The following is a 142,580-nucleotide window of genomic DNA, read 5'->3' as shown; positions in this document are numbered from 1 at the left end:
CCCTTGAACGTCAGTTGAGCTGAGATACATCGTCCCTCATTTGCCTTTGTACATATTTGTTATTATATGGCTCTGCTCGTTGCCGGACGTTTCTTATCACAGGAACATCTGAGTCAGGTGATGTTTGCTGTTGGCTGGAGAACTGCACATCTGTACGGCCACAGACATGAACACGAATGAAGTCTGGATGAGATAAAACATGTGGATGATGATGCATCCCTGCATGCTACTGTGTCTGCCTTCAGAAACATGTGACACTTGCTGATCTGCATGTGTATCCTGGCCTGTGAACTCCATGTATGGCAGTGGATTATTTTCTTGTGCAAATAAAAGTGCCGGGATCAGCTCTCGCTGCTTCATACAAAACAAATGAACACTGGTTACGTCTGAATGACACTCGTGATAAACGGTGGAACAAGCACACAATGAAAAACTGTCACATGAAACAAAAACTTGATGAATAAATACTTCTGGTATTGGCTTATGGACCTCTGCAGTGAATACACTGCTGCCATGCATTTGAAAACAATGAATGACTGATCTAAATAAATGATGGTCTGTAATATCAACTGAGCTTTATCCAGTATATTTACTGAATTTAAGAGAAGAATACTCACTGTGTAAATGGTCAGTTGTCTGCTGGACTCTAATGCAGTCTGTGGCAGAGTGTGGATGTTTGATTCGGTGTATATGCTTCCCAGGAACCTCCCTCTCAAAAACGCTGACTTAAAAGGAGCAGATGAATTAACATCACTATACAGTCCACTGCAGAGATTCTTGGGGAGTGAGCAGGGAGTCTGAAGGAGGAGTCAGAGGGAGAGAGGGGTAGGGAAAAAGGAAACTTCATCCTTAAAAAGGCATGGCCTGTCAGCAGTTCCCTCATCATGTCCATGCATCTCTCCCCCTTTGTCCAGTGAAAAAGCCCAGCCTTATTTGGGTAGAGTTGTTGCAAGGAGTGGAGGGAGACGGCAGCCAGGAAGTATTGCTTTGGTCAGCAGGAATTTTCCACATACTTTCAACACAAATCCTCCTCATGTAAATGAGGAAAGAGATGGTGACTGGGTTGAGGAGAATAAGAAGAGGAACAAAAGAAAACTGAGGGGAGACCAAATGTGATAAGAGAGGAACAAGGGGAGTGAGTTATAAAGGAGTGGAGAAAAAAAAAGAACAGATGAAAGGAGGAAGGAGAGAAAGACACAGAGTAACAGGTCAGTTTAAGAGTCAGGAGAAGTAACAGAGTCATCGTAAGTCGTGGCTGTGTGCATACCTGACATTTCCATCACTTCAACAATGCAAACACCATAATTATGTTTGAATATAAGTGGTTTTAAATATAAACATGCAGTAAAACTGCAGTTATTTACCTCAGTGAAAACTTCTTCCATCCATTTAGATGAGAAATTAGTCACAATACACAATATGTTCAAAAGAGGGTGAAGGTTCTCACTTACGACATACTATACAATGACTTTTTGTTTCATTTTGGACGACATACTATACAATGACTTTTAGTCACATTTTGGACGACATACTAAAGTATGACCTTTTTGTCACATTTTGGACGACATACTAAAGAGTGAAATTTTTTCACATTTTGGACGACGTACTAAAGTATGACCTTTTCCACATTTTGGACGACATACTAAACTATGACTTTTTTGTCACATTTTGGACGACATTTTTGTCACATTTTAGACGCCATACTAAAGTATGCCATTTTTGTCACAATTTGGACGACATACTAAAGAATGACATTTTTGTCACATTTTAGACGACATACTAAAGTATGATATTGTTGTCACAATTTCGACGACATACTAAAGAATGACATATTTGTCACATTTTGGACGACATACTAAATTATGACTTTTTTGTCACATTTTGGACGACATACTAAAGTATGATATTGTTGTCACAATTTCGACGACATACTAAAGAATGATATATTTGTCACATTTTGGACGACATACTAAAGTATGACTTTTTTGTCACATTTTGGACGACATAGTAAAGTATGACCTTTTCCACATTTTGGACGACATACTAAACTATGACTTTTTTGTCACATTTTGGACGACATTTTTGTCACATTTTAGACGCCATACTAAAGTATGACATTTTTGTCACAATTTGGACGACATACTAAAGTATGACATTTTTGTCACATTTTGGACGACATACTAAAGTATGACCTTTTCCACAATTTGGACGACATACTAAACTATGAGGGCCACACGGTGGTGTAGTGGTTAGCACTCTCGCCTTGCAGCGAGAAGACCCGGGTTCGAGCCCCGGTTGGAACAAGGGCCTTTCTGCATGGAGTTTGCATGTTCTCCCCGTGTGTGCGTGGGTTCTCTCCGGGTACTCCGGCTTCCTCCCACAGTCCAAAAACATGCAATGTGGGGATAGGTAAATTGGACACTCCAAATTGACCATAGGAGTGAGTGAGAGAGTGAATGGTTGTTTGTCTCTATCTGTGTGTGGCCCTGCGATGGACTGGCGAACTGTCCAGGGTATACCCCGCCTATCGCCCGATGTAGCTGAGATTGGCACAGCACCCCCCGCGACCCTCTGGCAGAGGATAAAGCGGTAGATGATGACTGACTGACTGACTGACTGACTGACTAAACTATGACTTTTTTGTCACATTTTGGACGACATTCTAAAGTATGACATTTTTGTCACATTTTAGACGACATACTAAAGTATGATATTGTTGTCACAATTTCGACGACATACTAAAGAATGACATTTTTGTCACATTTTGGACGACATACTAAAGTATGACATTTTTGTCACATTTTGGACGACATACTAAAGTATGACATTTTTGTCACATTTTGGACGACATACTAAAGTATGACTTTTTTCACATTTTGGACGACATACTAAAGTATGACTTTTTTGTCACATTTTGGACGACATACTAAAGTATGACTTTTTTCACATTTTGGACGACATACTAAAGTATGACATTTTTGTCACATTTTGGACCACATACTAAAGTATGACATTTATGTCACATTTTGGAAGACATACTAAAGTATGACTTTTTTCACATTTTGGACAACATACTAAAGTATGACATTTTTGTCACATTTTGGACGACATACTAAAGAATTACATTTTTGTCACATTTTGGACGACATACTAAAGTATGACATTTTTTTCACATTTTGGACGACATACTAAAGTATGACTTTTTTCACATTTTGGACGACATACTAAAGTATGACATTTTTGTCACATTTTGGACGACATACTAAAGTATGACATTTTTGTCACATTTTGGACGACATACTAAAGTATGACTTTTTTCACATTTTGGACGACATACTAAAGTATGACTTTTTTCACATTTTGGACGACATACTAAAGTATGACTTTTTTGTCACATTTTGGACGACATACTAAAGTATGACTTTTTTCACATTTTGGACGACATACTCAAGTATGACTTTTTTGTCACATTTTGGACGACATACTAAAGTATGACTTTTTTCACATTTTGGACGACATACTCAAGTATGACTTTTTTGTCACATTTTGGACGACATACTAAAGAATTACATTTTTGTCACATTTTGGACGACATACTAAAGTATGACTTTTTTCACATTTTGGACGACATACTAAAGTATGACTTTTGTCACATTTTGGACGACATACTAAAGTATGACATTTTTGTCACATTTTGGACGACATACTAAAGTATGACTTTTTTCACATTTTGGACGACATACTAAAGTATGACATTTTTGTCACATTTTGGACGACATACTAAAGTATGACTTTTTTCACATTTTGGACGACATACTAGAGTATGACATTTTTGTCACATTTTGGACGACATACTAAAGAATTACATTTTTGTCACATTTTGGACGACATACTAAAGTATGACTTTTTTCACATTTTGGACGACATACTAAAGTATGACTTTTTTGTCACATTTTGGACGACATACTAAAGTATGACATTTTTGTCACATTTTGGACGACATACTAAAGTATGACTTTTTTCACATTTTGGACGACATACTAAAGTATGACTTTTTTGTCACATTTTGGACGACATACTAAAGTATGACATTTTTGTCACATTTTGGACGACATACTAAAGTATGACTTTTTTCACATTTTGGACGACATACTAAAGTTTGACTTTTTTCACATTTTGGACGACATACTAAAATATGACTTTTTTGTCACATTTTGGACGACATACTAAAGTATGACATTTTTGTCACATTTTGGACGACATACTAAAGTATGACTTTTTTCACATTTTGGACGACATACTAAAGTATGACATTTTTGTCACATTTTGGACGACATACTAAAGTATGACATTTTTGTCACATTTTGGACGACATACTAAAGTATGACTTTTTTCACATTTTGGACGACATACTAAAGTATGACATTTTTGTCACATTTTGGACGACATACTAAAGTATGACTTTTTTCACATTTTGGACGACATACTAGAGTATGACATTTTTGTCACATTTTGGACGACAAACTAAAGAATTACATTTTTGTCACATTTTGGACGACATACTAAAGTATGACTTTTTTCACATTTGGACGACATACTAAAGTATGACATTTTTGTCACATTTTGGACGACATACTAAAGTATGACTTTTTTCACATTTTGGACGACATACTAAAGTATGACTTTTTTCACATTTTGGACGACATACTAAAGTATGACATTTTTTTCACATTTTGGACGACATACTAAAGTATGACTTTTTTGTCACATTTTAGACGACATACTAAAGTATGATATTGTTGTCACAATTTCGACGACATACTAAAGAATGACATTTTTGTCACATTTTGGACGACATACTAAAGTATGACATTTTTGTCACATTTTGGACGACATACTAAAGTATGACATTTTTGTCACATTTTGGACGACATACTAAAGTATGACTTTTTTCACATTTTGGACGACATACTAAAGTATGACTTTTTTGTCACATTTTGGACGACATACTAAAGTATGACTTTTTTCACATTTTGGACGACATACTAAAGTATGACATTTTTGTCACATTTTGGACCACATACTAAAGTATGACATTTATGTCACATTTTGGACGACATACTTAAGTATGACTTTTTTCACATTTTGGACGACATACTAAAGTATGACATTTTTGTCACATTTTGGACGACATACTAAAGAATTACATTTTTGTCACATTTTGGACGACATACTAAAGTATGACATTTTTTTCACATTTTGGACGACATACTAAAGTATGACTTTTTTCACATTTTGGACGACATACTAAAGTATGACTTTTTTCACATTTTGGACGACATACTAAAGTATGACTTTTTTGTCACATTTTGGACGACATACTAAAGTATGACTTTTTTCACATTTTGGACGACATACTAAAGTATGACTTTTTTCACATTTTGGACGACATACTAAAGTATGACTTTTTTGTCACATTTTGGACGACATACTAAAGTATGACTTTTTTCACATTTTGGACGACATACTCAAGTATGACTTTTTTGTCACATTTTGGACGACATACTAAAGAATTACATTTTTGTCACATTTTGGACGACATAGTAAAGTATGACTTTTTTCACATTTTGGACGACATACTAAAGTATGACTTTTGTCACATTTTGGACGACATACTAAAGTATGACATTTTTGTCACATTTTGGACGACATACTAAAGTATGACTTTTTTCACATTTTGGACGACATACTAAAGTATGACATTTTTGTCACATTTTGGACGACATACTAAAGTATGACTTTTTTGTCACATTTTGGACGACATACTAAAGTATGACATTTATGTCACATTTTGGACGACATACTAAAGTATGACTTTTTTCACATTTTGGACGACATACTAAAGTATGACATTTTTGTCACATTTTGGACGACATACTAAAGAATTACATTTTTGTCACATTTTGGACGACATACTAAAGTATGACATTTTTTTCACATTTTGGACGACATACTAAAGTATGACTTTTTTCACATTTTGGACGACATACTAAAGTATGACTTTTTTCACATTTTGGACGACATACTAAAGTATGACTTTTTTCACATTTTGGACGACATACTAAAGTATGACTTTTTTGTCACATTTTGGACGACATACTAAAGTATGACTTTTTTCACATTTTGGACGACATACTCAAGTATGACTTTTTTGTCACATTTTGGACGACATACTAAAGAATTACATTTTTGTCACATTTTGGACGACATAGTAAAGTATGACTTTTTTCACATTTTGGACGACATACTAAAGTATGACTTTTGTCACATTTTGGACGACATACTAAAGTATGACATTTTTGTCACATTTTGGACGACATACTAAAGTATGACTTTTGTCACATTTTGGACGACATACTAAAGTATGACATTTTTGTCACATTTTGGACGACATACTAAAGTATGACTTTTTTCACATTTTGGACGACATACTAGAGTATGACATTTTTGTCACATTTTGTACGACATACTAAAGTGTGACTTTTTTCACATTTTGGACGACATACTAGAGTATGACATTTTTGTCACATTTTGGACGACATACTAAAGTATGACATTTTTTTCACATTTGGGACGACATACTAAAGTATGACATTTTTGTCACATTTTGGACCACATACTAAAGTATGACATTTATGTCACATTTTGGACGACATACTAAAGTATGACTTTTTTCACATTTTAGACGACATACTAAAGTATGACATTTTTGTCACATTTTGGACGACATACTAAAGTATGACTTTTTTCACATTTTGGACGACATACTAAAGTATGACATTTTTGTCACATTTTGGACGACATACTAAAGTATGACTTTTTTCACATTTGGACGACATACTAAAGTATGACATTTTTGTCACATTTTGGACGACATACTAAAGTATGACTTTTTTCACATTTTGGACGACATACTAAAGTATGACTTTTTTCACATTTTGGACGACATACTAAAGTATGACATTTTTTTCACATTTTGGACGACATACTAAAGTATGACTTTTTTGTCACATTTTAGACGACATACTAAAGTATGATATTGTTGTCACAATTTCGACGACATACTAAAGAATGACATTTTTGTCACATTTTGGACGACATACTAAAGTATGACATTTTTGTCACATTTTGGACGACATACTAAAGTATGACATTTTTGTCACATTTTGGACGACATACTAAAGTATGACTTTTTTCACATTTTGGACGACATACTAAAGTATGACTTTTTTGTCACATTTTGGACGACATACTAAAGTATGACTTTTTTCACATTTTGGACGACATACTAAAGTATGACATTTTTGTCACATTTTGGACCACATACTAAAGTATGACATTTATGTCACATTTTGGACGACATACTTAAGTATGACTTTTTTCACATTTTGGACGACATACTAAAGTATGACATTTTTGTCACATTTTGGACGACATACTAAAGAATTACATTTTTGTCACATTTTGGACGACATACTAAAGTATGACATTTTTTTCACATTTTGGATGACATACTAAAGTATGACTTTTTTCACATTTTGGACGACATACTAAAGTATGACTTTTTTCACATTTTGGACGACATACTAAAGTATGACTTTTTTGTCACATTTTGGACGACATACTAAAGTATGACTTTTTTCACATTTTGGACGACATACTAAAGTATGACTTTTTTCACATTTTGGACGACATACTAAAGTATGACTTTTTTGTCACATTTTGGACGACATACTAAAGTATGACTTTTTTCACATTTTGGACGACATACTCAAGTATGACTTTTTTGTCACATTTTGGACGACATACTAAAGAATTACATTTTTGTCACATTTTGGACGACATAGTAAAGTATGACTTTTTTCACATTTTGGACGACATACTAAAGTATGACTTTTGTCACATTTTGGACGACATACTAAAGTATGACATTTTTGTCACATTTTGGACGACATACTAAAGTATGACTTTTTTCACATTTTGGACGACATACTAAAGTATGACATTTTTGTCACATTTTGGACGACATACTAAAGTATGACTTTTTTGTCACATTTTGGACGACATACTAAAGTATGACATTTATGTCACATTTTGGACGACATACTAAAGTATGACTTTTTTCACATTTTGGACGACATACTAAAGTATGACATTTTTGTCACATTTTGGACGACATACTAAAGAATTACATTTTTGTCACATTTTGGACGACATACTAAAGTATGACATTTTTTTCACATTTTGGACGACATACTAAAGTATGACTTTTTTCACATTTTGGACGACATACTAAAGTATGACTTTTTTCACATTTTGGACGACATACTAAAGTATGACTTTTTTCACATTTTGGACGACATACTAAAGTATGACTTTTTTGTCACATTTTGGACGACATACTAAAGTATGACTTTTTTCACATTTTGGACGACATACTCAAGTATGACTTTTTTGTCACATTTTGGACGACATACTAAAGAATTACATTTTTGTCACATTTTGGACGACATAGTAAAGTATGACTTTTTTCACATTTTGGACGACATACTAAAGTATGACTTTTGTCACATTTTGGACGACATACTAAAGTATGACATTTTTGTCACATTTTGGACGACATACTAAAGTATGACTTTTGTCACATTTTGGACGACATACTAAAGTATGACATTTTTGTCACATTTTGGACGACATACTAAAGTATGACTTTTTTCACATTTTGGACGACATACTAGAGTATGACATTTTTGTCACATTTTGTACGACATACTAAAGTGTGACTTTTTTCACATTTTGGACGACATACTAGAGTATGACATTTTTGTCACATTTTGGACGACATACTAAAGTATGACTTTTTTCACATTTTGGACGACATACTAGAGTATGACATTTTTGTCACATTTTGGACGACAAACTAAAGAATTACATTTTTGTCACATTTTGGACGACATACTAAAGTATGACTTTTTTCACATTTGGACGACATACTAAAGTATGACATTTTTGTCACATTTTGGACGACATACTAAAGTATGACTTTTTTCACATTTTGGACGACATACTAAAGTATGACTTTTTTCACATTTTGGACGACATACTAAAGTATGACATTTTTTTCACATTTTGGACGACATACTAAAGTATGACTTTTTTGTCACATTTTAGACGACATACTAAAGTATGATATTGTTGTCACAATTTCGACGACATACTAAAGAATGACATTTTTGTCACATTTTGGACGACATACTAAAGTATGACATTTTTGTCACATTTTGGACGACATACTAAAGTATGACATTTTTGTCACATTTTGGACGACATACTAAAGTATGACTTTTTTCACATTTTGGACGACATACTAAAGTATGACTTTTTTGTCACATTTTGGACGACATACTAAAGTATGACTTTTTTCACATTTTGGACGACATACTAAAGTATGACATTTTTGTCACATTTTGGACCACATACTAAAGTATGACATTTATGTCACATTTTGGACGACATACTTAAGTATGACTTTTTTCACATTTTGGACGACATACTAAAGTATGACATTTTTGTCACATTTTGGACGACATACTAAAGAATTACATTTTTGTCACATTTTGGACGACATACTAAAGTATGACATTTTTTTCACATTTTGGACGACATACTAAAGTATGACTTTTTTCACATTTTGGACGACATACTAAAGTATGACTTTTTTCACATTTTGGACGACATACTAAAGTATGACTTTTTTGTCACATTTTGGACGACATACTAAAGTATGACTTTTTTCACATTTTGGACGACATACTAAAGTATGACTTTTTTCACATTTTGGACGACATACTAAAGTATGACTTTTTTGTCACATTTTGGACGACATACTAAAGTATGACTTTTTTCACATTTTGGACGACATACTCAAGTATGACTTTTTTGTCACATTTTGGACGACATACTAAAGAATTACATTTTTGTCACATTTTGGACGACATAGTAAAGTATGACTTTTTTCACATTTTGGACGACATACTAAAGTATGACTTTTGTCACATTTTGGACGACATACTAAAGTATGACATTTTTGTCACATTTTGGACGACATACTAAAGTATGACTTTTTTCACATTTTGGACGACATACTAAAGTATGACATTTTTGTCACATTTTGGACGACATACTAAAGTATGACTTTTTTGTCACATTTTGGACGACATACTAAAGTATGACATTTATGTCACATTTTGGACGACATACTAAAGTATGACTTTTTTCACATTTTGGACGACATACTAAAGTATGACATTTTTGTCACATTTTGGACGACATACTAAAGAATTACATTTTTGTCACATTTTGGACGACATACTAAAGTATGACATTTTTTTCACATTTTGGACGACATACTAAAGTATGACTTTTTTCACATTTTGGACGACATACTAAAGTATGACTTTTTTCACATTTTGGACGACATACTAAAGTATGACTTTTTTCACATTTTGGACGACATACTAAAGTATGACTTTTTTGTCACATTTTGGACGACATACTAAAGTAGGACTTTTTTCACATTTTGGACGACATACTCAAGTATGACTTTTTTGTCACATTTTGGACGACATACTAAAGAATTACATTTTTGTCACATTTTGGACGACATAGTAAAGTATGACTTTTTTCACATTTTGGACGACATACTAAAGTATGACTTTTGTCACATTTTGGACGACATACTAAAGTATGACATTTTTGTCACATTTTGGACGACATACTAAAGTATGACTTTTGTCACATTTTGGACGACATACTAAAGTATGACATTTTTGTCACATTTTGGACGACATACTAAAGTATGACTTTTTTCACATTTTGGACGACATACTAGAGTATGACATTTTTGTCACATTTTGTACGACATACTAAAGTGTGACTTTTTTCACATTTTGGACGACATACTAGAGTATGACATTTTTGTCACATTTTGGACGACATACTAAAGTATGACATTTTTTTCACATTTGGGACGACATACTAAAGTATGACATTTTTGTCACATTTTGGACCACATACTAAAGTATGACATTTATGTCACATTTTGGACGACATACTAAAGTATGACTTTTTTCACATTTTAGACGACATACTAAAGTATGACATTTTTGTCACATTTTGGACGACATACTAAAGTATGACTTTTTTCACATTTTGGACGACATACTAAAGTATGACATTTTTGTCACATTTTGGACGACATACTAAAGTATGACTTTTTTCACATTTGGACGACATACTAAAGTATGACATTTTTGTCACATTTTGGACGACATACTAAAGTATGACTTTTTTCACATTTTGGACGACATACTAAAGTATGACTTTTTTCACATTTTGGACGACATACTAAAGTATGACATTTTTTTCACATTTTGGACGACATACTAAAGTATGACTTTTTTGTCACATTTTAGACGACATACTAAAGTATGATATTGTTGTCACAATTTCGACGACATACTAAAGAATGACATTTTTGTCACATTTTGGACGACATACTAAAGTATGACATTTTTGTCACATTTTGGACGACATACTAAAGTATGACATTTTTGTCACATTTTGGACGACATACTAAAGTATGACTTTTTTCACATTTTGGACGACATACTAAAGTATGACTTTTTTGTCACATTTTGGACGACATACTAAAGTATGACTTTTTTCACATTTTGGACGACATACTAAAGTATGACATTTTTGTCACATTTTGGACCACATACTAAAGTATGACATTTATGTCACATTTTGGACGACATACTTAAGTATGACTTTTTTCACATTTTGGACGACATACTAAAGTATGACATTTTTGTCACATTTTGGACGACATACTAAAGAATTACATTTTTGTCACATTTTGGACGACATACTAAAGTATGACATTTTTTTCACATTTTGGACGACATACTAAAGTATGACTTTTTTCACATTTTGGACGACATACTAAAGTATGACTTTTTTCACATTTTGGACGACATACTAAAGTATGACTTTTTTGTCACATTTTGGACGACATACTAAAGTATGACTTTTTTCACATTTTGGACGACATACTAAAGTATGACTTTTTTCACATTTTGGACGACATACTAAAGTATGACTTTTTTGTCACATTTTGGACGACATACTAAAGTATGACTTTTTTCACATTTTGGACGACATACTCAAGTATGACTTTTTTGTCACATTTTGGACGACATACTAAAGAATTACATTTTTGTCACATTTTGGACGACATAGTAAAGTATGACTTTTTTCACATTTTGGACGACATACTAAAGTATGACTTTTGTCACATTTTGGACGACATACTAAAGTATGACATTTTTGTCACATTTTGGACGACATACTAAAGTATGACTTTTTTCACATTTTGGACGACATACTAAAGTATGACATTTTTGTCACATTTTGGACGACATACTAAAGTATGACTTTTTTGTCACATTTTGGACGACATACTAAAGTATGACATTTATGTCACATTTTGGACGACATACTAAAGTATGACTTTTTTCACATTTTGGACGACATACTAAAGTATGACATTTTTGTCACATTTTGGACGACATACTAAAGAATTACATTTTTGTCACATTTTGGACGACATACTAAAGTATGACATTTTTTTCACATTTTGGACGACATACTAAAGTATGACTTTTTTCACATTTTGGACGACATACTAAAGTATGACTTTTTTCACATTTTGGACGACATACTAAAGTATGACTTTTTTCACATTTTGGACGACATACTAAAGTATGACTTTTTTGTCACATTTTGGACGACATACTAAAGTATGACTTTTTTCACATTTTGGACGACATACTCAAGTATGACTTTTTTGTCACATTTTGGACGACATACTAAAGAATTACATTTTTGTCACATTTTGGACGACATAGTAAAGTATGACTTTTTTCACATTTTGGACGACATACTAAAGTATGACTTTTGTCACATTTTGGACGACATACTAAAGTATGACATTTTTGTCACATTTTGGACGACATACTAAAGTATGACTTTTGTCACATTTTGGACGACATACTAAAGTATGACATTTTTGTCACATTTTGGACGACATACTAAAGTATGACTTTTTTCACATTTTGGACGACATACTAGAGTATGACATTTTTGTCACATTTTGTACGACATACTAAAGTGTGACTTTTTTCACATTTTGGACGACATACTAGAGTATGACATTTTTGTCACATTTTGGACGACATACTAAAGTATGACATTTTTTTCACATTTGGGACGACATACTAAAGTATGACATTTTTGTCACATTTTGGACCACATACTAAAGTATGACATTTATGTCACATTTTGGACGACATACTAAAGTATGACTTTTTTCACATTTTAGACGACATACTAAAGTATGACATTTTTGTCACATTTTGGACGACATACTAAAGTATGACTTTTTTCACATTTTGGACGACATACTAAAGTATGACATTTTTGTCACATTTTGGACGACATACTAAAGTATGACTTTTTTCACATTTTGGACGACATACTAAAGTATGACTTTTTTCACATTTTGGACGACATACTAAAGTATGACTTTTTTGTCACATTTTGGACGACATACCAAAGTATGACTTTTTTCACATTTTGGACGACATACTAAAGTATGACTTTTTTCACATTTTGGACGACATACTAAAGTATGACATTTTTTTCACATTTTGGACGACATACTAAAGTATGACATTTTTGTCACATTTTGGACGACATACTAAAGTATGACTTTTTTCACATTTTGGACGACATACTGAAGTATGACTTTTTTGTCACATTTTGGACGACATACTAAAGTATGACTTTTTTCACATTTTGGACGACATACTAAAGTATGACATATTTTTCACATTTTGGACGACATACTAAAGTATGACTTTTTTGTCACATTTTGGACGACATACTAAAGTATGACTTTTTTCACATTTTGGACGACATACTAAAGTATGACATTTTTGTCACATTTTGGACGACATACTAAAGTTTGACTTTTTTCACATTTTGGACGACATACTAAAGTATGACTTTTTTGTCACATTTTGGACGACATACTAAAGTATGACTTTTTTCACATTTTGGACGACATACTAAAGTATGACATTTTTTTCACATTTTGGACGACATACTAAAGTATGACATTTTTGTCACATTTTGGACGACATACTAAAGTATGACTTTTTTCACATTTTGGACGACATACTAAAGTATGACATTTTTGTCACATTTTGGACGACATACTAAAGTATGACTTTTTTCACATTTTGGACGACATACTAAAGTATGACATTTTTGTCACATTTTGGACGACATACTAAAGTATGACTTTTTTCACATTTTGGACGACAAACTAGAGTATGACATTTGTCACATTTTGGACGACATACTAAAGAATTACATTTTTGTCACATTTTGGACGACATACTAAAGTATGACTTTTTTCACATTTTGGACGACATACTAAAGTATGACTTTTTTCACATTTTGGACGACATACTAAAGTATGACATTTTTGTCACATTTTGGACGACATACTAAAGTATGACTTTTTTCACATTTTGGACGACATACTAAAGTATGACTTTTTTAACATTTTGGACGACATACAAAAGTATGACTTTTTTGTCACATTTTGGACGACATACTAAAGTATGACTTTTTTCACATTTTGGACGACATACTAAAGTATGACTTTTTTCACATTTTGGACGACATACTAAAGTATGACATTTTTGTCACATTTTGGACCACATACTAAAGTATGACATTTATGTCACATTTTGGAAGACATACTAAAGTATGACTTTTTTCACATTTTGGACGACATACTAAAGTATGACATTTTTGTCACATTTTGGACGACATACTAAAGAATTACATTTTTGTCACATTTTGGACGACATACTAAAGTATGACATTTTTTTCACATTTTGGACGACATACTAAAGTATGACTTTTTTTTCACATTTTGGACGACATACTAAAGTATGACTTTTTTCACATTTTGGACGACATACTAAAGTATGACATTTTTGTCACATTTTGGACGACATACTAAAGTATGACATTTTTGTCACATTTTGGACGACATACTAAAGTATGACTTTTTTCACATTTTGGACGACATACTAAAGTATGACTTTTTTCACATTTTGGACGACATACTAAAGTATGACTTTTTTCACATTTTGGACGACATACTAAAGTATGACTTTTTTGTCACATTTTGGACGACATACTAAAGTATGACTTTTTTCACATTTTGGACGACATACTCAAGTATGACTTTTTTGTCACATTTTGGACGACATACTAAAGAATTACATTTTTGTCACATTTTGGACGACATACTAAAGTATGACTTTTTTCACATTTTGGACGACATACTAAAGTATGACTTTTGTCACATTTTGGACGACATACTAAAGTATGACATTTTTGTCACATTTTGGACGACATACTAAAGTATGACTTTTTCACATTTTGGACGACATACTAAAGTATGACATTTTTGTCACATTTTGGACGACATACTAAAGTATGACTTTTTTCACATTTTGGACGACATACTAAAGTATGACTTTTTTCACATTTTGGACGACATACTAGAGTATGACATTTTTGTCACATTTTGGACGACATACTAAAGAATTACATTTTTGTCACATTTTGGACGACATACTAAAGTATGACTTTTTTCACATTTTGGACGACATACTAAAGTATGACTTTTTTGTCACATTTTGGACGACATACTAAAGTATGACATTTTTGTCACATTTTGGACGACATAAAGTATGACTTTTTTCACATTTTGGACGACATACTAAAGTATGACTTTTTTCACATTTTGGACGACATACTAAAGTATGACATTTTTGTCACATTTTGGACGACATACTAAAGTATGACTTTTTTCACATTTTGGACGACATACTAAAGTTTGACTTTTTTCACATTTTGGACGACATACTAAAATATGACTTTTTTGTCACATTTTGGACGACATACTAAAGTATGACTTTTTTGTCACATTTTGGACGACATACTAAAGTATGACTTTTTTCACATTTTGGACGACATACTAAAGTATGACATTTTTGTCACATTTTGGACGACATACTAAAGTATGACTTTTTTCACATTTTGGACGACATACTAAAGTATGACATTTTTGTCACATTTTGGACGACATACTAAAGTATGACTTTTTTGTCACATTTTGGACGACATACTAAAGTATGACATTTATGTCACATTTTGGACGACATACTAAAGTATGACTTTTTTCACATTTTGGACGACATACTAAAGTATGACATTTTTGTCACATTTTGGACGACATACTAAAGAATTACATTTTTGTCACATTTTGGACGACATACTAAAGTATGACATTTTTTTCACATTTTTGACGACATACTAAAGTATGACTTTTTTCACATTTTGGACGACATACTAAAGTATGACTTTTTTCACATTTTGGACGAAATACTAAAGTATGACTTTTTTCACATTTTGGACGACATACTAAAGTATGACTTTTTTGTCACATTTTGGACGACATACTAAAGTATGACTTTTTTCACATTTTGGACGACATACTCAAGTATGACTTTTTTGTCACATTTTGGACGACATACTAAAGAATTACATTTTTGTCACATTTTGGACGACATAGTAAAGTATGACTTTTTTCACATTTTGGACGACATACTAAAGTATGACTTTTGTCACATTTTGGACGACATACTAAAGTATGACATTTTTGTCACATTTTGGACGACATACTAAAGTATGACTTTTTTCACATTTTGGACGACATACTAAAGTATGACATTTTTGTCACATTTTGGACGACATACTAAAGTATGACTTTTTTCACATTTTGGACGACATACTAGAGTATGACATTTTTGTCACATTTTGGACGACATACTAAAGTATGACTTTTTTCACATTTTGGACGACATACTAAAGTATGACTTTTTTGTCACATTTTGGACGACATACTAAAGTATGACATTTTTGTCACATTTTGGACGACATACTAAAGTATGACTTTTTTCACATTTTGGACGACATACTAAAGTTTGACTTTTTTCACATTTTGGACGACATACTAAAATATGACTTTTTTGTCACATTTTGGACGACATACTAAAGAATTACATTTTTGTCACATTTTGGACGACATACTAAAGTATGACATTTTTGTCACATTTTGGACGACATACTAAAGTATGACATTTTTGTCACATTTTGGACGACATACTAAAGTATGACATTTTTGTCACATTTTGGACGACATACTAAAGTATGACTTTTTTCACATTTGGACGACATACTAAAGTATGACATTTTTGTCACATTTTGGACGACATACTAAAGTATGACTTTTTTCACATTTTGGACGACATACTAAAGTATGACTTTTTTCACATTTTGGACGACATACTAAAGTATGACATTTTTTTCACATTTTGGACGACATACTAAAGTATGACTTTTTTGTCACATTTTAGACGACATACTAAAGTATGATATTGTTGTCACAATTTCGACGACATACTAAAGAATGACATTTTTGTCACATTTTGGACGACATACTAAAGTATGACATTTTTGTCACATTTTGGACAACATACTAAAGTATGACATTTTTGTCACATTTTGGACGACATACTAAAGTATGACTTTTTTCACATTTTGGACGACATACTAAAGTATGACTTTTTTCACATTTTGGACGACATACTAAAGTATGACTTTTTTCACATTTTGGACGACATACTAAAGTATGACATTTTTGTCACATTTTGGACCACATACTAAAGTATGACATTTATGTCACATTTTGGACGACATACTAAAGTATGACTTTTTTCACATTTTGGACGACATACTAAAGTATGACATTTTTGTCACATTTTGGACGACATACTAAAGTATGACTTTTTTCACATTTTGGACGACATACTAAAGTATGACTTTTTTCACATTTTGGACGACATACTAAAGTATGACTTTTTTGTCACATTAAGGACGACATACTAAAGTATGACATTTTTGTCACATTTTGGACGACATACTAAAGTATGACTTTTTTCACATTTTGGACGACATACTAGAGTATGACATTTTTGTCACATTTTGGACGACATACTAAAGAATTACATTTTTGTCACATTTTGGACGACATACTAAAGTATGACTTTTTTCACATTTTGGACGACATACTAAAGTATGACTTTTTTCACATTGTGGACGACATACTAAAGTATGACATTTTTGTCACATTTTGGACGACATACTAAAGTATGACATTTTTGTCACATTTTGGACGACATACTAAAGTATGACATTTTTGTCACATTTTGGACGACATACTAAAGTATGACTTTTTTCACATTTTGGACGACATACTAAACTATGACTTTTATGTCACATTTTGGATGACATACTAAAGTATGACTTTTTTCACATTTTGGACGACATACTAAAGTATGACTTTTTTGTCACATTTTGGACGACATACCAAAGTATGACTTTTTTCACATTTTGGACGACATACTAAAGTATGACTTTTTTCACATTTTGGACGACATACTAAAGTATGACATTTTTTTCACATTTTGGACGACATACTAAAGTATGACATTTTTGTCACATTTTGGACGACATACTAAAGTATGACTTTTTTCACATTTTGGACGACATACTAAAGTATGACATTTTTTTCACATTTTGGACGACATACTAGAGTATGACTTTTTTCACATTTTGGACGACATACTAAAGTATGACTTTTTTCACATTTTGGACGACATACTAAAGTATGACTTTTTTGTCACATTAAGGACGACATACTAAAGTATGACATTTTTGTCACATTTTGGACGACATACTAAAGTATGACTTTTTTCACATTTTGGACGACATACTAGAGTATGACATTTTTGTCACATTTTGGACGACATACTAAAGAATTACATTTTTGTCACATTTTGGACGACATACTAAAGTATGACTTTTTTCACATTTTGGACGACATACTAAAGTATGACTTTTTTCACATTTTGGAAGATATACTAAAGTATGACATTTTTGTCACATTTTGGACGACATACTAAAGTATGACATTTTTGTCACATTTTGGACGACATACTAAAGTATGACTTTTTTCACATTTTGGACGACATACTAAAGTATGACTTTTTTCACATTTTGGACGACATACTAAAGTATGACTTTTTTCACATTTTGGACGACATACTAAAGTATGACTTTTTTTTCACATTTTGGACGACATACTAAAGTATGACATTTTTGTCACATTTTCGACGACATACTAAAGAATTACATTTTTGTCACATTTTGGACGACATACTAAAGTATGACTTTTTTCACATTTTGGACGACATACTAAAGTATGACTTTTTTTCACATTTTGGACGACATACTAAAGTATGACTTTTTTCACATTTTGGACGACATACTAAAGTATGACATTTTTTTCACATTTTGGACGACATACTAAAGTATGACTTTTTTGTCACATTTTGGACGACATACTAAAGAATTACATTTTTTTCACATTTTGGACGACATACTAAAGTATGACATTTTTGTCACATTTTGGACGACATACTAAAGTATGACATTTTTGTCACATTTTGGACGACATACTAAAGTATGACATTTTTGTCACATTTTGGACGACATACTAAAGTATGACATTTTTGTCACATTTTGGACGACATACTAAAGTATGACATTTTTGTCACATTTTGGACGACATACTAAAGTATGACTTTTTTGTCACATTTTGGATGACATACTAAAGTATGACTTTTTTCACATTTTGGACGACATACTAAAGTATGACATTTTTGTCACATTTTGGACAACATACTAAAGTATGACTTTTTTAGCATTTTGGACGACATACTAAAGTATGACTTTTTTCACATTTTGGACGACATACTAAAGTATGACATTTTTTTCACATTTTGGACGACATACTAAAGTATGACTTTTTTGTCACATTTTGGACGACATACTAAAGTATGACTTTTTTCACATTTTGGACGACATACTAAACTATGACATTTTTGTCACATTTTGGACGACATTCTAAAGTATGACTTTTTTCACATTTTGGAAGACATACTAAAGTATGACTTTTTTGTCACATTTTGGACGACATACTAAAGTATGACTTTTTTCACATTTTGGACGACATACTAAAGTATGACTTTTTTGTCACATTTTGGACGACATACTAAAGTATGACTTTTTTCACATTTTGGACGACATACTAAAGTATGACATTTTTTCCACATTTTGGACGACATACTAAAGTATGACTTTTTTCACATTTTGGACGACATACTAAAGTATGACATTTTTTTCACATTTTGGACGACATACTAAAGTATGACATTTTTGTCACATTTTGGACGACATACTAAAGTATGACTTTTTTCACATTTTGGAAGACATACTAAAGTATGACATTTTTGTCACATTTTGGACGACATACTAAAGTATGACATTTTTGTCACATTAAGGACGACATACTTAAGTATGACATTTTTGTCACATTTTGGACGACATACTAAAGTATGACTTTTTTCACATTTTGGACGACATACTAGAGTATGACATTTTTGTCACATTTTGGACGACATACTAAAGAATTACATTTTTGTCACATTTTGGACGACATACTAAAGTATGACTTTTTTCACATTTTGGACGACATACTAAAGTATGACATTTTTTTCACATTTTGGACGACATACTAAAGTATGACTTTTTTAGCATTTTGGACGACATACTAAAGTATGACTTTTTTCACATTTTGGACGACATACTAAAGTATGACATTATTTTCACATTTTGGACGACATACTAAAGTATGACTTTTTTGTCACATTTTGGACGACATACTAAAGTATGACTTTTTTCACATTTTGGACGACATACTAAACTATGACATTTTTGTCACATTTTGGACGACATTCTAAAGTATGACTTTTTTCACATTTTGGAAGACATACTAAAGTATGACATTTTTGTCACATTTTGGACGACATACTAAAGTATGACATTTTTGTCACATTTTGGACGACATACTAAAGTATGACTTTTTTCACATTTTGGACGACATACTAAAGTATGACTTTTTTCACATTTTGGACGACATATTAAAGTATTACATTTTTTTCACATTTTGGACGACATACTAAAGTATGACTTTTTTGTCACATTTTCGACGACATACTAAAGTATGACATTTTTGTCACATTTTCGACGACATACTAAAGAATTACATTTTTGTCACATTTTGGACGACATACTAAAGTATGACTTTTTTCACATTTTGGACGACATACTAAAGTATGACATTTTTTTCACATTTTGGACGACATACTAAAGTATGACTTTTTTCACATTTTGGACGACATACTAAAGTATGACATTTTTTTCACATTTTGGACGACATACTAAAGTATGACTTTTTTGTCACATTTTGGACGACATACTAAAGAATTACATTTTTTTCACATTTTGGACGACATACTAAAGTATGACATTTTTGTCACATTTTGGACGACATACTAAAGTATGACATTTTTGTCACATTTTGGACGACATACTAAAGTATGACATTTTTGTCACATTTTGGACGACATACTAAAGAATTACATTTTTGTCACATTTTGGACGACATACTAAAGTATGACATTTTTTTCACATTTTGGACGACATACTAAAGTATGACTTTTTTTCACATTTTGGACGACATACTAAAGTATGACATTTTTTTCACATTTTGGACGACATACTAAAGTATGACTTTTTTCACATTTTGGACGACATACTAAAGTATGACATTTTTTTCACATTTTGGACGACATACTAAAGTATGACTTTTTTGTCACATTTTGGACGACATACTAAAGAATTACATTTTTTTCACATTTTGGACGACATACTAAAGTATGACATTTTTGTCACATTTTGGACGACATACTAAAGTATGACATTTTTGTCACATTTTGGACGACATACTAAAGTATGACTTTTTTCACATTTTGGACGACATACTAAAGTATGACTTTTTTCACATTTTGGACGACATATTAAAGTATTACATTTTTTTCACATTTTGGACGACATACTAAAGTATGACTTTTTTGTCACATTTTCGACGACATACTAAAGTATGACATTTTTGTCACATTTTCGACGACATACTAAAGAATTACATTTTTGTCACATTTTGGACGACATACTAAAGTATGACTTTTTTCACATTTTGGACGACATACTAAAGTATGACATTTTTTTCACATTTTGGACGACATACTAAAGTATGACTTTTTTCACATTTTGGACGACATACTAAAGTATGACATTTTTTTCACATTTTGGACGACATACTAAAGTATGACTTTTTTGTCACATTTTGGACGACATACTAAAGAATTACATTTTTTTCACATTTTGGACGACATACTAAAGTATGACATTTTTGTCACATTTTGGACGACATACTAAAGTATGACATTTTTGTCACATTTTGGACGACATACTAAAGTATGACATTTTTGTCACATTTTGGACGACATACTAAAGAATTACATTTTTGTCACATTTTGGACGACATACTAAAGTATGACATTTTTTTCACATTTTGGACGACATACTAAAGTATGACTTTTTTTCACATTTTGGACGACATACTAAAGTATGACATTTTTTTCACATTTTGGACGACATACTAAAGTATGACTTTTTTCACATTTTGGACGACATACTAAAGTATGACATTTTTTTCACATTTTGGACGACATACTAAAGTATGACTTTTTTGTCACATTTTGGACGACATACTAAAGAATTACATTTTTTTCACATTTTGGACGACATACTAAAGTATGACATTTTTGTCACATTTTGGACGACATACTAAAGTATGACATTTTTGTCACATTTTGGACGACATACTAAAGTATGACATTTTTGTCACATTTTGGACGACATACTAAAGAATTACATTTTTGTCACATTTTGGACGACATACTAAAGTATGACATTTTTTTCACATTTTGGACGACATACTAAAGTATGACTTTTTTTCACATTTTGGACGACATACTAAAGTATGACATTTTTTTCACATTTTGGACGACATACTAAAGTATGACTTTTTTGTCACATTTTGGACGACATACTAAAGTATGACATTTTTGTCACATTTTGGACGACATACTAAAGTATGACTTTTTTGTCACATTTTGGACGACATACTAAAGTATGACTTTTTTCACATTTTGGACGACATACTAAACTATGACATTTTTGTCACATTTTGGACGACATTCTAAAGTATGACTTTTTTCACATTTTGGAAGACATACTAAAGTATGACTTTTTTGTCACATTTTGGACGACATACTAAAGTATGACTTTTTTGTCACATTTTGGACGACATACTAAAGTATGACTTTTTTGTCACATTTTGGACGACATACTAAAGTATGACTTTTTTCACATTTTGGACGACATACTAAAGTATGACATTTTTGTCACATTTTGGACGACATACTAAAGTATGACTTTTTTCACATTTTGGACGACATACTAAAGTATGACTTTTTTCACATTTTGGACAACATACTAAAGTATGACATTTTTGTCACATTTCGGACGACATACTAAAGTATGACTTTTTTCACATTTTGGACGACATACTAAAGTATGACATTTTTGTCACATTTCGGACGACATACTAAAGTATGACTTTTTTCACATTTTGGACGACATACTAAACTATGACTTTTGTCACAATTTGGACGACATACTAAAGTATGACTTTTTTGTCACATTTTGGACGACATACTAAAGTATGACTTTTTTGTCACATTTTGGACGACATACTAAAGTATGACATTTTTCACATTTTGGACGACATACTAAAGTATGACATTTTTGTCACATTTCGGACGACATACTAAAGTATGACTTTTTTCACATTTTGGACGACATACTAAAGTATGACTTTTTTCACATTTTGGACGACATACTAAAGTATGACATTTTTGTCACATTTCGGACGACATACTAAAGTATGACTTTTTTCACATTTTGGACGACATACTAAACTATGACTTTTGTCACAATTTGGATGACATACTAAAGTATGGCTTTTTTGTTACATTTAGCCTGAGTTTTATTTTCAACATTTGTTGACTGCAGGATGCTCATGAGTTGCAGGAACAACACGATGTCGTCCCACTGGAAACAACGAGCGTTCTGCTCCAGAAGTTCCAGCCATTGTCTTTTCTCCAGTGTTGCTGCAGGGATAAGGTGGATACAGCTTCATGAAAAATGTCTGTAGCTATTTATTTATTGAACACAAATATAAACTTGAATTATACAGTGTAGTGATTTTCTTCTCTTGATGATTTACACACATATCTAGTGTAAACATGACACTTACCCACTCTATCACAGTTGCCCTATGATGCTCATAATTATACTAATATTTCTACTATATGGTTACAGATCTTAGGAGCGCTGGTGCATGTATTCAACGTTAAACATCTGTTCATTTACTTGAACCTTCTTCTTCTTCTTCTTCAGGATTCTTCCTTTAGGTCCCCACAGTGTCTCACTGTCCTCATGTCCTCCTTCACAACATCCATTTCAATTTCCTTTTTTTGTATAGCACCAAATCACAACATACATTATCTCAAGGCACTGTACATAGTAACAGTAGAGAAAAGAGAAACCCAACAATTGAATATGCAAACACTAGTTTGAGTCATTTGTGCAGATGTCAGGACATGGATCAATTACACAGGCAAAAAATAATGAAAAAAGAAACGTTTGCTCTTATCCAAAAGATCACTTTACAAATGCAGAGACGCCCACATCAGACGCAGCACAAAAACAGAGCAGAAAACCGAACTTTTCTCCTATGTTAGTCAGTAGCATACAGCAGAAAGCCAGAGAAAGTGTTATAGTGGCTTTTGTTATCGCAGAGGAAACATCCAATGGGCAAATTGACAGCCACTTGGTCCCCAGCCATCAGGTGGAGGGCCATAACAATAGTGGCACTGTCCTCTTGGTCTTGCATGTTGTGTTCTGTGGGCCCTGCCACGACCATGTCATTAACTCGTAGACTGGCACAGGCGGCCAGGGTGTTCCCAGGAGAGCCAGCGTCACTGTACACTGTGAGGGCAAGACTGTAGACACCAGAGCGGGGAACAGTGAAGACACCAGTCTCTACATTGTAACCACCTCCGAGGTTGATGAAGACGTGTTTGTAGATGACGAGCTTGTCGTCGCGGAAGGTACCGTAGCAGTTCAAATGATTGTCGTTGTTCAGCGCCACAGAGAACGCGCTGCGGCTGCCTGAATATCCAAAGGGAGAAAGAGAAGCTTTTATGAAGCTGTGAATGAAGAGGTCATTGTTTTACGTAGATTATCCGGGTTATACATGCAACTCGTTTGTTTTTGCCTCACCTCTGACATTGTCAAGGGCAGCCTTTGTCTTGGTCAGCTCCTTCTCAAGCTCACTGAGGCTCATATTGAAAAACGTCTCCATCTTGTGAATTTGCTGCTGCATCAGACAGCACCCACACGACGCCTGGTCCGTAAGACACACTGAACAAACACACACGCACTTTTGTCTTAAGCTCAAGTTGTGCCCCTGCTGGCAGCCGTGACCACCTCGTACAGAAACACCATGACCTTTAAACATAGCTCACCATTTTCTATGTTACGTCCATTTCTCAAGGTCTCACCACGTCCACCCCAGGAAAAGACATTGGCTTCAACCACAGCTGATCCCAGCATGCACAGCAGTAGAACAGCTGGAAACCCAGACAGACAAAGATTCACCTTTGTGAGACCTCGTACTCCAGCGTTTATCTTTGAACGTATAATAATGTACAGTCTCACCTTGCATGGTTATGCTTGTAAATGATGTTTGCTTCAGAGGAACCAAAGGTGAGGCGGCTTCATGGAGGCTCGAGAGCCGCAGCTTTATACATTTCCACTTGTATTCTTTTTTTTCTGGCTCCTCCTCTCTTTGTCCACACAGTCCGTGATTCAGTGTTTATGGAAACAAGAAAAGCTTCTCTGTGAATCCCACTGAGAGGGCGCGTGTCCGTTTGACGGCGTTTTGTCACCAGTAAAGTTGTAGGAAGTGAATTCATCGTGAAATCCTGGCATTGCAATCATTTATCATCTTACATTCAGAAGGTTGGACATGTTATTTTTTAAACCTGGACAATGAATCATGTCAGGCCAGAGTTTCATTGTCCCGCTGTGAATAGTGTTGAATTACAAAGTGAGGTTATGCTGATGAGTGTTTGGAATAAGTAACAAAAGTCTCACTAAATCTTTTCTTCCAAGATACCTGAGAGTATGAATCGATATATTGGAAAAGCTTGAGAAGGTTTTGTTGGCCATTGTAGGATTATGTCAAAGATCTGACCCAAATCTATAAATTGAACAACTGAACTTCCCTACAGGGATTCATAATGTATGTCTTATCTTCTCTTGCCTTAATGAATGGTATGAGTCACTTGGGGAGGCTTCAATGTATCCAGGTCAGTGAGGTGTAGGGCTTAAAGATCAGTTTATCACGAGTCGAGTTAACCCTGTAGTCGCATAAAAAGACAGACATGAGATCTCAAAATCAACGGCAAATGCAACTATCAAGACATGAAAACAAGTAAAGACAGTGAAATGTGTGTATGCGACAACTTTATTAAGTTTATAACAGGTCCAAGAACACAGATGCAAAACAATCACTTTCTTATCTGGAAGGATCTTTAGAATTTAAAGTGTAAAATAAAATGTTGTATTCTTAAAACCAGACACGCAGATTACTCAAGTGTCACTTAATCCAACTGGCAAACAGTGACTGTGGACCCGACTCCTGCCCAGAATCGGAATCCAGGATACAGTGGGCCAGTGAACTGGGTGCTGTGATGGTGGATGAGGAACGCCTGGTTCTTAGTAATACGGTAAAAATTCAAAATCCCATCATGTTGGTCCAGATAGATGCCGATCCGTTTGGCCTTAGGAGAGCCCAGGAGCATTTCCTGCCCATTGTGCCAAAAGGAGAAACCAGTCCCGGACCAGTATAAGCTCCAAGACTGGGGATTGTGTCCCAAACGGCTTTTGTCGTCATTAGATTTACGTTCCATTTCTTTGTAGGCAACACCAACGGTGATCTGTGTGGTGGCACAATGAAAAGTAGATTAAGAAAGTGAGATGACGGTGATGGGACCAGAGGAAGGGAAACGAGTATTTCAGGTGTTTGTGTGCGTGTGTGTGTGTGTGTGTGTGTGTGTGTGTGTGTGTGTGTGTGTGCGTGTGTGTGTGTGTGTGGCACTGACACACAGCCAATGCTGACTGCACTATGCTGCTTTTCTGATTATCTGACATGGGTTGTGCCAGTCTAGCTTCACCCTGACTGTACTGGACTATTTTACTCTTGTAGCCCAAGAATGGAGCAGCTGGGCCGGACATTCTGCTATTATTCCTAATGGAAAGACAACAAAACACTTACTGTACCAAACAAACCAAACCACAGCATAAGTGTAACTATTGATTTCATTTGCAGCTGCCCTCACAGATGTTTCACCAGATGCAGCCTTCTCATTTAATTAGGTTTGGGATTGGGGAGACACCGTGCTCTACTGCTGAACCATAGTAGCAGGCTTCGTGCCATAAGACACTTTCCATTATGCAGATGTAGCACAGCACGGTTCATCGTGGCACGGCACGACTCTACACGGTTTGGGTTGTTTTCCATTACTCCGTCTTTTTAAATGATCTTCAGTGCGGCATTGTTGGGTTTGATTCCCGTGTAGAACGTCGCGCTCACGACTCTTCCAGTGACGACACTCTCTACCAATCAGTGGCCGGCAGTGTGTCAGTGTCACATTTAGAATCGGCTCAGGAACCTCATCAGAGCAGGGCACTAAAAAGATAGCAGGTACTATCACTAATGGAAAAGCAATAAACCCACAAATGAGTAGAATCGAGCCGTACTGTGCCAAGCCATGCTACAACTGTAGAGTGGACAACTGTGTGTGTGTGTGTGTGTGTGTGTCACACCCCCGGTGTCTTTGAGCAGAGAATGAAGCTGAATTTTTACATTTTTACATTTTTATAGATAGATGGATAGATCGATAGATACATAATATTGATATTAAAAACAAAAGTGATGGTACCTTCTGGCCAGTCCACTCCACCTCCCAGTAATATGGGCTCCCTGCCAGCGGCTCCATGCAGAGGACCTGTCTCCAGAAGTGGAAGCGTTCAGAATGTTCTGGTGGGTTGAGGTTTTCCGCTCGCAGTGAGGCCTTACGACCTCCATCTGACAGCTGCAGGTGGCGATACACGGTGTTAGGGTCCATGGTGGGCTCAAAGCGAACTGCAGGGTGAAGATGTATTCCAGTAAAAAACATAAGATGTTTGAAACTGTGGCAAATGTTTCAGTCTCAAAAATCCTTCACTCACATTTCAGCAATTCTTCTCTGGACTTTGGTTGTGAGTTTAAATCTGTTGTTACAGGAGGTGCTAAGAGCAACACACACACACACACACACACACATCACTATATCACACATCCTAATTACATAAAGTCAAGTAGCTGGTTAATATATTCAGGTAGATTATAAAGTAGTGGATTTACTTTGAGGGCGAGGGGGAAGGAGCGGTGGAGGCGGGGCTGAAGCTTCCAGAGAAATGAGAGGTCAGTCAAATACATCATCATCATCATCATCATCATCATCATCATCATTTATATTATCATATAGTGTATTAAGTCTATTCTTTCCTACCTTGAGAACATGTAGGATACAGAGCAGGATATTTTAATAAAGAGCCTAGGAGGAAAAAAGTATAATTACACTGCACATACAGGCTTTTTATTTATATATCTATAACAGACATGCAATCAATACAAGCTAAACTGACTGTTGTAAATTAACATTAATACATAGAAATAAACTAAAAACAGTCCATCCAACACAACAGAACCTGACAGAATCCAGAACTTGATCTGCTCTTAAAGAAGACACACGTATGCAGAAATGCTGGTGTATATTAATGACTGCTCAGAGCACTTTACAGCACATGCAGTTGTTTTTCTGTCATCTGTCAGACTCACTCAGCCTGACCTTCACTTCCACTGATCACACACTGGGATGTTTCTAAGCCAGTGGTGAAAACACACGGATGATATTCATTTTCCATACCTGTGTTTGGTGCACTGGCCTGAACACGGGTATCAGTTACTGACGGCTCTGCTACTGCACCGGGTGGTGAAGTCAAGTTGTCATGATTCACTGTGAAGAAAGGACAAGTTTAAAGAGACGAGACGAGACGAGACGAGACGAGACGAGAGGAGACGAGAGGAGACGAGACGAGACGAGACGAGACGAGACGAGACGAGACGAGAGGAGTTCCAAATACTGACCAAGTGTGATGATCTTGGCCAGGCTGCTTTTACATTGGTCCTGTAGTGAAGTGTGTAGTTCTTTCATGGTTAAGCGGATGGATGCTACCACGGCCTCCTCCTGACTCAACACTGACTCTGCTGTCACACTTGATGGATCCAGCGGCTCCATGGTTAGGAAATTCTGGAAATCAATTGACAGTTAGTTGATAATTATTACAACTAACAACAGCTGTAAACTTTTTATTTATTGTGATCCATGATTAATGTTGTCACACAAAAATCCAAACTACTTCATATTCATAACTCACAGTTTAATAAATTCAACTGTGTTTTTTTCCCTCTAAACTGCTTCAAATTTCAGCATCAGCCATGAGCCGTGTCTGTGGAGACATCATGTGGCGTGTAATGAGTTATTATTCATTTAGAGATTCCTCAGTTTCCATAGCAACTGTGTGTGGTTTTGACAGAGATTTGACTGTAAATTGTAGAAAATGTCTCTACAACATGGTGCATCATTAGAAATAGAATTGTTTACCTAAAATCTGACTTCACAGCGGTCGTAGATGATAATTCAAAGTCTTGACATGTTCTGAGCGGACATTTGTGACACAAAAGCATCTGAAAAGTGTTCATCATAAACTATCTGTATCTGTCCAGCAGAGGGTGCTGTGAGCACAGCTTGGCCTGCAGCCATGACTTCTTTCCTCATTAAGAAGAAGAATTTGAGGCAGCAATTTACTACTACTACTACTACTACTATGTGCTTAATAATTACTACTAAAGGTCTGGTATGCTACTTATAAGCACCTAGTTAATGGTGAATATGTGTTCCCTAATCTAAAGTGTTACCCTACTATGTGTGTGTGTGTGTGTGAGGTCACTTACCACTTCCACTACAACGTAAAGCAGCTCCTTAACGTCCCGCCATTGTCACTAGGGACAACTTTGGTTGACTTTGGTAGCGATTAAAACTTCCAAAATTGATAGAAAACATTTTCCTTGTCTTTTAATAGTTAGCCCTGATGGATTCAACGTGGATTACTTATTAAAAAGGTGTTTCACTTAAGTGTAATGAAGAGAAAGAAAAGCATCTGTAAGCATTTGTGCTTCTACAGCACAGAGTTATGAACACATCGCCACACTCAGCTATTGACAGAGCCATGAGATTACAGGAAATGAAGGATTTTAGGAATCTATATCAGAGCTTCCAAATAAAAATGTAATGAATTAATAGCCTAGCCCTTGAGGCCATGTCGTGGTGGTGAATCATATTTAAATGATGGTTTCAGAAAAGTATAAGATTCCTACTTATATTTGGTAAAACTGTTAAACTCATTACCTTCAAGAAGCAGACGTGGTCCTGCACGTTGGAAAGCCTGCTCAGCTCTTCACTCTTCCAGCTCAGCTGTGCAGCCTCCTGCTCCAGTCTGTGCATCTGCCCTTCCACCTGGCTGCTCAGCGAGTTCTCATGGGAGCTGAGGAGCTCCACCACCTGGAGGCCTGTTATACTCACCTTCTTGGCAAGGTCTGAAAATAAGTCTGTGCTCTCTTGCCCCAGAGCTTGGACCAAGGCCTGTGTGTAAGGACGAAGGACAAACATGTACTGTATGTCAAGAGGATCCACCTTTTCATGATGAAGACGTTTCTGACTCATTCCTGCAACACCTACAAGTGACAACAATCTTGCTGCACACCATGTGACCTCGCGCTGGTATTCTTTATCACAGTCATGCTTCTCATGACCTGATCGACCAATATTGAAAATGCATGCTGCATCAACAGCAGTCAAGTGTTCCCTGAACACTGTCTGCAAGGCCTCAGCTCCAAGGCTCCGATCAGAGTCTGATCTTCCTGACCAACTGTTCACATTATATATTGAAAGTGATCAGAAATCTGTGCCTGTTTCTGTGGAATTATTATTCTGTGCATGATTACAAACAGATCTAAGAAAGACAGCAGCAGAAATGGTGACTTTATACAAACATAGTGAGTTACCTTGTGTTGGCGAGCAGCATTTGGGAACTCCTTCAGCTTCCTGTCAGTCTCCTGAATTCTCCTCTGCACCTCTGCCTGAATCTGAACGAGCTCTTTCTACACACACACACACACACACACACACACACACACACACACACACACAAAGACCAGCATTAGTCGAGACACATGGAATAATCCACACTAACATCCTGGTGGTCATTTTCCATCGTATACCTGTCTCTCCTCCCTCTCTTCCTGTGGGCTGAGCACATGATGTCCCCTGTGTCCACCCTGGCAACACAACACACACACACACTCCTTGTCTTCACGGCAAAACATATCCAGAGGTTGGTAATGATGTGGACAAAGCCGAGGGTCCACTGTGGGAAGCTGAGGGTGCACACTGTCCTGTGGCAGTACCTCCAAGTAGAGAGGCATCGATGATGCAGTGGTGCAGCTTTGCCTGAGGCTGTTGGTTCTCAGTTTTTCCATAACCTCCACAAGGACAGTGCTCCTGGACAGCGAGGGCCGGGGGTTAAAGATCTGCCTACACTGGGGGCAGCTGTACTGACCATTGCTGTCTCTCTTGTCCCAGTGACTTTGGATACAAGCCAAGCAGTATGAATGTCCACAGGGTAGAGTGGTTGGATCCTTCAGGGTGTCCAGGCAGACGGAGCAGACAAAGGCCTCCTCCTCAGCCCATGCAGAGGCCATTGGCTGCTGGGTTGGAGGTATAAAGTGGAGTTTGTGTTCTCAGAATTCACACCTGGATGTATGTGGATAACCACAAGGTTCCGTGTTCAAGTCGGCTCACACACGACACACGATTGCAGCTTTTAAATACCAGTCCACATGAGTCACATGGGTTCAGGGTGGAGCTGGTAAAACAGGTGGAGTGAGGAATTTCCCTGTGTGTCACAGGTGCATCTCAGTTGGTCAGATGTTTAATGTGACACCTCAAACCATAATGGTGATGTTTCATCACTGGGAAAACCCATGACATCACTAAAGAAAGAAAGAAAGAATTTGACCAACACAGCGACACTATGCTCTTTATCCACTAAATCTGTGATGTACCCTGATATAATAATGGAAGTTAATCTAGTTTACGCTTAGTTTGTCAAAGCAGATAAACCGTTTATTTAAAACAATGGGTTGTTTTGATGATTATCTGTAACTAAAGTGAACGAAACTAAACATTCACTCTTTCTCCATCTCCTGTATAATTGTAGGAACATGCAGATGCGTCATAAGAGAGCAGTGGACGCAGCACTGACGCTCGTGAAGCTGCTCAGCGCCATATTGACTAGTGGCAGCCGGCTAGCTAAAGGAAACTACTGCTGCTGAATTCATCTCAAGGTGAGCGTTTTCTTCTTCTTCTTCTTCTTCTTCTTCTTCTTCTGTAATCTCTCGGTCACGGACACATTTGTAATTACGTAATTGGGACAAGTTGTAAAAACCCTGAGCGAATGAAAGTGTTAGTATCGCGGGGCAAAAGGCACCAGTGAAGTTGCTCTTTTGCTAGCTTCACAATAAGGTGTTAGCTGGCTAGTTAGCTTGTGCGAATTAATAGTTTTCAAGCAAATGAGCACGCGGACGGCTCGTTAACCACGCGCTGGCAGCTTCACGTGCGCACACACACACACACACACTGATAGTGTGTTAACGTCATAGACGTTATTCTGATACTTCACTGGTTGGTACGAGCTAAGTTTGACTAAAGTGATGTTTATCTAGAGCACAGGCCGTGGTTTGAAATGACTAAGACAAACTTTCCTTCTAACATCCTCCATAGTTACCTTAGTGTCTGGCATAATGTGGTATTCACTAAATCTTTCAACAGTTTTCTCATTGAAAAATGGAACATAAATATTCAGCTGATGAGCATAAACTGGTGTGTTTTAAGGATAATGTGTAACTGTCTTTGTCTCTGTTTTTTCTCAGGATGTTGAGGAGTCCTCAAATCATCATAGCATGCTCTTTTCCAATAAGGTCACGGTTGATTCCTGCTGTCTGTGAACACACTGGTGCTCTATGGCGAGGTTCAAGACATGTGAAGGAGAACCAATGGATTCTCGATAGATGTCGAGGCAATGAATGGTCTTCGTTATCCAAAGACTCCGGATGCTGCTCACTGAAGCTGTCATTATTGAACTCGGGCTGTGACGATCATCGTCTGATTGAGACTTCATTTCAAAACCCTCGATCCAGAACCTTTTTAAATAGAAGTCACCAACCCCCTCAGCATTCTACCTCAGAGAAAGACAAACCAGTTTCCGATCCTTGTACATCACCTGGCGAGGACAATTCAGGTCCAGACCCTCAAGCTCTGAGCACTTACCACAACTGCTTAACTAACACAACGTGCCTTCACGCCTGGAAAAGGCGTCAGGACTTCAGCCACGTGCCATTCAGTTTCTCTAGTAAGACTTTATGTAACCTTCCTCTTAACCATTTGTATCACAGAAGTCATTTTACCAGATTTTTCAGCACGTCAACACATAATCACACAAATCACTTTCACAGTAGATCACAAGCCGCCAGCATCTTTATTCAGCAAAACAGACCTTTCTGTCAAGCTTCGCCTCACGTGGTAGTCGACTGGAGAGACTGTCTAACCGTGGAGAATGAAAACCGGTGTCGACAGAGCCTAAGGCCCAACTTAAAGCTCTACGACACGTTCACAGGGAGTAACACGAGCGAGAGCCAGTGGAATTGGGCATCCATCCTGATCTCACTCTGCTCTGTTCAGGGACAGCCGGCGTTTCTCTTCACTTTGCGTTCTACTGCTTTGGGCAGGAACAAAGGAGATGTCAGGTTTGTGGCTGACCTGAAGTGGGCTCAACTGCATTATATTAACAGTGGAGTATCTGTCCTTTATGTTCCTTTGTGTTTAGCTTTGCAGGAGGAAAGTGTGATCCGTCCGACAGTGATGTGGTGGCCACAGCCCTGAGGGAAACCTGGGAGGAGCTGGGTATCAATGTGGCAGTAGAGCAAGTCTGGGGTGTCCTGAAACCTCTCAGGGACAGAGTGAGTCCAACTCTTCTGTCTTAAACATTTTAGGCTTTGTTGTTAAGTTGTTCTCTTTACTTGTTCCACACATTTATTGCAAATTCCAGAAGCTGGTTGCAGGTTGTTAAATGTTGGTTTGTGCTGACCACCTTTTTTTTTTTCTATTGACCTACCAACTCAACAACCAGGAAACAAAGACCTGGTATCATCTACTGTTTCCCCACATTCATTTAGCAACAGCAAAAAAACCTGTGTAGCACTAGAACGTGTTGAACTGCCAGAGAGATCGTATTATCGTCTTAAGACACATTCTACCCCCCACTCCAGACGTCCACAGACTCGGGTCTCTCTGTCTGGTACTTGCAGCCGCAGCAGTATTATACTCTGCAGACTGTGGAAAACACTCAAACACTTCCTTCCCTTTCATTTCCCCTTGCTTCTGTTTCTAACTGTACCACACTTCAATGAATCTGAATTATTCCTTTAGATTAAGCTTTTTTTTAATGTCCATTTTCTGTCCATTACCCGAACAACTCTTAATCTTAGAGCAAAATAACAAAACATGGTTTCACCTCAGTTAAACATTTCACTCTTCCTTGATGATTTTATATTTAATATACAAACTGTTGTCTTTTGTGTCTACAGAGCAGAATGGTGATTGCTCCTGTGCTGGCTAACCTTGGTCCTCTAGAAGAGTTGTCCTTCAACCCAAACCCTGCAGAGGTACAGGCTATTTGTTGCTCTGCTAGTTTTAGATCTGCTTCAAATGGGCAGGACTCCCCATGTGTGAATAACTGAAAAGCCAATTTTCTGGAAGAAGTTTACACAACAATCCGAAGGCATTTCAGTCTTTAATAACGTAGTCTGCCTCTCTTGTCTGTTTCTGTCCCAGGTGGAGGAGGTCTTCACATTGCCTTTATCCCACTTGTGCAACCCGCAGAACTGTGGCTACACACACTTCAGGATGGGGGATAAATACGGATACACACTCCCAGTGTTTCACAACAGGAACCAGCGAGTGTGGGGCCTGACTGCTACTGCTTTAGAGCGGACCCTGAAACTTATCGTTCCGTCTTAGCGGCGCAGTCATTGACTTATGAAGCACATAAAGTACTGTGCAAAGGTCTTAGTGACCATACAGGAAACATGAATGCAGTTTTAAAATAATTATTACAGGTTAAAGAGTCAAGTATTTGGCGTGATCTTCCTTTTTACTTCAATGACAGCACAGCCTTGGCTGTCTTACACTTGGAGTGGAAGTGGAGTTAATGTTATTGCCTGTGACAAATATCTGCTATGGAAAAGGTCTCGTTTTTCAAGACATGTTGAATGAGTTAAAGTTTTCTCATGTGTAAGAGCAACGTTCAGTGGTATCATGTCACATATTCTATTTATATTGTATTGCTTCACGTTTGGATAAATGCCGACGATCACAGACATAAAAACCTCAGCGTTGGTCGTGCCGAGACTTTTGCACACTGTAATCTGTGTATCTTGTAACTGATTTATAGTTTTGAAAAAGTGCAATCAAACTTTGTGTAGCAAATTCATCCATTTGTGTGAATACAAACTGTTTTCATCTTGAACTGTGTGAATGATTTTGTTCTGCACTTATTTGACGTTGTGAGGTTTTAATCATCAGCTGTGACACTTGGACAGAAAAAAACATTCGCCACAGTAAACAAGTGGAAAATGTATTTTCCCAACTTTGACTCTTATTTTGAAAATGGATGTGAAGAACATTAGCTCATCTCTCTCTATCTCCATTTTATGACCTTCAGGATTCTGGTGTATATCTCACCTGTAACTGCTCAAACTCTCAATTACCCGACCCCCGGTAAAAACCTTTTTAGTACTTTTAAAGTACTTCTGCTACTGTGCTGTCTTATACTGGATCGAAGGAGTGCAGAGTTTCTGGGATATCTAGTTCACAAAAAGTCAAATCACAGGCCGTGGACCAGGTTTTAGTGCAAATGAGAAAACTACATCAAATGAAAAATAATCATTTGTCCTCCAAAATGTGAAATCCCAGGCTTGTCGCCTCAGACAGTGCAGCAGAAATGTCGAGATGGAGAATCATCACACACGTTTAAAAGCATTAAGGCAGAGAGCAGTCCATGGGGTCCAGTGAGTCCGGGAGGAGGTGGCAGTTGAAGGGCCAGCTGAAGGAGAGGAGATCCAGGGCCTGACTGCATTGCTCCTCAGCTGTGGAGCAAACTGAGCGGCAGGGTTGGAGGACACCACCGTGGTGGAAGCACTGGGGCAGGAACATCCCACACACCAGCCTCTGCAGCGGGCCAAAGCAGGCCAGCTCCATCAGCACCTGAACAACAACGTGTGGGCTCAGTCTACATCAGCAAGAACGTGGAGGTGATCATGAATGATCGTTTACCTGGTACTGTTGCAGGAGTGTGGCAGCTTCTGTCTGATCAGCTATTGACATCCAGATGTTTGGGAAGGAGGTGAGGTTGTAGCTGAGGCCCTGACACATCTGTACGTCTATAAACTCACATGTTGAAGCTGAGGGCGTGGAGATGAAACATCAATCCTTCAAAATTCACTGTCTCCAAGTCTCCAAAACCACAAGGCTATGAAACTTTTTATCGGTTTGCTAGAGATATTCAAATCATCTTTACTGTGAATATTCATCTTGTTTTCTTTCTCCACCAGAGGAGAGTGTGTGTGTGTGTGTGTGTGTGACAGCGACTCACTGAAGGGAGGGTAGGTGGAGTTTTCACAGCCCTGTTCATCTGCTCCATCAGGGCAGTCGTTCCATCCATCACACAGCCACTGTGGCTGGAGACACTCCCCTGTGCTGCAGGTAAACTGGCTGGGAGCACACATCCCTGAGGAGAGAAGAACAAAAGCAGAGGACACAAGGCGACACAGTGAAGTCGAAATGAGGAAAATGAACAATGAGTATGTGTGATGTGTAGTGACAAGTGTTGTTCAAGGTACAAACAAACCACAGCACTTAATCTTTAGCTGTGGAGTACGGTCATTCACTCACCCTGGACACGTCTGAACTATATTCTTAGACAGTAGTTTATAGAAGCCCCTGCCTCAATGCTTGTCTTATCATCTTGTTCTTGTGCTTCTTTATTGGTTTATCTTTTCTGTCAAAGCGGCATTTATTTTGAGAATGAGCTTCACAATAGAAATAACTCACTCTCCAGCACAGACACGGCCTGGTATGTTGCGTAGAAGCCGCTGTCAGCGACTCCTGCATCAGCCACAAACTGCACAGTCATGTGGGGGCCGGAGGAGGTCAGGTCCGGGGGAAAGGTGGTGCCACAAAACCTGGGGAGAAAGCAGAGGAAACCAAACATACATCACAGTCCTGTGGTTATTTCATTCCCTAATTTACCATTATATACAAGAAATAAACATAGTACAGAAAAAACAAATATTCCAAAACACACTGAATCAGTAGCAAAGGACTTGGAAATGTAACACCTGTGAAAAGTGGGTGTGGCTCACTGTAACTACATTGTGCTCTAAGGACTGAAAATCAATGACGTTCCTTTAAGAGAAAACTTTAAGTCCAGTCACTACTGACTCACTGTGTTCTGGATCACAATGAGGACCCGTCCACACGGACACACAACCAAACGGAGACGGAACTTTGTCTGTTGTTGTTTTGAAAAGTTTTCTGTAAACACGTTTCTCTGACGTACATATGTCAGGGAAGAAGATGCTTAGGAAGAAAACCAGGAAAGTAAATAAAAGTTATCATAAAGCAGATTGACAAAACAATCAAAGCACAAGAAGAGGAACATGATGATGATGATGATGATGAAGACAAGAGACAGCAAATGCACGTGCAGAGATGTGGGTGGATTTTGAGTTTCAGGGCTCCTGAAACATTGTTTCTGTGAGGATAAAACCAGAAAAACCGAAGCAGAGTCGACTCGACTTGTTTCCGTGTGGACAGTCACTCATCAAACCTGACATGCAGGGAATCAAAGTTCAAGGCTGTAAAAGGCGTCACCTTCCCAGGACTCTTCCAGCTCCGGTGTCGACGCTGTCATGAACCTCCACATAATCAAACTCACACACATCCTGAGTCTCCAGGCTGAAGTTCCTGAAACTCAGCGTGATGACGTGATCCTCTTCAGCGGATAAATACCACACACACAACTAATGGAGAACAGAAAAACTGGCAGTTACACTACAAATAAAGAAACATGGAAACACATGTTGAGCATCTACCTGCTGGTGAGGATAAGGTTCTGGGTGGTTTGGACTCGACAGGTATCCAGAAGGACCAGACCTCCACCCGCCACATTCTGTAAGTATGAACCAGGTCTGCATGAATTCAGTCTGACAGCCTTTTCAAACACCTGTGCAGGTAACTCACCCGTGTGTTTGTGGCTGCAGTTTGCCTCATCGCTTTGATCGCTGCAGTTTGGATGAGCATCGCACACGGACACAGGCAACAGACAGCGACCACTGTCACACATGAACTCCTCTCCGGAGCAGCTCTCTGTGGAGACACACAGCACCATCAGACTGTGACAATCAGCTGACATAGGCGGGGTCAAACAACTATTTATTAGCCGGTGGTCAATATAAGATATTCATTATGATATTAGACAGAATTGTAAGTAAGTAAAAGTGCTTGTTTTAATATAAAATGATTCACAATAAAAACATATTTATGATACACAAAAATGGAGAATTAAATTGAAAATTTAGCAAATAATGACGAGGACAATTGTGATTAAAACAGCTTAAATATATGTCATTTCATGTTGAGTGTAATACATTCAATAAAGCAATGATTACAACCAAATGTCTTATTACGATTATAAAAATATTGCCGGCAAATACATTTGGGAAACCCACGCACACACGGGGGAACATTTGACCTCCATGCAGAAAGACCCTTGTTCCAACCGGGGGCTTGAACCCAGGTCTTCTTGCTGCAAAGGCAAAAGCACTAACCACTACACCAACCGTGTGACCGCAGACAATGCCATGCTATAAAAAACACCTCTAACTGAATACTGAATTATCAGCTCGAGTCATTATTAATCATGCAATTTATATTCTTCACATTCCTGGATTTCTTTTGTTTTCTGTCAGGCGATTGTTGGTTTATCCATTTTATTACTTTTATTATAAATTGTACGAATGTATTTTTATATTGGGATCTCATTTGCTCATGGCAAATAAACTGTCTCTGACTCATAAGAAGACGAGTAAACGTGTGATTACTGACGTCGTCCCGGCAGCACAGTCCTGTACTGAGCCGTGAAGCCACTGCCTGTGATGCTGCCATCAGAGCGGAAGGTGACCCAGACTGTGCTGCTGTTGGTGTTGACTGTCGGTGGTGCAACGTTACCACAGAACCTGCATCAGAGATCACAGAGAGAGGAGGGCAGGTTTTAAGGCCTTTCACAACAAGGTTACAACTCTGAGTTAAGACTGGAAACTATTTCTCTTCAGTCTTGAGCTCAGGATTGAATAGTGTCTAAAAATAAGACTCGATGATGCAAATGCTGTGATGATTTAAAAAGGTGTTTTATAGGCAGTTCACCTGTTCACCTGTGTGAAATGCACTTGCTCCTACACTACTGCGTCTGGTCTCTAGCTAACTGAGACGTCTTTGTCCTGCATCAACGAAAACACACAATATTTAAAATTCTTATGTAAAGAAGGAGAGGAACAGAAAGAAGAACACGTCTCATCGTCTCAGAGCACAGAAGAATGTTGCTGCATTTTACATGAGTTGACAGTTAGTCACACATTTTCCTTTGGGTTGACAAATGTACATATACATTACATATACAATACATTATATATATATATAAATATATATATATATGTTTTAAGAGTTATTAAGTTTGGAAGATATAAAACAAATGTCCATATGCATCATCATAAGAACACGCTCTATATGCATTTATTGAGTAGGAGCAGCAAATACAGGTAATACTGTGTGTTGACTGCGTATATTTCTTTACATTTGCATCTCAGTCCACAACCCAAAATCAGAAAAATATGACATGAACTCTAATAAATTGTCCTTCAGATGTAACCTATAATGTATGTAAAATAATAAATGCATTAGTGCTGTCAAATGATTCAAATATTTAATCGCGATTAATCGCATTAATGTCATAGTTAACTCGCGATTCATCACACATTCTATTCTATTCTAAATGTCCCTTGATTACTAAATTAATCGACAACTATTTTGATAATCAATTTATCGTTTGAATTCTTTTCATGATTTAAACAAGATTTGTGATTGTTTAAGCGTCTTAAATGTGAATATTTTCTTCATTTCTTTGCTCTGGATAACAAATAAATCATTCAGAGTGAATTATTTTGGTTTGTGGACAAAACAAGACATTTGAGAACATCATCATTTCCAGGTTTGACGAACACCGATCAACATTTTTTAAGGTTTTCTGAGATTTTATGGACCAAACGATTCATCGATGAATCGAGAAAATAATGGATGATGAAAATAATTGTTAGTTGCAGCTCTATCTAACGTTAGCTTACTACTCTCTGGCCAGCTCGCAGCGTGCCTGTTGTTGTGTTTCCGGTCTAGCTAGATCTGGTGTGGTGTTTTAGTTTTTCTAACATTACTAGTTGTTGCAACAGCACGTGAAAAAAACGACAGTTTGCTCGGCCAAAAAGAACGTTAAAAAATATTGCCGCCGTTAAAATGGGTTTGTGTTAACGCTGTTAATTACGTGTTTAACTGACGTGTACATAACGTAAGTAAACGTGAGTTAATAACGCGTTTAACTCACAGCACTAACGTGTATGTAAGTAAAAGTGAGTTAATAACATGTTTAACTGACAGCACTGACGTGTACATAACGTAAGTAAACGTGAGTTAATAACGCGTTTAACTCACGGCACCGACGTGTACGTAATGTAAGTAAACGTGAGTTAATAACGCGTTTAACTCACAGCACCGACGTGTACGTAATGTAAGTAAACGTGAGTTAATAACGCGTTTAACTCATGGAACCAACGTGTACGTAATGTAAGTAAACGTGAGTTAATAACGCGTTTAACTCACAGCACCGACGTGTACGTAATGTAAGTAAACGTGAGTTAAAGAATGTGATTATTAGGTTTCGGGGCAAACTTGTATACTTTGCCTCCGTCAACATCTCCATGTCTCTGAGATGATAAAGATGGATTACATTTACATGCTTATTTCAAATCTTCTTCATTCCAAAAGATCAGTGAGAACAGAAGAATCTAAGCAATTCAAAGTGGTTCTGATGGACCTTGTGACCACAGAGCGCTGGCCCGTCTGCTCCTGCACCTGCAGCCAGTCAAACAGACAAGGAGAAGGTCCCTCCACAGTCAGAGAGGAGACGTGGATCTGAACCAGGGAGGGGGGCATGACTACAATCACCCACACACACAGGGAGTTATGGGGGTAGGAGCCTGGATAATTTGGGGACGTGAAAGTGCCTTCAGGTTCTGTCAGTACACCTCCACAGCCTGGCAGACGGAGAGGAAACACGTTTGTTAAACAAACAGGAAGTGTAGGGGGAAGATAAACATATACGATATGAGTTCATATCACAGGAAGTGGACCTACGTGTTTCAGAGAAGGGCGTCCCTGAGGCCTGTGGCACGGCTGTACTGTCCCACTCATTCCTACTGGAAGCGACTGTGGGCAAAGAGTGGGAAGTGTCATCTCCTGCACTCGGCGGAGGGCTGGTGGACAACATGTGATCCTCCACTGCCTGCTCCTTCATCTCTACATCATGGAGAAAACAAACACACAGGCAATTATTCTCTCACAGTATCAAACTTGTGTTTTTGTGATTATTTTACTGTTCATGTGTCTGTGAATCTAGAGAAAGCTTAAGATCCGCTGCCAAGACAGGAACTGTGCTACTGTATGAGGACAGTGAGACAGTGGTGAGACAGCGGTGAGACACCGGTGAGACAGCGGTGAGGTGTGCAGACGGAGTGACAGACGAGGTCAGGCAGGTGTCTCCACAGTCTGTTGTTTGCAGATGATATTGTAATCTGTAGTGAGAGAGACGAGAGGACAGGTGGAAGAGAGACTGAAGAGGTGGAGGTCTGCACCGGAGAGAAGAGGAACGAAGCAAGACAGAATACTGGTGTGTGAAGGACAGTGAGACAGGTGATACAACCACCTGAGGTCAACCATCCAAAGCAATGTGCACAAGAGAGTCAGGGCTGATGTGTTGCAGAAGGAGAGCAGCAGAAGTGAAAGGTAAGGTCTACAACAGGGGAGTCAAACATAAGGCCTGCGGGCCAGAACCGGCCCTCCAGAGAGTCCAATCCGGCCAACAGGATGAATTTGGTATGAATTAGAATCTAATCATAATGTGAGATACTATATGTTTCACTTCCAAATACCTTTGATTAAATGTCTGTGCCTTTGTAGATCCACTGTGATCTGACGGTTGTGATGCACATGTGTAAATGGTCAATTTAGCCATAATATTGTTGAAATTGCATTTATTTTTCTCAAGAAATATCACATTTTGTAAATCGATACTTCATTAAATGTAAAACAAATGAAAACAAATTCAGATTCTTGGTGTTTATAGGTTATTATGCTATTATTGTACTGGTCTGGCCCACTTGAGGTCAAATTGTGCTGTATGTAGCCCCTGAACTAAAATGAGTTTGACACCCCTGGTCTACAAGAAGGTACTGAGACCTGCTATGATGTATGGCTTGGAGACAGGAGGTGGAGCTGAAGGTGAAGCTGGAGAAGCTGAGATGTTTGACCAGGATGGACATTTATAATTAATAAACCAGAACTGTGTGCACAAAACAGAAAGAATGGCCCAAATCATAACAGCATGTCTTTACACTTACAGTGTTTTTGCAAAGCGTGATTAAAGCAGAGACTCACGAGAGAGGATGAGAGCGAGCAGCAGTCCCAGGGCGGCGACCAGCAGCAGAGCGGCTGCAGAGACGATCACCAGACCCCAGCAACAACCCACGCCTCGCAGACGCATCATACACACAGAGCCAAACACAGCCCAGCCTAAGCCTGAATGACACACACACACACACACAGAAGCATTAGTGTAGTCACAGTTACTCGTGTTCAGGACTCTTAACTACAAACACCAGCATGTCATTCTCTGCTTTGTATAACACTTATATTCTAGTCTTGAAGCTGCTTTACCCTACAGTTTTGCCATTCACTCATTCACTCATTCATTCATTCAGCCCTCACAGACACTTTCTTTACACTACAGTATGTGGATTCATCATGAAATCAGTGGTTTGAGTCTGTGTGTGAATGTGTGTGAATGTGCACCTGTCTGAGAGTGTTTGTGTTCTATCGACACATGAAATGACAACTCTCAACTAGAGCGGCAACAATGAACCCATTAATAATCAATGATTTAATGAATCGTCAACTTGCTTGAGTGGTTTGAGTGTTTGTGGTCTACAGTAGGTCAACAGCCTGTTTATATTAAGGTCAGATCAATACAAACAGTAGAAGTAGTTTAATGTTACAATTATGAAATCATTATGCAAATCACAATCATTCAGAAATGATTTAATTCCCATGACGTTTTCATTTAAAAAAAAAAAATGAATGAATTACCAACGTGACAAAAGCGTTTTCTCACTCAGACAAACTTTAATTTTCCTAACACTCACCAGCTGCTGGTGGTACGACTGGTTCCAGAGAGGACGACGACGACCTGAAGCCCTCCAGCGCTTCCTCTCGCTCTCCTTCCAGCTCAAAGGCAGGGTTAGAGAAAACATTCTACAGGAAATGAAAATGACACAAAACAACGCCGTGTCGTAAATGTTGATTTACGAAAGAAACTAATATTAAAGAAAGAAGCATTTACAGTATTACAGTATAGTAGTTTTGTTAGATGTTTTCATCAAAGCTCTTAGAATAAGAATAAGAATGATTCATTTTTGCACAAACAGAATCAGTGACAGTGAATTTAAGCCATCCTTTGTTCTGCAGCAGCAGTGACCACACAGCTGTGAGCAGCACTCACCTGTGCCCGGGGAGCAACGGAGTATTGGATGCCTTGCTCAGGGGCGCCACAGTCTTCGACCCATACAGATACCACAACTATGGCAACCCTTCGGTTACAGGCCCGATTCCTTTCCTCTTGGCAATGGACTACTCGTCTGTGTTGTTGCTACATTTTAGCTGCTCACTGTTCATACACGACAACGACGTGTTTGACACTTACACTTTAAACTGCTCTGGAGATACGACTGATGTCACACACACACACACACACACACAACATCATAACAACCACACTTTAGTTGATTAAAGGTAACATGGTCGACTAAATGAGCAAGAGAATGAATCACAACAGCTGTTGTGTCCACTGTGAGTGAACATGACGCAGACATGTGATCAGGATGGAAGTTTAAAAAAGCTTGAGTTGGATGATCTTCTCAAAAAACTTAAGGTCTAGTCTAGTACAACATTTACAGCTTAGTTTAAGAAGCTGTACGATGTTGTAATGTCATTTCATGTTTCATATTTAAGTTAAAAAACAGGATTTCACGTCCAAATAAAGATGAATGCATCCTTCTATATAACATACGTATACATACTCACCTTATAAATACCTGAGGAGTCAGAGTACACCGTGACTTGGCTGAGGTCAGACATCTTTTTCCTGTTCTCACAGGGAAATCTCGCGTGTCCTCCTGATGCTGTGATGAACGCAGTTTCTAGTATTACGACATTTCTGAAGAGGTTTCCCTGGGTTTTCTTTGCATTGTCCACGCTCTGCTCCGACTACATTTCAGAAAGGTTCCGCTCCTGAATCCTTTATGAAACATTCATCAGCACAATCCACAAAAACACATCATCATAATAAATTCACTCTCATAAACATCCATGTTTGACGTTGCTAATTTCTTCCATTTGTCTTTTTTTTTACCATGACCAACATTCGTTGTTTTCTTGAGTGGTCACAAAAGAGTTTAACAAAGCCGAGTCAGCTGAGAGGTGATGGAGGAGGAGGAGGAGGAGGAGGAGGAGGAGGAGGAGGAGGAGGAGGAGGAGGAAGGAGGTGATGTGGAGAAAATAATGAACAATGCAGACAGATGTGAAGTGAGGCAAAGCTTTATTTACAATTTACATGTTACACAGCAGGGGAGCAAAGTCAAATAGCCTCTTTTTTATACACTGTGTGTGTGTGTGTGTGTGTGTGTGTGTGTGTGTATTGTCGGGAACTCCTGGAAAAACATGTTGCATAACTGTTTTCTGTTATTGAGCCATTATTGAATGAGATAACGCTGATTTTCATCCTAATTTGGACGTCCACTGACTTTATTCCAAGAACAGACCCTGGTTTACAAACATGAATGGGAAGAGGGGAAGGAGGGAAACATGGGTAAGAGTGGAGATGTAGGTCTGGGTCCCAGTTAAATCTCTCTAATCCCATAATGATCTTTTAAGCTCCTAAAATGTTTTAATCTCACACATACTTGCACGCATAAACCTGAGCGGGCAGCAACACTGATGTTACAATTCAAATGTATGGAATATGAGCTCTTTACAACACTGATGTTGTTGTTCTTGTCATGTTGTATATGATACAGATTTATTTATCAATAAAATAAATCAGGTTGTTCAACTCCAGGAATGTCTCAGAGACATTCAGTCCTGGATGACCTGTAACTTTCTACTTTTATACTCGGCCCTAAAAACCTCAGAGAAAAACTTTCTGACCACATTGTCACTTTAGATGACATCACCATGGCTTCCAGTTCTACTGTGAGGAACCTTGGAGTTATTTTTGACCAGGAAATGTCATTTGATTCACACATGAAACTCATTTCCAGAACAGCCTTCTTCCACCTGCGGAACATTCTCTCCTTAAAGTGAAAAACAAGTCCATGCTTTTGTTACATCTAGATTAGATTACTGTAACTCTTTATTATCAGGATGTTCCAACAAGTCTGTTAGAACCCTTCAGTTCTGACAGGAACTAGAAAGAGAGACCATATCACTCCAGTGTTAGCTTCTCTACACTGGCTCCCCGTACAGTTTAAAATTCAATTTCAAATCAAATCACTTAATGGTCAGGCCCCTTCATACCTGAAAGACCTAGTTTTACCTTATCACCCTAACAGATCACTTAGGTCACAAAATACAGGTTTACTTGTGGTTCTCAGAGTCTGTTAGAGCATAATGGGAGGCGGAGCCTTCAGTTACCAGGCTCCTCCTCTCCCGTGGAACCAGCTCCCAATGACAGTTCAGGAGGTGGAGCCACTCTCTGTATTTAAAGTTAGACTTAACACTTTCCTTTTTGATAAAGCTTATAGTTAGAGCTGGTTCAGGGAAACCTGGACCATCTCTTAGTGATGCTGCTATAGACCTAGACTGCACTCTGTCACACTCACTCTGGGTATGAATATGTTATATGACTTTATAATACGTCATTAACCTTGTTCTTTCTCTCCCTAGTTTGTGTCTTTCCTTCCTTTCCTCTCTCTCTCGCTCTCTGTGTCCTCATCTTGCAGGTTGCAGGATCCAGATCCAGTTTTGAGGCTATTATTATCACACATATCATCACCATTATTATTATGCTATTATTATCATACATATCATCACCATTATTATTATGCTATAATTAAAGTGGATATCAGTATAATTTTATTCTGCTGCTTGTATAAATGACAATATACATTGTAGTTGTGTAAACATGTCATCACTGACTCAGAACTGTCCTGTATAAACTTGTAACTTGACTCAATCGTTGTGTATCGGCTCCTGGTCTCTTTCTTCTGTCTCTACCTCACCTCCCTCTGGTCCATTCTCTCCCCCTCCTCTCCTCTGTCCTCCATTTTTCCTTTCACCCCAACCGGTCGAGGCAGATGCTGCACATCTGGTTCTGTCATAGATTTCTTCTTCTGTTTTTTTCCACTCCACTGAGGCCTAGTGTTTGCTCATTGTGTGAATTGTTGGGTTATTAAAAAAAATGAATGTCCTCCATTGTTGTGTGTTGTGTCCCGTTTGTTGTCGTGACACCGGTACGACGCCATGCTACATACCATCAGGCACAGCCCACACTCCCTTTACCAAGTAAAGGTACTGTTCAAAACACAAGCCTACGGGGGCCCACACAGCACAGACAGTACTGACTCAAAAACATGAACTCTCCCTTTAAATGAGTCAGCAATACAAAACAGTACATTAGTGCAGACAAAAAGGAAATAGTCTGAAAGCAGAAGAGAGAAAATACAACCAAATAAAGTCAGTACACGCAGAAATGAAAGTGAGAGCTCACATCTGTGTTCTTTACTAAATTGCTCAATCGCTGCTGTGTTAATGGGTAATCAGTCATCAAATAAAGCAGCTGACTGCAGGTCCACACAGACACTTTGACACTGAGAGAAACAAACCCAGCAGCAGCTACAGTGTCTGGTCATGAACTTTAAGTCTTTACTGTGGATCCTGTTCTTCATCTCTGTCCAAGAGGGTACGTTTCTCATTTCTTTGTGGATCAGTGTCATAAATCTTCCTTTTCCACTTCTTTGGCGTTATAAGGCAGTTGGCATTTGCACTTTCTATGTCCACACTTTTGTTTTTGTTTGTGCTAAAGTGACATCGTATGAGGACGAGTACGACGATGATTACGAAACATACGGTGATCCGCAGCCACTGAACTGTTCGACTGGAGAGAGCATCAAAGGTGGAAATGTTACCTATTCTCAGGTACAAATAGTCAACTAACCCTTTCATTCATTCATTAGTTTATTTACAGAGGATTCAAAAACTACCCTTTTGATAATTGATTCAATGTTAAATTAAAAAGTTAAGATTTCCTCATTTTCACTCTGATATTCTCAATGAAACATCTTTGTTTTACTTGATATACATTTAACACCTTCGTAGCACCCCCTTTGCCACTTTGGGTATAAGTAGAGGTGACTTCCTTGGGTTCTTTAAAGAAAGTGTCATCTCTAACTATGAATGTGTGTCTAGTGTAGTTTGGCCTTTTCACTGTCAGCTATAGCAATAGAACAGTAAAACCAATTTAGATTATGATTTATTATACACCTTCACCTATGAGCAACACACATAACCAACATAAGAAAATGAATATTCATACTCGGCTTAGTAAAATAACAATGTACTAATATTCACGTTTAAATCAGACAGTCAAATAATCAAATCAATATTCTTCAGTTGTAAACACATTGTTCCACACATGTTCCTTTAAGCTACATGAAAATAAAATAGTTATAAATACCACTTTTAGTTGTTGCAGCCTGATGTGCAGCTTGTATGTAGTAGCTAACACAACAGACTCCGCTTCACTCTCGAGTTAGAAGAAGGAAAAACAACTGATGGCAACTCACAGTTTCCTGAGCAGAAAGTGCCCACGAAGCTCGTCTCTCCCTCGGGGCAGATGTCGACGGTGCTCCAGCTTCATGTAGTTTACTCCGCGTGTCGGTGAACACACGTCCTTTAGCATCCCAGAGTGGTAGCTTCATGCTCACCGTAGAGCTAGGCTAACGCAGGTGGCTAACGCAGGTGGCTAACGCAGGTGGATAACTGTCTGAACATAAACTCCTCGTTGGATGAAATTGTTCACAACAGTCGCTCCATTGAAAACACACAATTCACGTTTTGTGTATTCCGATAATTATAAACTTAAGGTCCGTTATTTCCACGACAACTTGAATCCACCTGTTAGCTGTGTCACGCGCGCTCTCCTCTTGACACATGACCTACAACTCGCTCCTCATTGGCTCAGAAAACAAACAGATATAAATATGAATTTCTTTCTCACCATAACTTCCAGCATAATAAGCTTAATGTAAAAGAAACAAAAATAAACATTTTAAATCCGGTAACACAATACAAGAAAACATTGGAGTAGTTTTAATACTCAAGTAGTATTTTTTTAAACTCCTATGTATACCATGTATGAAAGTATTATATTATTTGTTAACATTTTTTTATGAACGTTAAAAACTTTTGTCTTCTAGATTTTACACAAGGAAAATATGTGTCATACTGTTCAAATTTAAATTTTAACACACAAAATCTGGAGTTCACGTACTCTTAAAGTGTTTTTTCTAAATAAACTTTTGGTTTTTCTTCATTTTAAATTGCTAACTGTAAATAACTGCCAGATACTAAAAGTTATTCTTGTAAAATGGGCATTTTCTGGCCCTTTTATGGTTAAAATAAGACATTTTGAGGCTTAGGTGTTAAAGGGTTAAAACCGCAGACACAGTACATTTAAAATGGAAGTTACATTTTTATTTCTCAAAAATAAAAATCGACTTATCAACATGGCAAAAAGGTAATGAATGTGATTATTTCAATATTTTTTTATTTCAATATTTTCAATTTAAATAATCACTTAAATAAAAAAGTAATATCAAGCAACTAAATCTAAGGAATGTCACTGATAGTCATTTCCTGGTTATTTAGATTATGAACTTAAAGCCTAGAAAGTGAAACAAATGCATGTCGCTTGTGTTTCCTGCACAGGGAGGGCTGGAGGGCAGTGTGCTCACCTATCACTGCGGCCTGGACAAATACCCTTTCCCAGTCAGCTCCAGGCTCTGTGGCGCTGACGGGCAGTGGTCGCTCATGAGATCAGCCGGTGGCAAACCTGTGACTCGTGCTACGTGCAAAGGTTGTTAAAGATGATCCAGAGTAATATGTACGAGGACTGAAGTTTCTCTCCAAGCACAACTCTGGGATTTTCTCTCTCTGCCTGTCTGTCTGTCTGTCTGTCTGTCTGTCTGTCTCTCTCCTGTAGATGTGTTGTGTCCTGCTCAGCTCCAGCTGGACCACGGTGACTTCTGGCCCAAGGATCAGTGGTTTCGTTTTGGAACGACACAGAACTTTTCCTGCATGGAAGGGTTCACCATGTACGGCTCAGCCCACAGGAAATGCACTTTGTCTGGAGAATGGACAGGAACTCCTCCTGTGTGTGACAACCATGGTGAGGGAGGAATAACAAACCATCAATCATGTCCATGATTACATGAACAGGGACAGACGAGGCTAAGATTGACTTTGTAAAGCAGTGAATACACAAATATCCATATAAAGAGATCTTAAGTACTGACACATATCAACACCAATGTTGCTGTGTGCCACCAGCCAGAGGCATGGACGCTCTCTTTTTAAAATGAATGAATGAATGAATGAATGAATGGATGAAAACATGTCTACCAGCAGGGACAAGAGGGAGAAATTATAGTAGGAACTTAACTAATAAATTTGAGATTTGTGATATCTTAAAAATATGATTTGTCAACAGGAAACTGAAAATTGGCGTCAATTTGTAAACTTCTTACTTCCCACAGCAAAGTTATTGTGTGAGTTCGGTGTTTGTATTTACCAAAAGTAACACAGACTTACTAAACTCGAGTTAAAGTCAGAAACGGCTGTTTAACAATGAGATAAAGTGGCAAATATCTCCTGAAAATATGACAGAGAAATGAACCGTTAACGTGAGGTCTGAAGGTTTTGCTGCCGTCCCTCGGGCAACATTTGAATGATAAGAGCTCTCAGTCATAGTGGTTTCATGTTTACATCATTTTCATAATTGACAACATTTGAATGTCTGTTCAGGAAGAATTTAAACTAAGTTCACTGACGTTTTAAATCAAGTGAGCTACGTTTCCCCAAGAATTTGTCCAATGTCCACGTTACACTGTATAATATGTCAGTGTTTCAGCCACACAAGTGTGACACTGTGCATTATTATTATCATTGTATTCTCAATAGTCTGCACGTCTGTCTATGCAGCTGCTGATTGTAATGACCCAGGGATTCCACCAGGGGCTAAGCTGTCAGCAAGCTCGTTTCACACTGGAGAGAAGATCGTCTACCAGTGCCAGACTGGTCTAGATCTGCTCGGGTCAGCTGAAAGGGTTTGCCTGGAGAACAGAGAGTGGAGCGGCTCAACACCACGGTGCCAAGGTGTTCAAGATTATTATTGTTATTATTATTATTAGTAGTAGTAGTAGTAGTAAAAGTAGTAGTGGTATTATTGTGTCTAACCTTTAAAACAAAAGAAACTTCATTTTTAAGATAAAAAAGACAAATCATCAGAGACAAACAAGAAAACCTGGATTAGTTTCAAAGGCTATTGTTACCGTCTTTGCATCACAGCAGATTATGAGTCAACTTTGTGCTCTAATGCAGGTCCAAACACCTTTGACCCCCCAAGTGCTGTGGCCAAAGCCATGGCAGGTTCACTCGCAGGGGTCATGGACGTCGTCTCATCAGACTTCAAGAAAAGTGGTTAGTTCTTGGATCTATAGTGAAATCTCCCACACACACACACACACACACACACACACACAACAGCAACAACACAAGAAACAGTGTGCTCATGAGCGTGTGTGTGTGTGTGTTAGCTGCTACAGCATCCTTTGGACGAACCATCCATGTGTCTGAAGGCAGTCACATCAACGTCTACATTTTAATGGACACGTCAGGCAGCATCAGGAAGGAGGATTTTGAAAAGTCCAGAAATGCCACCGTTGCTCTCATCAGAAAGGTCTGTAGAGAAGACAAGCGTGTGTTTGGTGTTCGGTGTGAAACTAACGTGTCTTCACTCTCCTCTGATAGTTGGACAGTTATGAGGTACAACTGAAGTTCCATGTGCTGTCGTTTGCCACCGAGGTCAAAGACATCGTGGACATCACGCAGACATATATAAGCAGCAGCATTGAAGACGTCATATGGAATCTGATGGAGTTTGACTACCACAGTAAGACTGCTGCAGTGACAGCAGGGGCACATGTGACCTGCAGCTGTTTGACTTTAATAAGTAAAGTGGGAAATTCTAATTGTGATGTGGTCGTTACAATTTTCAGAAACACTTTATATTGTCCATTGTTTACTCTTTTAGTAATCAACAGGTACTAAGTATCATGTCAACAGACTTATTCACCTGATAAGTGACAATATAAAGTTCACTGCCAGTAGGTGTTTCTATCCAAAAGTGCCTCTTGACTATAAATACTATTCTTCATCTTTTTGTAGCGTGTCAGCATCTGAAGAGTTCTTAAGAGATCTAGGGTCATGTCAACATGTGAGCACAGTTATCTGTTTATTATCTCATAACTCATAGATAAATGGACACTTAGTTGTTTATCTGTTGACAGTCAACAGACTGTTAGAAGGTAAACTACACTATGTATGTGTGTGTGTGTGTGTGTGTGTGTGTGTGTGTGTGTCAGGACCATCTCATTCAAGTGAGCAGTAGATATGAAGATGTGTCCACTGGTTATTTGTGGTGATGATACTGAATACTTTACTTTACTACAATGGACGACCAAAATGAAGTGATACCCAGTTTTCAGTGATGTGGCTTCGGTCAATGTTATAGCACGAGCATTAAATAAGAACTGATTTCAATCCTTTGAGACAGTCTGTTCAGTCATGTTGCATGACTGCCTTCTTCTGGATGGAATCATCCATTACATCTGGCTGCTGTCAGTGTTGTGAGCTTGGAGCTGAGACCTCCATTGAAAAGCTTTTGTTAATTGTCACATTAGTCCAGAGTTCTGCTGTGTTACCATTTTCTTCTCAAAACTCATCCACACAGAACCAAACGAATTTGTGATTTAGATCTAAAACCAGCTGATGTAATAAATACTGCTCAAGCTGTTTGCCCACGTGAGTTCAGGGTCAGTGCTTAGTCATAGGTCACGTGTCTTCTCTGTGAAAACATGGCCTAGGATTCAGAAAAACTCTGGCTAACATTTGAGATTAGGGAACACATATTCACCATTAATTAGTTTTGCATGCTTATTAGCATGCAAAACTAATTATTAAGTCATTATTAAGTACTTATTAATGACTTATTCTGCATGGCCTTATTATACAACCAGTAAGTCATTAACTAAAAGTTTTTCCCTCTGATCTCAATATGCTTTGCTTAGTCTGGATTTATAAGGTGGTAGTATCACAAGAATAGACTGTAGATTAGGGAACATGTGTTGGTTAATAAGTGTTCAACTAGTGATCAAGATGTCACGTTAGTATGGGGAACATATTCTAAGTAACACAGACTTCATTTACAGTCATTTGGACACTTTTAACACTTGTAGTTTTGTGTTTTGTTATGTAAGAACAGACCATATTCATTAAGTGTTATTAAGGGAGAATAACTCTTCTTGTGATACGTCCACCTTATAAAGTCCAGACTAAGCAAAGAATATTGAGATCATAATTCATATAATATAATAAGACCATGCAGAATAAGGCATTAATAAACTAATTAAGAGCCAATATGTACGAAGGAGTATTAGGGCCAGCCAAAAAATAACAAATAAACAGCCAAAAAAATCCGGCACAAGGGGAAAAAGCAGGCAAAAATAAAAAAATAAAAAATCCGGCACAAGAAAAAAAAACAAAAGTCAGGCCAAAAAAATAATCCGGCACAAGAAAAGAAAAATAATCCGGCACAAGAAAAAAACAAAAATCAGGCACAAGAAAAAAATAATCCGGCACAAGAAAAAGAAAAAAGTCAGGCCAAAAAAAAAAAATCCGGCACAAGAAAAAAAAAATACGGCACAAGAAAAAAAAATAATCCGGCACAAGAAAAAAAATAATCCGGCACAAGAAAAAAAATAATCCGGCACTAAAAAACGTACCACAACAAAGCGACAAATGACTGACGGCTCCATATGCCATAGCCTAGGGCCTCTGGTGAGGTCGTGTCTGCGTCTGTCTGAGCTCCACGCCGACGGGATCAAGCAACTTGATCAGTTTTTTGTATTTTTATGCCTGACTTTTCTTTTTTCTTTTGTGCTGTTTTTTTTTTTCTGGCTGGCCCTTATACTCGTTCGTAAATATGTTACTAATGTGCATGCTAATAAGCAACTCATTAATGGTGGATATGTGTTCCCTAATCTAAACACTTGTTTGTCTGTCTGCAGGCCACGGGCGTAAGACAGGCACCAACCTCCACTCGGCGCTGCACCGCGTCAGTGAGACGATCAGTTTATTCAAGCAACGCGGCGCCAAGAGCCGCTTTAATGAGACGCAGAACATCATCATCATAGAAACAGATGGTAAACGTATTTCACGCACTCACTGCTCATGAATTCACCATAATCCAAGTGTTTGAATCCGTTGTGTCTGCAGGTTACGCAAACATAGGAAACAAGCCTCAAATTGCTATGGGCCGGATCAGACAGCTGCTCGGATACAGCCTCACAGCCGAGGACCACACAGACGAGACAATGCTAGGTATCAGGACACGCACGCGCACGCACGCACGCGCACACACACGCACGCACACGCACGCACAAACTGTTTGCACTTTCTGTTTTGCGTGTGTGGTGACAGATGTAGTCTAACATGGTTGTTCACTGTATCTTCTTCTTTTACCACAGCCTTGTTGTTGTTGTTGTTGTTGTTGTTGTTGTTGTTGTTGTTGAGGAGCAAGAAAACGTTATTGACAATAATTTGATTGTTATAAATAATTGAATACGTGTGATTAATCATGATTTATTTACACTCTAAACTGACCGTAGGCGTGAGTGTGAGCATGAGGGCTGTTTGTCTCCAGAACTGTCCAGGGTGTGACCCCGCCCCTAATCAGGTCTAATCAGCCAAAACATCCCATAAATCTCCTATATTTACACAAGTCTGATGTAAAATAAACACATTTAAAATATATGTTATGTTTAAACTCATAGTAGAACTTGGTGTTTTTTTATGTTTTGATGGAGCCTCCAGTTTATATTATTTTTGTCAATATTTCATGTAATGTGACGTGTCTCATACTGAGAGACAAACTATTGGCCTTAAATGTTACTAACCTGGAATATGATGAATGATTTGAACAGAAATAAGACATTTATATATAGTTTAACAACGATATTTAAGTCAACTATTGGTTATTCACAGCAGATCATTTTGGACATGAAATATAAGACCAGGTCAAAGGTCAATAAACCGGGTTAAGCTTCTTAATGCTTCTCATTAATCCACAAAAACATGCTGCGGTGCCTGTTTTTCCTTTGTTTCCCGTGTGATGTTGTAGTTTTCTAACGTTACAAGTTGTTGCAACAGCATGTGAAAAAAAGAACTGGTTTTATTGTTTCTTATGTTCATTATTATGTTCATTTTCAAAGGAAGACGGTCACGACTGCTTCTATCTGCATGTGTTTTCAGACGTCTATGTATTTGGTGTCGGGGACCAGTTGAACAAAAAAGAGTTAAACACCTTGGCCTCAAAGAAACGCGGTGAGCAACACGTCTTCATTTTGAAAGACTACCAGACACTGGGCGAGGTGTTCAACAGTATCATAAGTAAGAGAAACACACATATTTCGACTGTATTGTTTATTAACAGTAAACTATCAGCTTAGCTTTAACACTTTAACACTTCATGTCACAGGTGATAAGAGTGTGACAATGTGTGGAGTCGTGCAGGAGCATGTTTCCAAGGAACACGAGAGCTTCGGGATCCCAGTCTACTCCAAGCCCTGGCATGTGACTCTGACAGCAGTAAGTGCTTCACACAAACACACAGTTGATCAAATACATGTTCTGACTGTGACTGGACACACGTGTAAGATCTCCCTCCCTTTATAGCCTAAGTGGGGACCCAAGGTGTCATGCTTTGGATCCATCATGAGCCGGAACTGGGTGCTGACGGCGGCTCACTGTTTTGCCAGAGCCAGCAGAGACGAAGTCTCTTACCAAGTGGACATCGAGCACGGTCAGGCTCTGTGAGAACATGGTTTTACAGGGAGGCAGATGAAACTAAACATGGCTAAAATCAGAGCCGGGTGAGGTGGCTCGGAGCATCTGGTTAGGATGCTTCCTGGATGCCACCCTGGTGAGGGTGAGGTGTTCCAGGCATGTCCCACCGGTCGAGGCCCCGGGGAAGACCCAGGACTTGACCTGGGAATGCCTTCAGTTAATCAGATAGTGAGGGATGTTTTCTGTACGTGTGGATTTACATGCAGGGTTTTGTTAGCCTGTAACTTATATAAACTTGTTTCATAAGCAACTGATGACAAGAGGTGATCTCTCTGTCTCTAAATCAGCATCTTTGTTCCACAGGTGACGGCAGGGTGAAGTCCAGCAGGGTGATCCTGCACCCCAAGTACAACACCAGTGCACTCAAACACAGAAATGTGTCCGAGTTCTATGACTATGACGTAGCTCTGGTGCATGTGAACAGTATCCCTCTCTCGTGGAAGGCCAGGTGAGACCGTTCAGCTGTGTTTATTTGACTTTGAATAAAGACCAAATATGTGCACCTGACACACACCTGTACATGTCGCACAGACCCATCTGCTTGCCATGTACTGTACCAGCCAGTCGAGCTCTGAAAAGAATCAACTCCACCTGTCAGCAGCACAGTATGTGACCTTTGAACTCTGTGATGTTCACATGAAGACACAGTGACACTTGTTTTGACTCTACTTGTAACCAACAGATAATCAGTTACATGGTCCTGACACACATTCTAATAGTAGCAAATAATCATAGTCACTCATCTATGGTTTGAAGTTTACGTGACAATAAACATATTATTAACAGATTATCAACTAATATTGATCACACTTAACCCCCCATACAAACTTTACCTTTGCATTTTTAATTCCTCCCGTCAAACTAACCTTTTCTGTCAATTTCCAGCGTCTATTTGTCTTCAAAATAAAAGTACTTCCACAATTAAAAATGAGGATGCCTTCAAAATAAAAACATTTAACAACAGAAAATAACAGAACGTGGTAACAGATACATCAGGAAGACAAATGAACATTAAACACTATTTGGGTTTCATTTACATTTGTTATAAATTGGTGGTATACAAATCAAATTGAATTGAAATATAGACAACAGCCAGTTAGTTAATGTCTTATCTAATAGAGCATTAACAGACTATCAAAATAAAATTAAATCCACATCATTTATAAATGTACTGTACACAGGGGCGGAGCTACTACCACATGAAACGACCCCCGCCTTTTTCAGTCACAAGAACTCGGGCCGCAAACAAACTCACATTCACACAAAGGGTCAGGTGAGTGACAGCATGATTTTAATCCTCTCATCCTTATTTCAAAAACCTCAACAGTTGAGTTTGTCGTTTTCAGAGGCCTGACTGTGTCGAGAAAGCATGGACGACATTAAAGGAGCCCACGGATGTGACTTTGAGGGAGTATGTAACAGACAGATTCCTCTGCTCTGGAGGAACCTCAGGATATCAGGATGCTGTTACCTGCAAAGGTCTGTGTGAAAACACTGTAGTTTGACTGACGTGGAGTTTCCGTCACAGTCACGTGACGTCTCGTCTGTCGTCCACAGGGGACTCGGGTGGACCTCTGTTTTTGCCAAGAAGAAACCGCTACTTTCAGGTCACAACTTTTCTCCACATTTATTGAGCTGCCGGTGTCACGGGGTTCAGTTTAGAGCTGAAACAATTAATCCATTATTAACTATTCTGATAATCAACGAAACAAGATTTCTGATTGTTTAAGATTCTTAAATCTTCATTTCTTCTTCTGCTCTGGAGAACAAAGAAATCATTAAAAGTGAATCATTTTGGTTTGTGGATAAAACATTGAAGAACATCATCATCTCCAGGTTTCACGAACACTGATCTACATTTTTTAAGGTTTTCTGAGATTTTATGGACCAAACGATTCATCGAGAAAATAATCGACAGATGAATGGATTATGAAAATAATCGTTAGCTGCAGCTCGAACCACCATGTTGTCAGGAAAACGCTTGTGATAAACAAACTTCACCAGTGCGTTTTAACATGTGACAGTTCCAGAAACAGCTGGACTGACATGATTCCACACCTGCATCATCTTCTCATCTCTAACGTATTGATAAACTTTCCATGATTCTACGACAGAGAACACTGACACGTCACAATAAAAGCATAAAACAAAACAAACAAGATATTTAACATCATTAGCACAGGCGTGGGTGCATGTGTGTGTGTGTGTAAATACTGTAACATATTTTTTATCATGGCAGCTCCGAGTAAAGCTTGTTAGGTTTCTCATACCTGATGTGTAGTTTTATTGTGAAGGGTAGACCGGAAGTGACGCGGTTGTTGTTGCCGGGAAGAAGTGTTGTTTACATGTAAAAAAAAGGAAGTAAACTAACAGTGAGACGCTGTTGGCGTCAACACCGGCCATTCGTGTCCTTCGATTGTTTATTTACCTATCCAGTGTAAACAACCTTTCTTCCCGTTAACAACAACCGCCCACTTCCGGTCTACCCTTCACAATAAAACTACACATCAGGTATGAGAAACCTAACAAGCTCTACTCGGAGCTGCCATAATAAAAAATATGTTACAATACAGTCAAATGGATCTCACTCGTGTGGCAGAATTGTAAGAAAACTCGTAGTTTTTTTGTGTTTTTTTCAAAAAAAACGCTCTCTCTCTCTCTCTCTCTCTCTCTTATCGCAGGTGGGCGTGGTGAGCTGGGGAACCACAGACGTATGTGACCCACGTAACTCGGCTCAGGGACGATACAGCAGCGACCGTCCGCCTCCCGATGCCCGGGACTTTTACATCGACGTGTTTGAGATCATGTCGTGGCTGAAGCAGCATCTGGGCGAGCAGATCCAGTTCCTGCCTGAAGTCCAGTGAGTGCATCGATGGGATGAAGACATAAAAACAAGCTCATGTGTTCACAACTTTATCTACAATGTTCAGGAAGAGTCACAAGTATCCATCACAGTATCACAGTATTACAAACACTGTAAATGTTCTGTTAACAAAGTATTAAATCTTTTTTCTCAGTTTATTCTTTTTCTTATTATTTTATAAAACTGAATGCGACGCCTGGCTTGAGGTTTTTTGTTTTTTTTTGCTGTTGCAGTGAAGTTGCTTTAGGTCCTGATACTAGTCAGTGCTGATCCACCGTCACTGTGGATCAGCACTGACACACAAACGTTGAACCTCACAAACACAATGACTGTCGGCAGATGTTGAAAATGACTCATTAACAGGCCAGTGACTCAGCAGAGAAACAGACAAACAAACTTCAATTTACAAAACGCTGTTGAACAGTGAGATAAAGCAAAGTCGGTGCTTATCCGTCATCATACAATCCCACGATCTATATAACCTCTCTGTTCCATCTCATACAAGCACACTCTCATCTCAACATCAGCAGCAGCGTCGTGATAGCTTCAGAAAGACGGTGGTTGACTCAGCCTTCAGAAAACAGTCTGAAGAGGGTTTCTGCTTCGCTATCTTTAAAGTTTGGGACAAAGTGGATTTGGAGGATCTCTGAGAATCCCTCGGAGACAGCAGGAGCTACAAAGTGTTTCCTACGAGAAGAAAAACATCATGGAATGAGAATAATGATCCTGGTGCCACGATTCTGAGTGAGAGGGAATAATAAAAAGCTTACTTGTAGCTGTGGAAAATCATGTCATTGACCTTTGCATGTTTGCCTTGTGATGGAGCCATTTCACGGAACTGAGAACAACGTGAACAATAAACAACAATCATGAACAACATGAAAAACATGAACAACAAACAACAACATTAACAACAAACAACAACATTAACAACAAAAAAACAACATTAACAACAAAAAAACAACAAAAAACAACAAACAACAACAAAAAACAACACAACATTAACAACAAAAAACAACAAACAACATTAACAACAAAAAACAACATTAACAACAAACAACAACATTAACAACAAAAAAACAACATTAACAACAAAAAACCAACAAAAAACAACATTAACAACAAAAAACAACAAACAACAAAAAACAACAAACAACATTAACAACAAAAAACAACATTAACAACAAAAAAACAACAAAAAACAACTTTAACAACCAAAAAACAACATTGACAACAAAAAACAACATTGACAACAAAAACAACAAAAAACAACATTAACAACAAAAAACAACATAAACAACAACATGAACAACAAACAACAACATTAACAACAAAAAACAACATTAACAACAAAAAAACAACAAAAAACAAGATTAACAACAAAAAACAACATGAACAACAAAAAACAACATGAACAACAAAAAACAACATTAACAACAAACAACAACATTAACAACAAACAACATTAACAACAAAAAACAACAAAAAAAACAACATTAACAACAAAAAACATTAACAACAAAAAACAACATTAACAACAAAAAAACAACAAAAAACAACATTAACAACCAAAAAACAACAAAAACCACATTAACAACAAAAAAAACAAAAAACATTAACAACAAAAAACATAAACAACAAACAACAACATCAACAACAAAAAACAACATGAACAACAAAAAACATAAACAACAAAAAACAACATCAAAAACAAAAAACAACATTAACAACAAAAAACAACAAAAAACAACATTAACAACAAAAAACAACAAAAAACAACATCAAAAACAAAAAACAACATTAACAACAAAAAACAACAAAAAACAACATTAACAACAAAAAACAACAAAAAACAACATGAACAACAAAAAAACAACCTCATCACCTGACAAATCCAACCTGAGAGGAGAGACTTACTCTGTTGTTGTGTTTGGCTTGTTCCAGAGAGGCCGTGAAGTGGAAACAGCGACAGGCGACTCCTGCTGCTGTCGCCACGTCCACATAACTTGGAACAAGAAAGAAAGAAAGAAAGAAAGAAAAAAAGAAAAGGAAATAAATGAAAAGAATTATTTAAGATGTAAATCTTAAACTTTTGTTTGTTTGAGTGATTTCACTGTTTTCTCGTGTGAATGATCCATTCCACTGAGTGTCGTGTCCGGTGTGTTGTGCTGTCTAAAGATATTTGACTTTCATTACATTACATTACTGTAATGTAATGTAATGTAATGTGATTTGACTTTGGGTGTCGTTCTTGGTCCTTTGCTATGATTCATAACCGTGCGTCTCCACCCCTCCAGCAAACACACTCGTCCATCCATGTTCACATGCAGAAGTGTACTTTGCTGCTTGTGACGAGTCACGTGGATTAAAACGTGTATAATTAAAGACAAACAAACACTTCATTTACTTTACCGTTTACGAGACTCAGGATCCGGGTTGGTGTTGTCCACGGCAACGCTGCGGCCTTCCCTCAGAGCGCGCTCACACGCCGAAACACAGCTCTGCCATGAACCAAGTGTGTCCTGACACAAAGGGGAAGGGTTTCACGGTCGCGCCACAAATTAATGAATAAAAAAACCTGAATGATTTATCATCTCAGTGATTATGATCATTTTTATATCATTAAAAGGGAAGTTTCTGTTGTGTGTGTATGTGTGTTTGTGGAAAACTCTGACATGTCATCAGTGTGGACAGAGCTGTGTGCGCCCCCTGCTGGAGAAGCAGCATAAGAAGGGGTAAAACAGATAAAGCGTAATAAAATGCCTGCTTATGTCATAATATCATTTTCAGTGGGAAACACTGGAACATGTTGCAGCCGTGCTGTCAGTGAGAACAAGCCTCAGTGTTTCAAGTGTAACTTTAAAATAAGCTAAAAAATGTTTGTATTTAAATTTGAATGAAATGAAATGTAAATTAAAGAAAAAGACACATGAAGAACCTGAACCTGAAAGTATCCACTCACCCTATTGACATACACGTAACCTTTGGGAATGATGTGAGTGTGGAAGAACGTGGATTTACCCGCTGCAGAGAAACACAAGAGTATTCACAGTGTTCACTTATTCTTACAGCCTTATTCCAAAATGAATTCAATTAGGGTTTTTTTTTATCTCAAAATTCTACACACAACATCCCATAATGAAAAAGTGAAAAAATGTTTGAATTATTGCTAATATGTTGAAAATGAAGAACAAACATAAGTATCATCCTTCAGATGTGATCTGAGTTTACCTGTGGTTAATTCTGGACACACACACACACACAGACACACACACACCCACACACAGACACACACACACCCACACACAGACACACACACACACACACACACACACACACACACACACACACACACACACACTGTGCACAAACATACTGTCTGGGTGCAGTGAAAGGTCCACGGTGGACTTTAACTTACAGGCAGGGAAACCCACGGCAACGATGACCTCTGTGTGGCTGGACGTGAGTGCGGCCATCGGAGGGTCATACAGCCTGGCGGCGCTGTCGAGCTTCCTCTGCACAGAATAAAGACAGTCGTCAGACACAAACTCTCCTGACACTGACACACGGTGAATGAAAATAAACTCATTGGTTTGTACTCACAGGGTCAAAGTCGGGCAGGCGGTAGGGAGCTTTCTTCCATCCCAGGAAATACTCCTCTGGTGTGTGGAACTGCAGCCCAACGTTCACAGCAAACTACAAAAACCAGGAGGACGCCTTTGATTACACACATAAATGTAGATAATTGCCATGCTACAAGCGCCATTAGCTCGTCTGCACAGCTCGTCTACAGTCAAGCCGCCTAGTGGCTTGGAAAACACATTACATAAACAAACAAAATAATGGCTCATACAGTGATAGCTGTGAGTCATTTACAGTGTTTATTGTTACATATGATGCTAGTTGTATAATAACAAAGTAAAATAACAAAGTTGTATAATATATATATACATATATGTATATATGTATGTATGTATATAAACATATACATATATGTACATACATACATATATACACATGATATGAATCAATTTTGAATTATAATTCAAACTTCAAAGTTGAACAAAATGTCAACATGATAAGTCATGAATTTCACAAAGAATCAGAGAAACACAGTATCTTAATAACAGCAGACTGGTACGATGGGTCTCACACACTCAACCCACTCAACCCACTCAACCCACTCAGAACTGAGAAGTCTCTGAAGTGGTTCCACTTGCTACCAAAAAGTCAGGGTGTTGATTTATGTCGTGTTGTGAAGTTCTTTCTTCAGGGTTAGAAAAGCTCTATATAAATATACACTACAGTTACAAAGCTACAGTCAGACAGGACTGTGTATCCCTCACTGTTACAGCAGCAAAAACAGTTACCACAGACAACACCAGACAAGGATTAAAGAAAGGTCAAACACAAAGAAGGACTATAGAAGCATGAAGGCTGAATGAGTAAGTGACACAGTGAAAATATCACTTCTTACCAGTCGGTCACTGCAGGAGAAATCCTTCTTCTTCTTCCCTGGAGCCCAGTTCTCTGGTCTTCCTGCAGCATCTGTGCACAGATTCAATGACAGGAGGATTTTCACAGTGATGATAAACTGGTTGGATCTGGATCTGGACTATTACGGTCTGATATTTGGTTATTTGATTTGATTTGGTTTTAATGTTTGAGGTTTGAAGAAAAACACTGCAAACATGATATCAGATCAAATACAACTATATATATATATAAATATATAAACTGAGAAGATCATGTCCACTCACCTCCCACATAAAAACTGACAGACTTATCAACTGTGACGCCGTCATTGGCCTGAGCAGGAAACACAACATTAGAAAATTTAAGCATCAAAGGTCAACAGTCAACAGTGTTGTCAGTGTCACTGAGGCGTGGCTCTTAAACAAAGCACACGTGCATCACTGTCATAAGACCAGTTACCAGCTCACAAAGGTGATTCCACATTCCCCAAACCGGTTTCCTGTAGATTCCAGGGCTGGTTGCTACAAACACCTGAAACACAAATATCTGCTTTATGTTCTGAATCTATCGACAGTGTAGTCAAGTGTCAATGCTGACTGTGACGGACGAGCCATGGTGAACACCTGTCTGTCTGTCGATATTTAACACCTGTCTGTCTGTCTGTCTGTCGATATCTCCTCACTTTACATCACTGTCAGTGTTTTCCAATCAAAACTGAGCTTTGTGTCATAATTCCTGTTCCTTGATGTCAAGAACTAGAAATGAGAGTCTTTTTTATCACAGACAGCAGTATATAGTTATAGGGTTAGGGTTATATGGCACAGTTAGTTATCTAACTAACTAATAACCCAGTCAGTGATTGTGAACTTGACTTCATGGATTCTTATTACACACGTATCTGCACCTGAGGAGCGTGAAGGTGCCTTGCTCGGGGGCACCCAGGCACATGGCCCTTCCATGGATTGAACCAGCAACCTTCCCATTACAAGCCCAATTCCCCTCCTCTTTAACATCACGGTGCACAGTGTTGTTGCTGATTTACTGCTCAATAAGTTCATGTGTCTTTGGCGCGGGAGAGTGAGTGGTTTAAAAACAAATGTTAAATGTTGCAGACTGAAGTAAGCAAAGACTTTATGTGGTGAGTGTTTTATTTATGTCCCACACTGTTTCTCATGTTTATATGAGAAACATTCTGACAGTTCAGGAGGCGGAGCCTCTCGCTGTATTTAAAGTTAGACTTAAAACTTTCCTTTTTGATAAAGCTGAATGGTAAAGTGGTAAAAGTTGACCTGCACAGGAAGCTGCAGTGCAGCGACGATGTCCTCCACTTTAGATTGGAAAACCTCTGGTCTCAGTTTTCCTTTAGTGATCCCCAGTTGGTTAGTGAAGAAAACCACCTACAAGAGCAAAGTCAAGGAAAACAACCAGGAAGTCGAATGACAAATAGAACCAGAGATCAAAGCTTTGATACAAATGCTCAGACTTCTCCGTCTCACCTTATAACCTTTTCTGTCCAACGCGGCCAACCTGGGCTTAATCTCTGGGAACAGAATCCTGGTAATCCAACAGATGTGACATTTCACCAACACTGCACAGAAACCACTGAGCACTTTAGAAATCATGAGTCGTTAACACAGACCTCCAGTCGTCTGGTGCCGTGGGAAAGACTTTCCCGGACTTGGTGGTGATGATGCAGCCGTCTATGTCGAACCCAGCAATCTGGAGGTGGAGACATGAAACAAATGTCTGTGTCTGAGAGCTCAGTATTTCAGTATCAGCCACCGGTCCAGAACCAAAGGACGACAGAAAACAGAAAAACTCCAAAGCATCACAATTCCAAAGTGTTTTCTTTTATTTTTAAAACATAATGTACTGAACTGCAGATAAATGCAACTGCAATAAGGCCCCACCCACAACTGGTGAAGTAACACTCCCTCTGAGACTGTAACCTCATCTCAACCGGTCGACGTGCAGAGCCTTGAGATCAAGTATGTTGTAAAATGCAAGTAAACTGAATTTAACTGAGTTTTTCACAAAAACAAAATGATGTATCCACTGACTTTAACCATTAAGAAGTGTAGTGTAACCAGTGAATGATCCCTGACACGTGTCCACCGTGAGACTGCAGCAGTCACACAGTCAGCTGAATGTTTAAAAAGAAGAAACCGTGTTCCCTAACCTGCATGTTTCTGTGATTTAAAGTGGATTCTCTGATCCAGATCAAAGCACTTGTGATTGGGTCGTTGAAACCAGATTCAAAGACAATCTTAGTAAAGTATTCCACACCTTGTCACTCCCTCTGACTCCAGCACCAGTGTAAAACATCAGGGTGTCTTTCTTCTGCCAGCTGCTCTTTGGACATCCCTTTAATGATGATGATGATGATGAAGACTGTGCTGGCTGGAGGCTGTTACTGCTCATTGTTGCAGATTTTTCAGCAAACTCCTGCAGCTGCCTCAGCTTTTCCTCAGCCAGTTTCTCCTCCTCCTCTTCTTCGTCCTTCATCCATCCACCCGAGGCCTCCTCCTCCTCTGTCTTTTGGCGCTTCACCTTTGGGTGACCCCCGTCTGAACTCAGTTGTCTTTTGGAGGACTGAACACAAAAAGAAATGCTCACTTTGACTTTCACTTTGTCTCACGTCAACTGACATTTCTTATCTTTCTTGTAACATAAGAAATTAAGATTCCTAAAATAATACAAGAACTAGCAAATGTGTTACCTTTGAGGGGGAGGAGGAGAAGAAATCCTTTATACTGCGCTTAGGTTTGGGACTCGACTGTGTCTCTCTTTCTTCTCTTCCTCCTTTCGTCTTATCACTGGCTTTCTGTGCAGCGCTGGAGGTTTTATCACTGGAACTCTGAGAGTAGTGAACTTTGAATGGATGGTTCAGGTTAACCAGGTACAGGACGCTTCCATGGGTCAGTTTGCCACACTGGCCCCGACCCAGCTTCACGCCGTCCAGGTAACTGGGGTTGGCACCGAGCTGTAAAGCAGAAAAGGACACTTCAGTGTGCACTCTCGCAATTATGGGTTTCTGAGTTGGATAACAACAACAACACGGAAGTTAAGATTAAAGAGCACTGACGTGATGGCGGAACTCGTGATTAAAGCTGCAGTAGGCAGGATCACTGTTTGTTTTTAAAATACTTGGATGTTCGGATCACAGCCGTGTGTAAATGTAACTCCAGTGAGTCTCGCTGAATTCTAAGGTGTGACACTGAGTCCTGTTTGTTTTCATACCTGTGTCACAACCACATCCTGGTCTGCATAGCACGCAACCAGCTTCACTGGAGGGAAAACAAGGAAAGCATCATCACACACATGTCACATTAACAGTAAGAGAACTTACCATCATCACACGACGCACATGTTGCACTATGTTTAGAACCATATTGCAAGAGAACGCTTCAACTGTGATAAACTGTTTCGTTTGATTTTTACCACACTTAACCTTTATCTTTGCTCATTGTTATACTTATATAACAAGAGACATTGCAGCATGTATTCATGTATGTTAACATTTTCAGATTAGTATTATTAGAAATAAATGATTTAAGCAGTAAAATATGTTGTTTTTTTAATATAAGATTCCTTTTGTTTTCAATGAAACCATGTAATGAAAAGAATACATGCATGTTTTCCCGTGTCTGCAGCAGCTTCTCTCTCTGAGTCAAAAACACTGTATCCATAAAGCATTATAGGTTTATTATTTATGGAAAATAAAATAATTGAACTTATTTACAACATCATTTAATATTGCATGTTTTTCTACTATATCAGTGAGGGAAAGGTAAATAAGACAAGCAACCCTCAAATCAAATGAATGCAAGTTAATGAAACACTACAAAAACTTGAAGGTGTTATTTGACATTGTGTTTTATTATTATTATTAATAATATTCTTATTTTTATTTATTTCATATTTGGGCTGCATTATAAGAAGATGTCAGTGTTATAACAGCATACCCAACAAACTGGCAAACAGCTTTGAAATCATGTTGAAATTTAATTTAGACAAACTTTAAATTAACCTGAAGCAAAACAGATTCATGTATGTGATCAATAACTTTACACTCCGGCTCCTTCAAATAATCTTTTACGACACATTGAATGAAGTGTCAAAATAATAATTGTATAGAGATAATAATTGTGGAGAGAGTTTGTTGTATTGTTTATTGTCTGTAATGTTTTTATTAACCCTCGAACACTAACATCACACAATAATGAAAAGGTGACTTTTACGATGTTGCTGTTGTCTGAGTGTTTCCCACCTGACGTCACTGACAGAGGGTGGAATGACGTCACTGACAGAGGGGAATGGTTCAACCAAAGAACACGTTCGCAGAGTTACATCAATGAAAAGTGACCAACTTTAACTTTAACTTTGCTAAAGCAAGTCCACGTGCCTAAAGCTATCTCGTGTCTAAACGCATTCAAGCAGGTTTTCTTTGACTAACTAACAGATGAAGTTGTGTGGTGGACAAACCCTGGTGCCTGGAACATTTCTTATCGGTGACGCCAGAGTCCGGACCGCGGCCCACAATCACAGCTCGACCGTCGTCCAGATCAATCCGAGCTCCAGAGGCGCTGAGCAGCGTGCACGACATTAGTGTCCCTTTAAATACTTGATTATGAGCCGCTGGTGTTCTGAGCCGTGAGCGGAGACATTAATGGTGAAAATAGTCGTTCACACGTCGAGTTATGGACGAAGTAAAGTGACTTATTCTGCCCAAAGAGGGGCTCTGTTAAAGTACTGCACGCGTGGTCCTTTGAAAAAATACGCTCGGTCAGAAACCCGCTGCTGTCGACAGTTCCGGGCTGACTTTTCCGGGATCCATCCCACAGTTTAGCTCCAGTGTGAAGCTCCATAGAAGCGGAAGTCTGTCTAAAGTAAAGGTAAAGTACACGTTTTTAAATGATCCGTTTGTCCTCAAATGTTACTTTTAATGTTACGTCTGTTTCATTTAAACGGTTTCGAGGAGTTAATGTGTTGCGTCCACTCAAGAAGAAAAGGAAGTGAGGAAATATGGAAAACTGATCAAGTTTTTAATTTTAAGGTTTTAATTGAGCTGTTTTGGCTAAAGGTTTATCTGTGTACTATTTTAGTTACATGTGTAAGTTCGATCTGTCCATTTTAATAATGTTTATGAACGTGCCGTGAGTCTGTGTATTTATTTATATATTTATATATAAAACGAAAGTACAAAACAACACACATTTAGGATGTTTTAAATTAATGTATTCAGTTTACTGTAGTGCTTTTATAATCTAATGAAATCAACAGAGGAGATATTTAAAATCGATTAAAAAAATACTAATATGAAATATTTAGAGATCATGGCAATATCAGTATCATCCGATATTCTATTTGAAATGTATTGGCGAATAGACAATGACGACATCAGTAAGAAGAATAAGCTGCTACCTGATCGAAATAAGCATGTGCCTTCTTCAACTATTATTTTTGCACAATGAAGAAAATGAATGTCTTATATCTCGTTATAACTCCTGCTCAGCATTTCACTTATCAATGAAAAGTCCAATATCTTGCATCTCTAGAAATATGAATAAAATTATAAAGCAAACAACATGTCAGGAGTAACGTGGGGTTAACTGTCTTGCCCAAGGACACATCAGGACGTGGACTGGCAGAGATGGGAATTGAACCCGCAACCTGCAAGTTGGAAGGATGCTTCACTCTACCACAGAGCGACTGTCACCAAATAATGTATGCTGCTGAACACATTTGTTAGACCACAAGAAAACACTTGTTACTGTTATTTATTTGGTCGATGGTCGACAGCTCCACTGTTTCTCCCTCCCCTCAGGTTAAGAGTCTGGGTGTCATCCTCGACAGCTCACTGTCATTCCAATCTTCACAATATGAATCGACTCCGCCCCTTCCCTCACCCCCCATACAACTTCAACTTGCTGTAACTCTCTCCTCTCTGGGCTCCCTCACAAATCCCTCCATAAACTTCAACTGGTCCAGAATTCAGCTGCTGCATCACCACCAGAACCAGAACCAGAACCAGACCCCCCTCATCCACCACATCACCCTCATCCTACAACAACTCCACTGGGTTCCTCTAAGCTTAAGTGACAGAGAGGAGGTTGATTGCATGAGTTAGTGGTGCAGTGTAGACAGTGAAAGGTTCGACTTCCTTCTCAGTTAGAGAGCGTCAGCTGAAACGTTAGCTCTAGCCAGACGAAGAGATAAAAGTCAATGGTGGACTTTGATGTTGCGTGTGTGAGGCAGTGGACGTGTTTGTGGAAGTGGGGAGGACACAGCAGGCTGCAGGGAAACATGCTCGCTACAGAGTAAATTCAGCCTCTTCTTCGGTAAAAAAAAATCGCTCTAACATTCTCTCCGTTACCACAAAAGGTTTTTTTCCCCCTCCTCATTTCCCTTTTAAAATCACACTATGCCCCACCCCCCAGACCCCTTTACCGTATGCAGCCACTCTTGAACAAATAGGGAGGTCCATAATTATGCATCTGATCCCAGGGGGACAGTAGTTCATAATCAAATATTAATACAATTTAATACAATTGATAATGTAACATGTGACATGTGTGTCAATAATCGTCAGGTGTCGTCGCACAGGTGACTCCGTGTGGTTGGAGGGGGGCCCCCAAATCAAATTCTGCTCAGGGCCCCCTAAAGGCTGTGTGTGTGTGCGTCCATGCTGCGTTCTATCACATGTAAACAGACGATAGTGTGAACACTCACACGTCTCTGTTTTTAACTTTCAGTGTCTCGTCTACTCTCCACGTGTGACTCGTGTGGACCCCGGCACAAAGACACGTCCTCCTGTGTTCATGTGACATCAGTGAGTGAGTGAGTGGACACTCGTGATGATCGTGAACAAAAATCCATGTTACAGTTCATTAAAAAGTTACTGGAGACAAATCAACAAAGAGCAGAACACGATGATGTCACATTTACACTCTCAATACTCACAATAATGCAAACATGCAGATAAATGTACACGAGTCAAAGTAGTGAACAGAACCAGTGTAGGGTGCAGGATATTCTCATCACGTTTGTTGCTAGGCAACAGTAAGTCAGTCCGGTTGTGGAACTATTTTTGTTTGTCGAGTCGTAATAATAATAATATGATAATAAAAGAAACATCACCTGCAGTTTGACCAGTTTTGACACATGGAAACATCTTTGCTCTCGTCAAACAGACGGTGTGTATTTAGATGCAGGGCGGCGACATGTGACCTGATCACCTGTAGTCACCTGAGAAGCATCCAGGATGCATGTTTTAGTTCAAGTTGTCCACATGCAAGAGCTGTTAGGTTTGAATGAGGCCCAAACCTTTTGTTTTTATATATAAACGTTACATGTTTTGGACAGAGTAGTGATGTTATGGTGTTTTCTTTATTAATGAATATGTCGTGTGAGTTTAATTTCACATAAATCTTGTGTCAATACTCTCATCGTGACATTTATTGTGACAACAGGAACAACCGGTTTGATGTCCTTGTTTCAGTCAGGGTGTTCCTCCAGTGAAGTGTTCACAGACAGGGCGTGGCACTGAAGCCACTCCTCTTCTTGTGCATGATCACCTTCCTTGTTTTGCATTGTCATTTATTTCATCTCATCTGTGCTGTCAGATACTGGAGCTGCCGGGAGGAAAGTGTCTAAGTGTCTGATGATATAAGAAAAAGACGGTTTCACTTTCAGGTAAAACAATCTAACTTTATCAATTCTTTATTTGTAGGACAATTTGCAACGTTTGATGTTTTAATATGATGGACATACATTTAACAACTTAAAATAAAACATGTTCACTTTGTGCCTGTACCCTCCTCCGTCTTCTTTGTACACTTTCAGAGCACCAGTCTTCGTCACCATGTCACTCCAGTTCGTCCACAATCAGCATGAAGGAGCCTACACACAGCTTATGAAGGGTTTGAAAGAGTTAGACTTCCGTGACACTGGTGTTCCCAGTGACCTGGTTCTGATTGGAGACCATGCCTTTCCTTTGGCGATGAACAGCCAAGGCCAGGTGCTGATGGCTGCGTCTCTGCACAGCAAGGGAAGGATTGTAGTTCTGGGTCATGAGGGCTACCTGAGAGCCTTTCCAGCTCTTGTAGAGAATGCTCTGACCTGGCTGAGAGGAGATCAGTCCAACAACCAGTCTGTGGGGATCCAGAAAAAGGCAATGGCACTTGTTAAGAACCTCAACAAATCCCACTTCCAAGTCAAAGAGGTGGGGGCTTTTAGTGAATGTCCAGAGGTTGGTGTGTATGTGACAGATGCCTACACTGTGGGTGCAGACCACAAGGACCTGGTGGCGTTTCTGAAAGCTGGAGGTGGTGTGCTGATAGCAGGACAGGCGTGGAGCTGGACTGCGAGTCACCCGAAGAAGAACACGCTGCTTGAGTTTGAAGGCAACAAGGTTTCGGGGGTGGCAGGGATCTACTTCTCTAATCATCAGGGTGAGAAAGAGGTCCTGCCTGTCTATCCTCACATCCCATCATCCTGGATGTCTGTGGTGTAAGTATCACACTTCTCTGTCATTGAACACTTAGAAAGGTTAGTGTTTGCAAAGTAACACATTTTTTATCTGAGCCAATAAAACATGCTTATTACATCATATAACTGTCATATAACTTTACTGCTTATTATGGACTTTATTGCTCAATGTCATATAAAGAAAAATAATAATGTATTTATATCACACAGAAGCAAAATCATCAGATGATTTAACGTCATCTCTCGTTCTTGTTCTCTCCGTCTCTCAGGACTGGGAAGGATTTCGAGGACGACTTAGAGTTCTTACTGAACGGCGTTTCAGAGTTTGACTTTCAGGGCGGAGCTATGTTTTCTGACATTCTGGTCCACGGTCCACTCGCCTTTCCCATCGGAATCACAGAAAAGGGACAGACGTTCCTGGCAGGAGCTTACTACGGACAGGGAAGGGTCGTTGTGATATCACATGAAGGATTTATCGGCGGAGAGGTAGAGTTTACATTATTTATTGGCGTTGCCTTTATTTGTCAAGTTGAGTGAGAATTTTCATCATTTACACTTTTATATCAGGATGCTGACTCATGTTTTGACATAATCTCTTTCCTTACAGAAACACGGTTCATTTTGGAATAACGTCCTTCACTGGTTGGATGAAGGCCGACAAGGGACGATCGGCGTAGCCCATAATCCTGCCCTCAAGGGTTTAAACAAGTCAGGATTAAAGTGTGAGAAGACAACATTCAAGAAGGACCTGAGTGTGTTTGTGTGTACAGCATACAGTGACAATCAAGCGGAAGACATCGTGGACTTTGTGGCAGAGGGAGGTGGCCTGCTCATCGGTGGACACGCCTGGTACTGGGCACAGACACACGGTGGGAAAAGCCCATTGAAAGAGTTCCCAGGTATGATAGTTCATGATCATACGACACAGAATATCACATATGGACACAGGGTGATCAGTACTGAAGTGCTTTATACATCAAAAACATGTCATGTTTTGCTTTAATGTCCTTCAGGGAACAAGATCCTGAACAAAATGGGATTGAGTCTGTTGGGAGAAACGATTGGAGGAGGTTTGTACAAGACTCCTAAACCAAGCCAGTTCATCAAAGACAACTACCACTTTCGCCACCTTCTACACTGCTTTGCTGGCCATGTAGCACAGGGGGATAAACTCACACAGGAGCAGGAGAAACATCTTCAAAAGCTGGGCAAGGACTGTGCGACCTTCTTGAGCATGAATGCTCACGAATGCTCCCAATATTCACAGGTTCTGTCTACTCTCACTGACGTGGTAATGAGGTCAGGCATGCCACAGGTAACTTCAGCTACGTTTAGTGAGACGCACCAAAGCAGTGTATGATGAATAAAACAACGACAACTGCCAACCAGCAAACGCTGTTTTAATATAGTCATTATCTTGTTTTTCTCTCCAGGTGAATGAGAAGTGTCCTGTGAAAAGTCCCAAAGACCACGTGCTTCTCAGTGTGGGATCACAGTTGTTTAAGGTTTGCCCAAATCCTGATGCCCTCCTCCCCTACCTCATCAAGGACAACCCACTGATGGCAGTGGTTTACAACCACAAGATCAAGGTCACTGTTCACACAGAAGGTCAGACACAAATACAACTTTGTTTTTCTTTCATTCAACATTTGATGCACCATGAAATTCATATTGCAATGAAAAAAGAAATCTTTATACATTAATATAAGATGATCCTAAAACAGGTTCAAGAAAGAACATCTATGAAATACTAACAACTAACAATAATAAACTTTACAGTTTCAAATTAAAATAGTGTAGTGTGTAGTTGGTAGTTTTGAACAATTATGATTATAGAGCAGTGGAACTGCACCATGATGGAAACTGAGCCTTATCTTTTCTAAAGCATCTGTCACAGGTTCCAGTGGCATTTTAAGGAGACTACACCCACTTCTTTCATTTTAGATTTAAAGTAGTGCTGTCAGTTAAACGTGTTATTAACGGCGGCAATTTTTTAATCATGAGATTAACGCTCTTTTTTTGGCCGAGCAAACTTTGTCGTTTTTTTCACTTGCTGTTGCAACAACTAGTAACGTTCGAAAAACTACAACACCACACCGGATCTAACTAGACCAGAAACACAACAACAGGCACGCTGCGAGCCGGCCAGAGTCCAGTGGATGGCGAGCGCTGTGCGCTTCTCCGTATCCAACGCAGCCTGGATCATTTTATCCAAGTCCTGAAGTCACAATAATAAGTCACAATATGCAGGTGACAGAGATATTGTCTCAATAAAAAAAACATTAGCACAAAGAAAGCAGATCCACTTTTCTATGTTGATAAGAGCATTAAAATGAGAAGAAATAATGGGACACGAAGAAATCAAGGGACATTTAGAATAGATACAAATGTGCCATTAATGCGATTAATCGTGATGAAATATTTGAATGGTTTGACAGCACTCCTAATTACATCACTGGCACTGCTGAACTCACATCACCCTCCAGAAGAATTCACTTCCATCTTGCTTTGCAAGTGCTACGTTGCTGCTGTGCCTCAGCCTAGCGTCTGTCAGCTGTGACATACGTCACTCATGTCACTGTGGGATGGGCTTAATCACCACTGTGTGAACATATGTGTCAATGGCTTGAATGTATGGACATTCCTCTTGATTTAGAGGTTACAGCACGTGTCCCAGCACGTGTCACAGCATTAGATCCATATATTTAGTGAATACAGTGAACTATATCATATGTCTGTTTATGTTAGGATGGGTGGAGTGGATCAGCACAGGCCTCTACCTCTCTCCTGGTATGAAGACCTACCTTTCCATACCAGCAGAGATGGTCAACAGTGGATGGAAGGTCAGTTACAAACAAGGCAATACAGTAACTGAGTTCAGATCTGATGCTGTTACTATAAGTATGTCAGTAAGATTGAATCCACCTCCTAAAGTACCTCCAACTCTACTCAAATGGATCCTCTACAGACCAATCTTCATGTCCCCTGTGTTCCTTAGATCCAGATCGGCTGTCAGACAGACACACTGAAGCATGACAATTTGAAGAGGGCCCCATGTGTTCATGAGCGATTTCCCCTCAACAAAGACATGATGCAGGTGTGGAACCTGTGGGGGGGGCTCATCTACCTGGTGACCCCAAAGAAGACACAAGTGAATGGTGCAGAGATCGTGGTGCAGATGGCTGTACCTGCGCCGTATTACAAATGTGGTGAGTCGGACTCTGTGACGGTGCAGATACAGATGCACCTTTAATCCAAGAGGCTTCTTCTTGTGGACTTTACAGGCCCATTGGTGATGAATTACAAATAGTTTCAGTGTACATCAGTACAGACCTAAAAGTACTTACTGCACAACCTTAAGCATCATAGACGTGTTTGTTTTGAACACCGCCCCCTTCTGTTGACTTCAGGCGTGACAACAGCAGCTGAATGGGCCTTGCTGCGCACGGCTCCCTCGCCCTGGGCAGAGCTGGAGTTTGACAACATCATCCTCACGGTGCCGTCCGATGTGGTCCGGGACCTGGAGCGCCCCGATGAGTTGGCGGCGCACTGGAACACCATCATGAAGGCCATCGCTGACCTCGCAGCCAAACCACACAAATTCAAGCACAAAGAACGCATCGTGACGGATGTGCAGATTTCCCATGGTGAGTGGGTAACACTTTACATAGTAATGGAAAACCATACCAAACCATGTCGAGTGGAGCCTTGCTGAGCCCTAACTGTATATGGGAAAAGCACCATCTGTTAGCTCGTTCTGTGTTGTGTTGTGTTGTGTTGTGTTTCCGCTTCTTCTTCTTCTTCTGTGTGTGTGTGTGTGTGTGTGTGCCGCGTGCTGCTGCATCACTGCCCCCGTGAGGCTTGACTTTTTTGTTTTGTATTCTAATTATTGGAGTTCATGGAGGAATCAGCCCTCGTTTATATTAAAGGCAAATGAGATAAAAATGAACTTGCACATGTGATTCTGTGAGCTGACCTGACTGACGCTGTTTCATTTACCGTTGTCAAGGCGACTACATCTCGTGCTTGACTGAGGATCAGTGGGTCGTGCACCCCGGGGATGTGTGAATAAACGATGATGAATAAATGTGTTTTGATTTGCTGGATGTTTTTTTCTCTGTGCTCAGGATGGATGCATGCAGGTTATCCTATCATGATGCACAAGCCTACAGCAGCTGAGCTGGTCAGCATTGACTTTGCCATGAAGAGTGGTCTGTGGGGGCCCATCCATGAACTGGGTCACAACCAGCAAAGGGGCTGCTGGGAGTTCCCATCACACACCACAGAGTGCACGTGTAACCTGTGGTCAGTGTATGTGCATGAAGAGGTGTTTGGGATCAAGAAGGAAAAGGTGGAGTAAAACTGCTTATATTGACTTTCATGGCAGATTATCACTCATGTTTTAGTGTCATCACAAATATCTTTTGTTCATCTTTGTTGGTCTCGGCTTTAATTACATTTTTTCAATCCTCTTCTGTCACACAGGCTCACCCGGCCATGCGACAGGAAGGTCGAGAGAAACGAATTCAAGAGTATGTGAAGGGAGGCAAGGACCTGAGCAAGTGGAGCATGTTTGTGGCCCTGGAAACATATATGCAGGTAATGCAGGGTATTTCATTCTGCTCACACACTAACATGTTACACCCTTGAAGGCCAATAATAATAATAACAAGGATAAAAGTCTGAAACCCTGATCAAGCACTTAGGCCAGTTTTTGTGTCGCATATTTGATCTTTGGCACAGATTAGACGATATCACAGGGAACATGGACCATCTCTGAGTTCTGCTGCTATAGACCTAGACTGCTGTGGTGCATGCACTCACTCACTCACTCACTCACTCACTCACTCACTCACAGAGTAACAGAGCAAAGCAAGAAAACTGACAAAGCTCCAGCAAAACAGAAAAAACACAAACATGTGCACTTGAAATGTGTGTCTTTCTGTATGAATGTAAAACATGCTGATGTGTGGCTGCAGGTGCATTTTCTAACATTCTCTTTGTATGCAGCTCCAGGAGAAGTTTGGCTGGGACGCCTTTAAGAAGGTGTTTACTGCGTACCACGAGATGAGCGACTTTCCCAAAGGCAACAAACCAAAGATGAACCTGTACGCTGAGACCTTCTCCAAGACTGTGGGGAGGAACCTGGCCCCTTTCTTTAAGTCCTGGGGTTGGCCGATCGAGACAGCCACAGAGGAGAAACTCTCCAACCTGCCGTCTTGGAGTGACCACCCCATGGTCCAGTATGACTGAAATGCTGCATGCTGAGTAAAGTATAGTGAGATGGGTTTTATGACTGCTGTTATAGTTATATTTTAGATTCTTCAGCGTAGCCACCTTTTGCTTTGACGATAGCTTTGCACACTTCTGGCGTTCCCTTCATCAAAGCAACGATATTACATTACATTACATTACATTACATTACATTACATGTCATTTAGCAGACGCTTTTATCCAAAGCGATTTACAATAACTGCATTTAAACATTTGGGTACAAATAAGATCTAGAAGTAAGCAAGAGCTTCAAGTAAGCCAAACTATGAAGTGCTAGTCATAAGTGCGATATATAAGTTGTTTTTTTTTTGTCGTCGTCATCGTCTTAGTCAATGTAGAGTCGGAAGAAATGTGTTTTTAGTCGGCGGCGGAAATGTATTAATTATTATTATTAAAGCAAACTGGGCTTTCAATACACAGAACACTGCATACTCATATCAGGGGAGCAGCATGTCTGACAGGTGCATGACAGGGAAACACTGGACCATTCGCTCTAACAGAGGCTCACATAGAAAAAGAATTCAGATACAATGGGCACAAACCCTAACGTTGCCGATGAATTTGTTTGATTAAAAATCTCAAATCCAGATCCAAATCACCACCAAAGTCAAATCATTCCTTCTTTGGTTTATAAACTTCATCCCCAGAAAGTTCCATATATGCTGCTCACACACACACACACAGACCTGTTTGGTGAAGCTAATAACAGCACACAGAGCAGCAGGAGGATGTCACCGGTCTCCTCCAGTCTGGATTATTGTAACGCTTCTCAGTGGGATTGTCAGCCAGAGCATCCAAAAACGACAACACATTGAAAACAGTGCGTCTGGGATCCTGCTGTGCATCCATGGTAACGCCCACCAAAGAACTTGTCAAATTATTGTTTCTTGTTTTACTCTCGCCTGTTTTTAACTCCTTTTGACTGTTTTTGTAGCACTTTCAAATCTAAAGTGTGTTTCAAATAAAATGTATTATTATTATAATTATTATTACTCTCTACTCAAGACATTGGCACTCTACTGTATATTTACATGGATTTGTTTCCTGAGACCTCGAGAGAAGAATGTTTCAATTCAATTCAATTGTATTTGTATCGAACATTATCTCGAGGCTCTGAACACAGGCAACGTCATGCTGTGTTTTCCTATGGGCTCATTATCACTCATTATCTTTTTAATGATGAATTTGACTACATTTACATTGTCACATAGACATTTATTGTCCTCCAGGAAGAGCCAGTACTCGCCTGATAGCCTGATAGCACTCACACAGACGTTTCTTGTGGAGTTTTGTAATGATGTCAGTTTTGTGGGAGTGTTTATGATTACTGTGTCTTTGTAATATTGATTCACACCACTTTATCCCCCACATGACGGTAACTCTTCATATGTTTTCTCCAAAAATAAAAACTGGTGTAATTCATTGACATGTGAGTCACAGACTTTATGAAGCTTTGCCTCAACAATCAAGGCTTTAATCCCTGAGACTGTACAGAGAGCATTTATAGAAAGAGTTTGCACTTTTCTTGGTCCAGACATGAGAAAACATTGTCAACGTCCACTCTCTCGCTCTTTAACACAAGCACAGTTAAAAAGAAGAAAGAACAAATGCAGGTTTCGGTGCAAATAAAGAAAAGCTTATTTATTTTCTATCAGAAAATAAAGCAGGAATATAAAATAAACTCAGTGAGTGGAGAACAGAAATCAGGTGTGGAAGATCCGACACAGGTGAACAGGATGAGGCTCATCAAGAGAACAGGGAAGGGAGGGCGAGTGAGCAGAGACGACAGGTAAAGTGGGAGAAACACAAGCACACAAAATAAAGACAAGACAGACAACACACAGGCAGAGAGAGAGGGAGAGAGGGAGGAGAATTGGATGGAGAACAGGCTTTGGTGAATCATTCAAGCTCCGCCCTCCAGGAAAAAGGGAAAACAGGAGGAAAACAATACCAAATACACAAATATTAAATTGAATAATAATAATAATTCATTTGCACAATATAAATGTTTTCAATTTCAAATTTGATTTACATTTGCACGAGAAATAGATAAATATATCTGGCTGTAAGTTCATGAGGTGTAAAGTACATACTTTTAGATCAATGGAATTAGCTACAGGTTTAATAAATAAATGACATATTATATTATATTATAGAGATTATACAGATATTTTGGATTATCAGATGAGACGACCAATGATGGAACCTCTGGAGTCAGTGACGAGTTAAGTTGAAAGATTTTATTGTAGACAGCTCAGACGAGGAGGAACTGAGACAACGCCTGACATCAGAGGGAACCAGTTTGTTCTGGCTGTTTACACTGAACACCAGGTCTGGTTAGAACAATATGAATGAATAATTAAACTTAAGTGAACTTAAAGTTGGCTGAAGATTAACATTTTCTCTCACAATTATATTACATTACATTACATTATATATTATGAATGAAACTTGAAGACACTTGTAGATCGTGAGAGGATTTAATCATTAGATTTAAAGCATAAAATCTCAATGTTTTACAGAGGAGTCTGGCGTATTTAGCGACAGCACGGCCGCTGTATTTCAGTTCAGTGACTGTGTCAGATGGAGTCTGAATAAATAGTTTGAATTCACTGATTCTAATGATAGTTGTTCCGATGTTGTTGCTCTCATGATTCCAAACACATTTCTCAGTCATGCCTGAGTGCGTGGGGCGAGGGCCCTTTCATGACTGCGTGCAGTCCCAGTTTAATCTCTTTTTGTCTTTGGGGACACGCTGGGTCCGACGGCCCGTCGCGGGGCAGCATGCACTGCGCTCGCTGCCCCGCGAGAGTCTCGCTGTCTCAAGCATCGAAGCAGACAGAGCTAGTTGTGTAAACACACAAATCCCTGTGAGAAATTAAATATATAATAAACATAAAAATACAAAAGAAAATACTCGATATCCGCGACCGGTCGCAGGCGCGAGTTTTCACCTCAATGCAGGTCTTTTCCCTGCAGTCATATCAGTTTGAAAACTACATTCAGTCATTGTCGTTCTCAGTTTACTCTGCAGAGCAAGAGCCGGTTAGCATAACTGTTAGCAAAGATGGCGGATGAAGTCTCGTCCCCCTATGGGTGAGTCTGAAAAGTGCAAACCTTGAACCGACGTTTGCCCTACGTTGAGTCACATGACGCGATTTGCGAGTCATGTGACTCAGCGTAGGGCAAAATTTAAGAGGGAAAAACTGATTTTCTTTTACAACTCAGAGGAAAACTGATTTGTAAATCATTTTTTATAAAAATACTACTGCTATTCTAGCAAAACAAAGCCACATGCACATCAGTGAAGTATTTAAGAGTCGGTCTCACTAAACTTTACACAACACTTTAACCTGTAGAAGCTGTTTGTGGTTCTGCTGCAGAACCTGGTTTTACGGCAACAACAAGTTTGTGTAGAACTGCATAGCCAACATAGCATCGACATGAAAGGAGCTTATCTTCTGCAGCTTTCAGTGACTATAACACACGGACAATGTTGACTGACAAGCACCTTCAAAAGTGTACATATAGGCAACATAAAAGTACTCAAACAAGTCTGACCGGCTGTATGTACACTCTTGAATATCTTCTCAGACAGGTTGACAAACTGGTGTCCACTGACTTATTAGCTCAAGACGTACAGTACCACCTCCTCTCTGGTTATTTACCTTAAAAATTCACCCTCCTCCCTGTTGCTCTCATTTCCTCTCATCTGTACTGTCAGCTTGTCGTCTTGTTGGAAAACGGCAGAGTTCTAATCATTCGAGCAGAAAGTCCAGTCAGGTAAAAAAAAAAGAATCAAACTCTTTTGCCTCCGTAAAAGCTGTAGCTGATCATCCATGTTTTTCTAAAGAACTAAAGATTGTCATGAAAGTGTCATTTAAATATCATCAGTGCTTTTAATGTTGTTTCTCTCCTGTTTTCAGTCTTCATCACCATGTCACTCCAGCCTGTCCAAAATCGCTTTACAGGAGCCTACATGCAGCTGATGAAGGGTTTGAAAGAGTTAGACTTCCGTGACTTTGGTGTTCCCAGTGACCTGGTTCTGATTGGAGAACATGCCTTTCCTTTGGCGATGAACAGCCGAGGCCAGGTGCTGATGGCTGCGTCTCTGCACGGCAAGGGAAGGATTGTAGTTCTGGGTCATGAGGGCTACCTGAGAGCCTTTCCACCTCTTGTAGAGAATGCTCTGACCTGGCTGAGAGGAGATCCGTCCAACAACCGGTCTGTGGGGATCCAGGAAAAGGCAATGGCACTTGTTAAGAACCTCAACAAATCCCACTTCCAAGTCAAAGAGGTGGGGGCTTTTAGTGAATGTCCAGAGGTTGGTGTGTATGTGACAGATGCCTACACTGTGGGTGCAGACCACAAGGACCTGGTGGCGTTTCTGAAAGCTGGAGGTGGTGTGCTGATAGCAGGACAGGCGAGGAGCTGGACTGCGAGTCACCCGAAGAAGAACACGCTGCTTGAGTTTAACGGGAACAAAGTTTCGGGGGTGGCAGGGATCTACTTCTCTGATCGTCATGGTGAGAAAGAGGTGGTGCCTGTCTATCCTTACATCCCATCATCCTGGATGTCTCTAACGTGAGGAAATATTACATTTCTTTCATTTTCTTTATAATAGAAAGAGTCCAAGCACTGATGTTTTTCTCACTAAATCTTCTTAAAGTCGGTCAATTCAACTTGATAATAATTTGATAACACGGCGGTTCAGTGGTAGAGCGAGTCGTCATTTAACTGGAAGGTTGTGGGTTTGATTCCTGGCTCAGCTAATGTTAAGACATGGTCACCCCATGTGTATGTACATGAATACAGACCATAAATTCATATTCTGTCGGTTTTTCAGAAAACCATGAAGACAGTTAATGAACAGTTCTTGTGAAATGTGCTTCCTGCTCCCAGTTAGCACAGGCTATCATTGCAATATTAACAATGTGCGTTTCTTTGTAAGACTCTGTTCCACTGATGCACAACTGACCTCTCATTGTGTTTGTTCACGATTAAAAAACTGTCTGTCTGTCTTTCCGTCTTCTTCTTCCATCAAACACAGAGTTGGTCAGGATTTTGAGGACGACTTACAGTTCTTACTCAAAGGCGTTTCAGAGTTTGATGTTCGGGGCGGAGCTTTGTTTTCTGAGATTCTGGTCCACGGCTCACTCGCCTTTCCCATCGGAACCACAAATGAAGGACAGGCGTTCCTGGCAGGAGCTTATTATGGACTGGGAAGAGTCATCGTCATCTCACATGAAGGATTTATCGGATCAGTGGTAGAGTTTACATTACATTTATGTCTGTCTGCCTGTCTGTCTGTCAGTGGCATAACTCAGTTGGGGTCAAAGGTCATGACCTAAGGAAGACATTAGGTTCAGCTAAATTGGACAAGTGTTCAAAGCTGAGCTAAATGACAGATCACATGACCAATTTCTGACCATATTTTTTGATTCCACCCGATTTCAAAAATATAACTTTATACATGGAACAAAGAGAAACACGATGCCTGACATCATAAGTCAGTGAACAGAACAGCTTAACATATTTAAACTAGTGCTTTCAGTTAATTGCGTTACTAACAGCATTAACACAAACCCATTTTAACAGCATGTTGTTGCAACAACTAGAAACGTGAGAAAAACTACAACACCACACCGGATCTAGCTAGACCGGAAACACAACAACAGGCACACTGCACACACTTGTTTGGGCCAGAGATTTGTGAGCTAACGTTCTATTATTCTTATTATTGTGCGGCTCTCACAATAAGAGGAATAAGTCACAATATGCAGGTGACAGAGATATTGTCTCAATAAAAAAAACATTTGCACAAAGCAAGCAGATCCACTTTTGTATGTTGATAAGAGCATTAAAATGAGAAGAAATAATGGGACACAAAGAAATCAAGGGACATTTACAATAGATAACAATGTGCCATTAATTGCGAGTTAACTATGACATTAATGCGATTAAATATTTTAATCATTTGACAGCACGAATTTATAATAAATCTAATTTCATTTGATGAATACCTCATGTCTCATGGGTTTTTTAAATAATCCCTTTCATTACAGAAAATGGCCAAGTTTTGGAATAACGCACTTGACTGGTTGGATAACGGTCGACATGGGGTTGTTGGTGTATCGCCTAAAAAGGCTTTCAATCATCTCAGCAAGTGTGGGATAAAGTGTGAGAAGACAAACTTCAGGAAAGACCTGAGTGTGTTCGTGTGTACGGTGTACTGCGCTGATCGTGCAAAGCAAATCCTGGACTTTGTGTCGGAGGGAGGAGGCCTGGTGATCGGTGGACACGCCTGGTACTGGGCACAGACACACCCGGGGCAAAACCCAATGACAGGATTCTCAGGTATGACAATGCACCACTTGGTTCACGATAATATAGCTTGTGACGATACATTGGTCCCCTTTGGTCCTGGGTCAGCGACCTCATGTGTGAATAAGACAATAAGACAATGAATGAATGAATCTACAACAGCTACCTTTAGCATATAAAATGATTATTTTAATTCCAATTCAGTTCCAAAAACATTGTAGGATAGTGTAGCCCAGGTTTCCCAAACACAGAGCTGCTCTCTCACACACACAATCATTTTTTGAGTCCTGCAAAAACTCTATTGCAATAGTCTAATCTTGGAAATAAATGCATATACTAGTTTTTCAGCACCTGACTAAGATTATATTTAACTTTCTCTTTACTTTTATTTCATTTCTTTATTTCAATGCCATGTCTTTTCATATCAAACTACTCTACTGTCTTCCAGGGAACAATATCCTGAAGAAAATGGGCTTGTGTGTGATGGGAGCAACGGTTGGAGGGGGTTTATACAAAGCTCCTGTTTCAAGCCAGGCCTTAAAAGACACCTACAATTTCCGTGTCCTTTTACGTCGCTTTGCTGACCACGTAATAAATGGAGAAGCACTTTCTAAGCGAGAGGAGAAACACCTTCAGAGGTTGGGCAAGAACTGTTCCTCCTACTTGGACATGAAGGCTCATGATTGGTACTCCTATGCACAAGTTGTGTCTGCTCTGACTGAAATCTTAAGGACGTGTGGAATGCCACAGGTACATTATTCCAATAGAACAGTATATAAATTATACTGAGAGCTTTGCCATAGAATGAGTGCTGTCAGTTAAACGTGTTATTAATGGCGTTAAAGCAAACCCATTTTAACGGTGTGAATTAATAATAACGTTTTTTTCACATGCTGTTGCAACAACTAGTAACGTTAGAAAAACTACAACACCACACCGGATCTAGCTAGACCAGAAACACAACAGGCACGCTGCACACACTTGTTCAACATCCAAGTCATACATAGAATTAAACTGTATATATATCATATGAACAACATTATGTTTAGCTTATTGAACAACATGCGTTAATGTTGTGTTTATGAACACAATGAATTATTCTTTTTTCAAGGTTGGTGAAGACTGCCCTGCAAAGAGTCCCAAAGACCACATGCTCCTTTTTGTGGGGAGTAAGTTTTATGACGTTTGCCCAAATCCTGATGCCCTGTTGCCCTACCTTGTCAAGGTGAAACCTCTGACGCCCGTCATTTATAACCAAAGGATCAAGATAAGCGCGAACACAGCAGGTCAGACCCTTTTCTCTGGGATGAAAATGATTGATTGTCCGATTAACAACACAAATAATCACACACGTTAGAACATTCAAGTAAAAGACTGCAGGGTTTTCTCCTACTTTAGACCTACACCTGCTTTAAGGTCTGGTTCATCTCATTCTAAATGTTAATTGGAAAGAAATGCACATGGCCAGGAGAGGGGAAGGGAGGGGGTAATGTCAGTGGAGATTGTGTGGTAAAATATCTTCTCCACACCAGACTTCTTCAGACCTCTAGAATCAGTCACATCCACAGCTTGATGGGATCTGGGATCTGCCACTAAAACATTTATTCTTTTTTTTGTAAAATAAAACTGTAAATATGAAAACATCAGGTTTCTGACACATTGTCCTCTCACTAAGAGATCAAAGACGATTACAGGAGAAACCAAACAGATCAGATTGAACCACGACACACTTCTACTAACACAAGAGGCCAGAGGTAATGATCTACATGAGCGAAGAACAACTGATCTGACTTAAGAAAAGGGGTCGAAAATGTCGTGCCTGGGATAAGTCCTTAAAATATAGAAGGAAATTTCTCTTTTCTTTAAAGACAAAAAATGAAATGTGTCTTGGAGGTGACAACTGTGTGTGTGTGTGTGTGTGTGTGTTAGGATGGAAGGAGTGGATCAGCACAGGTCTCTACCTCTCTCCTGGTATGAAGACCTACATTGCAATTCCAGCAGAGATGGTCAACAGTGGATGGACGGTAGGTACAGTCCACAAAATTAAGTAAGACATTCGAGTGACTGTTTGTGATACTATTAATACACAAACGGGAACTTCAGTCACAAGTGAAGTTCTCTTTCGCTTGGCTATAGGCTGCCCCAGGAAGAAAATAAGGAATAAGAAAACATGATAGTAACAGGTGAAAAACTTTATACCTTAACATGGAATATAATGGAAGTGTGAGAGTGGATGGTTGTGTCCCTGTGATGGACTGGTCATCTGTCCAGGGTGTGACAGCAGTAGAAGATGGATGGAATATAATATACATGATTTATCAGATGGGCCCAATGTTCCACACTCAGCAGCAGTTTTCAAGGTTTCCCCTGACTCCCTGAGAAATGTTGTGATATTATAAACTTCACATGTTGAAAGAACCTTAATACTTTGTAATCTTGTGGTGAGAAACATTACCTTCAAAGTGTCTGCCGGAAGTGACGTACTGAGGGCCGTACTAACCAAGGACTTAGCTGAATAACATAGCCGTCAACGCCTATGAAATATAGCCTTTACCGTGACATTTTCTTCTCATTGGCAGCCGGACCTCAGTACGTCACATCCGGCACCACAGCCCTCTGAAATATCCTCAACCCTGCAGCAGGGCAAACACACACAGATGTGACATCCAGTGTCCAATGAACGTCTGCATGTAGTTAGTGTGAGGCAACAGTGGTAGCCACTACTGCACCGCTTGGCCTGGGTAAATGTTTCAAACCCATTTTCCACACCCTCACATGTTACTATTGAATCAACTCATTGTTACCTGTATAACCTTTTTATTCTTTCAAGTGTCCCGACTCTTATTTGCATGTGTTGCAGCATCTTTTGGAACAGTTGCAAGTGTAACCAGGTTATACTTTAACCCGTGAACTTACATGTAAATATGTTCATATAAAGTCAAAAGGGTCTCGGATCACCACTTTAAATAAAATAAAATAAAAATATGCAGTGTCCTGGTTTAAGACCTTCTTAAAGAGGACACAGTTATGAATTGAGTAAACTACATAACTGATATCTCTTGAGCTGTGGAAAATGATTGACTTCACCCACAGAATTTCATACAGTTGTATTGTCTTAAGATATCAAAATTATTATTTGACAAAATTAAAAAAAACAGTTGACAATTTGTTCAAAACTTCCCCAACCGAAATAATTAAAATTAAAAAAATATTCTGGCCAGAAATTTAATTTATAATTTTCTGCAGCTGCGGGCCCACTCATTTATTTGTGCACAGTTAGTGTTGAGCTCTAAAAATAAAAATAATCCTTCTTACCACTAACAATCTTACTGGCTGAGGAACCGAGAGTTTTCCAACAGGTGTATCCCAGAAGCCACCTGGTGGACTTGACCGTAAACCGCCGGAAACTGCTGTAAACTGTTGGAAATCATAACAAACATAAAAAATAATAAAATGGTGCCTGATAGCAGTTTAAATAGAAACAAATCATTTCTAATGTTTTAATGTTAAGTACTTGTTTAGTACTACAGCCTGTTAACTACAATAAACACTCCAGATATAAAAATACAGTAATCCTCACCAAGAGTTATCATATTCAAATTCTTTTTTTTGCAACACACAGTCAGGGCTGTCCATGAAAACACTCAAACTCTTTGTTTCAGTCAAAAAAAATAAACCAATTAGTTTTTGGGTTTTTAATGTATTTTAGTCAGTTTCCTAACTTGGAAATCGGGTTTTGTAAGTAGGTAAAAATATGTTAGATTAGATTTAACCCAACCACTAAAGAACCAAGAAATCAATATATCCTACGAACAAACAAACATGTGCAGCTGCTTCTCTGTGGCTCAAACCTTCACACCACTCATGTCCTGTCCTCACAGATCCAGATCGGCTGTCAGACAGACAGACTGAACCATGCAGAGTTGAAGAGGGCCCAGAGTGTTCATGTGCTATTTGACATCACCAAAGGGATGATGATGGTGAAGAACCTGTGGGGGGGGCTCATCTACCTGGTGACCCCAAAGAAAACACAAGTGAATGGTGCAGAGGTCACAGTGCAGGTGGCTTTACCTGCACCGTATTATAAATCAGGTTTGTAAACTAGTGAACATGGACCTGACTAACAACAAATGGTTGAATTTGTATAATGTGCATGATTTTTTAAAAATTTGATTAAGCATGTTACATTATTATTATTATAAGAATTCTTCTTCCTAGTATTATCATTATTATTATTACTACATGAATCATAGCTCATTTTTGACTGAATTGTTGACTTCAGGCGTGACAACAGCAGCTGAATGGGCCTTGCTGCGCACGGCTCCCTCGCCCTGGGCAGAGCTGGAGTTTGACAACATCATCCTCACGGTGCCGTCGGGTAATGTTCGGAAACTGGAGCGCCCTGATGAGTTGGCTGAGCACTGGAACAGCATGATGAAGGCCATCGCTGACCTCGCAGCCAAACCACACAAATTCAAGCGCAAAGAACGCATCGTGACAGATGTGCAGATTTCCCATGGTGAGTGTTTACGGCTTCAAATGATGTTTCTATACACACTTTACCTGATTGGTGGAAATCCTTGTCACATGTTGTGTTTCCGGTCTAGTTAGATCCGGTGTGGTGTTGTAGTTTTTCTAACGTTACTAGTTGTTGCAACAGCATGTGGAAAAAACGACAAAGTTTGCTTGGCCAAAAGAACGTTAAACAATTGACGCCGTTAAAATGAGGTTTGCGTTAACACCGTTAATAATGCATTTAACTGACAGCATTAATATATAATATCAGTATAATTTCAAAGATTTGCACATGGATCATGAAATAACACGTTTTAGTTTAGTTTTGATAAATGAGCATTTGCATAAATGTGTTGATGTTCCTGTGCTCAGGACTGATGCATGCAGGTTATCCTATCATGATGCACAAGCCCGAAGCAGCTGCGCTGGTCAGCATTGACGTTGCCATGAAGCGCGGTCTGTGGGGGCCCATCCATGAACTGGGCCACAACCAACAAATGAGCTGCTGGGAGTTTCCATCACACACCACAGAGTGCACGTGTAACCTGTGGTCAGTGTATGTGCATGAAGAGGTGCTGGGGATCAAGAGGGCAAAGGTGAAGTATGGTTCATTACTGTCCGTCATTGTTATGTCAGTAGATATCACAAAAGAGATTATAATTCTCTTCCTTCGTGCAGGCTCACCCAGTTCTGACTTTGGAAAAGAGGAACAAACGAGCAAAGGAGTTTGTTACAGGGGGCAGAAACCTCGACAGCTGGCAGATGTGGATGGCTCTGGAGACGTATCTGCAGGTAAGAGAAAATCACTCACACTAAGCCTGAGTTTAACATTTGACACCACAGGCCAACACATTCTTCTCTTTGTATGCAGCTCCAGGAGAAGTTTGGCTGGGACGCCTTTAAGAAGGTGTTTGCTGCGTATCACAAGATGAGCAACTTTCCCACCCGCAAAACACTAAAGATGAACCTGTATGCGGAGACTTTCTCCAAGACTGTGGGGATGAACCTTGGTGGATTCTTCCAGGCCTGGGGTTGGCCCATCCAAGCAGCCACAGAGGAGAAACTCTCCAACCTGCCGTCATGGACTGACCACCCCATGGTCCAGTACGACTGAAATGCACAATTCAAGTTAACTCCACACTGTGTTGTAGTGCACACCAGCAGGTTGAATTGCACTTATTCTGACGTGTTAACATGTGTTGACAGAAGTGCAACTGTTTTTCTTTCCTATGATGAGGTGAAATGTAAAAAGAGGATGGATTTTTTTCTTTAACAACTGTATTTCTGTGAGGGGAGTGTGGATCATAAAAAAACAGTGTTGTCAATTTTTATTGTTTCGTTCTTTTTCTTTTTTGGTAAACTCGAAGCATTTATCAAGAAAATTTGAGTGTGTTAAATTTAAAAACAAAATAATTCAATCAACATTGTCTATTTGAATAAGTACTTGCTCTTTATATTGTGCAAGTCAAATGATTTATGTCTTGTGTTTTTCCAACACCAATTGCGCCCTCTGCTGGCCACACACTGAACATGACTCTACTGCATCGTGAAAAACAGAATGGAAATGCAACATAACTCTAAAACAAATAAATATTTTCTTTACAAGTCGCAGCTTTGCATTTGCAATGTTTTTTGATAGGACTTATTTTCCTTATTTATTATTATTATACATTAGTTATAGTTTGGCTTCCGTCCTGATATCTTCCAGAACTGATCCAGATCTTCAGTTTTTATTTGTGTTAGTTTACTTTGTGTTATGTAAATAGTATACTATTGTTCATCAATCAGTCATCATTATTTTCTCCTTTGCTAATAGGTCTGTTTCTTTTTTAGTAAATTCATTAAAGGCCTTTTCCAGTTTTGATTATTATAGACTATTTATAATTTAAGTATGACAAATGTTAGTAATAATAATATTAGTAATCCCATTCCAACTATACACTCACAACAGTGAACTCATACTCATTTATTTCATAATAAAGTCATCTCACGAGGTCAGAGGTCAGAGGTCACACTGTAAACGGTCTGCTGTGATCAATCCTTGAGTTTATCAGAAATCAGATCTAACGCTTGCCTCAGACACTTTTTCTTCTCCTTCAGAAAAGACTCCAGGTTTCGAGCTTCGGTCAAAATGCCCTCCATCTGCTTCATCTGTGCCTTGTCTGCTGCAGCGCTCACGCTGAAACAAAACCACAGACACTGACAGTGACAAATGATACTCTTCAATAACAACAAGTGGTACCGAGGATCAAGAGCTCACGACAAAGCTGAAGGTTACTGCTGGTGCACAGTGTGAGCAGAAGCAACATAAAATACAGGCTAAAACGTTCCCAAAAGACGATATTCAGAGTTTAATTCTGGTTCAGGAAAAACTTAGAGATCTAATAAAAAAAAGACATTAAAATATGTGTATGAGAGTGAAATTAAAAGTAAATAATAATTTTTTTCACTTGAAAGGAGTTTGGAAATGGTCCGCAGATTAAGCACTTCATTGTTCCATGCTATATTCTTTTCAATTAATAATGAAACATGACGTGTAAGCAGTCTATGTCAAACGTTGGAGGTTGTTTCCGGGTAAATGGAGTGGAGTCAGTGGCAGTCCTGGACGGAAACATCCGTAAAAGAAAAAGATGAGGAAGCACGACTCTGCAGTGGATTTTGTTTCACATGTTTATGTTAATTTGTTAAAGACATAATTCATGTCCTGCAAATGAAACTCAACTATCAACTCTTTTTCTAGTGATCCACCTTAAGTATACCTTATCTTAAAAACGTGTTCACTGGCTGTTAGACAGCTTCTCCAGTAGGTTCAGTTGTTTTGGAACCATGTTGGCAGGTATGTGGGAGCAGAGAAGCTCACCATGCACACATTATTTTTTTGGTTGTGCCCCAGGTTGTGCTCCTTTTGGGATGATGTTGGTGCCATAATTAAAGACATACTGGGATATTAATTACCAAATGAAAGCAAAACTATGTACCTTGGAAATCTAACTTAAAGTGTAACTGGGAATAATAGACATATAGTCAAGATACTGTTGATTGCGACTAAGAAGACAATAACAAGGAACTGGTACAAGACTGAATCTCCTACAGTTAAGAGAGAAAATGACTTACCAACTTCAACTGAAGGAAGATGTTTCAATTACAAAGACTTATGATATAACGAATGACATGTGATGAACTGTATATTGTATGAATCTGATTTTGTTGATAGTTGTTTTATTTACATTTATTGCTTCTTTCTTTGCTGTGTATGTCTTGTGTATAGATGGAAAAAACTTAATAAACATAATAGTTTTAAAAAGAAAGCCTTGATTTGGATTTATCAAAGTAATGACTGACTGATGCAGACAGCCATGGACCAGCAGCTAAAATTGATGTAAATGAATGGTGTAATGGAGTGAGCTTTTTACAACATGACACCTAACAGCAAGAGACAGCAGTGACCCTTATTTTAGTGTTTAGTTTGATTTAGTGAATTGTTTTCAGTGAAACCGTGAATAAAAACAATGCTTTTTATGGTGCCGCACCGACACAAGGAGTGTAAAGAGCACAGACACGTGCATTTCACACACTGTCTCTGTAGAAGCAGGAAGTGCTGAAACATTTACTGACCGCAAAGAATCAGACTATGCACTGCATGCATTTTCCAAATGAAATGCATAAATATAAAGGATAATTAAGAGAAGAGTTTAAACAAATAAATAACAAAAGAAACTGAAATTGAATCACTCACCTTAACACTTCAGCAAACTGTGACAGCAGCAGGCTGACCTCTTTATTTGCATCTGCAACACAGAGCAGATCACAAGAAGCATGACTCCAGAATTTGTCCTCATTATATCTTCATTAGAAATTCAGTAGGATGAATTCATTTAGACTGAAAACAGCCATTTTCAGACATTAAGTCCAGATAATGTCTAACAAATGAGGTGCAGACATTTCTTTGGAGACGATCATCCACATCACATTCAGATGTATCCACAACAGCAGGAGAATCTCCAGAGAACCCAGGCCAAGAGTCAGAGACTGGCTTAAACATCTAAGAGACACAACACTCCCAGCCCAGTCACTCGCTGTGATCACATCGACGATCACTCGACATGATCTGTTTCTGAGTTTCTCCTGCTATGTTCTCCATGAGCTCACTCAAACATTATACGGACGGTACACTAGGAATCACAGGGTACCTATCACAATACAGCAATTCTGCTATCATCAATATATTACAAGACAATCATAATAGTGACACATGGCGATATCTGTCGAACTGAAAAGTGCAGGATTTCTCTATTTATTCACAACATAGAGAAGTAAGTTTTAATAGCTGTTAACTTCATTTCTGATGACCACATAACAGATCCCTTCATTCTAACTTCCTGTGACATGTTGCTTTTTTTTTACTATAGCAGCATAAAAGTGTTTTGTTTGGTGCAATTTACCTTTGTTCAGTTGTGAAAGAAAATATGCAGTATATGCAGTTTACTACTGTATTTATAGTGACAGAGTGATGGTTTACATACCTGCACTTGTTGACTCAAACAAATCTGATGACTCCAAAGAGGACGGTGCAGTGTGAGGTCTTTTCTTTTTTAATGGTGATTCATTGTGATTTTCAGGTGCACACTCCATCTGCTGAAAAGATTGGTTGTACTAAATCAATCAACAGTCGGTCAGTCAGTCAGTCATCATCTACCGCTTTATCCTCCACCAGAGGGTCGCGGGGGGTGCTGTGCCAATCTCAGCTACATCGGGCGATAGGCGGGGTACACCCTGGACAGTTCGCCAGTCCATCGCAGGGCCACACACACATAGAGACAAACAACCATTCACTCTCACACTCACTCCTATGGTCAATTTGGAGTGTCCAATTTACCTATCCCCACATTGCATGTTTTTGGACTGTGGGAGGAAGCCGGAGTACCCGGAGAGAACCCACGCACACACGGGGAGAACATGCAAACTCCATGCAGAAAGGCCCTTGTTCCAACCGGGGCTCGAACCCGGGTCTTCTCGCTGCAAGGCGAGAGTGCTAACCACTACACCACCGTGTGGCCCTCAATCAACAGTATATGTCTCATATTTTTTTAGAATTTTTTATCCATTTAATCATTTCAAAAATTGGCGTTGAACACTGTAGCACTTTGTGTGTGTGTGTGTGTGTGTTTTGTCACCTCTTGGGTTGTCGTCTGTTTAGGGCCTTTGTTGTTGTTGTTAACTGCCTTCTCCTTTAGCACCAGATGAACGGATGGAACAGGCTTTCCTGCCTCTGGTGTTGCTTCTGCCATTGTGATGCAACACTTCTGCAGGGATAACAATATTCTAGAGTTAACAATATTCAGATCAGAAGGAGAACAAAAAAAAGTGGCTTAAAATACTGAGGATTAGCGAGTACAGAAGATACAAGAATGAGCTAAAGAACATTTATGATATGCACTATGTGAACATTAGAGGTTACGTTTTTCCCAGTTGATGCCAAGCTGGCAGATATTACCCATTTTGGGGCAATATGTTCTTTTTTCCCTTCCGTCTGCTAAAAATAGTTTAATAATAACAAATGATTCATAAAACTTGTAAAAATATGTATTAACACGTATGATCTGTCTCTCCAATCTTCTTTTGTGTTTACTTTCAATCAAAAATAATCTATAAATTGAAAACTAAATACAAGTAATAAGCAAATCAGAAACCTATGACTCTTGGCTGGTTGCCACTAGCTAATATACGCATGCTACATGTAGTATTATACTAATGTCTTGCTATGAAAACAATGTGTTTAGACACTAATGTCAGTGTTAACATTAATGATTGTTACTGGTTCAATTAACATTATTAGTTAAACTAACAAAACCTTTGGGCTAACGAGCGAACACAAAGCTGAATCTGGGCAGTTCAAGCTAGTTACCGTGTATGCTAACAGCAAACATACGATACTAATGTGACTTAGCAAAGATATTCACTTACAAGACGCACAATCTCCGTGACAAACACTTACATGTGGCGAGCGAACATGGACATAAACTGTCAGTTTCTTTGTAGCTACTGTGTGTTAATTGAATTTTTCAAAACAACGCGCGTGCAATTAACGAGCCAGTCACGTGCTGCATTCACTGCCTATCGTAAATTCTGGTGTTTTGCGAGAGAAGAAACAGAACGTTCTTATTGCAATGCCAGCAGTTTTTTGAATTTTTGAGACCGTTATGACCAATGTTTGTTATCAACAGTTAAATTGCGTTAATATGAAAGGAGCAGGTGATGATTCAGACTTTATTTGGTTTATAATACATTTTAGACACGTTAGATTCTTCTGGATTGTTGGGGAACATTACTTTGAAGTATTGTGTGGGATTAAGATTCATTTACAGGAAGGAACGTTTTTTATTTTGAAAAAAATATATAGAAAACAGCTGTTTTCTTCTTAAACCTTGGTATTTTATATGGAAACAAACAAAAAAAGCATAATAACCTGTAAAATGTAATGGTGATGATGATGATGGTGGTGGTTATGATGATGATGGTGATGATGATGATGATGGTGGTGATGATGGTGATGATGGTGGTGATGATGATGTTGATGATGATGATGATGATGATGGTGGTAGTGATGATGATGATGATGATGGTGGTGGTGGTGATGGTGATGATGATGATGATGGGGATGATGGTGGTGATGATGATGATGATGATGATGATGATGATGATGGAGATTATGAGGATGATGATGATGGTGGTGATGATGTTGACGATGGTGTTGATGATGTTGATGATGATGATGATGATGATGATGGTGGTGATGATGTTGTTGATGATGAGGATGATGGTGGTGATGATGGTGATGATGATGATGGTAATGATGATGTTGATGATGATGATGAGGATGATGGTGGTGATGATGGTGATGATGGTGGTGATGCTGATGATGATGGTGGTGATAGTGATGATGATGATGATGATGATGATGATGATGCTGATGATGATGACTTACGATGATTTCCAGTGTGGTTATTGTCTGACTATATGTGTGTGTGTGTGTGTTTGTTATTTTGAAAACAGCGCACCGGAAGTGTGTGTGTGCTTGACTGCGCTGATGCTCCAGCTCTGAAGGATACAGCGCGTGGATGGAGGAGGAGGAGGAAGAAGAGGAAGAGGTGAAGGACTGAAGGGTGGAGAATGTAAAGAACGGAGCGGGAGATGAGAAGCACTCAGAGGATCAGAGGATGATAGACCGCTGGACTAAGTGTCATTCGACGATGGTTTAACATGGAGGAACCGCGTGTGACTGTGTCGAGGCTCGCTGTCACTGACGCTCGGCCTCACGGTGAATGATGTGCGGTGACGCTGCTTTGATTCAAATATCTTCTCATGTCTTCTTCGAATTCTACCTTGAAAAACTACCTTGAGTCCACGCGCAGTGACCGCGTCCATTTTCATGATCGAGCTTCAGCCACAATAATGGAGTCAAAGTGAACGAACAGAGACTGAACCGCGTGAACTGAGCTGTGCTTCGACATGGACGCGTCGCTGCGCTCGTTCCTCTGCTTGACTTTGTGTTGGCTCGGCAGCGGTCACTCAGCGCCGGACGCCTCGGGCCTGCCTCGAGCTATCCGCCTGCCACTGCGGCAAGATTCACGGTCGCTGTCACCTGACGCGGCAGCGACTGCCGCTGCCGCGACTGCCGCTGCCGCGGTGGGCACGAGAGCTGCGCGGCAGCGGAGAGGAGCGGCGGCGAGCGGGATCAGCTTTGTGGAAATGGTTGATAATCTGCGTGGGAAATCCGGACAAGGATACTATGTGGAGATGTCCGTGGGCTCACCTCCACAGAGGGTAAGGATCTCTGCGCAATCCTCAGTATAAACCAGGGCCGCTTCTAGCTTTGTGTTGGCCCCTGTGCAAGGTGATGTCTGTGAGGTTCTTCACCTGTAAGATCAGGGGAGTCCACACCTTTGTCTAATAATCATTTTATTCTCCTTGATGATAATTTAACCAAATCTAAAACACACCGTGAAAACAATTCTGCCTTTAATGAAACATGTTGAGTGTGTTTTTGTGTTCTCACAACCCAAAACAATACAATCAAATATCAATGTGTGAGGAAGTCGTGATAAACACAAGTCATAAAACTACAATAAACCAGCATCTACTTCAAAGTGCAACAATGGAACAAACACATACTAAAAAATAATACTTTAAAAGTCTATAACATAACCAAACTAATGCTATTTGCAATGAATATCCTTACTCATGACATCAAACACATGACACAGCTACAGATAAAGACAGGTCATTTTAATGCTCCTCAGATTTGGCTGAACATGCAGCTTTGGAGCCCCCTGGTGGCTTGTGAGCACTGTGCATTTACGTCTTCTACATATAGCAACAAACAGGTGTGATGTAAGTGAGAGCAGCGTTGTAGTGAGTGTGTGGTAGCGGCCGACACACAAACTTGACTTTTGACTGTAAGACATTTTTACTAATATCGACACAGAATTCTTAATATAGATCGCGCACACATCACACAGGAACACCATTGACATTCAGCCACAGACGTCACAGACGTTTCAAACATCTGGCAGATTATACCTCACCTATTCCTTTTTACTTTAATTAAGTCAGTACAGCCCATAAAATGCTCATTTGCACTTGAAATAAAGTGATTGCAGCTCCTACCTTGTGATGTAAAGATTTATTTTGCCTGAAATTCACTTGATTTCATTCAAGAGGCTAATATTTGACATCCTTTGTACTTGTTGGAATACACTTTAAGGGCCAATACAACTCATAAAATGTACATTCCCACTTGTGATTGCAGCTCTGACCTTGTGACCTTAACATTTTTTCTGCCCTAAAATCACTTGGTTTCAACCCTGAGGCTAATATCTGGCAGATTATACCTCACCTGTTCATTTGAATAACTCTAAATAAGTCAGTACAGCCCATAAATGCTCATTTGCACTTGTCATAATGTGATTGCAGCTCGCTGCACATCCTCGCCATTACGATTACGCTAAAATAAAATCCTGGCTGGAACCCTGTAAAAATGCAATTATGCACACACACACACACACAGTAAAGTAAGAATGAAGTGGTCCCTGAGTATCGTAGAGCTGCAGGACAGCGCCCCCACAGGCCCGGAGTCTTTCTGTTATTGAATATGCAGGTGTTTCCTGTCCTGCTGTTGCTTTGGGATTTGGGTGTTTCTGTTGATGCATGTGTTAGGTGTGACCTTGGCGTCACCCTGGCTTGACCCTGGCGTGACCCTGGCTTGACCCTGGCCTGACCCTGGCGTGACCCTGGTGTGACCTTGGCGTTTCTGGCATTGCATTTGTTTTGGTTTGAGCTTCTGCAACGTTTGTGCACATGCAGCTGGTTTCTCCCTCTGCTTGTGTTTTTGGTGGTTGCCGTGTGTTTGCCTCTGTGGGCCACCGTACTTAAGTCCTCTCACTCACCGTATGAGACATTTATTTAACATTTATTACAGCAACTGTTTTATTCTATACTTAATATTCCTATCTTTATATTCCTTTTTGTAAATGGTCTCCAGATGTAATTTATTAATTCTCCTGTGATTCATATGCAGTGTATAATTCTAAACATGAATTTCCTGAGGACAGGATGAAAAGTCTTATAATTCATACATTCAAAACTTCCAACATAAATAATGGGCCACATTAATCATTTAACCAGTGATTATTGGATTATTGTATTGTTGACAAGTTAGTGTGCAATCAAAGTTCAAAGTGCTTTCAGAGCCTTTTTATTTACATTTTGCACACAGAACAAAACAGTAGTGTGAAGCGGTGTTGCAAGGATTAACAAGAATAACAAATAACAACAACTCTGCCATAAAATCTCTCTCTCTCTCTCTCCCTCTCTCTCTCGCTCCCTCCCTCTCTCTCTCGCTCCCTCCCTCATTAGCTGAACATCCTGGTGGACACAGGAAGCAGTAACTTTGCTGTTGGAGCAGCCGCTCATCCCTTCCTGCGCAGATACTACCATCGTTCACTGTGAGTACAGATGAGTGTGGAGCCACGTCATGGATTACAATCGTGGTTTTCCTGTTTTAAATGTAGCCTGCAGTTGGTTTATCAGACAATAACTCAACTTTTATTTCATTTCAAACATGTACTTTAATTATAATATATATATATATATATATATGTATAATTTTAATGATATTACGTTGGAAGCAGAAACCAAATGTCTGTCCATCCATCTTCTACCGCTCTGTGCCAGTCTGTGTGGAGGATAGAGCGGTAGAAGATGCAATGAATCATTATGAAAGTAAATATTTGAGCTGTTTATTACTCTTTATAAACAGGTCCAGTTCATATCGAGACATGGGCAGGAGCGTCTACGTTCCTTACACACAGGGTCGCTGGGAAGGGGAGCTGGGCACCGACCTCGTCTCTGTCCCACACGGACCCAACGCCACCCTTCGGGCCAACATTGCTGCAATTACACAATCAGATCGCTTCTTCATCAATGGATCCAACTGGGAAGGAATCCTGGGACTGGCCTATGCTGATATAGCCCGGGTGAAAACCTCATCATTCTTATGCTGTTCCACTGAGAAGAAGCTGAGGAAACCAGTTCATTTGGTTCCGGCTCAAGTTTTGTGGGTGTAAAAAACTAAAGAAATCAATCAATCAATCAATCAATCAACTGTCTAACCAGTTACTGTCTAACCAGTTACTATGTAACCATAACCAGTTACTGTCTAACCTTAACCAGTTACTGTCTAACCTTAACCAGTTACTGTCTAACCAATTACTATGTAACTATAACCAGTTACTATGTAACCATAACCAGTTACTGTCTAACCTTAACCAGTTACTGTCTAACCAATTACTATGTAACTATAACCAGTTACTATCTAACCATAACCAGTTACTGTCTAACCTTAACCAGTTACTATCTAACCATAACCAGTTACTATCGAACCATAACCAGTTCCTGTCTAACCAGTTACTCTCTAACATTAACCAGTTCCTGTCTAACCATAACCAGTGGCTGTCTAACCATAACCAGTTACTGTCTAACCTTAACCAGTTACTCTCTAACATTAACCAGTTACTCTCTAACATTAACCAGTTCCTGTCTAACCATAACCAGTGGCTGTCTAACCATAACACAGGTGCATGTCCCACAGTTGTATCAGGTCTATGAGACATATTAAAAACAGCAGCTTGGTTTGTTGAAGCAGAAATGGAAACTGTCCCTCGTCCCTCGTCCTCTCTTTCAGCCGGACGAGACACTGGAGCCTTTCTTTGATTCTCTGGTTCGTCAGACTCCTGTCCACAACATCTTCTCTCTTCAGCTGTGTGGAGCCGGCTTCACCCACAACGACTCCCTGGGCAGTGCTTCTGTCGGTGGCAGCATGGTGAGACACACTGAGACACACTGAGACACACACTGAAACACACTGAGACACACAGAGACACATACTGAGACACACACTGAGACACACTGAGACACATACTGAGACACACACTGAGACACACTGAGACACACACTGAAACACACTGAGACACACTGAGACACATACTGAGACACATACTGAGACACACTGAGACACACTGAGACACATACTGAGACTCACTGAGACTCACTGAGACACATACTGAGACACACAGAGACACACTGAGACACACTGAGACACATACTGAGACACACTGAGACACACAGAGACACACAGAGACACATACTGAGACACACAGAGACACATACTGAGACATACTGAGACACACAGAGACACATACTGAGACACACAGAGACACATACTGAGACATACTGAGACACACTGAGACACATACTGAGACATACTGAGACACACAGAGACACATACTGAGACTCACTGAGACACATACTGAGACACACATAGACACATACTGAGACACACAGAGACACATACTGAGACATACTGAGACACACTGAGACACACTGAGACACATACTGAGACATACTGAGACACACAGAGACACATACTGAGACTCACTGAGACACACTGAGACACATACTGAGACATACTGAGACACACAGAGACACATACTGAGACTCACTGAGACACACAGAGACACACACTGAGACACACACTGAGACACATACTGAGACACACTGAGACACACAGAGACACACTGAGACACATACTGAGAAATACTGAGACACACAGAGACACATACTGAGACTCACTGAGACACATACTGAGACACACAAAGACACACACTGAGACACACAAAGACACACACTGAGACACACTGAGACACACAGAGACACACATAGACACATACTGAGACACACAGAGACACATACTGAGACACACTGAGACACATACTGAGACATACTGAGACACACAGAGACACACTGAGACACATACTGAGACATACTGAGACACACAGAGACACATACTGAGACTCACTGAGACACACACTGAGACACACTGAGACACATACTGAGACACACTGAGACACACAGAGACACACTGAGACACATACTGAGACATACTGAGACACACAGAGACACATACTGAGACTCACTGAGACACATACTGAGACACACAAAGACACACACTGAGACACACAAAGACACACACTGAGACACACACTGAGACACACTGAGACACACACAGGGACACACAGAGACACACTGAGACACACTGAGTCACACAGAGACACACACTGAGACACACAGGGACACACAAAGACACACAGAGACATACACAGGGACACACAGAGACACACACTGAGACACACAGGGACACACAAAGACACACAGAGACATACACAGGGACACACTGAGACACATCTTCACGTCAGTGTTTGCCCATGTTTCCCCGGTGTGCTCACAGATCATTGGGGGAGTGGACAGCTCACTGTTCGTTGGAGAGCTCTGGTTCACGCCCATCCGTAGAGAGTGGTACTATGAGGTCATCATCGTGCGCATTGAGGTGAACGGACAGGACCTCAAGATGGATTGTAAAGAGGTGAGCGGTGACTCATGAGAATGGCATGGTGGTCGGTGGTTGGTACTGCATGTCATGTAAGAGATGTCTTTAAATGGGTCGCGATCTCTGTCTCGTACAGTACAACTATGATAAGAGTATCGTGGACAGTGGCACCACCAACCTTCGGCTGCCTAGGAAAGTCTTCCAGGCTGCAGTCAAGGCCATCGAGGCAGCCTCTTCGGTCAGTCCCGACAATTTAACAACTGAATTATGTCTGTGGGTCCATTTCCTCTCAAGGAAGGTGAGACGGACTCTTCCTGACCCTGTTTTCTTCTGTCTTTCAGACAGAGCAGTTCCCCTCAGGGTTCTGGCTGGGAGAGCAGCTGGTGTGTTGGCAGGCCGGAACCACGCCCTGGCACATCTTCCCAGTGATCTCCCTCTATCTGATGAGTGAAAACCACAACCAGTCCTTCAGAATCTCCATTCTACCCCAGGTAACACTCACTGTACAGCATGTGACACTGTACGTAACAACTCAGGAGGAGATAGACAAGCAACAGTAATGTGACATCATTCAGTTTCCAAGTCAGAACTAACACGGAAAGTCAGAGCGACCTGCTGGGGGCCCGTGTGAGGGGCAGGGACTTTCAGACAAAGGGAGTCCCTTCTTCCATGCTCAAGGGTCTGTTTTAAAGATTCCTGCTCCCAGCGTCCCCTGCACTCCTATGTGTGACGTACTAAAAGCAGAATCCTGTCGTCTCATTGGCCGTCTCTGCTGGACAACAATCCCCACTGGCTGAATGCATCAGTACAACTGATCTCCATCCAAACGTCACGACGGTACGAGCTGCATCTATGCTCTCCATACTAAAGATGCCACATCCCCAAGAGTCACAAACTTGGATCTCTGGATCCACTCCCAGCAGCACAAGAATCGGCTATGAGCCGAAGACCCAGCCTGCGGTGATGCAAGACAGCGTCAGCGCCATGGAGCAGAAGCAACGGCAACAACACATTAAACCACGGCACTTTATTCACCCATTATTATTGTGCGGCTCTTACAATAAGAGCAATAAGTCAAAATATGCAGTTGACAGAGATATTGTCTCAGTAAAAAAAACATCTGCACAAAGAAAGCAGATCCACTTTTCTATGTTGACAAGAGCATTAAAATGAGAAGAAATCAAGGGACATTTAGAATAGATACAAATGTGCCATTAATCGTGAGTTAACTATGACAACTATTAACTATTTGACTGGTTTGAAAGTACTCGTTTTAATACTCGTGTTTTTCTTCGTCTCTTTCACTCAGCAATATCTGCGGCCCGTAGAGGACGTGGCTTCAGCTCAGGAGGACTGCTATAAATTCGCCGTGTCTCAGTCCAGCACCGGCACAGTGATGGGGGCCGTGATCATGGAAGGCTTCTACGTCGTCTTTGACCGCGAGAACAAGCGCATTGGCTTCGCTGTGAGCACCTGTCATGGTGAGGATGATGAGGAGACAGGAGACAGGAGACAGACCTTCTGTTCTCCAGGTCTTCAGTAACAATCTCATTCTCCTCTTTTGTAGTACACGATGAGTTTCGGACAGCTTCTGTCGAGGGACCGTTCCACGATGTCGACCTGGAGGACTGTGGCTACAACATCCCCCAGACGGACGAGTCCACGCTCATGACCATCGCCTACATCATGGCGGGAATCTGCGCTCTGTTCATGGCGCCGCTGTGTCTCATGGTGTGTCAGTGGCGCTTCGTCCGTTGCCTCCACCCACACAGAGACTTTGCTGATGACATATCACTCTTGAAGTGAAGAGGCAGGAGAAGAACACAGAACACGCGACAAAGACCTGACCATGGTGTTCAAAGAGGGAAATGTCCACGTCATCAAATTAGCTTTTAGCCACCTATGCATCAGCATTATCGGGACAAAATAGAGTCACACTTGATTGTGAATGCAAGTTTGAAAATATAAATGTGTCTTTGAGGTGAATGAAAGCAGTTATGAGTGAGCATGCCTGTATGTGTACTGTAAGTACAAAGACTTTGTGGAGTTTAAGATAATGACCGTACACTATTTTACAAATGCCAGCGGTTTAAAGAGGCTACGATCTGATGAGAAGTCTCACAGAGTGGGACACGGTTGCATGGTCCAAATATGGTTGGAAGGTATTTGACAATAAAAACACGTGTGTATGTCTTATGTGTTCAACATGTACCAAACCCATGTCAAACCATCACAGGGTGTTCACTTAGGGACCGTCAGTAAATGGTTTGTTCTTGTCTTATTTCATCATAAGGTAGAGTGGCAAGTGCAATTGTTATTCTTTGTTCCTTTTACAGATAATACAAGATTCAAAATGGCTGAATGTGGTTTAATCTGTAAAATATAATAAAAGTCGTTTTCAGACAAAAAAAAAACCTTCTGGTCATTACGAAAGAAATACTTTTAATTAAGAATAACTGATGTATTTCATAGTGATTGATTCTGATTTGATTCATCTTAGTTCTGATGATTGAACTGCATTTAAAAGTGTTCGGTTAAAGGGGAAGTTTGTCGTTTTTAGTGACATCTAGAGGAGAGGCTGATACTTACAACACATGCTCCTCTGCTCAGCCTCATCATCTGTGACCCATGGATGTAAGAACTGGATGTAGCTCCGCCCCCTCTGCCTTGAAGACAATTTTGTCATGGTGGCCACTCGTGGTACTGCAACAAAAAAAAGCAATTTTCCCATTGAGCACAACTGTAAAAAGTATAGATCTTTATATTGTATATTTTTAATTCATGGAGTTTCACATTTATAAAACCTTCCTAAAGGTCATAAAAAGAAAGAGAAATCTCATTTCCCAGAGTGACGTCACAGGTGTGTACGAGCACAGCAAAGTGCAGTCATGTGACGTCTCGGGAACGGTTACTGTCAGGGAACCGTACGTATATTATATATTATATATTACGACAAAGCAGGTTTTTGTTGTTTATTCGTCGTTCATTAGCATTCATTTTCAAACTTATTATCGATGTATTAGCGAGCTGCAGTGTGGATTGATGGAGGAGAGGAGACTGACGGTGTGGAGAGTCCGGGTACCAACCAACGTATAATCCGAATTTCTGACCAAACCAAAAAAACAAAATACGGAAACAGCGCCCCCTTTTCCTTTTTTGGATTAAACCAAATATGGAAAAACTGATTTTTCTGTCAGCATCAAAAAAGAAATAAAAAAAGAAAAGAAATTATGGCCCCAATTTGTCCCAATTCAAATTAAATGCATTCAGAATCAGTTCAATTAATTGACATTTATTAAATAGATTTTAATTTAATTTTGAAGCCTTTAATCACTCAGTATTGAGAGTGACTTTTTCATGTCATTGTTCATATTGTTCAGTTGTGAAGAATTTATGTTTAAAGAATGTGAAAGAACATTTATTTCAGCAGAGAAACACATCTGTGTGCTGTTTCCATCTTTGTAGTTGTTACATAAAGCATTTTAAAGTGATACAGAAACATTTCCAGCATATGAAGAAGGTTTTACTTTGAACTGTGGAGGGCAGCATTACACCTCTGTGTGTTAGAAGAGGGACAAGAACTGGTGACATATGTACAACTGGCTCCTGACTTCTCCTCAGAATACTATATTTATGCTCATCCCAACCATAACTTTTGTTTAATCATCTGTATTCATTATTAAAAATATCTTTACATTTATTACCATCTTCTATCTGTGTTTAAAATGGTTTAAAATGGCAAAGAGTCTAGGGTAGATGGTAGATCCAGGGGCACCAACAAATCCTGGATCTGGTCAGAGAGCCGTGGAATACCAGGGTCTGAAAGCAGACGGCATCATCACAAACTGAGTCCATACCGTGTTTAATGTTCCTCAGAGCATGTGGTTTCTCAAAAGCTCCCCTCAGAGCCTCTTATGAAGTCCCTGAGGGACCCACAGATCGATGAACCACGGGACCACTCAGCCGTAGCTCATGCCTTTGCTCTCCCAGTGAGATTGGAAACCATGAAAGCCACTTTGGACGCTTCTGTGTTATTAATATATTTCACAGTCCACGATGAAAGCACGGCATTTTACAGACTCACCAGAAAAATTGACAATTGTAGAGAAAAGATCTCTGTACTGTGTTCACATCTGCACCACAGTCAGTTAGAAGAAGTGACTTGACTATTATTCCTGCCATCATTAGAAATAAATACTATAATAAATAAACAGATGAAAGAAAATCCATTTACACATAAATATGCCGGGTTTTTGCAGAGATTCACTTCATTAGTTTTAAAATATATGATTTAAAATAGGATTTTTAATTCACATTTTTCCCTATTAATTAACGTAGGTCTTTCTTTATTATTGTATTTATTCTTTCATGTTTTTATTTTGAACTATGGCAGTGAGTGGGATTATTGCTTCAAGTAAATAACATATTAGTGTAGTGCTGATATACTTAACAGACGAGGAATTCATGAACTCTGACCCTCAATGTGGTTCCAAAAAAGTCTCCATAAACATTTCATTTAGTCTCTCAACGTAACTTTGTATGAACTAACAGTGGGTGTGTAAATGTTCAAGGATTCTGGATATTTCTCGTGTGGATTGCGGTGAGTTTGTTTTGTCTGGTGTGGGTGGTTTTCAGAATCGGGGTGAACGGCCTCTCGTACCAATGGTAACTTTAACATTATCCACAGGCTTTGAACTCAACACCTACACACACCTACCAAACTGTTGTTCATCCTGTTACTTCATTCACTTTCATTTGTTTCTTAGAAATATTTGTACAGAATATTCGTTTTTAAGAGCGTCACAATAGTGAATAATACAGATGTCATTACTACTGCAGTCACAAAGCAGAGTATTAATACTATTTAAGTCTTTATTCTACTTTTAATGGGTTTTATTCATTAGCATTGTGACCTTTATAAAAGAATTGTACTTTATTATGTTAGCGTGTAAATATCTTATCACCGCAGATGTTCTTTGACCTTAAACTTATCTTTAAAACTGTGGCGATCATGTCACCGATCACGGATGTGAATAAAAAGCCAGTTGTGCCAGCTGGCCTCATTCTGTTCCTTGAATGATTTGGGTTATCTGAGTTCATGGTGGATTCTCTTGTTTTGCTGTGTAACCATCCAAATATATGTGTATTAAGTGCTGAGTATGTTGGAGAAAAGCAGAGAGCTGCTCACAGCTGAGATAACCTCCCCTGCTGATCGGAAAACAGTGCTCCATCACTGAGGCAGCTGCAACAATCATGTGCCCTTTGAACCTCAGTCAGTGCCTGATCAAATGCTGGATTTGCTGATTAAATATTTATCAGGGTCACAGAATTGTCCCACATCTGCCGGGCAGTGAGCTGGTCACACAGTGAACGCTGACGATCATCAACATGATTTTATGAGCAGAACATAATAGAGTCCAATGGCCAGATAAAGGTCATTTTTATTGTTTTAATGGAACGGCTTCATTTGTCTTTAACACATCAGGTATTTGTTTAAATAGTGAGAACACATATTATCTGTCTCATATAGGAATGGAGTTCTTCTTTTGCCTTTTAAGATGAACAGAAGATGCAAACGCAAGCAACTCATTGTTCTGCCAGCTCACAGTTCTGAGGTCTTATTGATAACAATTATGACTGCAGTTATCTGGACAGATAGCTCATGGTGCAATGCAAGCAGTCTCAAAGGTTGCTGTACCAGATAAGAGTTTTTCTTCTGGACAAACACCTTAAAGACCATTGTACAATGACTGTTATCATTAAGTGTTTGAAAGGAGGACAGTGATAATATAACACTTATCATATCCTCACACACGTCACATGGAAGGCCTTCGACTGTCCAACCTTTGAAAGCGGCTCACTGTCACATACATGACAGTTCTGCCTGTGTCTTCAGGCTCTGTGGCTCCTGCTCATATAAAGCTGCAGTAATCATAATGATATCTGCAAACAATGCAATAAACAATAAATACTCAATGTTTTATCCACCATGTACATGGAACCTGTGGTTTAAAGTGATACAGTGATGAGTTTAAAAGCTCAGCTTCCTTCCTCAGATTCCATCACGTAAATCACATTCAGAGGTGGTTTGAAGACACATGTGGACAAACTGTCTCTCACCCACTGCAGTTTTACAGTGAAATCAAAGCTTTTTGTCTAAACTAATCAACACCCATATTTCACCACTATAACAATTAATAACTATTTACTTTTCACATCGGATTGCCAAGTCTTCCTTGGACTATAAAGAATTACTGTGCCAGTGCTGTCCCGACTGTCCTCACTGTCCCCACTGTCCTCACTGTCCCACAGTTGTTAAGAAGGACAAAAGCCAGGTCTGAAGTTACTGATAGCTTCATTGTGAAAAGCGAGGGTCTCGTTTTCCCAGAGTTGACCGTTTAGCCCCGAGTTTGCCCACATAGCGTCACGCGCACCCTGATAGCCACACTACATTTCCCATCATGCAACACAGCAGCTGTAGCCGCGGCGGCGTTTCCGGCCAACACGTTCGGGTAAGCTAACTGCTAACTGCTACAAACAACCACAGCAACGTCATTTATTTCCGTAACAACACAGCGAACAGTGAGGTTTCCACTGGTTCAGCTACATATTACATTTAGTTAACTATACTTTCTCTAGTTTACCAAACACAACATTCACGGGTCGACTGCCGGTCCGTCCGCAAAGTGGTCCGTGGGGAAACCCGAGCCACATTGGAGCCAGGTCCTTATTCTGTCCCAGGACAGTGTCATTGGTTTGCTAATGGCGGGTCGAATACTTGTTTGTATAATCATTATTGCTGATGTGATGTATTTAAAAGAGTATGTTTGAAGCTGATCAGAAGCTTCCAAAGACATGACATCTTCATTTGGGCTTTCCCAAATTGTTTAAAGGCATAATAATCTTAGTGTATGTAAACTTCTGACTTTGAAGAAAGGAATAAAAAATAGTCTAAAAAATCCTTCTCTCATTATTCTGGCATTTAGCAAATAGAAATAATTTTGGTAATCCTAACAGACCTAAAACAGGAAAAGTGATTGTCTGATTTCATGTCATACAGTGAGAAAAAAAGCATATGTGTCTTTTTATATAGTGTATGTAAACTTCTGGTTTCAACTGTATATATGGATATGTATATATATATATATATACATTATAACCAAATGGTCAAATATGAATGTAATTCCATGTGTGATGACATTGTGTAAATGACTTACTGAATTGTGATTGTAATTTAAAATAATATAGAGAAACATGTTCGCAGGTGTGTGTGTGTGTGTGTGTGATGCCATCTTAAAGTAAATGAAAACAAAGTATAAGAGCAGAGAGTATGTTAGTACATGACCCACAGTCAACACTGATGTTATGTAGGATGATGAATTCATTATTGTGCTCAATTTGTCAGACACATTTCAGCAAACTCCTAAACCACAAAATGACTAGATTAAATGAACATAAGCAAACACCTTCTGCAGGAGTTCCCTTATAGCAATATAAGTGCAGGCGATAGGCGGGTTTCATCCTGCACAGGTCGCCAGTCCAGCGCATATAAGTGCAGTCCATCAATCCAAGTAGATTTGGAAATTGGCTCATCACTGCAAACTGCACATTATTGTTTGCTCTTCCTGCCACAGTGCACGGGAAGTGTTTAACTCTTGATTCCATGCGTGTGAGGCTGTTCTATACAGCTGAGTTGGCTCAGGGATGATCCTCGACTGAGTTACCTTTGGAAAGGAACCCAAGTGCTGTGAGGACTTGCAAAGGCACTGACACTGTATTATATTCATATTTTAAATGATATATCAATATTTTAGCATTGTCTTATATCAGAGACAGTAGTTGTGCTGAAGATCACATGTATAAATGCCAACACATGTGTTAAAGACAGCATATGCAGTCTGTGTAGACACGAGGCCCCAGGTCCTCACAGAGCACAGATGACAATGATTAACCTTGCACCTAATAACCCTGAACTCTTACACTAGCACTGTCTCTGCAGATGGGTCTGATGTGTGTGATCTATCCATCCATCATCCATCCATCATCCATCCATCATCCATCCATCATCCATCCATCCATCTTTTTCCAAAACTATACAAAATCAAAAGTGTCATGTCTGTATATAAACCTTGTATTTGTGATGTGCTCATTTATGTGTTATTTCTGAAATAACTGTATATTCTAGCGCTGTGTGTTAAACGTGTTATTAACGGCGTTAACACAAACGTTTCATCAAGTCATGATGTCTGCAGTGTTACCAACCGAGCTGGCAGACCCCCGAACTGTAGTCAGGAGACCTCCGAGGACCGCTAGCTCCTTTAGCTCGGATTAGCTCGTTACGACAACAACACATTAAACTACGGCTCTTTAATCACACACTGCAGCTGATACACAGCCTCTCTTATTATTGTGCGACTCTCACAATAAGAGCAATAAGTCACAATATGCAGGTGACAGAGATATTGTCTCAATTAAAAAACATTAGCACAAAGAAAGCAGATCCACTTTCAAGGGACATTTAGAATAGATACAAATGTGCCATTAATGCGATTAATCGTGATGAAATATTTGAATGGTTTGACAGCTCTAGTATATTCTATAATCATTCCTATTTCTCAAAGTGCATGAAGCCATGGGGGCAAAGTCCTCTGTTGACAGGACAGCAAACAACTGCAGCGCACACACACACACCACACTTTGACCCATCAATCATTGCACACACACACACACACACACACGCACACACATCATCCACAAATTTTGTAATTTGTAACCTGAGATAAGAACGCTGTGATCGTCTTTATCTCGATGAGTGATTGTACTCACTGTGATACAGTGAGTGTGAGTACGTGTGCTTTCCTGAGTGGAAGTCAAATGTCATTACATTTCACTTGATTGCATCAAGTCTCTGTTTTGTGTTTGGCTCGTTGTTTGGTTTGGAAGCGCTGGGACTTCTATCGCACACAGAGTTAAATAAAATATAGGAAATAAAGCGGGACCCAGTTGTGGATGGAGGCCTCCTGAACTTGCTTTTCATTTCTAGGCCTCGCTGCCTCTCGTGTCTTCTACACAAGTGCTCGGCCGTAGAAAGGCTCTGAGAAGGCCGACGTCTACAATCTACACAGGCAGATAATGAGATGATACTGTTGTACTCTGTCTGACTGTGTGCTTTGTGATCTTCTCCCAGCAGGTGACCATTGAACTTTCAGCCTATCACCCCTTGCTGAGGGAGATGGCTGAGGGGATGAGGTCCACCTCCACGGAGACAGTCCAACACACCCCCGCCCCCCACCCGCCCCCCCCACACACACACACAGGCACTATAAGAAGCCTCCTCTTGCTGGAGTTATTCAGTCTTGTCACCAGCTCCACCAGGTAAGGTTAATAATAGATGGAATTATTAGAACTGGCTCAGGACGCGATGTCTTCGTGTTCTGACACGTTTGACAGTTTGAATTACTTTAAAAACACGTCATGTCGTCGGTGTAAAATAATAAGGTTTAACTCGTGGTAATGTTTCAAGGATTAAAGGATTTTAAAACTATCTCAAAAAGCTCATTTGCTAATTCTATAGTTGTGTCTTTGTGAAAAGCCTTTACGTGCAGGCCAGGGATAATCTGTCTAATCCACCGAGATTACAACATGAACCGTACTGTAAATGTATCCTCCATGAGACCAGAGATTCTTCTCTTTGCTTTAGCCGAGGCTCTATGTGATCTGGAGGATTTCCATTTTTAAATTCTTATTTCAATTGAAACATTTTTATTGACGCTTGAATAAAAGTCACAAAATCCCAGTTGGAATGAATTTTTAGAGGTTTTTTACACGATTACTAAGTTATTAATGACTGTTTTCCCGTCTTTAGACCTCCACCATGAAATTCGTGGCTCTAGCCCTCACCCTCCTGCTGGCCGTCGGTGAGTATGCACGCAGTAATGTCTCTGCAGATATTTAAACACTTTGCCTTCTTTCACTTTCTGCTCATCTCTTACATCCCTTACATTGTATTTCTCAGGCTCTCAGGCTGCTACCCTGCAGGCTGATGTTCCGAATACTCTGCAGCATGTTCGCTCTGCTCTCGATATCTACCTGAAACAGGTGAAAGACACTGCAGACAAGGCTGTGGGCCAGCTCGATGACGCTGAGTACAAGGACCTCAAGTAAGACTATGTCACTGGCTTCAGTCCGTTTTATTGTCTGTAACTGATATTTTGCAGTTTGGAGTCAGTATTTACTGCGATGAAGTGATTAAACATCTCTCTCATCCTTGACCTCTGTCAGGGTCGTCCTGCACCAGCGCCTGAATGAGATGGTCAGTCAGATCGAGGCTTTGCGCGGTGCCGTCTCTCCCGTCACAGACAGCGTGGTCTCCACCATCTCTGATGCTACCGTTGACCTCCGTACATCTATCATGACTGATATTGAAACGCTGAAGGCTGACATTGAGGTTAATCGTGCCAAACTGGACGAAGTTGTCAGAAAACACATTGACGAGTACCATGTGCTCTTGAAGCCCATCATCGAAGAGTACAAGGACAGGCACGCCGTTGAGATGGAAGCCATGAAGCTAAAGATCGAGCCCGTGGTCAAGTCCCTCCGCGAAAAGATTGCTGTCAACGTGGAGGAGACCAAGAACACCCTGGAGCCCATTGTGGAGTCTGTGCGTGCCAAGCTCACTGAGCGTCTGGAGGGTCTGAAGGACCTGGTCGAGCCCTATGTGGATGAATACAAAGAGCAGGTGAAAACGGTCTATGCACAGGCACAATCCATCAACGCTGAACAGCTCCAGAGTGTGAAGGACAAGATTCAGCCTTTAACTGACGATATCAAACTCAAGCTACAGGCTGTCTTTGGCATCTTGGCAGAGACCTTCGCCGCCAAGGAATAAGTCATCTCCAAACTTCATGTTTCTCTCCATTTCCTCTGTCAACACCAATGCCTGAGTGATGCACGTCACTGCAGCAGAAACAAACGAGCGGACTCCCGTCCTCCTCTCTCCAAAACAAACACCCTCTTTTAGGTGCGCATGCTCAAGCACATGCAAGCAAAAACAAAGACAGACACATGCTTTGCTCTCCACGTATGCCAAAGCCAGCTGCTTCCACTGAGCGCTGGAATCGTACGTGAATGTTCACAAACTGCAGAGCTTGTGTGTCGTGTACTTGTTTGATGGAAACTGTGTTTTGACAAAATTCACCTAAATAAACATGGTATTCATATACAACTAATGATCTCTGTCTCTGTCTAAAACACCTCCACACAAACAAATCGTCTCATCACACTTCTAGCATTCAGGGGGGGGGGGGGGGGGGGGTCATGATTGATTGAAAGGGGCAATATTAATGATCCATAATATAATATATGAGGCATTTCTGCCTGTGGTTGTGAGACCTGTGATTAATGAGCCAATCAGAGGAGCAGCTTTGTGATTTATTAGGGAAAAGCCTTCAGTTATAGATCCCTCGGGCGTGGAACCCTTCAACACTGTCCCATCGTAAAGCGACACCAAGATACAAGAGTGCACACATGTGTGGATGTAATGAATTACTGTGAGGGCGTCATGTGATGACGAATCATGTACTACTTATGCCTTTATTTCAACCGTTTATGCAACAGTGTAAAACGTGGCGATAGCAACAGTGAAGACGGAATTAGACAAAAAGACACAAACAAAAATACAAGACAAAGGGAAACCTCGTCATTTTTGGACTACAAATAAAATGACCTTTCCATAGCACGCTTACCTTACCTTACCTTACCTTACCTTACCTTAATTTTCTCTCTAGGTTTTTGATGGATTTAATAAATCATAATCATGTCATGATAAATCATTGGATTTGTTGTTGTCCTGCCTGTATTAAGTTTCCTCTGTTATCTGTATTTATTTATTATTATTATTATTATTATTACTTATTTATTTCTCTACATTTAAATTTAAAGACATCTTTTAATCTACATTTTAACATTTCCCACAATTCAATGTCAGATTGAGTTCAAATGTTTAGCTGTAATATTTGATGGGTTTCTTGTTTTAGGTCTGTTAATAAATCTTTATCTTTAAAGCAGTTTCATTTCTGATCAACATGTGGTCAGAGAAATCATTTAAAACTGTTGTATAATGTAAAACTATCAAATGTTGACACACAGAAATTCAGTCATGCAGGTCAAAACCGGTGTTTTCAACTCTGACAGCAAACATCTACTAGTTTGGCTTCATGACAACGTTTGCCATCATGTTTTTTATGATTTTTAATTTATTTTAAGCTGTTTTATCTCATTTTGAACCTTTTACTTATTATGTCTTTTATTTATTCTGTGTCCACTGTGCTTAACAAATAAAGTTGGATTGGATCAGGGCCGAGTTTAAAGGCTTCAGAACTCACTCTGACGTTTGCAGCGGTGACAGAGCTGAAGTCGCCGCATACAATCATTTTCTATCCGACTAGTAGCAGATACAAAAGCTCTTTTAGTCTTTTAAAAAGTTTAACTTTTTTGTACCTTACCTCACCTTACCTTACCTTACCTTACCTTACCTTACCTTACCTTACCTTACCTTACCTTACCTTACCCACCATAACATAACCTCACTTCACCAGTCTAATAAAGTCGTTCCTCGCCTCTGACACTAACCATAATTATCACAACTAAATGCTCTAACCCTAAGCTCAACCTAATTCTAGTCATAACATTACAAATCAATCCATTTTATTTATATAGCACATTTTAAAAACAAGTGCTGTACATAGATAGTGATTCAGAGCATAAAGTTAAAATACATCAAAAGAACTCTAACAATGACTAAATTAACATTAAAAGACATAAAGAGACTAAAAGACACCAGAGACCACACAATTCTCATGCTGGGTTAAAAGCCAAGGAGTAAAAGTGAGTTTTAAGACGAGATTTAAAAGTTTCATTCCACAGTTTAGGTGAAAAATCACCTCTGGGTGTTTTTTTTTGCCTTGTTTTAGGCCCAACAAGGAGAAGCTGATCTGCAGACCTCAGTGCCCTACAGGGAGTTTACAACTCTACGAGGTCTGAGATATAATGTGGTGCCAAACCATTCAAAGAATCCAATTTTAAAATGTATCCTAAAATCAACAGGAAGCCAGTGGAGAGAGACCAAGTCTTAGAATCATCAACACAAGAGGTGAGGATCAGAAAACAAGAACGCTATCATGAAGAGTAGGTGATGTCTAACTGTGACAGAGTGTAATGTGCAGCCATTGTTGTTTCATCTCTGTCACTTTCAGGGACTCACTGTCTCTAATTGGTCTGGTGCTGAAACTGCGCTGAAGTAATAAAGTCTTCATCTGTTCACACCCGGCAACACTGGGCTGATCAGCCTGTGATCAGCCTGTGATTTATGTGCTGCCCACTGGTCAAATCAAGCTTGACTTCAGGCTTCAGGCTATGACACCAAAGTTTAAGCAGGGAAATGTGTGTGTGTGTGTGTGTGTCAGTGTGTATTGTAATTGATGAGGCTGGTGTTTGGGTCCCTAGCGAGAGTGTGATGGTATATAAAAGCAGTTTGTTGACACAGCAGCCTCTCCTGTGCTCGGATGTACTGATCTATCAACTGAGAAGAAGAAGAAACACACTGGGATTTGATTGCCGTGGTCTTGATGCAATGATTGGACTTTCGAATTGAAAAGTAGACAAAGAGGCTGAATTTATAATATTTTCACATTATCTGGCTGAGAGACTGTCGAGGTATGGATGGTAAGTGATTTGTGTGCAGAGTAGATCCATGTTGTGTTTCTGAGATCCATGTGTTTCCCTCTCTTCTCTGCTTTCAGGTGCTCAGATGTCTCAGAGCTGCAAACTGTCTCTGCCCTGCTGTGTCACTGGGGGGTCGCTGCTGAACCCCAAGACCCCACAAATAGGTGGGGTCAGAGTTCAGCTCGAGATGCATGCACTCTGGCAGCAGTTTGACCAGCTGTGCACCGAGATGATTGTTACCAAAGCTGGAAGGTAACAATGAAACATATTCACACTAGTGTTATTAACGATTTATCACGAGATAAACGTTCTTTTTGGTCGAGCAAACTTTGTCGTTTTTTTCACATGCAACAACTAGTCCAATCCAATCCAACTTTATTTGTTAAGCACTTTAAACAAACCACAGCGGACCAAAGTGCTGTACAGAGTAAATAAAAGACATAGTAAGTAAAAGGTTCAAAATGACATTAAACAGCTTCAAATAAATTAAAAATCATTAAAAACACAGTAACAAATAGCAGCCATACAATAAAATCAATAAAAAAATCAATAAAAGTGCCATTAATGCGATTAATCGCGAGTTAATGATGACATTAATGTGATTAATCGTGATTAAATATTTGAATGGTTTGACAGCACTAATTGATATTGTTTGTTAAAAACCTTTATTTTCTCCTTGTTGTTTTTTTGCTGCAGAAGAATGTTTCCAACATTCCAAGTGAGAATCTCTGGGATGGATCCCACAGTGGAATATGTTTTACTCATGGACTTCATCCCTGCTGACGACAAAAGATACAGGTGAGTCACACTCAGGAGACAATGTTGGATGTTTTTCCTCTTATCACTGAAACTGTGTGCGTGTGTGTGTGTGTGTGTGGCAGATATGCGTTCCACAGCTCCTCCTGGTTGGTGGCAGGGCGAGCAGATGTCGCTGCTCCGAGCAGGATGCATTTCCATCCCGACTCACCTGCGCGTGGATCTCAGTGGATGAAGCAGACCGTCTCCTTTGATACTTTAAAACTCACCAACAACTTGCTGGATGAAAATGGACACGTCAGTCAAGTGTTTCATGAGTTAACTCAATGTCTTTCCTTCCAGTGATGTCACTGTTTTGACTATTTCCTCTTACTTCCTCCTCTGCAGATGATATTAAATTCCATGCATCGGTACCAGCCACGCTTCCACGTGGTGTATGTGGATCCAGCACCTAACAGCCACTTAAATGCTTACAGAAACTTCGCCTCGTTCTCCTTTCCAGAGACGTGTTTCATGGCCGTCACCGCCTACCAGAACCACCGGGTAGGAAATATCACAGTCTCAGACCCGTCACAGTCTCAGACCAGTCACAGTCTCAGACCAGTCACAGTCTCAGACCCGTCACAGTCTCAGACCAGTCACAGTCTCAGACCCGTCGCGGTCTCAGACCCCCGTCACAGTCTCAGACCCGTCGCGGTCTCAGACCCCCGTCACAGTCTCAGACCCGTCGCGGTCTCAGACCCCCGTCACAGTCTCAGACCCGTCGCAGTCCCAGACCCGTTGCGGTCTCAGATGTTTGACACACAGTGCCGGCCCGAGCCTTTATGGGGCCCTAAGCAGAATTTGATTTGGGGGCCCCAGTCACCTGTGCTTGACGATTATTGAAAAATGTCACACTATAATGTTACATCATCAATTGCAGATGCATAAGGACCACCCTATTCTTTTAAGAATGCATACGGACATTTTGAACTTAGTAGATGCAGTTTCCCTTGTTCTGGTGCATCTTTGAGAGCTGGAGAAGGGCAATACCTGTGTTCAGATTCACAGCCTTTTGCTTTTTGACTTAATGCGGTAGTGACTTGGGCTTCAGGGCCCCTTGACCTCTTGGGCCTGGTCCTCTCATTCAGTAATCATTCAGTAATCATTCAGTAATCCATCCTTGCTCACATACCAAAAATGTTTTGGGGCTCCCCTCTAGACCTCTGGCCCTCAGTAGACCCCTGTGTTAATATAGTCGTTATTTACACCAAACCTTTGTACCTTAGAGGGCACTGAGATCACAGATTTATTTTAAACTGTCATATACAAAGTGAAGCACTAAGTATGGTTTAGTACATGTGTTCCTTATCTTAATGTGTGTTCTACCCTCTTCCTCTCAGATTACCCAGCTAAAGATTGCTAACAACCCATTTGCTAAAGGCTTCCGCACCACAGACCCCAAGGACTGGTGAGTTTTATTGGGTTGTGATTATAGACCGTGTAAATCAACACGGTCTATAATAACAACATCATATGTATGTTTTGTTTAGGGTGGCTATTTCCAGGCCGCTTGCAGGGGGGTGTCCACCAGAGGGCAGTACAGAGCCTCTGACCATCAAACACAGGGGCTGGAGTTCAAAGACTTCAACCAGTGAGTCATGAAGCAAATGAACAGAATTAACATAGTTTTCTGTGATTTGCATAAACTTGGAATTCTAGTTTCAAATGTTTTTTTTTTATTCAGAGACATTTATAATAGTGCAGACGTGTATAATAGTGCAGACATGTATAATAGTGCAGACATGTATAATAGTGTAGACGTGTATAATAGTGCAGACATGTATAATAGTGTAGACGTGTATAATAGTGCAGACGTGTATAATAGTGCAGACATGTATAATAGTATATATATAATATATAATATATAATATATGTATATATATATATATATATATATATGTACATATATATGGATATAGGTAATGATAGTTTTGTTCCCTTTTTTTCATTTCAAACCTGTTCAAATGAAAACACTCATTTCTCTCCAGACCTTTGAAGCTAATCCATTTTCTTGTGAATCTTCAGTGCAGGAGGAAACAACAACATTCTCACTGGAACAGTTTGAACAATTCCACTAACTTAAAGACTTCAGCTCCCACCCTGGAGAGGAGAGATGGGGACAGTTCTTGGTTCCAGGTGTAAAAGAACCTCTCATAAAAACACTGAATAAAAAAGCAGCAGTCTAACCTTTGATCTCAGTTTGACATCATTCAAAACCATGCTGCTTATGTGTTTTTAAATGTACTTTGTGACATTCCCACATTTATAAGAGTATAAGATGTGCACCACCTGACAGTAGCATATGATATGTACTGCTGTGGCACCAGATAACACAACAATGGCAACCTGTCATTCATATTTGTTCCCTAAATAAACATTTTTGAAATGTCTTGTTGTGTGAATGACTGACATGAAGAGACGTCTGTCCTCAGTTATCAGGTCTGAACCCAATCCTATCCAGAACCTAATGTGTCACAGAAACTCCATGGAGGTAGAGGATCAGGGTACCATGATCCAGCAGTAAAAGGCAAAATGAGACTCCCAAGAAACCACCAGCAACACACTAAACAAACCATTTTAAGGTTTTATTCAAAAGCAAGTTCAAAATGTCTGCTGGCAGCCTGGGATGTTCAGGCCCCCAGAACTTCCTGTGCAGGACCAATCAGCTCCCAGGATCCACAGAGACTCACACACACATCTCTCACTCACATGCAGACACATTTCTAGATTTGTTCTTACTGTGTCTGTAAATGCAATGAAAACAACTGACTTCAGCAGTTTATTGATATTAGAAAATACACATTTTACTTGGATATAGGATGGACATCTAAGATGTACTGAATAATATAAGTGACCTATGTGCAGTAAATTTGGCTGAATTATAAAAGGTATAGGTGGTCAAATGAAGAGCCGACATAGCTCTTCTTTGTGAGTGGAAATGCCCTCACCAGTAGACAGATGTGTCCAGGCTGGGCTTTTTGATGAGCGGCTGAACGAGTGTGTGTTTAAGGCATGGATGGATTAAGGACCCCACGCACCACACTTCAGGAGACGGAACAGGCATAAATATAGACAAAGTCACTGTGTTGGTAATACTGAAGTTATATCTAATGTAGAACAGTTCATAGTCTGACGCATTAAATGAGCCACAAACCATACATTTGAAATGTGTAGGAAAGTGGAGTTTACGAGGAAACGTGAACGCCTCATGAATCTTAGCCAATCAGAGCTGCGCTCTCATCGTCAACAGGAAGCGGAGGAAGCGTCCTTGGATATGTTCGTGTCCGTGTTCAAAGTGTAAATAGCGACAAACACGCACCTGAGAGAGAACATTAAAACGTTTGCGAGATAAAACAGTCCATTTAAACATGGAATCTCCAGCTTCTTAGTCTTTTGAGCCCAATGGTAAGTAACCTGATGCTAACTCTGAAGTTAGCTGCGATGCTAGCTTTAGTAGCGTAGGCGTCTCGCGCGTTAATACTTTTAATGTTTAATCGTTTAGTCGTTTGTTGAGATTTTACTGCCGCACATTTCTCACCAGAATAGTCTTCACTGCAAGCTTCACACGAATGGTCCAGTTATAAATATGTTTAAATAGGTTTGTTTTGCATTGTCTTTCTCTGGCGTCACTACAGCAACCATGAGTGCAGCAGCTCTTATAGGAGACCAGCTGATCCTTGAAGAGGACTATGATGAGAATTATGCACCCTCTGAACAAGGTAGGTTCTGGTCTTGTCTGGTAGTTCTTGGGTCAGAGATTCTTCAAATGTGCTTAAAATATTCACACGTGACCTTTTCACTTTACTCACAGATCATTCAAATCTCAAAAAACTCAGACTTTGAAACACACCTGGGGCCTTGTGTATGACAGAGTGAGCAGCTTTCACACTGAAAGATGGCGTACTCACAAAATTCTCAGATTTATAAAAGCGTGCGTGCGCTCAGTCCTGTGCATCTTTTCTTTATACATCCCATCAAACGTGAAACTGAGCACAGGTGAATGACTAACACACCACGCCCCTGTTCCACCCACAAATTAACATACAAATGACTGTAAAACGCCTTCTTCCTGAAGAACAATCGCAAATGTGGCAGAAAAATAAAAAAGAAGAAAAAGTGCACGACCAACGCAGTCGTCTATTTTGTAGAAATCTGAATTTTTTTTAGTGATAAACACAAAGGAATTAAATGTCAGCGTCATATTTATATTGATGCCTGTGGGTCTTTTTTTAATATTTAATATAACGTGCATGTTTAGACATGATGAAGACATATGAGCTGAAGTTACAGATCATTAAACTTGTCAGTGTCGCACATCATCATCATCCAGTTACACACACGTTATGCACAGAATAAGCAGACAGAGCTCACTGGTTTACTGCATGTACCCATTCATTACTGTCACTGATTGTGTTGTGGAAACTGGGGAGAGAGGAAGAGGGAGGCGGTGATGAAGATGCCAGTGTGCCGGTGTCTCCAGTGGCTGACATAAGCACACCTGCATCACCTGTGTCTTCTGATGAAGTTATTTTGTTATCGTATGGATTCAAATGGGATAAAGAAAATATTCTACTCAACGTTCACGTCCCGTTTTCTTACAACAAATTATTGAAATTATTGATATGTATATATATATATATATATATATATATATATATATAGATAGATAGATAGATATATATATATATATATATATATATATATATATATATATATATATATATATATACACATATATATATATATATATATATATATATATATATATACACATACATACATACATATCATTTTTAACATTTTCCTCTATTCATCACCAGAGATCCAAGAGTATGCAAGAGAGATTGGCATTGACCCTGACCGTGAACCGGAGCTCCTGTGGCTGGCCAGGGAGGGCATTGTTGCCCCTTTGCCTCCTGAATGGAAGCCTTGGTAAGGAAGCGCATGCCGAGTGCCACAGAGTGAAAAAAGCTGAACAACCTACACAGTATTTTGAAGGCGTTACTATGAAAACTAATAAAGCAGCTGATGGTGTAACGAATGTTGGAGATATAGTTCTAAAGAATGAAGTAGTTGAGCTACAGTGTCATGTGATCTACACAACCTTCTGTGACATTTCTCCATCCTGTCATCCTTCATTTTCCTGGCCTTTTTTTGGGAGATGCTTAAGTGACCACTCACTTCCCCCTTTCCCCCCCACAGCCAGGATGTGACGGGCGAAATCTATTATTTTAATTTCTCCTCGGGCCAGTCCACGTGGGATCACCCCTGTGATGAGCACTACCGCCGCTTGGTCGTCCAGGAGCGGGAGCACGTGCAGCTCACAGCCACTGCCGGGGGGGCATGGGTGAAGAAGGACAAGAAGAAGAAGAAGAAGAAGACGGAAAAGAAGGAGAATAAAGAGAAAAAGAGGAAACCGTCTGTCAATGCTCCTGGAGTGAGTAGTTGTTTTGTTTGACTTATGATGGTATTTATCAAACGTTTATGTTACTGCTAAGAGCAGAAGAAGAATCAACACACAGAAACTAATACTGATTGTTATGGAAGTAGAGCCTGCTATTATGGCCTTGATGCATCTTCAGCTGCTTTATCCTCTTGAGGGTTGTGGGAGGAGCTAGAGCCACTCCCAGCTGACATAAGGCAAAGGGTTGGTGGGTTTGTGTCCCTCCCTGGTGCTCCCCTGCTAGGCCGTGCATGCTGTGGAGCTCTGGCTGCTGGAGGATGAGTGCTGGCCTGGGGCAGGGGGCCGCGGACGTTCCCTGTGGAACTCCACAATTAACTTAAGTGTGTAGTGATGCATTATCATAAACATTAACATGAACACACTGGAATCTATCAGATAAGTATGATTTAAACCAGCAGAGGGCAGTACCTGTGATCCAAGAGTCTGCTCCAGTCTCTGCAGCACTAAGATCTGACAGGACAAGTAAAGAGACTAGACCATTATCTGAGTTACTAACTTTAACTAGTGCTGTTTCTGTGCTATGATGTCATCTAAAACCTGATACACATGGTGGATAAATATCTGCTTCATCTGTCAACTCAACAGTAATGAAATGTATTTGATTTCCTTCACGCTAATAAAAAGCAGGTGGAATCACTTCCTCCTCTCTGCTTGACATCATGACATCACACTTTCAGGCATTGTTGTCTGATGTCGTAATCTATTATTATTATTATTATTATTATTATTATTATTATTATTATTATTATTATTATAATTATTAATAATAATCTTGAGCTGCAGCCCAGACCAAGAGTCCTAAAGTTCAGGTCAATCCCTTTTCTGTGCTACCCTGATGCTCTTGAGCAGGTCATCTGTCCCCTGCATACATGTGATTGGCTTAAATGAGATATTTGTGTAAACAGGAAGTGGAAAAGAGAACGTAAGAAGTGGCGAGTGTATATCACATAACCGCTCACGTACCATGTGACGAGTGACAGTGTCAATAAGAAGCTTGTGATGAGGGAACAAAAACAAAACAACGACGCTCAGCTGTCACCTGCTCTGACCAGGATACACGATGTTTGTTAGTCTTTTCTACCCTCAGATGTTTCAGTTCACAGAATATCATTTTACCAAGTGGAAATTGTCATCACTTCCTTTAGGGACTGACTTCAGTCTTTCCATCCCCACTGGTCAGCCTGGCTCCTCTGCAAAGCCCTGGTCCACTCTCTGGAAATGCCCCTGCTCTCCGTGGGTCCCTCAGCAGCTCTGGAGGACTCGAGCCCCTCAAATCAACCTTAGGGGTAAGAGCCCACTGCTATATGAAGGGCCGTTTGATGTACATGTGGAATGATGTGTTTATTTTGTTTTTGCAGGATTTCAGAAAGAGCGGTGCATCTAGTGTTTTAGGCAGCAGGCAGAAGCTTGGGTCCCTTACTCTGCCAGGTTTTGATGATGATGATGACGACGATGACGTAAGCTCAGAAAAGGAGGTAGAGTGCAGCCCCAAGACAAAGCAAATCACTGGTTAGACCTGCCTCCATGTTTTCAACTCCTGTCATCTCATTATTTTCAGTCAGGTCCTCAGGATCCCAGCAGGCTCCTGAAGAACCTGCTCCTGGACCAGAATGCACTTGGAGGAGGTCTTCAGTATGAGGTAGAAACACTTGATCCTTTTACCACATTATTCTGAAATAAACTTATAAAGACAAACAGGTGCTGCAGAATCTCATTAGAATAAAAGTGATGTGTGTGTCTGTGTGTGTGTGTGTGTGTGCGCGCACCATAGGACAGTGAAGCCAGTGGCAAAGCTGCACAGGAGGAAAGGACGGAGCCAGAGCTGCAGGACTTGGCTCTGTCCGGAGACCACAGCCCTGAACCACTGTCCCAACAGGTGAAAACACAACGCTTTATATGTTTACATTCAGAAGATCTCTGTCATCCTGTCATCCTGTCATCCTGTCATCCTAGATAGCTGCAAAAAGAAGTTGTTTTCCTATGAGACCCAAAAATAATAATTATTACATTTTAAATGATTTTAAACAGTTTATTTAAATATATATGTATATATATATATATATATATATATGTATATTTATGTGTATATATATATATTTATATATATGTATATTTATATATATATATATATATATATATATATATATATATATTTATTTATATATCAGGCTTCTGCAGAGTTTGATGACGAGCTGACCATTTGAATCAGGTGTGATGGGGCGGGGCAACATCTAAGACATGAGGACCAGGGTTAGGAAACACTGATCTAATCATTTAGGACGGATATCAACTCCAGGTCCAAATGTGCTCATCGTCCTTCTGTCAGTCATTGCTTTGTCTTCTCAAACTGAAGTTGTTGCCTCCACCAACTCGATGATTCCTTTCCACCTCTCTCTGCTTTATGTGTTCGTGTCCCATTGATTCAGCAGAACTAGTGAATGCAGATGAACAGTTTCCTTCATCTTGTGTTTTTTTTTGAGGGTAAATCATTTAACAAGGAAAGTACTTTCAAGAACAATGTTTCTGTTCTTTCTTTTGTCTAAAATACCAATCTGTCTTGTGTGTTGTTAGGTTTGTATGCCTCACTCTTTTTTTGTGGTGACAAAATGTCTCCTTTCCTCACCTGTCCTCCTCCATCCTCTGTCCCTTGTGTCTCTGCATGCATCCCTTTGCTTCTCCCATTCCTCTCCAACAAGGATTCTTTGAGGGGCCATCACCTTCATCTGTCCCCACGTCTCCTCAGACCTTACCCAGAACACTCTGCTGAACATTCAAAGCGAGATGTAGCCGAGGACTTCAGTGAAGTGGAGGATGGAGGTGTTAAAGGCGAAGGTGGCAGTTTTGAAGAAGGGGTAGTAGAGGAGGGAGATAAAGGTGAGGAAGGAGAGGAAGGAAATAGGAGCGGCAGAAAGGAGGTAGATGAGCCAGAAGAAGGGCAAGAAAGGAGTAAAGCAACTATTGAGAGGGAGAACGACGATGAGGAGGAGGAGGAGGTATGGGTCGAAGAGGTAGAGAAAGAATGCTGTGAAGGTGAGAACGAAGAGAAGGAAGAATGGGACGATAGAGTGACGGAAAACAAACCCAGTGAGAAGCAGGAAGAGGATGACAGCCATGACAAAGTAGAAAGATGCTTTGAAAGACACAAATACAAAGAGTGTGTCAAGGCTGTGGAACGTGTAGAGGAGGAGAAGGAGGGGATGCAAGGAGGGCTAGAACATGAGCAAGATGGTAATACAGACGTGGAAAAGTGCTTTAAAAGTGATAAAGATGACAAGACCATAGATGAGCTCAGTGGAAGTATGCATGATGAAGAAAGTGAGGAAGAAAAGGGAGAGGTGAGTAGCATAGGAGAGCAAGAGAAGGAAATGGACAAAGAGGAGGAGGAGGAGGATGATGGAGAGAGCGAGGAAGTGTTGGAGAGATGTTCTTTAAGCCAGAGGAATCTGACAGAGAGTGAAAAAGATGTTTCAGAGAGATGTGTGCTGAGTGAAGGAGGTGAAGGAGGTGAAGGAGGTGAAGCCGAGGGCGAAGGGTCGGAATCACAAAAGCTTCCAGCAGCTCTGGAGAGGGAGAAGGAAGTCAATCAGGTTTTTAAGATGGAAGCAGCTCAAGACCGACGAGCAAAGCTGGGCCAGAAGATAATGTTGAGGGACCTCAAACGATGTGACGACAAGAGCAAAATTCAGAGGAAGAATATGACAGAAAAATGCCAAGCTGAAGAGGTAGGATTTGGTGTTGCCTTGTGTGCTCAGTCTGGTTCTGCTTTGACGTCTGTGAGCACACATTGGTCTATATATGATCCAACTCCACTGCCTCAGGGGCTTTGTTCTCCTCAGTGATTCCCTCACTCACACATATAGATTGGTCACAGTGTCATTGATTTAAGCTCCTCAGGACTGGATTGGACTATGATCATGTACACAAGTGTGCTTTTTAAATGGTGTTGTGACGACCTGCTCACCAACTTGGCTGTTTGTGCTTTGGAAATACACTGTGTTCCAAATGATTATGCAAATTGTATTTAAGTGTCGCAAAGATTACATTACATGACGTTTTTCAATTAAACTCATGTCTGGTGTTGTGTCTCAGGGCTCTTTGGATCACTGAAATTTAAGTTTTTATTTTTACTCTAATCATTGGAAGGTTTGTTCAATAACATTCAAATTATAATCAAACGGTTAATGACTTGAAAATAATGCTGATCGTCATTTGCATCGACTATTTAGAAAAATTGGAGAAAAATATCACTTGCATAATAATTTGGTGTATATATATTTATATTGCTTTGTGTGTTCATTTAGGGTTGTTACATTGTTATGTTCATCTCTCTGTGTCTTTGTTACTGCAGGAGTCTGACACCAGTAAACACATCCAGACTTCAGCCTCCTTTGATGTTAAGGTATATATATATGTATGTGTGTGTGTGTGTATGTATATATATGTATGTATAGTTATGTATGTATGTATATATGTGTGTGTGTGTGTGTGTGTATGTATGTATATATGTGTGTGTATGTATGTATGTATGTATGTATGTATGTATGTGTGTGTATGTATGTATATATGTGTGTGTGTGTGTGTGTATGTATGTATATGTGTGTGTGTGTGTGTATGTATATGTATGTGTGTGTGTGTGTGTGTATATATATGTATGTATATATGTGTGTGTGTGTGTATGTATATATGTGTGTGTATGTATGTATGTATATATGTGTATGTATGTATGTGTGTGTATGTATGTATGTATATATGTGTGTGTCGGTGTGTATGTATATGTGTGTGTGTGTATGTATGTATGTATGTATGTGTGTGTGTGTGTGTGTGTATGTATGTGTGTGTATGTATATATGTATGTATGTATATATGTGTGTGTGTGTGTATGTATGTATGTATATATGTGTGTGTATGTATATATGTATGTATATATGTGTATGTATATATATACACATATATGTATATGTATATATATATATATATATATATTCATACATTCAATGATTGAGTAAATGATTAATGTATTAATACTTCATGTTGATGGTATTAATACTTCATGCTGATGTATTAATACTTCATGTTGATGGTATTGTAATGACTCTGGTTTTGTTTCAGGTGTCAGAACATTTTCTGGACGTCAACAACCTGTCTGCTGCTGAGCCAGAGGAGTCTGAGGAGGAGGTGAAAACAAAGACTGGCAGCAGGTTTGTTGTTGTTGTTGTTTTATTTGAAAAGGTTTTATTACACTTAATAATCTCAGTCATGTCCCTTCTGAAAGCCAGTGGTTCCCGTTGATCTCTGTGGCCTAAAGAGTCAAGTTTGATAATGACTTATTATTACAATATTCAACATTCGCTGGGATTTGTGCGTTTGCACAACTACACAACAACAAGTGCGCTGCATTCTGGGGACTTGTTGTCGTTCGTCCACACGAGGCGAAAGAAACTGTCTTCCTTTTGTCGGCCGAGAAGATTTCACATTTCAAACTATATAGATGACATGATATCATCTTTCCTTTAAGATCTGTTCAATTTTGTTTGGATTTTTAGTGACAAAAACAGACAAAAAGGTCTCATTTGTTTTCAGATGATAATAATAAATATTTTCAAAAATATTATCAACGTATGTGTTAAAGTGCATTTATCATCTCAGACAGTAAGATATAGCAATATAATGGTTGATACTTTTAAATATAGAATAACGAGTGCAATCTTCAATTACATCTCTCCCTCTTTCTCTCTCTCTTTCTCTCTCTCTCTCTCTCTCTCTCTCTCTCTCCCTCTCTCTCCCCCTCTCCCCCTCAGGTATGTGCATGCTGAAGAAAAAGGTCACCTCCCCAAAGTTGACAGGCACAGGTCCAGCCCTCCGCCCTCCTCTTGCCCCTCCTCTTGCCCCTCTCCCTCGGAGCAAAGTGTCGAGCTCCAGCCCAGAAGCTCTCTGGAGTTCCAGAGGCCTAAAACTGGCAGAGGGCGACGGGTCTGCAGTGTCATCACTGAACCTGAAGCTGCTGAACTCGCCTCACAAAACCCAGACAAGCACAGCTGGAGAATCCCCAAAGAAAAGGACAGTGTGAAAAAGGAAGCGAGGACGAAGACCGAGAGAGAGGAGAGGAGCCTGAGAGAAAAGGAGGACGAGAAGGAAAAGAGGGAGAAGGAGATGACAACGCATCTCCTCGAGGAGAAGCTGAAGAGAGCGGAGGAGGAGGAGCAGGAGGAGGAGAGGAAACTGAAAGAAGAAAGTGAGAAAATACTGAGGTAGGCATGGGGAGTATATAAGTCTTCGTCATCCAATCGTAATAATACCATAAAAAAACTCAAACTGTAATAACTTCTCAATAATGTAATAATCTCTGTCATTAGTGGATGTTATTAGATTATCAGAGTGTCTCAAAGTGTATACACAACAAAGATCCATTCCCAAAAGTTAGAATAGCTGCAAGCAGTGATGAGGAGGCAACATAGGCCGAGGTTAATCTCACCAGGTCGGTCGAGACCTGGTTGAACTAACCTTAACAGCAAGGTATGGTTAGTTTAATCTAAACTAGCTGTGATACTCAAAGCTCAGACTTAGTGGAAGTCATAGAGGAATCTTAGTGGAAAGAATAATCATATCTCCTTTCTCTCTCTGTGGCGCCTTTCTAAACCTTTCTGAATCTAATAGCAACAGAAGATGATGGTTAAAGCCAATCGTAGTAATAATAATAATAATAATACTAACAATTACAATAATAGCAATAGGCAGAACAATAGTCTTTCAAACAGGCCCACAGGTGATGATTTTGCAGCATTTATCGTCTTATCTGAGCGCAGTGAAAATAGTTGAGCCGTGCTGTGTCGTAGAGATGCTTTTAATACGTCATCAGGAGACATTTGTGTCAGACAGTCTGTGATAAACATGAACTTTTAGTAATGACATGCAAATACAACAGTGTGTTTCCTACACAACATCACCACTTCATCAGTGTTATTACAACATTGTCACATTATTACATTATCAGGTTCTGCAAAAGTAAGTAACCTGCCGTTAATCATTTATAACATCATCTGAACAGAGATTATTACATTATCAAGGACACTTATTTACCACTTCTTCTACTTCAAGCCACACAAATTCAAATTCACGATAAAGTCATCGTTTTAACTTGTGTTGTTGCTTCACTTTGGGTTCTTCTCACTACACCTTCATGTTATTACTAGTAATATTAATATGTGTGTCCTCAAGGGCTCTGAGGGAGCGTCTGCTCTGTAAGAGGAGAGAGGAGGAGGCGCGTGTCACTGAGGAGTCTGAGAGGACACTGGAAAAACTCAGAGAGTCTGTCCAGGAGGAGACGCAGAAGCAGAAGCACAAGCTCAGGTCAGAATACGTCATTCAGCTGTTGTGATGCATGAGCTGCACGTCGCCATCGTCAGCATCAACACACGCCTTCACTGGAAACACTGGTCATACACGAGGTCATACATGAATGCATGGATAAACATACACGTATACAACATGGTTCTCCAGAGAACTCAGAGAACCTGTACTCTGAGTTTCTAATTGTTCATCTTTTATTTATATATGTGCACCACTCCAGCCACTAGGTAACCTAATAAATGTCTCTGTATGATCTTTGGTGCTGTGGAGGGAGAGGTTCACACACTGGGAAGGAAAAGGAAACTAGTTCTGACTAAGAATGCTTTGCAGTGCGAGCATCTCTTGTTATTCTACGCGTTTTATTCTTCTTGATTATATAATTATTATCATTTTTGAGAAAACCATCACACATTATATCAAAACTGCGAATAATTTCCACATACACATGAATGGGAAACGGTCGACAGAAGGAGAAAAACCAAGCCCACTTTGGAGCCTCACAGTGTCGTCATAGTTTAACGTAGAGACGTGGTTCAAACTTTAAACACATCACAAGACTGGAGACTTTTCTCCTCTACCTGGAATTTTTGAACAAAGAAAGTTTTAAACTTGATCGACACTTTCTAATTAATCTTATTATTGTATTTGTATGTGTGTTCTGTGTGTCTAGGCTGGAGAGTGTAGCCATGCTGAAAGAGTTCTGTGTGACTCTCGAGGACGAGCGATCAGCAGAGCGGGACAGACTGATCGCTCAGAAGAAACAGGACATTGAGCGTCTGAGGGCAGAGTTGGACGAGGAGCTGCAAGGAGAGAGGAGGAGACTGCTCCAGGAACAGGGAGAGGAAGTGAACTCTCTGAAACAGGAGGTGTCTGGATGATGTTCCCTTTATTCACTTTTTCTCATTCAGAATTTTGCATCTGCGTCTGCATGTGTAATTAGGGACAATCATTCCAACTGTCCTCACCCTAAAGCTAAAGAAAATATGCTCTTTAAAACATGAAACAAGAAACTGAAAAGTTTAAAAGTTTAAATCACTTGTAAAGTTGAAGTAATGGCACTTCCTGATCAGGAGTCTCCAACCTTTTGTCTTCTGAGAGCTACTCGTGTTTTTAACACTATTCTCATCGCTCATTTCAACCCAAACAAATGTAAGCAGGTTTCTGTTTGTTTATTGAAACCTTTGTTATTCCCACAGTAAGAGAAAAGTATGGGACATTTACCTTTATACATTTTTGCTCTTTTGTTTGTTTTTTACTTTTACAAATAGAAAAGTTTTGGGCATTTCCATCACATGTGTAAATGGACTCCATTATTGTAATTGTTGTTAAGCGTTGTAATTGGATGTGATGGACCTGGACCTGCCTGTAAGATGACAGCATGCACAGTCACGGTGGCTTGGAGCTCTTGGTCTCATGTCCTTCCTGCAGCTAATGTCACGGAGGGAAATACCAACTCTGTGAATCTTCCATCACATGTGTAACAATGTTACGAGACAAATGTCTTTATGGGGACAATCAAGTTGAACCTTGACCTTCAATGACAATAACATCTGTTTCTGTGCTTGTCTTCAAAGGTCAAAAGCAGTGAAAGGAAGAGGGCGCTGACGGTGAGTCCACGCCCTGAACAGCACCTGGCAGACTACCATCGAGATGTGAGAGGACAGACAGACACACACACACACACACACACACACACGCACGATTGTGTCTGAAGCGTCAGTGTTGTCAGCTGACTCCTCTCTGTTGCTGCAGCTGGCTGATTTGCTGCAGGGAGTGCGGGAGGAGGTGCAGCGTGATCATGAGAGGAAGTTGGAGGAGCTGAGGAAAGAACATCTGAGAGAGATTAACAACATCAGGGAGAATTACCTGAATAAGGTCAGAACACTGACAAACAACCTTCAATAACACAAATGAAATCTGTGCAGACCGCGATCATGCCGGTCTTCAGCTGGCTCTCACAGCACGTCAGTCTAATGACCCTTCACTTCATTTTATTATCAGTAATAAAGTGGAAAGTCCACTGATCCATTTACTCATTTAAAAGTTCTTTCATTCAATTTAATGTCATGATTGTGTTCATGACATGATGGATTTAGTGTGAAGCTGTTTTTAAATGTAAGTTCATTAGTTTCTAGAGCTGCAACTAATGATTATTTTCATAATCGATTAATCTGTCGATTATTTTCTTGATTCATCGTTTGGTCCATAAAATCTCAGATAACCTTAAAAAATGTTGATGTGGAAATGATGATGTTCTCAAATGTCAAAATGATTCACTTTTAATGATTTCTTTGTTCTCCAGAGCAAAGAAATGAAGAAAATACTCACATTTAAGAAGCTTAAACAAAAACAAATCATGTTTTAATCATGAAAAAAGCTTTGAACCGATTAAATGATTATCAAAATAGTTGTCGGTTAGTTTAGTAATTCATCGTTTTAGCTCTAATAGTTTCTATAAGTTTAGATTGGGCTTAGAGGAAATAGGGTTACTGTTGTATTTTCACATTCTGAGATAGTTGGATAATATGATTATAAATTATTTTGTTCCATATGTTTCTAAAGTATCATTAATTACATTACACATCCAAACTCTTGAGCTTCTGGCTGTGGAAATAGAACAGGTGACAACACATGTTGTGAATCGGGAGATAAAGTTTGAGCGGATCAAGTCCACGCTGCACCCACACTGCCAGCACTGTCACAAAGGAAGACGAGCGAGGAGAAAGACAAATCTTCATCTTCTGCTCTTCTTCCCTGTAGGAGTCTGAACTGCAGGCTCTGGCAGATCAGCTGGAGCTGAGAGCTGAAGAGCTGAAGAGTCTGGAGGCGATGCTGCAAAACAAGGTGTTGTAGAAATGACTGTTTGTGCAGAAAATACAGGAATCACAGCTCCTCCCACCTTAAACACGTGCGTCTCTCATCAGGTGGCCGATCTGAACAAAAGGAAGAAGATGTTTGGCGAGAAAGAGGAGGAGGTAGACGAGCAGGACATGCATCGCACTTCCCCACGCCTCCATCTCCAGCATCAATCTATTCTTTATGTGTTTGTAGGCCGTACCTCGGCTGATCCAGGAGAGAGACCAGCTGAGAGAAGAGCTGGAGAGGACGAGAACAGAGAAACATCACGCACAAGAATCTGCTCAGAGAGCCAGGGAGGAGAGGAGCAAGGCCAAGGAGGTGGAGGAGCGACTGAGAGAGGAGAGGAACAAAGCCAGAGACGAGAGCAGGAGAGCCAAGGACGAGCAGGAGAAACTACAGAGGGAGGTTCACCTGCTGCAGGAGAAACACCACTCTCTGAGCTGCAGACTCAGGTACACTGAAGAAACACTTCACTTTATTACTTTGTTCTTTAAAAGCATTTGAATATTCATCTTCAGAAGCAAGTGTATCAGCCGTAATCATTATTGTGTGAGTGCAGTTATATTAATGATGCATAAATATAGGGAAACAGAGTTTACATCACACTGCTCTGCTGCTACTGTCCTGGAGTTAGAGCTCAACTCTAAGTTATTTTCTTCTTTAAGTTTTTATCAAATCAAATGATGGTATTTTGTGAACCACAGTCAGTAACTGAGTAAATCTGTCTGTCCAGTGAGTTGGAACATGAAGAAGGAAGTGTCTCCCTCACACGAGAACCTCAGTCAGACAAAGTGAGAGGAGACAAACCCGCGGCACCTGGGCCGTCCACTGACAAGAGAGGAGGCTTGGCTGATCCCCCTGTCCCCTCTGGACCTGACAGCCAGAGCATGGACGAGTAAGTCCACAACACAACACGCTCATCATGCCACACATTGAGTTGATAACGTCACAACATCCTGCCGACTCTTCATCGCTGTGTTTAAGAGGCTTCAGAACACTGTGCACGTGTCCATGTTCTGATCTACAGCTCTTCGTCTGGAGCCTCCATCCACAAAACCAAAGTCTTCAAGGAGAGGAAGAGCAATCAGCTGCTGGAGACTCAGACCAGCTCTTCTCAGGACCTCAACCATGAAGGCAGCGTGACGGAGGAGATCCTTCACTTCCTGCAGGTAGGAGGAGCTTCAATCACGCCGTGCACTGTGATAATTGGCGTGATCTGTGAATCTGAATCAAATTCTGGCTCGTTGCTTTTCTCTCTCTCTCTCTCAGGAAGCCAGAAATGTGTCTGAGCTGGAGCGGATCGTTCAGAAAGGGAACACGCTCCTGCGGAGGACAGAGGAGCATCTTCAGCAGCTGGACATCTCCATAGCTGAAGAGGTTCGTTAACGAGCAGCAGGCTCATAGTAAACTGCATCACGTTTTCATTTTCGTCATCGTGTTAGAGTGATGATGCAACTTTCTTCTTAAAAGACTTCAAGTGTTTACACAGAGAAATATCCAGATGTGTGTGTATGAGCAACTCTCTGAAAGTAAAGCTGTGCACACTCGTTTACCAGCCTCCCAACTGCAGGTCCATCCTCCACCTGCCAGCAGAACATCCTGGACAGACGTGTAACAGTAGTCTGCACCCTTTAGAGCCATTCTGTCACTTCTTCACCACAATAACATTCATTTGGAGCCGTTTGACCCTTAAAATGAAGATAATATCATGTATAAAGTTTATTTTATACATATTTATATGCTATATTTAAAGAAATACAGTTTGTCGCATTTATGAAATTTACAAAAAGAAAACTGTTGACATTTCATTGCCATTTATACCAAAAATAAAATAAAATGAGGGGCCAGAGAGCCTCATGGTTGCAGACCCCTGCCCTGGGGCAACGGTAGCTCAGTGGTGGAGCGAGTGGTGTTTGATTTGAAGGTTGTGCGTTTGATTCCCGGCTCCGCTGGTCGCTCCTGTGTTTCATGCTCTTGTGTCTCGTGTGTCCAGCCTCTGTCTGAGGATCTGTCTCCGCTGAGGAAGGTGACCTTTGATGTTCTGGACTCAGACCTCAGCAGCTCTGCAGACCCACACATCAAAACAAGTAACACATGCCGCTCACACACTACGTTGCTTTTGTTTGATACTTGACTCGACTTCACAAATGTGATCTCATCTTGTCCCACATTGCCCCGTCTTCAGAGGGTCATTCTGCAGTTCCAGCCAAAGTCCAGCAGTTGGCAGAGTCCCTGCAGCAGATCTCAGGCCAGCTCAACACGGTTCTGAGTGCACTGGGTTCAATATCTCAGAGGCAACAGAGTTCCACACCTCGCACGGCCTTCTCTCTGCACCAGCCTGACTCCGCCTCCTCTTCTAAGCCAGTCCTGCCACACATGCCCACCGTGTGCCATCACTCCATCTCCGCCCCTCCCTTCAGGAAGCTCTCAGAACATTCAGGGAAGTGGGTTCCTCAGGAAAGTCTCTACAGCGCCTCTGAGGACCTCGTGAACAGGCGATGGAGCCAGATGTTCCCCGGTACACAAACATTCACTAATGAACGACGAGTGACTGTTAAAGCAGCTTGTATCAGCGGCAGCAGCTTTTGGTCCTGGTGGACCTCTGAGGTCATGTGCCTTCTTGTACTGGAAGTTTGACTTTAATACTCGTTACCAAACAGTCTGTATCAAAACTCTTATATAAAGCAGAAGCAAATTCTATTCTCTCTCTCATTTTAAACACTGTAAATAATGTACACATAAGTTAAGGCACTTTTGTGTGGTGGGAATCAAACACTTGCACACAGCACATGTGTCTGAGCTTGAGAACCTTTGACAAACACTCGAGAACAGAAGTTACATGATGAAGCTTTCACTGATCGTCGTGTAGTCTGTGGTTCACCAACATCAACAGGAAGGCCGAGGGCTCTTGATTTTAAACGTTTTAAATGTCCGTTGCTGAAGCTCCGTCGAGTAATGACGACTGAGTTTTAGTACAAAGGTTAACTTCTGCTCCTTTTACTAACTGTTCCTCTACTCTGAAGGAGCCGCGATGAACCCAGTCACCTCCAGCACCACAATATCCACCTCAGCCTATTCATCATACACTCCTTATAGGTAACATGCAGTATTATTATTATTATTATTATTATTATTATTATTATTATAGCCTGTACCTTGTGCTTCCAGTCATCTAAACCTGTGTGTGTGTGTGTAAGTGAACACCGTCCAGGTCTGCAGCTGGTGACACAGTCAGTGGAGGTGGACGGTGAGAGGCTGCAGAGGGAGATCGACAGCAAGAAGAGGTGGCTGCAGAGACGCATGAAAGACACCAGCATGTATCCTTCTCATACTCTGTATCAATACTCGTATTGATATTTATATATATATATATATATGTGTGTATGTGTATAAATATATATATATATACATATATAAATAATTTATATATTTATATTCATCCTATATGTCATCCTATATATATATATATATATATATATATATATATATATATATATATATATATATATGTACATATATACGTATATGTGTGCATGTGTACAGTATATACATGGCTTCTCTGAGTATTTCAGTCCGTACATTTGCCGTGATTTGACTGTGAAGTCTTAACTTGACTGTTCCAGACCTCTGTTAACTCGCTGTCATCCTCCGTCCTCTAAGAGTGGCCTGGTCCAGCTGGGCCTGGATGATAATAATCAGATCAGAGTCTATCACTACTGAGGATACGGCACACAGCTGTGACAGCCACTGAGGACACAGGTCAGAGGTCAGCGCTGTGACAGTCCCTGAGGACACAGGTCAGAGGTCAGCGCTGTGACAGTCACTGAGGTCAGAGGTCAGCGCTGGGACATCTGCACACATGTGACTGCATCATGTCAGAGAGGGCTGAAGACTTTTATTCTCCACATTTTATGCCACTGGTTTCCTATTTCAGTGTCTTTGATCTTGTTATTTCACCTGTTTGTTTGTTTTTGTTTTTTTTTTAAGTGAAACTGACTTTTATTTTGCCGTTACTTTCTCTCTCATACGTCACAATGACATTTCTTTTAAATTCATTGCACGACTTGATCCACCTGGCAAATTAGGCAGTGAGGAGCGTCCATTATGGTATGGACAGTTTGATCATGCTGTTATTGGGCTCTTGTTTGTCAGTGATGGTGTTTAACAGCGGAGCAGTAAAGCTTAAACCATGGCAGCAGAGGCATTTTTCCATAGAACAAAGATCAATTAAGGAAGGTGGAAAATCAGGTTGTAATACTGGCAAATAATGTTTTATTATTTTAAAGTTTCATTAATAAAAATGGATTCATTGCATTAAGATCAATAATAATGACTCAGTAATGTAATAATTGTGACGTTCTTGTTTACCAGCAGAAAAGGTTGTACAAAATGTTCTTTGAGTTTATAAATAATGTGCATATGTTGTATTTTTTTATTACAAATCTTATTAAATCCTGTATATATATGTGTATATATACTGTTTATGCATTCTTTATTTTCCTGTGCACTGGATTATGAAAATAATCGTTAGTTGCACCTGTAGCTGTGACACATTTAGCCTCCATTCACTTTGTGAAGAACAATTATCATTCAACATATTCAACATTCACAGCTTACATTGTACGAGAGAGAGAGATTGATTTTAATTAGACATTTTATTGATTTTTCAGCAGCCTTTCTTCATTGTTATTATCAGCCACTTTACCCCCTCGGCCACATTTGTTCTGTAATATAAAAAACAGCTTTTGGCAGCTACAGAAATCTTCTTTTTAAGCTTCCACTCTGCAGTTGTTGAAAAACAGCTCTCCTACAGGCTGATTGGAAAACTGCTGCAGAAATTCTCCGAGCTCGTCCAGAGAGAGCTTCTCAACCCAGTTGTCTTCTGTGTTCTTTGCTGTCGCGGCGCTACTCTGGAGGGGTCGCTCATTGTTGTCCACACAGCAGTGGGCGTTCCACAGGTAGTCGGGAATGTTGACGCGCTTCACGTTATTTTTCACAATCCAGTTGTTTGCAGAGGGAACCGCCCCCACCAGCACATAGGCCTTAGAGCACTTGCTCCTGAAAAGGTCAGTGAGCTGAGACTCGTGGATCCTCCAAGCGTCCTGATTCATCTTGGGGTTCTGGGGAACCACATTAGTCAGGGTGAAAGTAGCGTTGCGGCTCGGAACTGTAAACGAGACGGACGCAAGTGTTGGTTAAATATGCATGAAACAGATGTAACGACGCGTCTTATCATCATTCTTTTGTCACCAAAAATAAACTTACATATTAACTGTGTATATCTAAGTGTTAGCAACTTGATGGCAATGATAGTTATTTCATGTACATAATTAAATGCACATAACCTTGAAAAATACATATTTCATGTTTCTCACGTTCCTCATGTTCTCATGTTTCTTATGTTCTCAGGTTTTTCAGGTTCCTCATGTTCTCATGTTTCTTATGTTCTCAGGTTTTTCAGGTTCCTCATGTTCTCATGTTTCTTATGTTCTCATGTTTTTCAGGTTCCTCATGTTCTCATGTTTCTTATGTTCTCAGGTTTTTCAGGTTTCTTATGTTCTCATGCTTCTCAGGTTCGTCATGTTCTCATGTTTCTTATGTTCTCATGTTTTTTAGGTTTCTCATGTTCTCATGTTTCTTATGTTCTCAGCTTTCTTATGTTCTCATGTTTCTCAGGTTCGTCATGTTCTCATGTTTCTCACGTTCCTCATGTTTTTCAGGTTTCTTATGTTCTCATGTTTCTCACGTTCCTCATGTTCTCAGGTTCCTCATGTTTCTCAGGTTCCTCATGTTCTCATGTTTTTCAGGTTTCTTATGTTCTCATGTTTCTCAGGTTCCTCATGTTTTTCAGGTTTCTTATGTGCTCATGTTTCTCAGGTTCCTCATGTTCTCATGTTCTCAGGTTCCTCATGTTTCTCATGTTTCTCAGGTTTCTCATGTTTCTCATGTTTCTTATGTTCCTCATGTTTCTCATGTTCTCATGTTTCCCATGTTCTCAGGTTTCTCATGTTTTTCAGGTTCCTCATGTTCTCTCAGGTTTCTCATGTTTCTCAGGTTCCTCATGATCTCAGGTTCCTCATATTCTCAGGGTTCTCATGTGTGATAGATAATGCACTGCACATAGATGAGCTAATGATCTGATCTGCTAAATGTTTTCTTTTACAAACGGATTATAATATCTCTTTAAAATAATGGCTTATTTTATCTTTCTTTTATCTTTTGTTTTTTTGCCAGAGCCAAGAAAACAACATCCCTACCTGCATGGTGTCCATTGGGGTTAAGGTGACCACGGTCAAATCCAGAGTGTTTGTAGTCCTCATCCAGTGCTTGTCTTTCTCCAAGATAGACCCCAGGATTGTCCCTCCCCAGCCAGTAGCCATCCTTCATGCCAGGTTGCCAGTTTAAGTCGACCAACTGAACAAACACACTGATGCTGTCACTGGGCTTCATGTAAGCACACTTCCCAATATTGTATCATGGAGTAAACGATAGATCTATTGAAACAACAAGGACATAATGAATACATGCTGGCTTTGTATAAACATGCAGTACCAACCTGAGGTTCCACAAACCAGCTCCTCTCCCTGCCGCCTCCGTTGCTGGGTTGGAAACGATATGCAGAGTAAACAGCAATGCGATGTTTGGTGTCATAGAGTGTGGCAAAGTGGTATCTGATGGAGGGAGACGAGAAAATGTCTTTGAGTGATAACAAATAACAGTTCAACATTAAACACAGCTTAAGTTTGTGTTGTTTTGTAAAAAGAAGAAGAAAGAAACAAATAATATTGCCTCTCGGAGCCTGGAACATGTTGCATTACCACGGCAACAAATACATCCCACCCTCCCCCGTCTGTCTTCTCAAAGCGTCTCCACCATCAAAACACAAGAACACACACACACACACACACACGCTGTGTGTCAGTAGTCCATGCTGCAGTGTCCTGAGTGTCCTGGTCCCAACGTGGTGAAATGCTGCCCTCCACAGGTTAAAGTCATGAATCACAGTCACAATCTGAGTGAAGTGAATAGTATTCTTTTTTCTCCTCACAAATAGAGATAGAGTTTGTTTTTTCTACAACAACATGATGTATGTAAGTCAACTCTATAATGATTCATAGTAATCCACAAATAATAATATGAAGAATGAGTTGACATGACTGAGTAAGTCCTTGTCGTAATACGTCATAATCTTAAAACTGTACACGACACAGAAAAGAAAAAAAACATTTATTTTCTCTGCCGATATGTTTGAGTGAAATGCATTCTGGGATACACGGCTTTCACAAGTATGCACAAGTCACCGCCCGACACATACACTTGAGATCCGTACTCGCCGCTCGTGCACTTGTGAACTGGAACAATAGTTGGACTGAGGCTCTAAGTACGAGAGAACACACGGACAGACACGAGTGGAGTGGACTGAGAAACAGCCACAGCGTCATGACTGAAGTGGATGTGACACCTCAGCTCAGATACACTGTGTGTTAGTGATTCAGTTCAGTTTGTCTGCAAACACAACACTCGTTAACTGCATGAAAATGAGCCAAAGACTCGTGCGTCATGACATCAACACGAGGAGGATGTAGCCTTGACTGAAGCACACTGAAGCAGAGTGGAGGAGAGGATGCTGAATGACGACTCCATCATCTCACTCACCTGAAAGAAAACAATTAAAAAACAAAAACAGCCAATGAATCGCTCCACTTTTTCTTTTATTTTATTAATTTTATATTATTTATTTATTATTTCAGGCCTTCAGGAAATGACCTGGATAGTCTTGTAGTTACAATAGGTCAAAATTCCACTTTCATTGTTCATGCACCTGTTGACAAAGCGCTGACAGAGACGAGCTGCATCAGGTGTAGACGCTCCCCACTCGGGCACCTTCTGTTTATAGAAGAAGCTCATGCACTCTGGCTGATCCTGCACAAAATAAAACACGTTCCCCTCCTGAGTGAGATATACTGTATGTGTGTGTGTGTTTCTTTAAATAAACTGAGGTTACAAACCTCAAAGCGCTCCACAACATCTGCATGGACAGAAAAGAGGAACAGAAGAACAGCGCTCAAAGTCACCAGTGTCTGCATCATGAGCACAAGCTGTGGGATCAGCGATTCTTGACTGTCCAGTTACAAAAAGAGAGAGAAAAATAGAAAACATTCAGTGTGGAGAACCATGACATGGAAGAGTGTGTGTGTGTGTGTGTGTGTGTGTGTACTCACCTGCTGCTGCTGCTGCCACGCTGCTCTGAGCAGAAACTGACTTTTATAGAAGCGTCTTCTCGTCACCTTTCACCTTGTTTGTCTTCATTATCTCTTTACTGTGACCTTGTGAAATTTGAGTGGCGTGAACCTGGAGTGTGCGTGTGTGTGTGTGTGTGTGTGTGAACAGGGATCAGTGTGATAAACATGAGCCAGAAAAGGCTAAAATTAGCACTTCTAAAGGTGCCGACAACAATATGTTAACCTTATGACGCAGTATCTTATAGGTGAGTCTATACTTCCTCCTTCACAACATCCATGGATCTTCTCTGTGCTCTTCCCTTTTCCTTCCATCTTCAACATCGTTTGTCCAATCACACGCCACGGACCAAACCATCTCAACCTACTTCCTTTATTTACGGCTCTACAGTATGCTTGTATTCTACAGTCCAGTCCTGTATTTGTTACTTTGCTAATTCAGTCCATCCAGAAACATCATTTGGAGCGTTCATACATTCAGAAGTGACCTGATACTTTGTCCACTGGTGGTTTTCAGTGCTGTTGTGACTTGTTTCATGTTTGCATCAGACAACATGAGTCACTCTGTGACAGATCTGGGATCTTTCAGCTTAAACTGCTGCATCTACAAATGCTTAAACCTCCTATATTTGATAACTGGATCACCTCCTCTCAAGTTTACATGTTCACTCATAGCCAACAACTGGTCACGTGACATTTATCTCTTCATGTGCTGTTTTTCCCATGATCACAGCAGTTTGTGTGTTAATCCTCGACCGCTCCAAATGACTTTGTCTTTGTTGACCCTTTAACAGACTTCAGGCTAAGGCTTAAGTGTTTTTGCTGCTTTGTGACTCTATATAGTCCACCACTTATTGATGTGTTATATTTAATGATAAAACAATACAATATTTTGTCTTTCACTTATAGACATAACTGCACAATGTGAATTGTTGGATTTTGCATGTTTTCATGTTGTAATATTTAAAGAACGATTGATGATAGAGATAAAATGTTTGGTTTGTGAGCATGTGTGAGCATGTGTGAGCATGTGTGAGAAGGCTTTCAGCAGCTCCCACATTTAAATTTGTGCGAAACGGGTGTGAACTGACAGAGAAATCACAGTTTTAAAATCAAACTCCAAAGCAGACTTTTAACATGGGAGTGAATGAGAGCTTCGACCAGAAATCTCTGCGCTTTTAGGGGATTTTAGGAAAAACTACAAGTCATATGAACATGAAAACAACACACAGGGTTAGACGACAACAATAGCAACAATTTGATTGAAAAAATGTCTGTGTAGATTAGAAATTGTGCGCAGGAGAAGAGTTTGTTTAGAGATTTTTGTGATTCTTTTTCTGGCTCTAGCACCACATGTGACAGGTTTATATTCCACTAAAATCATTTTGTTTTATTGTATATGTATTGTACATTCAGTTCTAAATGAGTTCATTTTTTTGAGGAGCTTTTATTCTGTTAGACATCTTTTATTTTGACACTCGCTTTTCGCGGTGTTACTTCCTGTTTATTCGCGCCGCTCTCGTCAGTCGGTGGGAGGCGCTGCTGAGCAGCGGTAAGACTTTGTGGTCACTCCGGTCATTGTTGTGTAAAACACAGTAAAATGTTATACAATAATCTTGTATATAACTTTGTATAAGTTACTAATGTTGGTCTCTTGTAAAATGTTTGTCTTGTTGTATAAATGTGGGTTTTGTTTTTTTTATCGCGTACAGTAGTTTAGCAGTTTGTTAGCCGTGGCTCATAAGCTAGGCTAACGGAGCACGCAGGTGGTTTCTCACGCGTCCGCTGATTTCTGGTGAAACCAGAGCGTGAGAAGTTTTTGTACTAATGTTATTGTGTTTTGCACAGGTATGTTAGCTCCCTGTTTGTCATTTTTATTACTGTACATTGATTTTATAAGTAAGTTAGACTTTTGTCATTTATTTTCATACACATAATGTGCATTACTGTTTATTGTGAGTTCATTTGAATTTATAAAAATACTAAAATTGCCGTGGAGTTAACATTGTAACTGAGAGTATACGATCAGAATGAGATGTATTTTGTTTATTGATTTGTGAATGAGTAGTCTGAGTCTCCTGAGTCTGTTAGAGCCGAGCATGTGAAACCAGTAGGGCTGGAAAGTCCCGGTCGACTTGTCGATTTACGAGTTGATATGTTCTGGTTCGACTCAAATTCTGATAAGTCGACTTTTTGCCATGTTAATTTCATACAGTCTATGGTTAATTTGATTTCATCTGTAGGAATGTACCAATTGCTAATGGGGGTGTTTTCAGAGCACCCCTGTTTCACAGGTAGCAGCGTGTCTTCAGAGAACCCCCCCCCTTGTTTTCAGTATTTTGGATTAGCCCAACCCACAGGAGACAGAAAGACAAATGTCTGGTGGTTTTATTTAATGTTGAGCGACAGTCAGTCGTCCTCTAACATCCATGTCAAAGACGTCACAGTGTGGCAGCATTTTACAAAAATAGATGGCGATAAAAAAGTCAAATGCAAAGTTTGCCAGGAACAGTTTTCATATCACAGCTCGACTACAAACATATTTTATATATATATATAAAAACGCTAAGCTAACTTGTCTTTGTTATGTTGCTCCGTCCGTTTTGAGAACATGATCATATCAGAATTGGCATATTTCCATGTTTTAGTCTAATAATCAGTGATTACAACAGCAGCCTGTTTGTGTCTCAGCCACGTGTCGTGTTAGGCCCGGCAACACACGCAATACACATTCCTTATAAAATCCGAAAACCTCCAAAAAAACTTAAACTGTGATTGTATAAAAACCGTAATATATATCAAATTATCATTTATATTTTCCTTATGTATATTTATACTATTTTACAAAAGCATTTCTTTTCTACTTTATGCTGGTGTT

The 142,580-nt window shown here is 39.8% G+C and overlaps 14 protein-coding genes across 21 annotated transcripts in view; 8 read left to right on the top strand and 6 right to left on the bottom strand.

Moving 5' to 3' along the window:
* Positions 1–774, bottom strand: part of tagln (transgelin) — a 5,749-nt gene extending 4,975 nt beyond the window's left edge. Inside the window, exon 1 of one of the 2 annotated variants that reach the window (XM_058634789.1) lies at positions 618–774. The gene's annotated coding sequence lies outside the window, so the exon portion shown is untranslated. The remainder of the gene's footprint in view (positions 1–617) is intronic. The other variant, XM_058634788.1, reaches the window with a different exon arrangement.
* Positions 775–24,567: 23,793 nt separating this feature from the next.
* On the bottom strand, positions 24,568–26,269 carry cbln20 (cerebellin 20). Its single transcript, XM_058634493.1, has 4 exons — positions 26,143–26,269; positions 25,950–26,054; positions 25,705–25,845; positions 24,568–25,593 (listed from the first exon to the last, which is right to left on the bottom strand). Exons 1-4 carry the CDS (start codon positions 26,147–26,149, stop codon positions 25,160–25,162), a joined length of 687 nt encoding a protein of 228 aa, XP_058490476.1. The 5' UTR covers positions 26,150–26,269; the 3' UTR covers positions 24,568–25,159.
* A 666-nt stretch (positions 26,270–26,935) lies between these two features.
* Positions 26,936–32,475, bottom strand: ftr86 (finTRIM family, member 86). The gene is made up of 10 exons (XM_058634008.1): positions 31,874–32,475; positions 31,658–31,753; positions 31,002–31,235; positions 29,681–29,843; positions 29,460–29,549; positions 29,043–29,087; positions 28,895–28,936; positions 28,720–28,779; positions 28,431–28,633; positions 26,936–27,425 (listed from the first exon to the last, which is right to left on the bottom strand). Exons 1-10 carry the CDS (start codon positions 32,351–32,353, stop codon positions 27,090–27,092), a joined length of 1,749 nt encoding a protein of 582 aa, XP_058489991.1. The 5' UTR covers positions 32,354–32,475; the 3' UTR covers positions 26,936–27,089.
* Positions 32,476–32,837: 362 nt separating this feature from the next.
* On the top strand, positions 32,838–36,237 carry nudt8 (nudix (nucleoside diphosphate linked moiety X)-type motif 8). Its single transcript, XM_058634009.1, has 5 exons — positions 32,838–32,998; positions 33,584–34,456; positions 34,537–34,669; positions 35,297–35,374; positions 35,544–36,237. Exons 2-5 carry the CDS (start codon positions 33,585–33,587, stop codon positions 35,727–35,729), a joined length of 1,269 nt encoding a protein of 422 aa, XP_058489992.1. The 5' UTR covers positions 32,838–32,998; position 33,584; the 3' UTR covers positions 35,730–36,237.
* A 90-nt stretch (positions 36,238–36,327) lies between these two features.
* On the bottom strand, positions 36,328–49,347 carry mfrp (membrane frizzled-related protein). 2 transcript variants are annotated; one of them, XM_058634007.1, is made up of 14 exons: positions 48,989–49,347; positions 45,231–45,444; positions 44,294–44,402; positions 43,530–43,670; positions 42,231–42,392; positions 41,911–42,130; positions 39,876–40,006; positions 39,012–39,137; positions 38,864–38,940; positions 38,643–38,791; positions 37,821–37,951; positions 37,363–37,497; positions 37,044–37,171; positions 36,328–36,974 (listed from the first exon to the last, which is right to left on the bottom strand). In XM_058634007.1, the coding sequence occupies exons 2-14, from the start codon at positions 45,282–45,284 to the stop codon at positions 36,750–36,752; spliced, it is 1,788 nt and encodes a 595-aa protein (XP_058489990.1). In that variant the 5' UTR covers positions 45,285–45,444; positions 48,989–49,347; the 3' UTR covers positions 36,328–36,749. The 2 variants fall into 2 exon arrangements, with proteins under 2 accessions (XP_058489990.1, XP_058489989.1); XM_058634006.1 differs by lacking the exon at positions 48,989–49,347 and having other exon boundaries at positions 45,231–45,554.
* On the top strand, positions 48,020–59,408 carry si:ch1073-280e3.1 (complement C2). Its single transcript, XM_058634004.1, has 19 exons — positions 48,020–48,105; positions 48,229–48,341; positions 50,133–50,280; positions 50,407–50,592; positions 51,405–51,578; positions 51,804–51,902; positions 52,019–52,161; positions 52,233–52,374; positions 54,551–54,685; positions 54,759–54,863; positions 55,794–55,931; positions 56,020–56,129; positions 56,217–56,343; positions 56,691–56,835; positions 56,919–56,992; positions 57,569–57,660; positions 57,734–57,866; positions 57,945–57,994; positions 59,069–59,408. The coding sequence occupies exons 1-19, from the start codon at positions 48,054–48,056 to the stop codon at positions 59,249–59,251; spliced, it is 2,349 nt and encodes a 782-aa protein (XP_058489987.1). The 5' UTR covers positions 48,020–48,053; the 3' UTR covers positions 59,252–59,408.
* On the bottom strand, positions 59,285–68,479 carry pnkp (polynucleotide kinase 3'-phosphatase). The gene is made up of 17 exons (XM_058634005.1): positions 68,212–68,479; positions 66,967–67,013; positions 66,446–66,709; positions 66,013–66,318; positions 65,366–65,445; positions 65,223–65,280; positions 65,016–65,123; positions 64,186–64,257; positions 64,011–64,059; positions 63,728–63,798; positions 62,854–62,946; positions 62,669–62,765; positions 62,213–62,274; positions 61,663–61,772; positions 61,168–61,255; positions 60,021–60,088; positions 59,285–59,937 (listed from the first exon to the last, which is right to left on the bottom strand). Exons 1-17 carry the CDS (start codon positions 68,330–68,332, stop codon positions 59,817–59,819), a joined length of 1,815 nt encoding a protein of 604 aa, XP_058489988.1. The 5' UTR covers positions 68,333–68,479; the 3' UTR covers positions 59,285–59,816.
* A 42-nt stretch (positions 68,480–68,521) lies between these two features.
* LOC131462626 (TRPM8 channel-associated factor homolog) lies at positions 68,522–78,916 on the top strand. 4 transcript variants are annotated; one of them, XM_058633997.1, is made up of 14 exons: positions 68,589–68,621; positions 70,482–70,566; positions 71,352–71,421; positions 71,572–72,237; positions 72,486–72,702; positions 72,824–73,115; positions 73,230–73,531; positions 73,650–73,824; positions 74,965–75,059; positions 75,215–75,425; positions 75,627–75,863; positions 76,344–76,567; positions 76,702–76,815; positions 77,227–78,916. In XM_058633997.1, the coding sequence occupies exons 4-14, from the start codon at positions 71,591–71,593 to the stop codon at positions 77,467–77,469; spliced, it is 2,757 nt and encodes a 918-aa protein (XP_058489980.1). In that variant the 5' UTR covers positions 68,589–68,621; positions 70,482–70,566; positions 71,352–71,421; positions 71,572–71,590; the 3' UTR covers positions 77,470–78,916. The 4 variants fall into 4 exon arrangements, with proteins under 4 accessions (XP_058489982.1, XP_058489980.1, XP_058489983.1 ...); XM_058634000.1 differs by having other exon boundaries at positions 68,596–68,621; positions 70,482–70,558; XM_058633998.1 differs by lacking the exon at positions 68,589–68,621 and adding an exon at positions 70,029–70,067.
* Positions 78,917–80,926: 2,010 nt separating this feature from the next.
* LOC131462628 (TRPM8 channel-associated factor homolog) lies at positions 80,927–89,654 on the top strand. 2 transcript variants are annotated; one of them, XM_058634001.1, is made up of 12 exons: positions 80,927–81,273; positions 81,417–82,074; positions 82,541–82,757; positions 83,556–83,847; positions 84,263–84,564; positions 84,926–85,100; positions 85,744–85,838; positions 87,696–87,906; positions 88,097–88,333; positions 88,702–88,925; positions 89,008–89,121; positions 89,201–89,654. In XM_058634001.1, the coding sequence occupies exons 2-12, from the start codon at positions 81,428–81,430 to the stop codon at positions 89,441–89,443; spliced, it is 2,757 nt and encodes a 918-aa protein (XP_058489984.1). In that variant the 5' UTR covers positions 80,927–81,273; positions 81,417–81,427; the 3' UTR covers positions 89,444–89,654. The 2 variants fall into 2 exon arrangements, with proteins under 2 accessions (XP_058489984.1, XP_058489986.1); XM_058634003.1 differs by having other exon boundaries at positions 80,928–81,273; positions 81,462–82,074.
* A 5,758-nt stretch (positions 89,655–95,412) lies between these two features.
* On the top strand, positions 95,413–103,638 carry bace1 (beta-secretase 1). The gene is made up of 9 exons (XM_058634311.1): positions 95,413–96,153; positions 98,245–98,333; positions 98,648–98,864; positions 99,572–99,709; positions 101,174–101,308; positions 101,409–101,510; positions 101,614–101,763; positions 102,582–102,753; positions 102,840–103,638. The coding sequence occupies exons 1-9, from the start codon at positions 95,839–95,841 to the stop codon at positions 103,076–103,078; spliced, it is 1,557 nt and encodes a 518-aa protein (XP_058490294.1). The 5' UTR covers positions 95,413–95,838; the 3' UTR covers positions 103,079–103,638.
* Positions 103,639–110,601: 6,963 nt separating this feature from the next.
* LOC131462788 (apolipoprotein A-I-like) lies at positions 110,602–112,496 on the top strand. Its single transcript, XM_058634312.1, has 4 exons — positions 110,602–110,647; positions 111,138–111,189; positions 111,288–111,432; positions 111,554–112,496. The coding sequence occupies exons 2-4, from the start codon at positions 111,147–111,149 to the stop codon at positions 112,158–112,160; spliced, it is 795 nt and encodes a 264-aa protein (XP_058490295.1). The 5' UTR covers positions 110,602–110,647; positions 111,138–111,146; the 3' UTR covers positions 112,161–112,496.
* Positions 112,497–114,714: 2,218 nt separating this feature from the next.
* On the top strand, positions 114,715–117,204 carry LOC131462917 (T-box transcription factor TBX1). Its single transcript, XM_058634489.1, has 5 exons — positions 114,715–115,246; positions 115,691–115,792; positions 115,876–116,047; positions 116,138–116,293; positions 117,133–117,204. Exons 1-5 carry the CDS (start codon positions 115,080–115,082, stop codon positions 117,202–117,204), a joined length of 669 nt encoding a protein of 222 aa, XP_058490472.1. The 5' UTR covers positions 114,715–115,079.
* A 1,830-nt stretch (positions 117,205–119,034) lies between these two features.
* LOC131462809 (centrosomal protein of 164 kDa-like) lies at positions 119,035–135,933 on the top strand. Of its 2 annotated transcripts, XM_058634343.1 has the most exons (28): positions 119,035–119,197; positions 119,428–119,511; positions 120,613–120,724; positions 120,995–121,229; positions 122,402–122,542; positions 122,615–122,731; positions 122,815–122,895; positions 123,028–123,132; positions 123,953–124,978; positions 125,605–125,655; positions 126,366–126,454; positions 127,055–127,504; positions 128,472–128,603; positions 129,274–129,469; positions 130,178–130,255; positions 130,356–130,478; positions 131,364–131,447; positions 131,528–131,578; positions 131,655–131,914; positions 132,196–132,357; positions 132,490–132,631; positions 132,732–132,839; positions 133,456–133,549; positions 133,648–133,980; positions 134,486–134,558; positions 134,660–134,779; positions 135,086–135,228; positions 135,267–135,933. In XM_058634343.1, exons 2-27 carry the CDS (start codon positions 119,433–119,435, stop codon positions 135,180–135,182), a joined length of 4,539 nt encoding a protein of 1,512 aa, XP_058490326.1. In that variant the 5' UTR covers positions 119,035–119,197; positions 119,428–119,432; the 3' UTR covers positions 135,183–135,228; positions 135,267–135,933. The 2 variants fall into 2 exon arrangements, with proteins under 2 accessions (XP_058490326.1, XP_058490325.1); XM_058634342.1 differs by having other exon boundaries at positions 135,086–135,933.
* A 26-nt stretch (positions 135,934–135,959) lies between these two features.
* si:dkey-243k1.3 (endonuclease domain-containing 1 protein-like) lies at positions 135,960–139,556 on the bottom strand. Its single transcript, XM_058634344.1, has 5 exons — positions 139,472–139,556; positions 139,285–139,385; positions 138,019–138,133; positions 137,720–137,876; positions 135,960–136,629 (listed from the first exon to the last, which is right to left on the bottom strand). The coding sequence occupies exons 1-5, from the start codon at positions 139,550–139,552 to the stop codon at positions 136,232–136,234; spliced, it is 852 nt and encodes a 283-aa protein (XP_058490327.1). The 5' UTR covers positions 139,553–139,556; the 3' UTR covers positions 135,960–136,231.
* Positions 139,557–142,580: the final 3,024 nt, after the last annotated feature.

This window comes from Solea solea, chromosome 7, assembly GCF_958295425.1.
Source record: "Solea solea chromosome 7, fSolSol10.1, whole genome shotgun sequence".
Classification (NCBI taxonomy): domain Eukaryota; kingdom Metazoa; phylum Chordata; class Actinopteri; order Pleuronectiformes; family Soleidae; genus Solea; species Solea solea.
Note: the sequence above shows the minus strand (reverse complement) of the source record. Positions and strands in the feature narration are given on the sequence as shown.

Coding starts and splice junctions, on each gene's coding strand:
- cbln20 (XM_058634493.1), bottom strand. Junction 25,846..25,949: donor TGGACGTAACATAGAAAATG/GTGAGCTATGTT, acceptor GTGTTTGTTCAG/TGTGTCTTACGGACCAGGCG. Junction 25,594..25,704: donor TGCCCTTGACAATGTCAGAG/GTGAGGCAAAAA, acceptor TTGGATATTCAG/GCAGCCGCAGCGCGTTCTCT.
- ftr86 (XM_058634008.1), bottom strand. CDS start 32,353: ATGGCCTCTGCATGGGCTGAGGAGGAGGCCTTTGTCTGCTCCGTCTGC. Junction 31,754..31,873: donor AAGAGAGGGAGGAGAGACAG/GTATACGATGGA, acceptor GTGTGTGTGTAG/AAAGAGCTCGTTCAGATTCA. Junction 31,236..31,657: donor ATGCTGCTCGCCAACACAAG/GTAACTCACTAT, acceptor CCTTACACACAG/GCCTTGGTCCAAGCTCTGGG.
- nudt8 (XM_058634009.1), top strand. CDS start 33,585: ATGTTGAGGAGTCCTCAAATCATCATAGCATGCTCTTTTCCAATAAGG. Junction 34,457..34,536: donor AGGAACAAAGGAGATGTCAG/GTTTGTGGCTGA, acceptor CTTTGTGTTTAG/CTTTGCAGGAGGAAAGTGTG. Junction 35,375..35,543: donor TCAACCCAAACCCTGCAGAG/GTACAGGCTATT, acceptor TTTCTGTCCCAG/GTGGAGGAGGTCTTCACATT.
- mfrp (XM_058634007.1), bottom strand. CDS start 45,284: ATGTCTGACCTCAGCCAAGTCACGGTGTACTCTGACTCCTCAGGTATT. Junction 42,131..42,230: donor GACGCCCTTCTCTGAAACAC/GTAGGTCCACTT, acceptor TCCGTCTGCCAG/GCTGTGGAGGTGTACTGACA. Junction 37,172..37,362: donor CTCCACCTACCCTCCCTTCA/GTGAGTCGCTGT, acceptor CCACGCCCTCAG/CTTCAACATGTGAGTTTATA.
- si:ch1073-280e3.1 (XM_058634004.1), top strand. CDS start 48,054: ATGAACTTTAAGTCTTTACTGTGGATCCTGTTCTTCATCTCTGTCCAA. Junction 52,162..52,232: donor CCGTTGCTCTCATCAGAAAG/GTCTGTAGAGAA, acceptor CTCCTCTGATAG/TTGGACAGTTATGAGGTACA. Junction 52,375..54,550: donor GATGGAGTTTGACTACCACA/GTAAGACTGCTG, acceptor GTCTGTCTGCAG/GCCACGGGCGTAAGACAGGC.
- pnkp (XM_058634005.1), bottom strand. CDS start 68,332: ATGTCGTGCACGCTGCTCAGCGCCTCTGGAGCTCGGATTGATCTGGAC. Junction 61,256..61,662: donor GATCCTGAGTCTCGTAAACG/GTAAAGTAAATG, acceptor TCTTGTTCCAAG/TTATGTGGACGTGGCGACAG. Junction 59,938..60,020: donor ATGATTTTCCACAGCTACAA/GTAAGCTTTTTA, acceptor TTCTTCTCGTAG/GAAACACTTTGTAGCTCCTG.
- LOC131462626 (XM_058633999.1), top strand. CDS start 71,591: ATGTCACTCCAGTTCGTCCACAATCAGCATGAAGGAGCCTACACACAG. Junction 75,426..75,626: donor TGCGCCGTATTACAAATGTG/GTGAGTCGGACT, acceptor TGTTGACTTCAG/GCGTGACAACAGCAGCTGAA. Junction 75,864..76,343: donor GGATGTGCAGATTTCCCATG/GTGAGTGGGTAA, acceptor CTCTGTGCTCAG/GATGGATGCATGCAGGTTAT.
- LOC131462628 (XM_058634001.1), top strand. CDS start 81,428: ATGTCACTCCAGCCTGTCCAAAATCGCTTTACAGGAGCCTACATGCAG. Junction 88,334..88,701: donor AGATGTGCAGATTTCCCATG/GTGAGTGTTTAC, acceptor TCCTGTGCTCAG/GACTGATGCATGCAGGTTAT. Junction 89,122..89,200: donor CTCTGGAGACGTATCTGCAG/GTAAGAGAAAAT, acceptor CTTTGTATGCAG/CTCCAGGAGAAGTTTGGCTG.
- bace1 (XM_058634311.1), top strand. CDS start 95,839: ATGGACGCGTCGCTGCGCTCGTTCCTCTGCTTGACTTTGTGTTGGCTC. Junction 96,154..98,244: donor TGGGCTCACCTCCACAGAGG/GTAAGGATCTCT, acceptor CTCCCTCATTAG/CTGAACATCCTGGTGGACAC. Junction 102,754..102,839: donor CGCTGTGAGCACCTGTCATG/GTGAGGATGATG, acceptor CCTCTTTTGTAG/TACACGATGAGTTTCGGACA.
- LOC131462788 (XM_058634312.1), top strand. CDS start 111,147: ATGAAATTCGTGGCTCTAGCCCTCACCCTCCTGCTGGCCGTCG. Junction 111,190..111,287: donor CACCCTCCTGCTGGCCGTCG/GTGAGTATGCAC, acceptor TGTATTTCTCAG/GCTCTCAGGCTGCTACCCTG. Junction 111,433..111,553: donor GCTGAGTACAAGGACCTCAA/GTAAGACTATGT, acceptor GACCTCTGTCAG/GGTCGTCCTGCACCAGCGCC.
- LOC131462917 (XM_058634489.1), top strand. CDS start 115,080: ATGTCTCAGAGCTGCAAACTGTCTCTGCCCTGCTGTGTCACTGGGGGG. Junction 116,048..116,137: donor TGCTGGATGAAAATGGACAC/GTCAGTCAAGTG, acceptor CCTCCTCTGCAG/ATGATATTAAATTCCATGCA. Junction 116,294..117,132: donor CCGCCTACCAGAACCACCGG/GTAGGAAATATC, acceptor TCTTCCTCTCAG/ATTACCCAGCTAAAGATTGC.
- LOC131462809 (XM_058634343.1), top strand. CDS start 119,433: ATGAGTGCAGCAGCTCTTATAGGAGACCAGCTGATCCTTGAAGAGGAC. Junction 130,256..130,355: donor TGGCAGACTACCATCGAGAT/GTGAGAGGACAG, acceptor CTGTTGCTGCAG/CTGGCTGATTTGCTGCAGGG. Junction 130,479..131,363: donor GGGAGAATTACCTGAATAAG/GTCAGAACACTG, acceptor TCTTCCCTGTAG/GAGTCTGAACTGCAGGCTCT.
- si:dkey-243k1.3 (XM_058634344.1), bottom strand. CDS start 139,552: ATGATGCAGACACTGGTGACTTTGAGCGCTGTTCTTCTGTTCCTCTTT. Junction 139,386..139,471: donor ATGTTGTGGAGCGCTTTGAG/GTTTGTAACCTC, acceptor TATTTTGTGCAG/GATCAGCCAGAGTGCATGAG. Junction 137,877..138,018: donor GCTGGTTTGTGGAACCTCAG/GTTGGTACTGCA, acceptor GTGTTTGTTCAG/TTGGTCGACTTAAACTGGCA.